The sequence below is a fragment of the Cajanus cajan genome, chromosome 1, assembly GCF_000230855.2.
Source record: "Cajanus cajan strain Asha chromosome 1, NIPB_CcT2T_4, whole genome shotgun sequence".
Taxonomy (NCBI): domain Eukaryota; kingdom Viridiplantae; phylum Streptophyta; class Magnoliopsida; order Fabales; family Fabaceae; genus Cajanus; species Cajanus cajan.
In genome coordinates this window covers 16500940-16645118 of record NC_138517.1, presented here as the reverse complement: position 1 = coordinate 16645118, position 144179 = coordinate 16500940, and the positions used below count along the sequence as shown (strand labels likewise).

Genomic DNA, 144179 nt, shown 5'->3' with positions numbered 1-144179 from the left:
TGCTAGGATTTCTGAGGGTAAGGATGAAAAAGTGGATCAACGTTGTACAAAGAAGGTTAAGACAAAGGACGAAGAGGTGGTGCTAACTTCCACCATGGATGCACAAGGGGCTAAACCCCTAGTTGCGGGGAGTCCAAAACGTTCATATGCTGAGAGTGTGTTGGCTACGAATAGCGGACCTATCCTTTATGATTATAATTTTTTGCTGAAGGAGATGGAAGAGTATGATGAATTGGTTAAGGAGGAATAGAACCGTCTAGTGGATGGAGACTTTGACCTTAATTCTTGTCCAACAATTAATGTTACTTGAGGAGTTTGAGGAATGGTGATCCCCATGGAAGAAAGCTTTGATCATCCATGTCTTAGGTAAACGCATTGTGTTCAAGGCCTTAGAGAACAAAGTGAATCGGGAATGGATCAAGACAGGGTCAATACAAATGATTGATTTGCCTAATGATTATTTTTTGGTATAATTTTTAGCTGAGGAGGATTACAGACACGCACTTTATGAAGGTCCTTGGATGATAGCGGATCATTATATTCTTGTGCAAAGGTGGAAACCTTTCTTCACGGTAACAACGACACAAACTAAAATGGTAGCAGCTTGGATACGCATTCCTGGGTTACCCATAGAACTCTATAATGATTGTTTTCATTGGCGTGCCAAGAGTAAGCCGAGAACAATGCTCAAGATAGACAAGCTGACGTCTAATCATTCTCGAGGCAAATTTGCATGTATTTGCATGGAAGTCAATTTGAATAGGAAATTAGTTTCCATGATAAATGTTATGGGACATATTATCAAGCTTGAATATGAAGGTCTACACTCAATTTGTTTCAAATGTGGCAAATATGGTCACAGGCAAGAACATTGTGGTGTCTTAATGGAATAACAAGTGATTCAGACTGGGGAGAACTCGAAGACCGGTTCGAGGGCTATGGAAGTTGTAACAGCCTAATTTTCATAGATTGTACCAAGGCCCAAAGCTCGATAAGGATGATTTAGTAGCCCAGAACGGATCGTTCCCAAACTAGAATGGGCCGTTCCAAACTACTAAAAAGGCTTATAAACTCTAGTTGGGAACGGATTGTTCCTAACTAGAACTGGGCGTTCCAAATCACCAAAAAGGCTTGTAACCCTAGTTGGGAACAGACTGTTCTTGTTTAAGAACAGGTCGTTCCAAACATGGCCGTTATGGGTTGAAATGCAACCCTAGAACTGGCCGTTCTGGTTTGAGAACGGGCTATTCTAGATGTGAAATTTTTACACATGACGAATGAGTCCAGAACGGGCCGTTCCAGATTTGAAACGGGCCATTCCGGCCACTCTTGATGCCTATAAATAGCACGCTCTGGCACTCCTAAATGCACACTTTTCACTTCTGACTTCTTTTCCTTAAACACTCTCTGAAGACCGAGGGGAACCCAGAGGAGAAGATCAACCAGAATTTGCCTTAGTTTCAGCTACTACTTATCGAGGTACGAGAGGAAAGGGGAGATTTATGTCTAGAGTCACATGAGAGAATGGGTGGAGAAAAGTTCCTGTGGAATTTTTAATAATTTTGTAATTGTTTCAGTTTGGAGAATTATTGTTATTATGAGATTCTGTATGTGTTAAGGATTATGAATATATAATTAATTTGTAAAAGTGATGATCTGGGAGAGAGAATGCAATTGTAGAAAAGTGTCTGTGAGTTAGGTTTTGGAAAAATTGGGGGTTTTACTATTTAAGTTAAGATTCTATTAAATTGGTGATTCAGTTTAGTATTATATTAATTTATAAATGTTATTGTTATATTATATGATAAAAATTGATGATCTAGATGTGAATTCATGGTGAATTGCTTGAGGGATATGTGAACCATTATTTTGTGTGGACTTATCTATATTGTGTATGTGATGTGGAATTGACTTATGGATTGTGGTGTGATGTCTTGGAACAAATGTATACATATTGTATCTACCGTTTTAGTATTGAATTGATAGCATGATGTGGCGAATGGTATGTTACGACTTAATTGTTCAATTAATTATGATGTGAGTATGTTGGCATGAAATGAGATGTTGTATTGAATATGAATGTGATGTGATTGTGGTTCCTCATACTAATGACCTGGGATGGCACGACTCTTGGGTAAGTGATGCTACAAGGACGGCGTGACCTTGGCATAGTGTGAGATGTGTGAGGCAATTAAAACGTATCACTTATGTCAGATGTGGCGTGGCCTTGGCATAGTGTTAATTGTAAGATTTGTGTGGACTATGAATGTGAATATGATTGTGGTTCCTCACACTAATGACCAGGAACGACCCTTGGGTAAGTGATGCTACAAGGACGGCATGACCTTGGCATAGTGTGGGATGTGTGAGGCAATTAACACGTATCACTTATGTCAGATGTGGCGTGGCCTTGGCATAGTGTTAACTATAAAATTTGTGTGGATTATGAATGTGAATATGATTGTGGTTCCTCATACTAATGACCAGGGATGGAACGACCCTTGGGTAAGTGATGCTACAAGGATGGCGTGACCTTGGCATAGTGTGGGATGTGTGAGGAAATTAACACGTATCACTTATGTCAGATGTGGCGTGGCCTTGGCATAATGTTAATTGTAAGATTTGTGTGGATTATGAATGTGAATATGATTGTGGTTCCTCACACTAATGATCAGGGATGACACGACCCTTGGGTAAGTGATGCTACAAGGACGGCGTGACCTTGGCATAATGTGGGATGTGTGAGGCAATTAACACATATCACTTGTGTCAGATGTGGCATGGCCTTGACATAGTGTTAATTGCAAGAATTTTGATGGATTGGTGTGATTGTGAATTGTGATGTGAAGATGATGCATGATTGATAGAGTTAGGATATATTGAAATGCTTGTAATTAGTTCATTAAGTAATGAGTTATAATGAGATTATGTTATGGATTTTCCTTGTGTGCTTTATATATAGATGTTTTCTTTTCTCACCGTACAATTTGTGGATGTTTTAGGTGAGGAAGATCCAGCTATGAGTGAAATCTAGAATGTCAACAGTTGAATTATGGGTATGCTCTAATTTGTGACATCGGGGCAGAGGATTTCTAGGATAGGGATTTTTATATGGATTTGGAGTTGTATTTATTATTTTGAAAGCAATTTGTAAATTCTTAAATTTTATTTTCAAAGTTTTATTTTCAATTATTTTGGATATTGAAGAATAATTATGAAGATTTTATGTGAACACTTTTTACCAATGTTGAAAAATTTATTCGTTAGTTTTAATTACATTATTACAATTTATGTGTTGGGGTAGTAAGGGTGTCACAAAAGTGGACAATGAGACCCAACCTGCATCCAATCCAGTCGCCCATGCTAGGGTTCCACCTGGCTTGGAATCAAATGCAGGGAAACCAACAAAAGCGGCTTAGATCACAAAGGATCCAAAAAATCTCTATGGTCCATGGATGCTAGTAAAAAGGTGCAAAAAATTTGGGAAAAATAAATCCATCCTGAGAAATAAGGAAAATTCCTTATCTTTAAATATTGCATCACATATTATGGTAAATGATTATATTCACCCACATCACGGTTTGAATATCCTATCTAAACAAGATAATAATCCTCTATCTCCAAATCAATCATTGGAAGATAATGCCATGCAATCTATGCAAGATACATCATTTGTCCAGCCACCACAAATCATGAAAAATTTGGATAAGTAAATCACGCAAACCACGAACAGCATGATCAAGATACACAATCTGTTAGCAGGGAAAACTTGCCAAGCATCACGTGGTGGTGCTGGCTCGCTTGCAAGGAAGGATTATTCTAAATCCCGAATATCCATACCTCCAAAAGTATTAAAGACACGCTTCAAGCTGTTGGACCATCTATGTTTGCTAAATTAGTGGCTCAAAAGAGATCTTTATGACTTGTACCTGTCTGGTGGGCACACTAAGTCTTCTGGAAGTCCAAAGGCCGAACGAGAGCTCCGATCCAATGCACTGGTGAAAGGGTTGGTACCTACAAAAGGCACTCCAACGCTCAAGTCAGGACAAGCTCGAATATCTAGGATAATTAATGAACAGTGACGTTACCTTTTGTCTTGAGCTATTTATACTGACATTTATGGGCCCTGACCTCTCTGGGCCTTATGACAAGATTACCATATTAGGTAATACGCCTCTAATCGGCTTATCAATGTGATTAACTCTTAACTCTTGATTAAGGGTAATTCTTGTCCCTTGATTAATGATAGTTCGTATTCGATAGGTATCCAATGGCCGATCAGCCGTCGGCCACCTGGTTCGACCCTTCAGGAGCCGATTGGGTGTCGGCCACCTGCTTCGGCCTTTCAGGTGCCGATCGAGTGTCGGCCATATGGTGGCCGACAGGCCTTGCCAGTACACTTGCCCCCCAGCCTTGGGGAAGGTGTACTTTCTTCAAGGGTTTAGCGGTTAAGGTATGGGAGGAGTTGAAAGGTTAGGGTCATCTCTGCCATTGGATCTTGTAGATTTGTTGGTTTAAGGTTTTAAATATTTGAATTTTCCCACCTTTTTCCATGGCTATATATAGCATTGTGTGGTAGGGCCTCTCACGCGTATCGCTTTCAGCCGAGTAGTATCATTTGAGCAAATCCGATCCAGCAGCACGCGCCGAGTGATCGTTTCAATCTCAACTTTTTGGTAAGTTTTATTGGATGGCTACTGCTTCCGAGAGCTCTTCGGCGAGTGGGGTTCGGTCATCATCGTCTGAGGGGTCGTTGTCTAAGGCTTCGGGGTCGTTGCGTAAGGAGACGTCGTCGCCGAATGGGGACAGGTCTAGCGAGGACGTGAGTACTTCCGAAGAGACCTCAACCAGTGGGAGTGAAGAGGTGCCGATCCGAGTCAAGCGTGTTTCCAATCGGTAAAAGTATGGGCCTTCCGAGGTACCTGGGTACGAGTGGGTCAATGGAGAAGTGACTTCCTACTATTCTCGCTATCAAGATACCACCATGATAACCAACTTATTGGGGTATACCAAGTGTTTGTATTTCAACGCTGGCGAGAATCCATATCCGATTGGCATGTGTGCTTGCCGAAACAACGCATTTCCCGATCCGGACGTGGTGTGCTTGGACAAGCGAGCCGATAGGATGGCCTTATTCTATATTTATGATTGCCTTCTGTGAGATCTTAAGGTGAGACTACCATTTGATGAGTTCACTATAGGAGTGCTTAAGGTCTTGAACGTTGCGCCGACCCAACTACACCCGAACAGCTGGGCCCAACTTCAAGGTTTCAAGCATCTATGTCTATGTGTGAACATTAGCCCTTAACCCCTACTTTTTCTCTCTTTCTATTCGTCCCGCCCTTCGGATTTGGCCAAATGGGTGTCTCTTAGCCGAGTAGGGTCTCGGCAGCTGTTGGATAGCTTTACGTCGTCGTACAAGAATTTTAAAGCGAGATTTTTCCGAGTGACCATTCGTCCGAACGGGAGGCATTTCTTCTTCGGGGTCGACGACAAGAGCTTTTTTCCATTGTACTGGACCCGTGCCCCTCGGCCGTATGATGTAGTGCCGGATGAGATGCTCACAGCCGAAGAGCAAAGGGATTTGCAATTTTTACTTCAACTTCCTAGGCGCTTGCCAACTAAGTCTTTAATAAACGTAGTTGAGTCTTCCCGATGGGAGAACGATTTGATAGGTATGTAATTTTCCTATTTCGGCCTTTAAGTAAATTCCTATTGATGTTTACTTGGTTATTGGTGCAAGAATTATGGTGACAAGTGGTGCCGATGAGTTCAACATCCGCAATCTTTTGGTTGGTCGGATGTAACAAGCTAAGGCGTCGGGGGTTGTGGGCAGTTCGGCGCTTGCCCAAACGCCTCGTCCAGTACAAGATGACCGAAATCCGCCTACCCCGGACCGAAAACGCCGAAAGGTGAAGAAGGGGAATGAGGTTATTTAGGAGGGGCCGAAGCGAAAAAGTAATGAGGAAAGGTCAGAAAAAACCAAGAAATCCAAGCACTCAGTGTCCTCCCCGGGTGGGATAATTATTTGTGTGCCCCCATGCTAATTTCTAGGGCCTTTCTGAGTGAATAAGTCACTGCCGAGTCACTGGTTCGGCCAAACGCAGTCTCGGATCATGGCCGCGAATTCTTGGGCCAGTTGGATACCATGGCCAAATGGAAATATTTTTGTGAGGTGCAGTCTCGGTCGCTGGCACTCGCGCACCACCTCGCTATGGAGCCAATCGGCTAGTTGATTCAATTAAGACAAAGGGTTGAGGATGCCGATAAGGCCACAGCCAAGGCCGTGGCGGCTACCAAGGAGGCATCAGCGAAAAGTTGCCAACTTGCGGCCGAACTTGATGTGCAGCGGCGCAACAATGATACTCTTCGGTTGGACATGCAAAAAGCCGCGAACGAAGAAAAGCGCCGAATGGAGGAAGCTAAGGCGGAACTAGAGCGGGTGAAAGAGCAAGCCAAGGAGCGTATTGTTGCCCAGCATGAAGCTGGGTTTCGCCATGCTCTTCGGCAAGCACAACACTTCGGTCGCTTTAGGGAGGGCTTTGAATTTGACATGTCGAAAGATATCTACCAAGGGTATTTCATGGCTTTCCAGGATATGCCCGAGGGGGCCATCACCGACAGCGACGCACCGAATGATGACCTCGAAGACGAGGAGATTCCTGATGCTTCGGATGGTGAGGTTGAAACCCACCAGGAAGAGCCGAACCAAGACCAAGAGGGCGAGCCCGAGGTGCAAGATGACGCGGGCAACAACACCGAAGAGTAATCGTGTTGGGGACTTGGTTTTTTGTATGGTAGGCCGATAGAGCCTTTTTAACTTGATTGCAATTTATTTTTCTTGTAGTGTTGGCCGATAGAGCCTTTTGATGTTTATTAAATGACAAGTGCTTAATTTTTAAGAAACTTGGAATTGGACTATGTATGACTTGCACTTTTATCTTGATTGCTTTTGGATCAAAACCGAACGGGTTCGTTCGGATTTGATTGCTTTTGAATCAAAACCGAATGGGTTCATTCGGACTTGACTTTCTTTTTGAATCAAAGCTGAACGAGTTTGTTCGGACTTGATTGATTTTGGATCAAAACCGAACGGGTTCGTTCGGATTTGATTGCTTTTGAATCAAAACCGAATGGGTGCATTCGGACTTGACTTTCTTTTTGAATCAAAGCCGAACGAGTTTGTTCGGACTTGATTGATTTTAGATCAAAACCGAACGGGTTCGTTCGGATTTGATTGCTTTTGAATCAAAACCGAATGGGTTCATTCGGACTTGATTGATTTTGGATCAAAACCGAACGGGTTCGTTCAGATTTGATTGCTTTTGAATCAAAGCCGAACGAGTTTGTTCGGACTTGATTGATTTTGGATCAAAACCGAACGGGTTCGTTCGGATTTGATTGCTTTTGAATCAAAACTGAATGGGTTCATTCGGACTTGACTTTCTTTTTGAATCAAAGCCGAACGAGTTTGTTCGGACTTGATTGATTTTGGATCAAAACCGAACGGGTTCATTTGGACTTGATTTCTTTTGATGATGTATAACAGTTGTAGTTGATTTATCTGAACCTTGTGTGAATGCCGAAGGCGCATCCTTGGCCGAGTGGGGTCACTCGGGAGGGTAGCCTTTAGAGTGAATTCCAAAAGCACATCCTTGGCCGAGTGGGGTTACTCGGGAGGGAAGCCTTTTTGGAGTATATCCGAGGCACATCCTTGGCCGAGTGAGGTCACTCGAGAGGGAAGCCATTTTAGATTGAATGCCGAAGGCACATCCTTAGCCGAGTGGGGTCACTCGGGAGGGGAGCCTTTAGAGTGAATTTCGAAGGCGCATCCTTGGCCGAGTGGGGTCACTCGGGAGGGAAGCCTTTTTGTGATAATTGATTTAAGAAGAGTAATGAGTAGAACTGCATTTCATTAATGGGTGCCTCATTAAAAACCTTATCGGCCAAAACCCCTTTTCACTTTTTTTTATAAGGGGAAAAAGACCGATCAAGGAAAAGAGTGCACCATCCATATACATTGATGATAATTTCCTTTGTTTACAAGCATATCTTAGCTAAAATACATCTTCAAATGAGTTGAGTTCCAGGTGCGAGGAATGATTTTTCCCGAGAGCTCTTCTAGTTTATATGCTCCATTATGAAGGTTATGTCGGATCTGGAATGGGCCATCCCAATTGGCCGCCAACTTGCCTTCCCGGGGGTTGCGTCTTGCCGACCCTTGTACCCGCCACACAAGGTCTCCTTCCTGAAACTCCCTCTTCGCAAGTGCCGAGTTGAATCGCCTAGCCATTCGCTGCTTGCAGGCTTCGGCCATGATCTGTGTTTTGGTACGAATTTCATCGACCATGTCTATTTCGGCTCGGAGGGATGCCTCATTGTAGTTCTCCTCGAAGTATTGTCGCCGAAAAGATGGTTCCCCAACTTCAACGGGGATCATGGCATCAGTACCATATGTCAACCGAAAGGGGGTCTCCTTTGTCGTGGACTGAGGAGTGCACCGATAGGCCCATAGGACCTCCGCCAGCTCTTCGGCCCAAGCTCCTTTAGCATCTCCCAATCTCTTTTTTAACTCTGTGAGGATCACTTTATTGGCCGCTTCGGCTTGACCATATGATTGTGGATGTTCAACCGATGTGAACCGATGTTTGATGCCGAGGTCTTGGATAAATCGGTTGAGTTTTTGATCGGTGAACTGGAGACCATTGTCAGTTACAAGGGCGTAAGGAATGCCGAAGCGAGTTATAATGTTTTTCCACAAGAACTTCTGAACATTGGCTGCTGTGATGTTGGCCAGTGGTTCGGCCTCGACCCACTTTGTGAAATAATCTACTGCAACCAATAAAAACTTGCATTAACCTTTAGCTATCGGGAACGGTCCAAGTATATCCATTCCCACATTGGGAACGGCCAAGGCGAGCTAATACTATGTAGTTCTTCGGCCGAGGCGTGGATAAGGTTGCCATGTCTTTGGCATGAAAGACAACGCTTGACGAACTGCATGCAATCGCTTTTGAGAGTTGGCCAGAAAAAGCCTGCTCTAAGCACCTTATAGCTAAAGTCCTTCCTCCCGAGTGAGATCCACACATACCCTCATGAACTTCTCTCAGAACATAATCCGCTTGTGCAGAGTCGATGCATTTCAAAAGAGGTACCGAGAAACCCCTGCGATATAACTGTCCACCAATGACCGAATACCTGGCAGCTTGTGTTCGGAGTTTTTTGGCGGCCGAAGGGTCGGACGGTTCTTTTCCAATCTCAAGGTAATCCATCATTTCGGTGATCCAAGTCTGGGTAGGCTCTTCGGTCGTCAAACATTCAATCGGTGTGATGCTCGGGGTGGTGAGGTCAAGGTGGAGCGTAGTTCTCAGCTGTCCTGGTTTTCGGCTGTTGCTAGCCAAAGAGCTAGTTGATCAGCTCTTTCGTTGTGTTCCCTTGACGTATGTTTTACTTGCACCTCGTCGAAATGGTCACGCATTCTCCGAAACAAGTGATAATATTTCAGTAAGTTAGGGTCTTTCACCTGAAAGTTGTCATTGACTTGTTCCGATACCACTTTTGAGTCAGTCCAACATACCACTCGCCGAGCTCCGATTTCTTGTGCAAGTCTCAAACGGGCCAACAATGCCTCATACTCGACCTGGTTATTTGAGGTTTTGAACGCAAACCATAAAGATTGCTCGAGTATTAGCCCAGTTGGTGCTTGTAGGATTATTCCCGCTCCACTGCCCTGGTTGTTCGAAGAACCATCAACATGCATCGTCCATAATTCACTGACAAAATGGCCTTGCGGCTGCAACTCATTGACAAAATCTGCTAGGCATTGGGCTTTAATCGGTCCCCGTGGTTCAAATGACAAATCGAACTCTGAAAGTTCGATTGTCCATGCCATCATGCGTCCGGCTAGTTCAAGTTTGCGCAAAACCTTGGCGATGGGGCAATCTGTGCGAACTATTATACGGTGGCTCTGAAAATATTGGCAAAGGCGCCGGGCCGTGTGGACTAGCCCGAGCGCTACTTTTTCAAGGAGTTGATATCTTGTTTCAGAATCTTGGAGCATCCTATTGATGAAGTACACAGGCTGCTGTACTTCTTTTTCTTGCACCAACACGGCACTAATTGCTTCGTCCGACACACACAAGTATACGATTATGTTTGCCCGAGGATCGGGTTTTGAGAGGATTGGAGGGGAGCCGAGGCGTTGCTTTGACGTCTGAAATGCTTCTTCACAATCGGCCGACCATTCGAACTTCACCTTTTTTAACAGCCTAATGATAGGCTTTACCGTTTTAGCTAGGCATGGCAGGAATCTTGACAAGGATGTGAGCCGTCCAGCTAACCGTTGCACCTCTTTTAGGTTCTAGGGGCTTCTCATGCCGACGATTGCTTGGCATTTGTCAGGATTAGCCTCGATGCCTCTGGCCGATAGCATGAAGCCGAGAAACTTACCCCCGGAAACGCCAAATACACACTTCTCTGGATTCAATCGCATGTCATGTCTGTGAAGTTGTTGAAATACTTCTGCAAGGTCAGATAGGTGCCGATCAAGGTCTTCAGATTTGACGACCATGTCGTCTACGTATACTTCCATATTTTTTCCAATTTGATTCTGAAATACCTTATTCATCAACCTTTGATATGTGGCTCCAGCGTTCTTCAATCCGAAAGGCATCACCTGATAGCAATAATTGGCCGAATCGGTGATAAAAGCTGTTTTTTCCTCATCGCTGGGGTGCATGCGTATTTGATTGTATCCAGAATACGCGTCAAGAAAAGTGAGAAATTTATGCCCTGATGCTCCGTCAACTAATCGATCAATGTTTGGCAATGGATAAGCATCCTTGGGGCATGCTTTGTTGAGATTAGTGTAGTCGGTACACATTCTCCATTTACCGTTCGGCTTCCTTACCATGACCACATTTGCTAGCCATGTCGTATATTGTACTTCCCGAATGAATCTTGCCTCAATCAACTTGGCTACTTCGGCTTCGACTGCTAGTTTCTTGTCGGTCCCCATCTTTCGCTTGCGCTGAGCTATAGGTCGTGCGTTGGCGCAAACAGAGAGCTTGTGGCACATGAAATGTGGGTCGATGCCAGGCATATCTGACGGTACCCATGCAAAGAGATCTTAGTTCCGGATGATTATCTTGCTTAAAGCGGGGCGGTCTCTTACGGGAGTGCTAGCGCCGATGTAAGTCACCTGAGATGGTGATGAACCTATTTGCAAAGAGATCTTGGCTTCAATTAGTTCTACATGGTCCTCTTCATTAATCCTAGGATCAAGATCCCAGGCCTGGGTTTCCGCGGATGCCGAAGGGTTTACTGCATGAACTCTTTTCGATTTTGTTTGTTTCTCTTCTTCCATGGGAATTATTCGCAAGCTGGCATAATAGCACTCCCGCGCTGCTTTCTGATCGGCATGAATGGTAAGGATGTTTCCTTTTTCGGATGGGAACTTCATTGCCAAATGTGGCGTAGAGACGATTGCTCCCAACATGTTTAATGATGGCCGACCGAGCAAAATATTGTATGATGTGCTAGCGTGCACCACTATGTACTTCACCTGGATTTCTCTGTATTCCTGTTCATCAAAGCAAAAACGGGTAAAGAGTTTAATGTATCCCTTGGTGCTTACCCTTTCTCTAGAGAAACCGACCAGGGGATCATCATAGGGTATGAGCTCCTTCTCCGAGATACCCAATTGCTTGAAGGTGTTCCAGTATAGAATGTCTGCCGAACTGCCTTGATCGACCAATGTTTTCTTAACTATGCAGTTATGAATTTTGACACTGATCACCATTGGGTCATCCTGTATAGGATCAATGCCCTGAAAGTCGGCATTGGTGAAGATGATTGATGGTAGCCTCCGATTTGGCTGTTTGTCGACCACATAGACCGACTGAACGGCACACAAATGCCTCTTTTGGGCTGAGGAGGTTGAACCCCCTCCGGCAAATCCTCTAGCGATCGTGTTAATTACCCGCCGATGCGTTGCATGAGTATCTTCCTTTCAATCTCTTGATCGGCTGCGTTCCCGGCGATGCCTATCCGAGCGGTCAGACCTGTCTTGTTGCCGAGGGTGGTATGTGGACTGGTGCCGAGACGAGTTTGGCCGATCGACGAAATTTCGGAGTTGTCCTTGCTTGATCAAGTCCTCAATTTTGTCTTTCAACGCAGCGCACTCTTCGGTCGAATGTCCGCGATTGCGGTGATATTTGCAAGATTTGTTGACATCGGCGCGGAGGCTCTTTTTGGGATTGCTAACACTTCTGATGTTAAGGCTTGTTCAAGCACAGCATCTCGGCTTGCATTGAGCGGAGTAAAATGGGAGTACTTTTGACCTCGCACAGGTCGGTCACGCAAGGTTAACTCTTTGCCTCGGCCCCTGTATTTATCAGCTCGCCTTCGCAGGTCATTCATGTCCGAAGGAGGTTTTTTGCAGATGCTATTAACAAATGGTCCAGGTTTCAAAGCTGTTGTGAGATGATGGAGCGCTACTGCCGGATTAAGGTCTCGGATTTCCAAGGTTGCCTTGTTGAATCGATCCATGAAAGTTCGGAGCGACTCTTTCTTGTCTTGCCGAAGGCTAACCAGCGACAAGGACGTCAAGCTGTGAGGACGACTCGTGGCGAACTGAATAGTAAACTGGGACGATAGAGTGTTGAACGAGTCAATCGAATTGGGAGGGAGCCGAGTGAACCAACTCAGGGCCCTGCCTTTGAGAGATGTGGGAAAAATCTGACACAAGGCAGCATCGTTAGTTGTGCTCAAAGTCACCTGTGTCAAGAAAACATCAAGATGTTCATCAGGATCAGTGGTACCATCATATTTATCAATAGGCAAAGATTTCCAGTTATCCATCAGCGGGAGTTGCATGATAGTAGGGGTGAAGGGATGACGATGCGATCTAATATTTGCCAAGTCTGTTGACCGACCCACGGTTGGTTGGGCGGAGGGTATCTCTTCAGGTGCTACGGAGGCATGTGGGGCCGAGGTGTAAACTTCGTGGGATTGATAGGACCCCTGAGTTTGCATGTTGGTTGCCTGAGTAGGCCTCCACGATGAATCTTGACATTTCAGTTCCTCGTTCTCGGCTCTTAAGGCTGAAAGCTCCTTTGTGTCCTTTCCTGCTGTTGTTTCATCGCGGCCATCTCCTGTTTCAACAGACGGACGATTTCAGAAAGATCGGTCTCGTCTTCAACCTCAACGTGTTCCTCCTCGTGCTGATGATCTGCCGTGTTGGTTCTCCTTGTTATCGCCATTGTTCTGCTTAGTTAATCTTCACAAACGTCTCAGTTCGGCCCCACGGTGGGCGCCAAATGTACCTGTCTGATGGGCACACTAAGTCTTCTGGAAGTCCAAAGGCCGAACGAGAGCTCCGATCCAATGCGCTAGTGAAAGGGTTGGTACCTGCAAAAGGCACTCCAACGCTCAAGTCAGGACAAGCTCAAATATCTAGGATAATTAATGAACAATGACGTTACCTTTTGTCTTGAGCTATTTATACTGACATTTATGGGCCCTAACCTCTCTGGGCCCTATGACAAGATTACCATATTAGGTAATACGCCTCTAATCTGCTTATCAATGTGATTAACTCTTAACTCTTGATTAAGGGTAATTCTTGTCCCTTGATTAATGATAGTTCGTATTCGATAGGTATCCAATGGTCGATCAGCAGTCAGCCACCTGGTTCGGCCCTTCAGGAGCCGATTGGGTGTCGGTCACCTGGTTCGGCCTTTCAGGTGCCGATCGGGTGTCGGCCATATGGTGGCCGACAGGCCTTGCCAGTACATGACTCAACAAGAAAACTCTCGAAGAATGTTTGAGGGGCTGCGTTCAATAGCTTCTTCAACACAAAATAAGATATTCATGGAAGTAGTCTCCTCCAAGTTAGTGCTACATGATGAAGAGACCCTGAAACTTGTAGCAGCTCTTAGAAACCACTTCGAACCAAGTTTGTTAAACAATTTGACGATGAAAGATAATCATATAGTAATGGAGACTGACCATCCTTCGGAGACAGGGGTTTCTCAACACACTTATACCACTAATTCTCAATGAATGTTGATTTGGAGTTGTCAGGGAGCCGATGCACGTTGCTTTTCTTCGTTAGTAAACGATTTGATTATGGAATATCGTGTCGGGTTACTTTATCTCATGGAAACATACATTAGTGGTGATCAAGCTTTACGTGTTTCACATAGAATCTCTCTTGATAAGTGTCATATGGTGAAAGCGCAAGGACAAGTTGGAGGCTTGTGGTGTATGTGGGATTCAAGTAAATGGAATATCGAAGTCGTGGATCACTCAAATCAGTATGTTCACCTTAAGGTCCTAGAGGGTGATACTCATTGGTTTTGTACCATGGTATACGTTATCCCTCACCCACAAGGTCGCATAACCCTTTAGAGGGACATTTGTAGGTTAGCATCATCTATGGAAGCGGCATGGATGCTCAAGGGTGATTTTAATGCAATCTTACACACTCATGAGCGAACAAGGAGAATCAGTAATTCATTCTTACATGGTGATCTAGCATTCTAGAACTGTGTCAATCATTGTAGCTTACTTGATATTAGTTACCATGGAGCCCATTCACTTGGCATCAAGGAATATATAGTTTTTGTACATTTGGATAGGGTATTGGCATCTTTAAATTGGCAGTTTTTGTTTCCTGAGGTGACTCTTAGACACCTGAACCCTATGAAATTAGACCATGATCCACTTTTTTTGAAGTTACACCCTAATCTCTTTGACTACCACTCTAGAAGACCTTTCATTTTGAAGCAGTCTAGATTATGCATGAGGAGTTTCTTGATCTCTTGAAACGCGAATCGAATATCATAATAATTGGAATCAACGGTTTAACCAGACGAAGCAATCAGCCAATCACTACTAGATAGGAACAGGTTCACATTTGGCAATGTATTCTACACAAAACGTAGACTTCTACAATGCTTAAATGGAATCACGCGTAAGCTGCTTCAAGGTCCAAATCCTTTCCTTGAATGGCTTTAACATGATTTGTGGTCTGAGCTTGACCAAATACTGGTGCGAGAAGAGATAATATGGTTTCAAAAGTCTAGATGTAAATGGTTGCAAATGGGTGATCGAAACACAAGGTATTTCGATGGAACAACTATCATTCGTCAATGAAGGAATAAAGTGGAGAAGCTGATGAACGATAATAACAAGTGGGTGACACAGCAAGGTGAGTTAGAAAAAATGGTAACAAATTTTTACAAGACATTATTCTAAGATACAAGGACTTCAACTCTTATCAAATGCATTCCCTCAACTTGATGAGAAGGAATTGGCAGATATTGGGAGTCAAATCAGTAATGAAGAAATTTATTAAGCAACTAGAATAATGGGAGGTTTTAAGGCCTTTGGGCCTGATAGGCTACAGGCAATTTTCTGTCAATCTCAATGAAAAATTGTAGGCCTTGTTGTGTGTCAACTCATTCTTGAGATTGAAATGGAACTAGCTAAGGTTGTTGACATTAATGAAACCATGATTGTGTTGATCCCGAAAATGGAGAATGTCAGCTATCTAAAATAGATGCGTCCTATTAGGTTGTGCAACGTTTCTTACAAGATTTTAACCAAAGTGTTGGCCCATCAGCTCAGTAATGTGATGGGAAAATTGGTGCATCCCAATCAATGTAGTTTTATTCCACACAAACATACCAAGAATAACATTATCATTTTCAATAAATTTATTCATTCTATGAGAAGCAAGATAGGTAACAAAGGATGGATGGTTATCAAGATTGACCTTGAGAAAGCCTATGATAGGTTGAGGTGAAGCTTTGTGAAAGATACACTTATAGATATTGGTCTTCCGCTTAATCTTGTAGACCTAATTTCATCTTGCATTTCCTCTCTTAGACTCCGCATGCTTTGGAACGCCTCTTTCATCTCATTACACTAGTTATTGATTCTGGAGGTTGTAAAGCAATTAAAATTTCTAGAGATGGCCATTCCCTCTCTTACCTTGCCTTTGCAAATGATCTTGTGTGATTTGTGGAAGCATCAATGGATCAATTTGAAGTAATACAATCATGTCTAGACCTCTACTGTGGTAGTTCGGATCAAAAAGTCAGTGTGGAGAAAACAAGAATCTTCTTCCCTAAAAATGTAGTTTATACGGTATGGGAGGAGATTAGTAATGCTTTTGGATTCAGTCGCACTGATAATCTAGGAAGATATCTGAGTATTCTTGCTCACCATACTTGAGTTCTTCATAGAGATTATCAAGCTGTTATTGACCAGGTGACCACAAGACTCAACAGATGGAAAACTTCTTCTCTTTCCTTTGCATGTCGTCTCACTCTATGTAAGTTTGTTCTATCTGTCATTCCTTCTTACACAATGCAATCAGTTCATATTCCTCGCAATGTTTGTGATGAAATGGATAAATTATGTCGGAGCTTCTTATGGGGGAATATTCTAATCAGCAGAAGATCCATACTATTAGGTGGGATAAAATTTGTCTTCCTAAAGAGTATGGTGGTCTAGGGTTGTGGTCCATGAGAAATATTAATAATTCATTTATGATAAAAAAAATGGATGGAGTTTGATAACTGAACCTAATAAACTATGGGTTCAAAGTATAGTGAGATTCAACTATAAATGCTTAAATGGATTAATCCATCAAGTTTAGATGAAGACATCCATGTCTAATTTATGGCAAGGAATCTATGCAAAATGGAAACATGTCACTTCAAATATTCGATGGCAAGTAAAGGATGGGAGGATAGTGAGATTTTGGTATGATTCTTGGTTGCCTAATGTATCTCCTATTATTAGGCAAGCTAATTCCTTTATTACACCCGTGGAGCTGTTTAGATGTGTTGGTGACTATGTCAACGAGCATGGCTTTTGGGATATTGAACGTATCAAAGATTGGATTCCTCATGAAATTTTTTACAGTATTATACATCACCCTCCTCCTATAAGTAGTGTAGGATCAGATGTAATTTGTTGGGGCCCGACTTCAGATGGTGTTTTTTCAATAAAGTCATCCTATGCAGTTATGTCTTCAATCAACATGCTTACTCGACCATCAATTTTTTGAGCTATCTGGAAATGGCAAGGCCTGGATCAGGAGCTTCCTCTAGCGTGTTGCGTATGAAGGACCTCTCACAAATGAAACCAGGGCTGCTCATGGATTAACTACCACGTCAACTTGCCCTTAATGCATGCAAGGTGTGGAGACCACTCTCCATGTATTACAAGATTATGCTCTTTCGCGTGAAGTTTGGAAAAGGATTATTGGAGGTGATTTAATTATGCAACCTACTAGAGGCAACAGACAAACCTGGATGTTGCACCATCTCGCAAGGTGAAGTACGTGGCCCTTTATATTTGTTGCGGCGTTGGATTTTATTTGGTATAAAAGGAATTCTTTTATCTTTCAATTACTTGTCCATCAATGCTAATCAATTAGCGTATGAAGTTGAGTCTCGGATGGCTTCACTCCTTTATAGCCATTCTCATTTTGGCTTAGAAGATGAACTAACATATAACCTTCTCTCTGGTTCTTAGATTTGTCCTCTTGGGGGTTTTATTAAAGTTAATGGTGATGGTGCAGTGCCCAATGGTAGAGAGAGTTCATGTGGAGGAGTGATCTGAAACTCTGAAGGTGGATTCATTATTGCTTTTACTAGAAGAATGGGTAGTTGCTCAGTTATTCAATCAAAATTGTGGGCCATTTTCCTAGGGCTTCAGCTTATTGTGGATCGTCAACTAGGCATGCAAGTCATACTTGAATCAGACTCTTTGAAAGCAATTAATCTGTTGAAAGATGGGTGTGTTCAGAATCATCCTTGTGCTGATATGATTTAGAAAATTCACCAGTTATCCAATATTTTTTCGAGTTTTTCAATTTTGCATATTTATAGAGAATCCAATTCAGTGGCTGATTTGCTAGCCAAACATAGAGTTGTGTCAGGGAAGAATTTTATTGTTTATGACTCTCCCTCCGTTTTCTCCTTTCCTTATTAACCGTTGATCTAGTGATGGGTAGTTTAAGTTTTGTTTCCTTTTTGGGCTTTTAAGCCCCCAGTTACACCAAAAAAAAATGTAAGATATGCATGCTAGTTGTCTCTTTTTAATTTTTGCAACCTTAATTTGCCATATTTTAGTTATTTTTTTTTTTTACATTGTGTAATCTCACTAAAAATAGAATTCATGTAGTGATATCCACCATATAGTGACACAATACTTAACACTAAAATTTACTTTTACTTACACTATAAATAAAGTGTTTCTTTTATTTATTTTTTTTGTAAAATTATTGGCATGCTAAGCATCACTATAGGATCAAGACATCCCAACAACATTGACTCTATAAATAAAATATATATTAGTATATTATTAAAAAAAAGTATTGGTATAAGTTATAGTGAGATACAATATATATTGTTAAATTTCATTCAAAATTAACATTAAAATTGTATGTAACTATATCTCAAGTGAATTTATATTTACATACACTATACCTACATGACATTTTTTTGTATGTCACTGTATATAACATTTTTTTGTAGTGTATAAACCAATATTGATAAAAAAAAAATACATTAATTTTTCAAAAAATAGATTAGTTATTATATTTCAATTAATATAGCTAATGTTGTGTATATGGTTTGGCCAAGTATTTGTATGGTATATATTGTGCGAGTAAAATGTATTTGTATTGAATGTATTGTGTGATTAAAAAGCTTAATTGAATTAATTGTTTGTATATAAATATAATTTTTTTTAAACTTTAGTATTGAGAATTATTAATTACAAATCAAAATAAGTTATGAAGATAGTCAAAAATAACATGCTACAAACAATAGCATAAGTATAATTACATATTTGTTAAACAAAATTTATTTTTTATTTTAGCCCATATAATTTATTTTGGCTCCATCCCTCACTACTGCAACATCTATATATTGAGCAAAGCTAAAGCCATAGAAGCCGGTCGATAGAAAGATTAAGAATGAATAAAATATAAATTGCCACCAAATCCTATACTACAAGAAAATGTTTGATTATCTACAAAATTTTACTTAAATATTTATTTTTATAAATAATTTTTAGTTACCTACGAATATATTTGTTGGTAGCATATATAGTCACAGTAACCACTAAAGGTCATATCTCTTTTATGGGTAAAATTTTTCAAAAAAGTTGGCACCCATTTCCTACTGCATTTACCTACGGATATTGCCATTGATAAATATTTTCATAACAAAATTAATTTTCCAATTAGTAATTTAAACAAATTTTAAAATAAATTTTAAAATTAAGTTACCTATATGGATGTATTTTGTGGGTAACATTTATTTTTGGCTTTTAGTCTTATGAAAAAAGAGGTCACATGGGTTAGACAATCTTCTTTACCTCCACTCTTCCTTTCTCGCAATTTAATTCTAACATAACTCTTAACTCTCAACCCCCATTACAAGGGCTCGTATATTTCCTTCTTATTCCCGAATTTCTGCAGGGTTCATTAACATTACAAGTGTTCGTGGGTTTTCACTTTCATTTCTCTCTTGCTTCACTTTGTTTCCATTTGTATTCGGTCATGCACACATTTTTGTTTTGGGTTGTGTGTGTGATTGAGTTTCAGGATATTGATGGTTTGTGCGGGTGTGTTGCTCATGGTGTAGGAGCTTGTGGTAAAATCAAACAAATTCACGATCAAAGTTCAAGCCTTTGCACGTTGTTAGTTGGACAAGCAGAGAAAAAACCCTGAGTCAACTCAAACGAGTTGCCACATTGTACGCTTTACTCCTTTGACTCAATCTTGGTCCCCTTCATTAACCCTTATTTGCCCCAACCAAATCATCATTCACAAGGTTTTATTCTCTTTCCTTTCAATTTTAGTGTTTGTACTTGTTAATAAATGCCAATAAAATTCAAGTTTGGGGCATGAGTATGTTTGAGTTGTAGACACTTTGCATTGAAGTTAAATATCTTATGTGCGGGAAAAGGTGGGTGGTTATGCATTGTTGGATTTTGGTTGGTGCTACAAGATTTGGCTATGAACTTGCTGGTTGTTATGCTAGCTAGTTTGCTTCTTGGCTGAAAGGTTGTTTTGTTGACCACTCTATGATGATTGGAGTAATTGGTTGGACTCTTGAATTTTATTGTGACTTAGTTGTGTTTGTTGCCTTTTGAATTGTTTTGGGCAGTGTTATATGGATGGCAGCTCTAGCAGGTGGATTTGGTTTCAATTCTAGAATTGACCTAATTTGTTGGTTGGTTTTGGATAATGCAGCAAATTCTATTTTTGTTAATTAGGTATGGTTTTCTCTTTAGTCTTTGTTTGGGAGTTCAATTAGATATTTTGTACCTTTGTAGGTTGTGTTTAGTGAGGGTGGGTGAAAGGCTTGCAATTTGATTATGATAGCTGAAAATGCCACACCTGGCTATCGTGCCTAGTGTCCACTATGTTCTACTATCTTGCACTATTATTACCTTTGAAATAGGTGGAGTCTAGGTAAGAAAAAAGTGCAATTAGCACTATCATTACATTACAGTTACCAAAGAAGAATTTAATTAAAATACTTAACTTTCCAATAATATAAGAGATATATTTGTTAACCCAATGGATATTGTCATATTTTTCCATTTAGTTAATCCAAGTTTTAACAAATTAATATGTGGCTAAGCTTGTCTATTTAGGATTAAAAATCGAACACAATGTTATGATGAAATTATTTCATCAGCTTGGAATACAAATGAAAGTTATTATATTTTTATTACATTATAAGAATTTCATGAATTAGCGAAGGAATTTAGCGAGGGATATAATTCTAAGCTATTTTCTCGCTAATTATCAAGGGATTAGAGAGGGACACAATTCCTCTTCAATCCCTCGCTACTTAGCGAAAAAATAGCTTGGAATTATATCTCCTCGCAAAGCATTCGCTAAAGTTAGTGCTTATCTAGCGAGAAACTTAGGCCATAACAAATGCCTCACAAATCCCTCTCCAAATTGTGAGCCAAAATTAAAAAATAAACTTTTCATCTAGAAAGGGAATTTTCTTGTCACAAATCCCTCGCTAATGAACTATAAGTGTAGTCCTTGCAAATCCTTCACAAATTAAGAAGGAAAAGGTTTTCTCGCCAATCCCTCACAAATAAAAGAATACGTTCCTTGCAAAACCCTCACAAATGTCTCACAAATTTAGAGAACAAGTCCACCACAAATTTCTATTAATTTCTATTAAATCCCTCGCAAATTTAAAGAATAAATTCCTTGCAATTTTCTTTAGGATTATTTTCCTTATCCTCTTATCTTGTCCAATATATATATATATATATATATATTCTATTAATTTCTATTAAATCCCTCGCAAATTTAAAGAATAAATTCCTTGCAATTTTCTTTAGGATTATTTTCTTTATCCTCTTATCTTGTCCAATATATATATATATATAGACATAAAAGTTAAAAAATAAACGGGTTTATTTTTTAACTTATATATATATATATATATATATATATATATATATATATATATATATATATAAGTTAAAAAACAAACCCGTCTATTTTTTATCTTTTATATATAAGAGCACACCAAAGTGTTATACATGATGAGACGATACTATTGTTTGATGGAATTGCTCCAATGGAAGAAGTAGACAACAATAATATACATCATCTAATAGATAATTTGCATCATGATCACTTTGTTGATGACATTGTATATTATATCATTATATCAACAAATATTTTTAAGGTAAGCAATTATTCTAATAGTATTATATATTATATCATTATATCAACAAATAATTTTTTTTACTTTAGTTGTATTATTGTAGGAAAAATATCATTTTGCATTAGAATATGATCGTGTGATGGTGAAGGAAGTTTCGGGAAAAACATGCATGGATAGGTATTTTGATCAATTATGTAAAGACAAGGATAAAGCAATAAAAGTATCAAACTCAAGGAATTGTGAGGATTTAAGGGCTCACAAGCTTGGAGGGATGAAAGCTGAAATATGAAATGGGTTGATCAACATTTGGAAGACACCAAAATGGCAAAAGAAATATGTTGCTAGAAGACAAAACAGATCTGCCCAGCCTGAAGAAATGGTGCACACAGGAGGGCCAAGAAGCTTCGGGCAACACAAAAAAATTATGTAATCAAATCATATTGAATTTTGTCAATGATTAATGAGTGATGTTTGCTTTATTCTTACTGTAATATAGTTGTTTTACTTAGATAATCCATGGTAAAAGTTACTTATTTTTTATATTTATTAATTTAGCTAATATTTGGAATTTGTTACAATTAAAATTGTGTTATTAATGATGTCTTTAAAAATTGTCTTCACCCATGGAATTTTTTTCAAAGTGCAGTTTTTTGAAAGTGCACTTGAAAGATGTACTATTCTTTGAAAGTGCAGTTTTTTTTTAATTCTTGAACAAGTTGTCAAAGTTGAAGGTTTTGAAAATTAATGGATTTCTTTGATAAATTTCATTACTTACAATTTGTACTGTAATCTTTTTACAGGAGGCAGAACAGAATCGTCCTATTTCTTATCATGAAGTGTATAACAAAGTTCACAAAAAGAATGATGGTGAATTTGTCTCAACTAGGGTAGAGAAATTTATTGTATGTTATTTTATATTTTAAGATTGATTACTTTATTAACCTCTTGCTATTTCACTATTTTTTTTGTTTATTATTTGAAGGAAACATATGAAGAATCAATGACACAAAAATATGGAGAAGACATTTCATCTCATCTTGTAATTGATTCTGATCTTTGGTTAAAAGCTGCAGGTGAAAATAAGAAGAACAGAGTTCATGGCATGGGACATAACTTGGATCTTGGAACTAGGAACTCTACACAAGCTTCATCTCCAGAGGTTGCAGGTTCCTCTACAAATCTTATGCCCATGATAGAAGAATGGGTCACTACAATTATAAATACTGCATTGGCCTCTCTTTTGCAAACACAATTACCAGATATGATGAGGCAAGTAATTCAGGCAGTTCAACCATCAACAACACCATCAACTAACCAACATAGGGAGGATCAAGGACGAGATGATGATTTTACTAGCTTAGGTTGATTACTATTTAGGATGACTCATTATTTTGACTTTTCTTTTTGCAAGATATTGATTAGTTTGGGTTTCTTTGAGATAGTATGCACAAGTTGGGTTTTGTAACACATTTAACAATTTGGTTTTGTAAGAGATATTGTTACATGCAACTTTTATTTTAAATCATGTCCAATTGAAAAAAAAATTATGTTGTTGATATAGTTTATTTAAAATATTCAAATTAAGTGGTATATTTATAGGGATTCATGAGAGAATAATGTATATAGATAAATTGGGAAGGTTTTGCGAGACATTAGCGAGGGATTCGCGAGGGATTCGCGAGGGAACTCAAAAGATATGTGGTCAAGGCTTCGCGAGGGATTAGCGTCGTACTCGCGAGGGAATCGATATGCTTTGATGGATTTGCGTGGGACTAGCGAAAGATTTGTGAAGGACATATTTGTGAGGGGTTAGCGTGAGATTTGCGAGGGAGCTTAATAGTTATACGTTGATAAATTTGCGAAGGATTCTTGAAGAATTCGTGAGGGAACTCAATAAATATGTTGTCAAGGATTTGTGAGGGCTAAGCAAGGGATTTGCGAGGGACCTCAATTGATATACTGCGATGGAGTTGTGGGAAATTAGCGTGGATATTTGCATGGAATTAGCAACAATATAGTGAGGGATAATTGTGACAGAGTGGGGAAAGACTAGTGGGGAAATAATTAAACAACATTTTGTGATGGAGTAGCAAAGGATATCTTGCGAAGGTTTTGCGATGTGTTAGCAAGGAAATATCAAATACAGTTAGCAAGGGAATTGGAGTTCTACATTTGCAAGGCGATAGCAATGAATTAGTGGCACAAATTTGCGACAAATTATCGAAGCCGGTTGTGAGGGAATGGCAAAGGAATGCAGCGAGGGAATTGCAAAGGATGTGTATCCGTCGCTAATTTACGGCTTAAATTTAGCGAGGGAATCATCATTCGCAAATCCCTCTCTAATCCATCGCCATTTTGTTTAGCGAGGAATTTGCGAAGGATCTTTCCCTTTCTAATTCACAATTTTCTTGTAGTATTATTGTTCCTTTGTTATTGCATCATTTGTGTTTTACCATTTGTTATTTCATTGTTTATCGGGGTCTTAACATATACTTAGCTTCTAGTTTTGAAATCAAATATTGAATTCATATTTTATAAGTTCAGACCTTCAACATTGAACTACCTTATTGTAATAAATTTGGATACAATTTGAATAAAATTATAGTTGATATTTTTACCCTGTGGGTTTTTTCTTCTTCTTTCCTTTTTGTTTTGACGTGTCTTAAGTGATTAGACTTGTTTTGTAGGTAGTTTCATAATGAATTCAAAAAGTTATTTCAACCCATACTAGTTGATTATGTCTTGATGTTCTGTGATTTCTACTCAATGTAATTTGTGGTGAGTATTTTCCCCTGATGTGTTTACTAATTATTTTTATCCCCTTAAATCACTTGTGTACTATAGTATTGAGAACATTTGATGATGGGGGTTATATTCCCAACTTGAATTTGGGTTGAATTTACTTCTTGCGCTTGGACATGTAAGCCTATTAGTTTCTCCAATTTCAAAAATAATGCTAAAAAAATTCATAGAATTCAAACTTAGCTCCACTTGATTCAACATTTGAAGGTATTGTGAGTCACGTGCATTATGTCTTTCTAATTTCAATATTTTTCATAATTGAATTTTTAGTTTATACAAATGGTGGTAATATTCAAATTCTAACTTTAAGGTTTACATATAGTATTATATTTTCTTTTTTTCTTATCCAGATATAGTGTGATTACATGATGCTATTGTGCAATATGATTACGTGATGCTATTGTTATGCATTAATAAATGAATATTTTTCTTATATTCACAGTGGTTTTAGACTAAAAATACTTTGATACTAAAATGAAGTCAAACTTTGGAGCAGCTTTAAAAAGAAGTTTTTATTAAATACATGCACATTGAATTTAAATAAAAATGTTTATATTTATTTGTTTTAAAATGCTAAGTACATTAACCATTTATCAAAATACAAAATATTTATCTTTCATATCACGAATATCATCTATAATTAAATACTAAACTTTTCAGCAATTTTTTTATTTATTGTAGCTATTCTAGATCAAACTCTTATAAACTTATCTTTGGTTTTAATTTTCAATATATAAGAATAACTTTTTATTTAGGACAATCTTTAAAATTTGACCGCTCATTCAATTGGTAGAATTGACGGTTTATTAGATATTTGACTTTTAAAATTTTTCCTTTAAAAAAATGCATAAAAAATATATTTGTCAACAAATTTACCAAAAAAAAAGTATATATAAACTCGATTAAATAATATAAAAAAATAATATAATATAATTTATTTAACTTTTAGATTTTTCAATTTATATTATTTATTCCTTAGTATATAATTAGGGAAAATATGATAAAATAAAACTTGTGAATGATGCAGGCATGTATACCTTTTTTTTTTAATGCAACAATTAATAAATAACAATGATAAGCATCATTTATTGATTTCATTCTAAATCTATTATCATAATAAATAATAAATATTTAAAAAGTGAAAAAATTGAAGGAATTGAGTAAATCTCGAAAGTCTTCACATGCATAAGGTTTCATGACATATTGGATATACTTAAATGCGTTAGTGAATATTATAATTGTTGAGAGCTTTTATTAGTTGAAATGTTCAAGTTTTAACAATTTTATGAGTCTTCTAGCTGCACTAATCAGGATTCATAAAAAGAGATTGTTCCACTGAAACAGGAGGTTCATCAATCAAGGGAGGAGAATGAGTGATTGAGTTGTAAGTTGCAATCACTAATTAGTGTTGTTCTCTCTCTCCTACCACCTGATGCACAAAACATATTTCAATAGCCAAATGAGCAACAACAACAAAATGACCAAAATTAGAATGAGCTACAACATCAACAAGACTTAATAGATTATGCAAATTATTAGATCCCTAAAATTTTATGTAGGAAACTAATTGACTATTGAACACTATTGTTTTTAATTTAGTTTATGACGTTAGAACATTTTATGTATGATGTTCAAACTTAATATTGTTATTTTAAATTTAGGACATTGAAGTTCTATCAATTTCATTGTATTTTTATTTTAGTGTTATACACAATTAAATATATAATAAAGTTATCAAGTGATTTTTCAATATATGTTGTATATTATGATCACCACAATGGGATGAAAATAAGTTTTCCACAGATTTTATAAAATATAATTTGTAGGTAATTACTCACGAATAAATCCATAGGAGACTCCCCACAAATTCTGTCATAGGTAAGTTTCCCATGGATAAGTTTGTAGTTAACTTTACCATAGATATATCCGTAAGCAACTTCTAACGAAAGTCTATCAGCAAATTCCCACAAATAAGTCCATAGGTAACTTCCCATGGAGTAGTTTGTATGTAATTTCTTACAAATACATTTGTACGTAATTATTCATAGATTAGGTCATAGGAATGACCGCAGGTAATTATCTACAGATACAAATATCCTTCAGTAATGTTACCTACAAGTTGATTATCTACAAGGTTTTGTTTGTAAACAATCTGTCAATAAATTTGCATTACCTATGGATTTTGGACTTTACCTACAGATTTTGTCCATAGATAATTACGATTTTTCTTGTAGTTTAAGGTTTAAGGTTTAGATAATTACAAACTTAGATGTTTGAATTTTGAAAAGTGATTGGAAAAAATTAGGGAAGTATTATTAGAACTTTGTATCAATTTATATATGAGAATTTCTACAGTATTTTGTATTTTAGAAGTTTTGATTCAATCATGTCATGTCATCAATTTTGACTTCGTGTCGTTGTTTTCCATTTTAATATTAAAATTATTATATTTTCAATTCAATCCTTAAATAATTATAATAATTTTTACTTTTAATTTTGTGGAGGAGATTTGGAGAAATTCTATCCATGACATGAAGAAATTCTAAGGAAAATGCAAGGCGAGGTTGAACTCAAAGCAAATTCCTAAGGTGTGATCGAGTACCAAGTTGGTGTTGTGCTTTAATGGTGATAGTAAAGGCAAGAACTTCAATGTCACTTGGTAAAATCACATAAGAGAATAATGTTTAACTTGTTCAAAACAAATATCGAATAGAACAAAAAACAAGATGGTTTTTTTCAAGAATAATTGTAGTGCTTTAATGTTAATCAGAAAACAACATAGAAAACTCTTTGATTGGCAAACTAAGTACAACACCCTTTGATCAAAAAATCTTGCCCTTTGATTAAAAAATTGTCTCTTTGATCATTACTAGAAAAGTGTCATTTTCCTGCGAATTTTCCTACAAAAAAATATTCACAAAATTTTTTTGTGAATTCTCTTACAATAATAATTTCACAAAAAAAACTTACGAATTTATTTGCGAAAAATAATTTACAGATATTTCTTACAATTTTTTTTTACGGAAAATAATTTACAAGAAATTTTTTCAAATTTTGCTACAATTTTAATGATCATAGAAATTTTTTCCCATGGTAAAAATTTTCAGAAAATATTGTAAGAATTTTTTTTGTTTCTTGCAGATTTTCTTGCAAAAATAAATTCGCAAGTGTTTACTAAATGGTAGAAAAATTTTAAAGGTAACTTTTTTTGCGAATTTTCCTGCCAATTTTAATCCACAGGAAAAATCAAAAAATATTTAAATTTATAAGTTTAATATTTTATAAAAATTTCAAGTCTCACATCGATTGAAAATAAAATAATTTAAGAGTATATAAGTTGGGGTAACACTTATATTACAAGTTGGTTTGTATGGTTGAGTGTTAGGCTTATAATCTACCATCTTAGAATTTAAAAGATTATGTATCACATGTTGGAGGCATTGAAACAAATATTTCGGATGAATTCATTGTGAGCATTTGAAAGTTGAAGAATTATTGATAGAATTTATAGTAATTTCTTTAATCTTTTATGTAAAAAGTATTCCTGCTGAATTTCTTGCGAAAAAATTCAGAGGAAACTTTCCTGTGAATTTTTTTTTGCAAGAAACTTTCCTGTGAATTTTTTCGTAGGAAAATTTATTGTAAATTTTAAAATTCGCAAAAATATGTTATCCATGAAGGTATTACCTGCAAATAAAATCTCGCAGAAAAATTTTTAGGAAAAACGTTTCATGCGAATTTTTATGAAAAATTCGTAAGAAAAGTCACATGTAATAACATAAATTCTAATAGTGGATTGAAAATTTGCACCCACATTCCAAACTTTTTTGGCCATTAAGAAAGTCATACAATAATAATTTCGCAAAAAAAATTTACGAATTTATTTGCAAAAAATAATTTACAGATATTTCTTACAAATTCTTTTATGAAAAATAATTTACAAGAAATTTTTACAAATTTTGCTACAATTTTAATGATCATAGAAATTTTTTTCCATGGTAAAAATTTTCAGAAAATATTGTAAGAATTTTATTTTATTTCTTGCAGATTTTCTTGCAAAAATAAATTCGCAAGTAATGTTTACTAAATGGTAGAAAAATTTTGAAGGTAACTTTTCCTGCCAATTTCAATCAGCAGGAAAAATCAAAAAAATATTTAAATTTATAAGTTTAATATTTTAAAAAAAACTTCAAGTCGAACATCGATTCAAAATAAAATAATTAAAGAGTATATAAGTTGGGGCAACACTTACATTACAAGTTGTTTTGTATGATTGAATGTTAGGCTTATAATCTACAATCTTAGAATTTAAAAGATTATATATCACATGTTGGAGGCATGGAAACAAATGCTTCGGATGAATTCATTATAAGCATTTGAAATTTGAAAAATTATTGATCGAATTTATAGTAATTTCTTTAATTTTTTTCGTAAAAAGTATTCCAGCAAAATTTCTTGTGAAAAAATTCGTAAGAAACTTTCTTGCGAATGTTTTTTTTTTGCAGGAAACTTTCTTGCGAATTTTTTTCGCGGGACAATTTATTGCAAATTTTAAAATTCACAAAAATATGTTATCCACGAAAGTATTACCAGTAGATAAAATTTCGCAGAAAAATTTGTAGGAACGTTTCTTGCGAATTTTTATTAATAATTTGTTGGAAAAGTCACATGTAATAAGAGAAATTCGAGTAGTGGATTGAAAAATTGCACCCACATTCCAAACTTCTTTGGCCATTAAGAAATTCTTACAATAATAATTTCGCAAAATTTTTTTATGAATTTATTTGGGAAAACTAATTTACAGATATTTCTTACAAATTATTTTACGAAAAATAATTTACAAGAAATTTTTGCAAATTTTGCTACAATTTTAATGATCATAGAAATTTTTTCCATGGTAAAAATTTTCAAAAAATATTGTAAGACTTTTATTTTCTTTCTTGCAAATTTTCTTGCAAAAATAAATTCGCAAGTAATGTTTACTAAATGGTAGAAAAAATTTGAAGGTAACTTTTCTTGTAGATTTTCCTGCCAATTTTAATCTGCAAGAAAAATCAAAAATATATTTAAATTTATAAGTTTAATATTTTAAAAAAACTTCAAGTCCTACATTGATTTAAAATAAAACAATGAAAAAGTATATAAATTGGAACAACACTTACATTACAAGTTGATTTGTATGGTTGAGTGTTAGGCTTATAATCTACAATCTTAGAATTTAAAAGATTATGTATCACATGTTGGAAGCATAGAAACAAATGTTTCGGATGAATTCATTGTGAGCATTTGAAAGTTGAAGAATTATTGATAGAATTCATAGTAATTTTTTAAACTTTTTTATCGTAAAAAATATTCCTAGAAAATTTTTTACGAAAAAATTCGCAGGAAACTTTCCTGCAAATTTTCTTGTGAATTTTTTTTTTTTTTTTTGCAAGAAACTTTCTTGCAAATTTTTTTTCGCAGGAAAATTTATTGTAAATTTTTAAAATTCACAAAAATATATTATCCACGAAAGTATTACCTACAGATAAAATTTCTCAGAAAAATTTGTAAGAACAACATTTCTTGCGAATTTTTATAAAAAATTCGTAGAAAAAGTCACATGTAATAAAAAAAATTCTAGTAATTATAGACATTATTTTAAGTCATTATTAGCCTTACTGAATAGCCTTGTTTTTATGTTAAAAATTTAAACATCGTTTATTTTTTATTATAATTTTATACATCCACATATATATAAAGATGTCTCGCATAAAAGGAAAAAAAAAATACGCAACTAAATCTCTTTTTGACTCATAATCTTATATATTTTCTTCTTTTCACTCATAGTCTCTCAAGCGAATTTTGTTTATACCCTTTGTCTAGAATTCTCAACTACATCTCTATTTATTTTTCATCCAATAATGTAACTGAATCAAAACCAATTCAATATGAATTCCTTTTAAATAGTTGCCACGAAACGATTAACCATGATAGTTATTAAATAAAATAAAATAAAATTGGGAGGTCTGTTGCTATAGACACTTAACCGTGGCAGTCATTAAAAAATACTTAATTGCTTTAATTTTTAAAATAAATTTAAATGGATTGATATATAGTGTTTAAATGTATAAAGATAATTAAATAAAGATGAAATTCGAGATTACTGTAAGACGCATTTAATGATGTGAATATAAAACATATTCCAGTCCATACTACCAATAACATTTTTAAAAAATAATAATAATAATAACACCGCTATCAATACAAAACAAAGTATCTAGTCTCTACAGCAAAATGATAATGAAAAATAGTCATCACGCACACAAGAAATTTATAAATTTTTCAATGCCAAGCCTCTAAGATTAAGCTTAATCCATTTATATAATCAAGTATAAATCCAAACTTAATTTTTTTCTAAATAAATTAACTTGATATACTATTTAATATACCAAATGATTCGATTTATTTACATCCCTGGTTCACCATATACCAGAGTGAAAATAAAAGGCACGCACGATAAGGACAATAAATAAGCATTTCATTTGGTTCAGAGATCTATCTATTATAAATAGACAGCTAAGTAACTCATCTCTACAGCAAAATGAAAATGACAATAGAGGAATCCATTCTAACAAGAAATGCACATTTGAACAAACAACCTATATAAATGAGCCTAGCTACATTTTCAACTTTATGGAGCCATTGAAGACTTGATTGATAAAAAAATATTGAATGTGGGAAAGAATGCAGGACCAAGTGGTGAGGAGATTGAGGTCGTGTTGAAGAGCATTCTTCTCCTTCCATCTCAATCTCAGTCTCAGGGACAGAAATCAATATAAAGAATTGTAGGTAAAGCAGGTTGCTATGATGGAGGATATGCAGATAAAGAGTGAAGGAAGGAGTGTCACATTGAGGAACATACTCTGACGAACGTAGCCAGCAAGGGTAATTGTTGCATCAGCAACCACCCTTGCAAGTGTTCCAGCCTCTGTAGACAGAAGTCCACCATTATAGGTTCCCCGAGAGAGCCTCGATGACATTACTCGCGAAAGCAGTGACAAGTTGACACCTGGAATGGATGGTAGAAAGTGGAATGTTATATAAATCAATTACATTGTGCAGGAGAACAAAAACAAAAAAAACAAACTACATCAGCAGCAACCAAAACCCTTTTGATATTTGTGATTTTGTGTCAGCAAGGAAGCTACAATATTGTGTCCTTATGAGGTATAATGACTAAATGACCATCTGATCATGGATTATGCAGTTATGATTAAGCCATTATGTATTCTCATGAAGCTTGATATAGTTCGACAGATGCAGAAGCAGTGCAAATGAGCCTTACAAAACCTAAGTTATTTCATGATCCTTGATGAAATGTCTCGTCATTTAATTTTTAAAACAGAAAGGTGAATCCATCAAAATACATGTGATATAATCATTTTCCTGGCCTTTGCATTTGTCCTAGGATATGAAAGAGGAGGTTTTATGGAGATGGCAAATAAATTTACATGTTCAATTTATGTTTTCTATGTCTTCTCCTGTTGTAAACGGGTTTATGGTACCCCTTGTACCAGATTAATAAATTTCTTTTGCTGTTCAAAAAAAAATTGAAGGCTCAAAGAAAGGAAAAGAATAAAGAGCGAAACAGGAAATACGGGGGATAGTCTGATGTTCAAAATATGTAATTCAAAAATCACATTCAGATAATTACTATCAAATAACATGAATAACATTCAGGAATTTAATAGAACAAAGATAATGTGTGAAAAATAAGCACGTGTTGGTTATTGCCCCGATAATACTGCTCTTGGTGCTAATAACTAATGAATTATGTTTTTTCAGTTTTTATTATTAAAATTTCATGCTTTCACAAAATGGGACAACACATCATAGCCTAACTTCATTATGGTCATTATTCCTAACAATGTAGGACATCTCAAGACATGGCTTCCTTTGCACCTTTACTGTACAATCCTGTCCAGAATAAAAAATAATGAAGCAAAATAAGATCTTACCTTCAAGTACTTCTGCAGAAACAAACAAAAGAAGACCCGAACAGATGTACTGTGGCTCAGAATATGGAATGATCAGTTGGAAACTCAATAGAACGCCTATGAGAACCATAATTTCTGATACCAACAGAATTTGCCTGAAACAGATTAAAAATAAGTAATCTCGCGCACATGGAAAATATTTCAACAACGTTAAGGCTATAGCTGGTTATTGAAAAAGACTGAGAGTGAGGATCTAAATCTTTATAGGCTTTTTTTTTCCTTCACATTTTATTAAATATCAACATGCATTATATATGATCCTGTATCTTTCAGAAAATCCAGCTACAGCATTAATCTGATTTCAGATGACAATCAAATGAAGTATCGGTTTTATAAAACATTACCTGTCCTGGAACATGTTGCTTATATAGCTTCCAACAACAATGTTCACAGGAAGAACTGTCAAGCCAAGACAAGCAAGAAAAACTGCAACTGTGCTTGTTGTCCAGTTGAAGTAGTATGTTGTAATGACACTAGATTCTGATAGCAAAATCTCCATTGCATATTTGAGCATGAAATATATCAATAATTGAACCTGGAGATGTTACACAAATTTGGTCAGGTAAATCGTTTAACTTAATATCATATCAGCAAAACATCACAAGAGATCTTAAATTATCCAAAATGCTACTTAATAAGCTGAATGAGAAGGCATCCATCATCTCACGAAATATTTGATGTTGATGTTCAAATCGTCTCATATGAAATGAGATGAGAAAATGTACATTCTACAAAATTAGCTCCACTTTTATGTGGCAATTCAAACATGCTAAAGTCATAGGTATCTCCTAATTATAGTATCATAGGCTCAGGTATGTAACTATTTTACTTATATAGTTCAGTGCAGCAAAAAGCCATGATACATCCCAAGCAGTTAACAAATGGGAATCATGTAAATAAAAAGTAAAAGCAGTAATCAACTCTATTGGATGTATCTTTATTGTATGCTGGAGAGAGACTAGTAATCACCTCAAAATCATCTCATACCCAAGTCTCTTCAGTTTGTTATGTTCACATTTGATCTTATATGAAAACTAGAGATGCCTGTTACCTATTTAAGCCCCTTGACCTTATTCATAGATCAACTACCTTGAAAGCCCAAATTCATTAACCAATGGGAATCCTCATCAAATGTGGAGCTTATTAGTTCATATGACCTTGGGTGTCATCTTTACATCTTGCCTTTTTGTTTGTGCAAACTAGATTAACTTGAGTAACGAACTAGCATTTTGCTAACATTATTGTGTAACTTTATAATTAAAATTAAATTACTAAGTAGGTCTGTGAACTATTTGAGAATTTTCAAATAGGTCCTTAAACTAATTTTTTTTAATCAAGTCCTTGATCATGTAACTTTTTTAGTTGTCTTTAAAACCATCACAAATTTTCATTTTCTGGTAGTTTCAAGCCACCAAAATCTAACTCTAAGGACCTACTTTTTAGTTTAGGATCCTATTTGAAATTTTCCAAAAAAGTTCAGGAACCAACTTGGTAATATAGCCTATAATTAATTAATAAATCATATAAAGGCTATAGATCAAGGCAAATCAGACGTCTGGGACTGAGTGTAAAAACACACTAATGAAACTATCATAACATTTTACAAATTTATAATATAGAATAATAGAATAGCATTGATTTAGCGTGTCTAGGAAGACTAAAATTATGGGAAATAAATACTCTTTTTTTCAAAAGTTCTCTTGGTAAATTTCCTAGAAAAGGTAATTAGTTCTGTAAAATAAGCTAATCTAAGCATGCACCGAGTGCATTAACCACTAGGTACCTGTGAAATGTAGTAACATGTTCACGGTTATTTACTTGTAAAATTATTCTATTCCAAACTTCAAAAGTGGATCAGCTCTCTCAGCTGCAAGTGGCACATGTGAGTAGTATAAGTAAAATGCAGTTAGCAGTTTAATTCCTTTAATTTGTCATTTATCATGTCTTTTACAAATAAAAAGTCTTTCAGTTAGAGCCCAGAACGATTCATGGAACTCGGGGCCTAGGGTTGGAGAGTTTATGTGTGGAGGAATGAGGGAAAAATGGGTGACAGTAGTGAGCTGGCAGAAAGAGAAATGGGAGGAGGGAATCAGTTACTGATGGTCAGGAAAACAAACAGCTTACAGGCAGGAGAGAGGGGCATCTTTTGGGAATCATTTAGCTTGTTGTTATGAATGCAGAGCTTCTGCTCACTGTAGAAGCTATGCTATGTGGCAGTAGTGTGCTAGTGGTAGTGCTACTGTAATTTTTAGCATTCTAATAATTTGAATGTCATTCCCTTTCATTTATTCTGCTATATTTGTCATTGTGGGTTTTAATTTTGCATATCTTTCACACTCATACAGGAACATACATGTGTCACTTTCACATCAACAAATTAGTTTTCCATCTGAACATTAACAATAACTTAAGCATATACATCGAATGAAATCAGCTTTTTATTGATAGAGATCCAATATAATAGCAGTGACAGGAAGTTGCTCACAAACCTTTACAGAAGGTGTAAGGAGCCCATATGCTGCAACAATTGAGTTGACTGGCTGGCGAGATTCCTCCGGAGCTTCTTCGCTATCATCACCATCTTGGTCAGCATCTTCATCCACCTTATTCTCTGAACTAATCAGCAATGGCTGTTTTAGGCCTTCTTCAAGTGCTTTGTTTGCTTCTGACAGTGGAAAAAGTGGGTCATTTTCTATTTTACTTGTACTGAGGCTCATCAGAATGATAAAACTCATATGAAAAGAAAATACATGTAACTATAACATAAAGTACTCATGCAATCATAGATGATTTTATTAAATATGATGAGATTGATAGACAGGACATTAAAACCAGAAATATTACCCATGTTAGTCCATTATTTGCACAGAATTATATTTTGGTAGCAGGGGCACCTATTGGCTAGATATAGCATTCCAAAGAAAGATGCTAATGGTTAACGCCATTTTAAGATTTTAAGGCTAATTTCCTCAAATTGACTTGCTTAGTAGTTGGATTTGTATCATCGAAAGACAACAAAATACATAGCAATTTAGCATTACATGTATCAGAACCAAAGTGGCACCAGTCAAAATTCACAACAAATACCAATCAAGACTCAACAAAATAAGGGTAAAATTTACAAAGCTCCACTAAGCTAAAGATGATACATACCAACATAAACATTTTATTGAGGCTCTCAATTAATACTCGAGTGTAATATGACGTAGCTAGGATATGTAGAGGTCATTGATTCATCCACAACCATTTCCAATAGAATTTAAAAAATAAAACTCAATAGAATTGATTAGGAGAGAACAATGATTTATAAGTGATAATAGTATCGACATGATGACCACCATTTTCAACAATGGAAACCCGTACTTCATAATTTTTAAAATTCTAAGTCCCAACAAATTAACCATTCAAGTGAATCAGGAATAAATGTATTAGAAAGAACGAAGGAGTAGCACCCATTGAAACAGAATCTCACCTTAAAGATGGATTGAGCAGGTGAATAGAAAACCAGTAAGCAAAGTTAATCAGACAGAAAATAGCCCAATAAATAGGTGGTGTAGGAAAACCAGTGAAAAATAAATGAGAGACCATTAAAAAGGACAAAGATCTAAGTTTTTGACATGAGACAATGGTATCATTTGGTCCATGCAGCCATCACACTTTTGTTGCTAAAAGTCCCAATAACCAAACTCTTTTGTGTAGCAACTTTTTCCCCTCACTTTTTCTGAGCAAGATTACAATCTATTATGACTATGGACTACTTTCAATTATTTTTAAGATTCTCAAAATAAACCAATAATCATGTGATAAATGGACTTGTGATTTTAAGAAAATTTGAGCCAAAAACTTAAGGAATAAAATACTAAAGATTTGAACAATACGTAACAAGTTGATGCAATATAAGTTCAGTACCATCATTTGACTGAGGTGGTGTATGAACATCTTCAGCTTCGTGAGAAGGTTCCTTAAAACCGATTGACAACCATATCAGATATATCAGCCAAGCAACAGCCATAACCCACCCAGGCAAGGTATTCTGATTAAATGTAAACTTGTAAATCTGAAAATTAGTTTGCAGTATGCCAGCTAATGCAGGACCACAAGCCATTCCTAGAGCACTGGCACTAACAAAACCTGCTGATGCTTGCATGCGGATTTTTAACGGCACACAATCACTGATATAACGCCGATTAACTGCTCTGGCAGAACCAAATCTGCAATAATAGTCAAGTATTTGTCAGCCATAAAAAGACTTAATGTGGCTAGTACCTCACAATATTCTTGGCATGATGGTAATCAGTGTATATACTTTTCTACCCAAACATAGAACATAATTTGTGCATATCATGAACATAATGGTATGCTAAGATCCTATTTTAAAATCTATTTTATATCCTCTTTTAATTCCAATTAGAATTAGCTTTTACATGGAGTCAATTTACAAGGTGTCTTACTCTGGATTACTGAAAATTGTAATATGCCTAGTGGTGAGTGAGAGATTTAATCAAGTAATGAAAGGAGGAAGGCTAAGAAATGAAAGATTGCTTACCCACATAAAAGGCGACCAATTAGGAGAATCCATATTGAACTAAGATCATATGCCAATGCATACAAGACATTTCCAAGAAAAAGTACTATGCTACTGAATACAAGAGGCCTAAAGTATGATTTGTTTGACCATGCACTAAAATACACCGATGAAAACACTTGTGCAACAGCCATTGCCCCAATAACAATCCCACAAACTGTTGGCGCGGCCCCAAGGCTCATAGAGTAATCATCTGCTGTAGGAACAATAATATATGTATTGACCATATATAAAAATGTATTTGCCAAGTTCAGGAGAAGAGACATAAAATGGTATTGCTTATCAGCAACATGTTCCTCAGTAGGGCTAGGCAGCTCTTCTTGCATGATGAGTGCATGTTGCCCCAGAAAGTTAAGGAAGTTTGTTGAGTTGGTTAACCTATCAACAGCTGCATTTATTGAATCAACAACTGGATCCTGCATATAATATCAAGTATATATGATGAAAAATCCCCACCAAACTTGTGCTGCTCCCTAACAGCAGCATGCCTGAGAACATTAAGAAAGAAGATAACAAAACAAAGTAAGTGTATGGTGGAGCAAAGTAAATATAAAAGAGACCTGGAGGGGAAGGGTAGGCTGATCATAAATTGATAAGTAGCTCCCTTGACGGTCCTGAAGTTCATGAAGATTGCGAGATAAGGCTCCCACAACTGCTCCTAATCCCTGCAATTTCCATATCAGTCAGTCAGTCAATATTTATTCTTTAAAATTATATGCATGGGGGAGTTCATCTGTTCTGTGTTTAATTCTGTAAAATTCATGCTTGCACTAATCATATTACCACATGCTTGAACACTTGTTGCAGCTGGGAGTAAGGATGATTTGCACGAGTTTTGACATAGTAATCCGTGAATCTATAGCCAAAGCGTTTATCAAACTTTTTTAATATCTTACGCAAACCAACAGCATTGATCTCCACAAAAAAGAGAAGCTTTAATAGATCTTGTCCCAATGCTCTATAAGCCTCTCGTAATTCAACTATTTTGTTTATTTCAGGCTCCTCCTGAACAGCATCGCGCTGCTCTCCAAGCTTTGCTATCCGGCTTGCCAAGAGCCCTTGTTGCTCCAACAGGAATAGGACAATCTTCTCTATCTGAATTGCAACAATTGGGGAATGAATCAAATGGTTGAAACAACGTGTAAACACATAATATTCTGATAAGGACTTAGACCACCCAAGCCCACAGAGACCCACTATTTGGATTTTTAATTCTAGGAAAAATAGTTGTTAATTTTAATAAGTGTATTTAATAACTGTAATGTCAGAACTCAGAGTTACGTATTTTCGATTTTATGGATGTGGCAGTGTTAGGAGACAGTTATGGGTGATATTTTACTGTTTTTTTGACAGAGAAAGTCTCTGTAGGAGTTTCTGAACTCTGGGACTGGGACAGAAAGAAATTGCTGTAGTTTTTGTAATTTGGTGTTGATTTAGCCTATTTTCATCTATTACAATTGATGTTCTATCAGATTCCCACCAACATACAACAAAAACACTGTTTGATAACAGTTATGGTTCATTCCACTCAGATTATCACATTCATTCATACCCTTAAGTACAACCCCCAATCAAAATTGAGAATACAACAAAAGACAAACCTGATTATCCAGCATTCGTGAGAAATCCTTGAGCACATGTCGTCGATCTAGTGTTCCAAGTTCAATTTGTTGCGCATACTGCCTGACTCGTTTCTTCATGAGTTTGTAGTTTATGTAATATCTATAACAAAAAAAAAAAAATCAAACTTATGAACCTAAAGCACCATCATTAACACGGGACTAATATTCTACTCGGTAGTTTATAACCCCCAACTCGAGCAAACACCCGTACATACCCTTGCCATTCTTGAATTTGTCTGTCTTTCAACTTCTTCCCAAAGGCAACCATCTCTTTCAGCAACACGAAAGGCTGTGCTCAATGAAAACTAAATCAATCAACCATTAAAAGAGGGTCAAACTCACATCACAACATCCAAAGTTTCCAAACCAAAACCATGAAAATCTAAAGAAGTTCAGGTCACAAAGACCGACTATAATCAAGCACAACACAACATGATCTTAATCCAACATCCAACATAATGAAGTAACCTTTTCTTTTTCTGGTTACAACAACGCTAAAAGGAATGGAGAGAGAGTCTATCCCATTTCAAGGCCCAAAGCACGTCACACACACCATCATCAAAGGCAAAAAAATATATAACGCCACTTAAAAATAACGATTCGGAATTGCTGACAAATCATAATTAAGCCTTACAACATGCGAATCTTCACACCCACTTCGATATTCATACCTCAACAACATTTTACTTCAATGAATACACAACCATTGCCGAACAAACACACCAAAATACCCACCCGTACTAGGAAATTTTTTTTTAAAAAAGATAGAAAATTTCGTATAAAAATACTTCAAAATATTGAAAAATAAGATTGAATCGAACAGCCATACCGTGGGGTACAGTTGTTTGAAGCTCGGGATCAGAAAACCAACCTGTGTTTGGTTTTGTCGTTTTTTATTTCTTCTTTCCGCTTTTATTTTGTGGTGGATTCTTAGCAGCCAACAAACGGAGCACTAACAACAATCAGAATTATATCATCGACAACGATGGCATGGGATGCCGATAATAGTTAAATAATAAAAACGGAGAGGGGAAATGAGAGTTACCAAAGCAAATTTCGTAATTTATTTGAATCAATCATTCAGATGAAGATTTTCACACAAAAATTAAAAAAAAAATTAAAATAAAATATATCAAATCATTGGGGGTGAAGAAGTTATTTAAAAAGAAGAAAGAAAATGATTGGGAGGTAAAGAAAAAACTCAAAAAAGCTAAAGTGGGTTAGAGAAGAGAGAATAAAAGATCGGTGCATTGGCCGCCATATGTGAGGGGTGGTTAGTATATATGTAGTCGACACATACACGTTTTTTTTATCGGTAAAAAACAATTGGAATTTTTTTTTTGGTGCACTGGAAAATTAAAAGAGACTATAAACGAAGGAAGGAACGTCCTCTAGCATCATCACGTAGAGCTTCACATAACGAATGAGGAGGAGAGCCAAAGACAACAAAAGGCCTATCAAGAGACCCCCCCATCTTTGCCAAGATATCTGCACAAGCATTCCCCTGACGCAGAATATGAGAAAGTGCTACCCTCCAATCACGCCTTAGCAATTCACGTATCTGCTGAATAACCACCCCAAAGTTGTGAAATTTGGGAACATGTGCCATAGACACCAGCCTAAAGGCTTCCAAAGAATCTGTTTCACATTGCACCTCTCTAAAACCAGCATCCCACGCAAGCAACAATCCATGTTTCAATCCCAATAACTCGGCCAGCAGCACTGATGTGGTTTGATGCCGCCCAGAAAACCCCGTCTTCCAAGTCCCTTCGTGGTCCCGAATAACTCCTCCAAAGCCCACGCAGAGATCCCCACTCTTATAACTACCATCTACGTTGACTTTCACCATTGGGGGAGTTGGCTTACACCATGTGACTTCCTGCACCTCATGAGAATGCACTTGCTCGCCTGCGAAAGCATTGTTCCAATCACACAGTGTGGAGTTAATCTTATAACGGACCTGCTCCATATTCCACTCTTCTCCTCCTAACACGTCCATATTACGCCACCGCCATGTCCACCACATAACAGCCAAGAACTTGCTACATTGATCGCTATTCACCCCCCTTTGAATCCAAGTTCTCACTTCATGATTGAAGAAGTTTATATTTGAGAAGCCAAACTGTAGCCAAAGCGCTTTACTGTACTTGCAGTCCCGCATGCAATGTAAAACCGATTCAGTATCCTCGCCACATCTAACACAAAGGGGGGATAGAGCCAAGCCACGGTTGAACCTGAACAAATTAGTAGGCACTGCCACATGAAGCATCAACCAAATTATGACTTTCACCTTCTCAGGGCACTTAATCTTCCAAATCCACAGCCACTCACCTTCAGCAGGCAAAGGACGGTTTTTGTTACACAACCACTTATAACCACTCGCTGCGGAGTATTCCCCATCCGTTCTAGCTGTCCAACTCCAAACATCTGGAACATTGCCAAAGCCCATTATATCAACCTGGTTTAGCATGTCCTTGATGTTATCTGGTACCAAGGTGTACAGGATATTCCAATCCCACGACCCATCTTTCCACACGTCATTGATCTTCCTTTCAGTATCAGAAATATGCACATAAGGCACATGGTTACAAAGACGATCCATAGCGGACCATGAGTCAAACCAAAAGGACGAGTTACCATCTCCAAACCGAATCTTAAACCCATCCCTAATTTCATGTGTAGCCCGAACAATCCCTCTCATAATATTAGACATAGAGCCCGTGCTGGTTAAAGACAAAATACATCTCCCCCTTAGATACTTGTGTTCCAATATTTCCCGCCAAAGAGAAGGTTTACCAACAAGTAGCCCCCAAACAAGCTTCCCAAGTAGAGAGATATTGGCCATCCTGGTATCACGAATTCCAAGCCCCCCATACCTCCTTGGCGTTATTACTTTCTTCCAACTCACAAGGTTCAAGCTTCTAGTAGCACCCTCCTTCCCCCAAATGAAATTCCTGGACACCTTGTCAATGTCATTACAAATGGTTTGCGGTAACCACAAAGTTTGCATAGTATAAGTAGGCAAAGATGTCAGTACCGATTGAGCCAAACAGATTCTACCCGCCCTATTTAGCATATTCCTTTTCCACGATGCAAGTCTAGAATGAAGCTTTTCAACCATCGGCAGAAAATGACTTCGACCCATCCTTCCAGGTACAAGAGGGAACCCCAAATACTTCCCCAGGTCATTACAAAACTGCATATTAGTGGTAGCACTGAAGTCACGAATCACTGAAGCAGGGGTCTTGGCGGAGGCATAGGCTTTCGATTTCTCATAATTCACCTTCATGCCTGACGCGACATAGAACTCCTCTAGAACCTCAACAATCAGATGGCGTTGACTACTCTTAGCTTTACAGAAAAGTAAGACATCATCCGCAAAAAGAAGGTGAGATATGCGCGGTCCTCCCCGAGCGACACTGACTGGGCACCACCTCCCTTCTTCGACTCTAAGAGAAATAAGAGCTGACAATTTCTCCATGCAAAGGACAAATAAGTAAGGTGACATAGGGTCTCCCTGACGAAGGCCTCTAGATGGACTAAACCCCTCTAGCCTCTCCCCATTCCACAAAACCGACAGCTTGGAGGAGCAAACACACTGCATAACAAGGGAGATAAATATAGTAGGAAAACCAAAGTCATTCAAAGTGTTTCGAAGGAATTCCCATCCAACCCTATCATACGCCTTCTCCATGTCAATTTTAAGAGCCACTGTCCCAACTCTATCTCTAGACTTCTTCATATAACTCAAGATTTCCTGCGCTACAACTGCATTATCTACTGTGCCTCTCCCAGGGACAAAGCTGCTTTGAAGCGGTCCAATAAGCTTATGCATTAGCGGTCGCAAGCGATTGACAATGACCTTGGTAACTATTTTAAAAATCACATTGCACAAACCAATCGGCCGAAATTGTTTAAGATCAGTTGGGTCATTCACCTTTGGAATAAGCACCAGTAACGTCTCGCACAAACGGGAGTCAAGCGAGCCGGTTGTGAAAGCCTCAGCCACTAGTTTCCAAACATCCTGACCCACCACCCCCCAGTATTTCTTGAAAAATATTGCTTGAAATCCATCTGGACCCGGCGCTTTAAAGGATTTCATCGACATTACCGCATTCTTAACCTCCTCGACAGTAACATCTCTCATTAAAGCGTCCCTTTCCTCGTTGTTTAGACAAGGAAGTGGAACATGAGCAAGAGCTTCCGGGGTAGATCCAATTGGAGAAGTAAACAAGTTCCTGTAGAATCTATTGGCTTCTGGTACCACAACATCTCCTCTTGGGCAAGGATCTTAGCATGTTCTCTTTGTAAACTTTTCTCTAAAATCAGCATATCACTAGAGTGACAAGATTCTAGCGCCCTCTGGACACCTGTCAATCTCGCTTCCACCCTCCTTTTATTTCTGAATATATTACCAAATTTCTCCTCATTAAACCGCAATGCCTCATCTTTCACTTGAGCAAGAGAGTCCAGAACAAGTCCCTGACCAACACCCCAAGCATCATTAACCACCGAATCAAATTCCTCATGGAGAGTCCACGCTGCTTGGAAACGAAACGGTCTCGTGTCACGAGATGGCACGAAGCCACTGCATCTCACAAGAAGAGGGGAATGATCCGAGTGAATACGGCAAAGATTCTCAACATACGCCTCCGGGAAAGCATGTCGCCATTCATAGTCAACCAAAACTCTGTCAAGTCTCTTCATAATTAACCGAGAGAACCTTTCCTTACGTAACCAAGTGAATCTCGAACCAGTGGCACCAACATCCATCAAACTACAGTAGTCAAGTACCCTTTGAAACTTATCTGCTCCATTTCTACTAAAACGACCCCCACTGACTTCTGACGGGAGAAGGATCTCATTAAAATCTCCAATCAACAGCCACGGTCGATCCATAGTTTGACGCAGAGTAATCAGATGAGACCAAAGATTTTCACGAATGGAAGGAATAGGACTTCCATACACCGCACTGCATAACCATGTAGAGTCCTGCCTAGTGATACTAACAGTAACACATTGATGGAAATGGTCTATCAGGTCCACAACAACACCCGCATGCACACTACACAAGACCCAAATACCACCTGAGTGCCCTTGAGCTTCCACCACCGCCCCTGGATAGTATCCCATGGAATTCCAAAAGCGACTCGCACTAGCAAACTGGATATGAGTCTCAACTACAATAAACATCGAAGGTTTGAACTGGCTCACCAAGTTCCTTACGTGGCGCTTACCCTCAGTATTGGCTGCCCCGCGAACATTCCACGAAATGATTTTAAAATCTCTGAATACCATCATAAACAACAGCATAAAGGTGAAGAAAGAAAACACTGTCTTCTACTGACCAGGATCCCAGTGCATTCCTATCCAATATTCTTATTCGCAAAGGTATAAATGTTTGTTTTTTCATTGACACTATTCCTATCCAATATGGTAGTGATTGATCTTATTCATTAATCTCTCGAGTTCTTGCATATGATAGGAATTGAGTACGATTTAAGAATACGAACTTTTGTCTAGTAATGTATTGAAACAATTTAAAAATAATTTGAAGTTTAAATTAATAATTAATTTGCTAAATTTAGCTCATAAAGTAAATTAATTGAATTTGAATTAAATAATAATTTTGATAAATAAGCGAATAAAATTTGAATTGTATTTATATATAATTTATCTTGTTTAATTTATGTATCAATTCGACATATAAATATATAATTTATAAAAAATTTATTTAATTTCAGTTTATTAAGATTCGAAGAATCTTCAAAATTTTAAAAGTATAATGGACTAAAGTTTCAAAAGATTTTAAATAATTCTATGCAATTGTCCAATAAATCTAAGAAAAAAATCATCATCCATCTATGAAAGGTGCCTAGAGCATTGCATAAGGCAAATGGCATCCTAGTGTAAACAAATGTGTCAAAAGGACATGTGAATGTGATCTTATATTGGTCGTAATGTGAATCTGCATGTAACATGAGAATCTATATAAAAACTAATACTAGGATTTACCTGCAAGTTTCTACAACACATAATCTATGAATGGAAAGGAAACTAATTCTTGTGAGTTGCTTGATTGAGTTTCATGTAATCTATGCACACTCGTCAATTGTTTAGCACTCTAGTTGGAACCAACTCGTTATTCTGATTCTTCACTACAATGATCCCAATTTTCATAGCAACCACTTGTATAGGACTAACTAACTATTAAAAATAGGATAAATAATCCCTCCTACAAATAGCTTTATGACATCCTTCTTCACCACATCTAGAATGGTAGGATTAAGTAGTCTCTATGGGTGTCTCACAAGTTGGGACTCATCCTCTAATAATATCTTATGCATACAAATAGTAGGGCTAATCCCAAGAAGGTCAACTAGTGTCCAACCAATGGCTTTCCTATGCTCTCTCAAAACTTGCAACAACCTTTCCCTCTTGGTCAGATTGGAGGTTGTTGGCTATAATGACTAAAAGCCTTTAGTTGTCCACTAGATAAGCATACTTTAAATGTTCAAATAAAGGTTTAAGCTCCAAAGACAATGGTTGCATGATGGATGGTAAGGTGGAAGGTACAAAGGATGTTGAACATGCAATAGCAACACTTATTCATGCACATGTAACACACATAATTGTATCATCACAAGTGCAATCCAAATCAACATAATTATAAAAAGTATCAAAATTAGCATATTCATCAATGTCATCATCATCAAGTAAATCAAGAACATCTAAGTAGAAAATAGAATGGTTCTTTATAGGATGTTTCACGATCTCAAATACGTTGACCTACACAATATTATCACCGAACTCCATGAAAAGAGTTTCTGCATGCACATCAATCTTGGTCCTAGCTATCTTAAAAAATGGTCTCCCTAAAATCAAAGTGGTATGGTTGGATGACTCATTCTCCATGTCTAAAATGTAGAAACCTATAGAGAAGAACGAATTCTCAACTTTAACCAACACATCTTCCACCACTTTGAGTGGATGCACATTACTCCTATTTGCTAACTAAATAACCACACATGTTAGCATCAAATCACCAATCTACAATGGTTTAAAAATTGATGCAGGCATGACATTAACAGAAGCACCAAGATCCAACATAATATTACTAAAAATGCATTCCCCTATAGTATAAGGGATAATGAATGTGCCAAGATTTTTAATCTTATGTGGCAAATCTAGTAGTAAATCTAAAGGAATAAGTTTAAACAGGCTTTTGTTCTAAAGTAATGTAGAACCATTTCTTCCCATCTTAACTCTCTCATTCCCCTTTAATTTTTCTTGTTTGTACACAAATCTTTAAGGAACTTTGCATATTTAGGAATATGTTGGATAGCATCAAGAAGGTCTCCAACAACTCACTTTCTAGCTCAAATCTCTTAGGAATATGTGCACAAATTACTATGAAGGGTTTTGACCAATGAGAAATTATATGAAATCTTATCAGGTGAAATGTCATAGAAGAAAGTCACTAAAACCTCATATTTAAGAAGTGTTACCAAAATCACAAAAAAAAAAAACTAAAATTTATGTTGATTATAAGCATTAAATAGTGGTTTAGAACTATCATAATCACAAATAATCGATTTTCAAAGATAATAATTGATTTATATAACAAAAACAATTTTTTTTGTCTTTTTGGTCAATTTAAAAAAAATTTGATTTTCCTATATAACAATCTAATTGTTTTTTAACTGTTTATTTATACTCCTTCTCGTTTTTTTCTTTCTTATTTCTTTTAAACTAAACATTTTAAAATTCATTCTATTCATTCACTTTATTATATTCCTCCTTATTCTTATTCACTTTATTTCTCACCTATTTATTTTCTTTAAATTACAATTTAGTCAAAAAAATAATTAAAAACAAAATTTTCACCAAAAATAGTTAACTATTTTTCAATAAAAAATAATAAATATTTCACATTATCATATAATTAAAATAAATAAATTAACGCGTATATGAACTAAAAAGTAAGGTACGTAAAATATTTAATTTAAAAATATTAATTAACCACCTGCAAATTGGCACATATATATTACATACTAACCAGAAAATAAGTCATCAGAAAATCATTTTAAATTTGTACACTTCCGTTCCGTGTTAACATCTGTTGACCGAGTCAAAATTTCAAATTGGGGCAATCTTGAAAGAATTCGAAACCAAAATATAATGGAAGCACACAGTAGTACAGTAGTACAGTGACACTGTCACTACACATGACGGAAACCGCTTACGTTGATTGATGCTAACCACCAAGTAGGGGTGAGTATTAAACCGACACCTTAACCGAACCCGAAAAATTCGAAGAAAAATATTGTTTTTGGGTAGGTTCGGGCGGGTTTTATGGGTAAATCGGGTTAAAATTTTGATTTTATACGGGTTATATTGGGCGGGTTCGGTTTTGAATTTTTAAACCCGCTAAAAACCGAACCCAACCGAAAATGAGATAAGTTTAAATTTTTATTATTTTTGTATAACTAAACAACAATGATTCAAATTTAAAAGTCTTTATTTCAAGTATAATATAGCCATCAATTTGTAACTTATTTTTTTCCTTTTTCTCATAACTTATATATTTATTTTGTCTTCTCCTTCCTCATTCAACTTCTCAACACACTAGTCCATTTTTAGAGTTATCTTTTTGCTTCTTTTTTTGTCTTTCTTTTCCATCTTCTTATCTCCATTTTGAGTACATTTTGTGTGACTGTGATTTCTTATGGTTTTGTAATCTAACTTTATATTTCTTTTCTATGTAACAACTATGAATTTTGTTATCTTTTATTTTTGTTTCTTTAGTTTGTAAATGTTTCAACTACGAATCTATTTACACCATCTATTTTCACCTTCATTCTATTTTTATACACTATTTTAAAAATATTTTTTATCGTTTTAAGCTTCACCTTCGTTAAGATAAATTGGTCTACAAAAAAATTCAAACCCGATTATACCCACCCGCTTAAATCTGAATCCGTTTCAACCCGAACCGCCTCAAATCGAAAGCTCAATCGGTCGGATATGGGTCACATTTTTTCAAAGTCAGTTTACAACGAGTTGAACATTTTTCACCCGAACCCGACCAAACCCACCCGTTGCTCACCTCTACCACCAAGCACAGAAAAACACCAAATTCATCCGTTTTCAGAAAGAAAAAAAAAATAAGAAGTCAAATTCATTGGTTGCAATAATTGAGGGAAATAAAATAAAATTAGAAAACCAAATGAGTGCACCGTGGGTACCACCTCAATTATGACGTAAAAGTTGCAGTCATGGTTATATTGAAGGGTGATCGTTCTTTGCTATATGTCGCCATTATGTACTTCATCGTGTGATCATCACGAGTACAAGCCAAATGAAAAAAAAAAATGATTATCTAATTATTTCATAGAAATATTTTTTTGTAACCATATAGGAAGAAAAACATTATGGACTTATCGTAATCAAATAATAATAAATAGGAAGAAAGATGTATTTGGTATTTTTATGTATTTTATTTAAATAAAGGAAGAAATTAATTTTATATATTTTATTAAGGAAAAAGAAAAAATGATAAGAAAAAAAGTAAATTAAGAAAAAGAGATGCTCAGTTATAGTAAAAGGGACAAACTGATCTAACTAAAATGTGTAAATGAAAATGCCTTAATGACATTGGTTAACACACTTAAGTGAGATAAAGTATACTTATAAAATGTGATATAAAAAAATGTGTTCTTAAATTTTTTTAATTATTTATTTTTATTAATTAATTTATTCAGAACTTTTGATCTTGAATTTACTATTATTTTTAGCGTTTGATACTTAAGTACTAATATTATAAGAGAAATTTTATGGTACCTATCTTATTTGAGAGAGTATCGGTACAATTTTTTATATTTTATATTTTTAATAATTTATTTAAATAATATTTATAATATTTTATTCTTTTAATTTTTAAATTATTTAGTCATTTTATTTTTATTTTATATATTCTAATTTATTTGTAATAATATTATTATATATTTAAATAGTTTAATTTTAATAACTTTTTAAGTATATTTTTATCTTTTTACTTAAAATTTTTGAATTTCTATATTTTAATTTTAATAATTTTTTAAGTATATTTTTTTTCTTTTTGTCTTAAAATTTTGAATTTCTAATTGTAATTTTAATAATTTTTTATTTTTATTATTTATTAATTTTTTTTCTTTTTTTAATATTTTATAATATTATTGAAATCTTATAATTTTAATCTCTATAATTTTATCTTACTTTTTATTTTATAAGTATAATTTGGATTATTTATTTTATAATTAAATTAATTTTTCTTAAATCTTTTATAAGTTTATATAAAAAAATGTATTGAAACCCCTTGATCTTTGAGGGTACCGTAGCAACTCCTATATTATAATTATAAAAAAAATGAAAAACAATTTTATTAATGATATAAATTTAAATAATGCGTGTCTCGTTGTTAATATCCAAAATGATCGAAGATAAAACTTGGAAAGTAAAACTTAAGAGTTTACAAATTATTTTCAAAATAATAGATACAACTCCAATTCTATATAAAAAAAATCCATGTCCTAGAGATCCTTTACCCCGATGTCACAATACTAGAGTATACCCATAATTCAACTGTGACATTCTAGATGTCACTCATAGCTGGATCTTCCTCACCTAAAACATCCACAAATTATACGGTGAGAAAAGAAAACATCTATATGTAAAACACATAATAAAAACACAACATAATCCCATCTTTACTCATTACTTAATAAAATATTCATAAGCATTTATATATATCATAAATTATCAATCATGCATCATCTTCACGTTATAACTCGTAATCACACCAATTCATCACAAATCTTGCAATTAACATTATCATTTTTACATTCATAATTCACACAAATCTTACAATTAACATTATGTCAAGGTCACGCCACAATTGACATAAGTAATACGGGTTAATTGCCTCACTCATCCCACACCATGCCAAGGTCACACCTTCCCTGTAACATCACTTACCCAGAAATCATGTCATCCCTAGTCATTAATATGAAGAACCACAATCATATCACAATCTACACAAATCTTACAATTAATCCTATATCGGGACTGCCAACATAAGTGAGATAAAATTAGAAAACCAAATGAGTGCGCCGTGGGCACCACCTCAATTATGACGTAAAAGTTGCAGTCATGGTTATATTGAAGGGTGATCGTTCTTTGCTACATATAGCCATTATGTACTTCATCGTGTGATCATCACGAGTACAAGCCAAATGAAAAAGAGGACATGATTATCTTATTATTTCATAGAAATATATTTTTGTAACCATATAGGAAGAAAAACATTATGGACTTATCGTAATCAAATAATAATAAATAGGAAGAAAGATGTATTTGGTATTTTTATGTATTTTATTTAAATAAAGGAAGAAATTAATTTTATATATTTTATTAAGGAAAAAGAAAAAATGATAAGAAAAAAAGTAAATTAAGAAAAAAGAGATGCTCAGTTATAGTAAAAGGGACAAACTGATCTAACTAAAATGTGCAAATGAAAATGCCTTAATGACATTGGTTAACACACACAAGTGAGATAAAGTACACTTATAAAAATGTGATAAAATAATGTGTTCTTAATATTTTTTAATTATTTATGTTTATTAATTAAGTTATTCAGAATTTTTGATCTTGAATTTACTATTATTCTTAGTGTTTGATACTTAAGTGCTAATATTATAATTATAAAAAAATGAAAAACACTTTTATTAATGATATAAATTTAAATAATGCGTGTCTCGTTGTTATTTCTTAACAAATTTTGGGTGCTTTCATTTTACGATTCATTCTCTCACCTACTCCCAAGAGATGAACACCACAAAATGGTGATAGAATGGACACACCCACAACAGATTTTTAGAGGGTATATATTTGTGTATAGGTTTTTGTTTTTTTTTACAATTCAAAATTTTGATAGTTATTTATTTATTTTTATCTAGATGTACATAGAATAATTAACAAGTTGCTAAAGTGATATTGAATTCATTTTTTTTCAAATAAGGGTTTGAGTTTGAGTTTATATGAAAAAAATATTAAAAGAAAGGTTTTATATAAAAAAAAATTAGTCAAGTTCATCAATGAAGATTAATTATTGATGAAGTTGATAAAATTTTTGTATAAATAATATCATTATCCCAAAAAATACTAAAAAAATATTTTTATATCTAATTAAGTTATAAAATAAAAACATGAAATTTTATTTAAGATATATTAAGCATTATATATTTTTAAATAATAATAATAATATAAATATAATATCTTTTAGAAAATATTATCTACTAAATAAAAAATTATTATAAATACAAGCTTAATCAAAAGAACTGGTACCTTTTAAATAAAATACAAAATACTAAATAAAGTTAAAACAACTAAAAAATATACTCAAATTTTTATCCATAAGATGCAAAAGTTAAAATAATGTAATTTATAAGTTCGAATTTTATTACTGTAATTGTAAATGCAAACTAATGAAAATAAACCAGATTAGTGGGATGGGACACAATGACACATCATATACTCACCCTGCACAGTACACTTGTAACATGACCCACCCAGTGATTGAAATTGAACCGCACCAAGGCCATCAAGTTCTCAATCTCGAGATCCATATGATGTTTTGTTCCGGAACCTTTCGTCGTGACAAATGACACTTTCGTAGACAAGAACCTTACGATTACGAAACTCTTAAATGTGGCTCACGATTTTTATGATTAAAAGTAATGGATTAAATGACTATTTGGCCACTACTCCTATTTAGCAAACCGACCCTCAATTTGCATCCATAATTAAATCGGAACCAAATCACTATCTTTACAATAACAAAAGAGTATAATTAAGGAAAGGAGGATACTATAAAGTGTATTATTAATACTCATTTTTTAATTTATCATAGATTACATTTATGCTTTGTTTCGGAAGGGAAAAGCATAAGATTACATTTATGTTTTGTTTGAAGAGGGGAAAATAGATGAGAATATGAAAAATAAAATACGTAAGAATTAATTTATTAGAAAATAGAGTGAAATTAGTTAAAAAAGGATAGAAAACTGATATTTTATATAGTTAAATTTTTTATGTGAAAGTAATTAATATAAATAATTATTATTTTACTCTTCTCTTTTAAAATTATATGTATAATTTGAATTATATGTTAAACTTAGTAGCATAATCAATTAATCTAATAGATAATATAATTAATTATGCTTATATTACTCATACGATATTGTGTAATGCATTAACATTCAAACATAGTCCAATATGGTAACTTGCATAATGTATTAGCATTTAAATATTGTTGAATATGGTACGTTGTATAAATTCATTATCATCGATCATAGTTGAATATGGTGAGTGTTCAACAGTTGAATATGGTCAGTTGCATAATCTTTTACCATCAAAACATAGTTAAATATAGTGAATGCAGTCAACACAAATCATATAATAGTGACCATGAGGTTAACTTGATAATTTTAAATGTTTTTCTCTCAAATTTCACTAGAATTCCCTCAATTGTGAGAGCATAAAAAAATAATGTGAATCCTATTTTTAATTCTTCATAAATCTCCTTAAGAGAAATGCTAATAACACTTTGTCACACTCTTTTAATCACATATTTTTTCATTAGTTGAAATTTATTCAAAAATACAAAATTTGTTATGTCTCACCCTATTTAATGACTTTTACCCAATTTTGTAATTTTCAATAAATTATAACCAATAAAAATGAGTGTGTTAAGAATAATGTGTTAAAGAGTGTGTTGTTAGCACTGCTCATCTCTTTAAATATCATCCACCAAACACAAATATTATTTTTTTTAATAAACTCAAATCCATTCCCCTCCTTAGGGATGTTATGTCAACTAGGTTGGATGAATACAAGTTGTGAGCCCCACTACCTATCCCATTGGATAAATATTTATTTTGTACTCATCATATACCTGTGAAAGTATTGACACTTGCGGGTTTTCTCATTATTCACAAATATCTATAGATATTTATTAAAAAATACAAATAATTTTTAAAAAAATACTTTAGGATTAATTTTTTTTATTTATTATAATAATTTCTTTAAAGATATTAGTTTGAAATTCAAAACTTAAATTATTTTAATATTGTACACAATTTTATTAATCAACATTTTTCAATTTGAAAAATAAATTTAATTGTTAAACTACTTTAATATCATAAGTTTAAACAAATTTAATAAACTAAAACAATTCAACTCCATAATAAAAAAATTTACAAAGTTATAATATTTTAATCTAATGGGTTTTAATGAAAGAAATTTAAATAATATTGTGACACTCACTACTCCACATGTTAATATATATGTATAAAGTAAAAGAGACAATAAAAGAGTTTAAAATAAACTTTATGGAAGAGACAACCGTTCACAAATCCTCTTGGATAGAGGAATCACATCTAAAATACAAAACAAGAAAGCACTATAAGGTGTGAAACAAGCCATTATTACACATAATAAACTATTTGTCCTAAACATAAAAAAAAAAACCAACAAAAAATGAAACATTAATTATAGTCTTGATGTTATGTCATATCATAGCTTAACCTTCATCAACATAAGGCCTAAGTCTCATCCTTAACATGATCCTCAAGATGATGATCACTCAACATTTTAGTAAATCATGATTCACAAATATGTAATGGACATGAACTTCACTAATTTATATGCATGTGCTACCAGTAAAATGTTTTACCTTTGACTAAAGGCACGCATAATTTAGCCTGAGGGAACATGTTGAGTCAAGTCACCACAACACTCTACACTAGGAGGAGATGCCTCAAGGTATGTCGGGATAACAATGGCACACAAGTTTCACTCCATGCATACAAACGAGAGGAATTATAGCTCCCAAACCCAACTGTCTCCAAGGTCATGAATTCCCAAGCTTGTATAAAGGAGATCTTCCTTGGTTATCGTATTTTGTATTGTACCCATCACAAAATACTTATACTTATGATGCACGTCACACAAGATTTAATGCACTTATCATGTTATCTCGTCATCGTAAGTTCACAACAGAATTCATATTCACATCACAACTAGGCAATCACACCCACATTTTTATCCCTGCTAAGCCTCAACTTTGATTTCATGCCACATGACCATCGCATGGTCCACTCATAATCACTTCACATACAATCATTAACAAACCAAAAATAATAAGTACATGATCAAGATTTACCGTTAAACTACATGTAATACATTACTTGGTCATCTTTCTATTTTCCATAAATAACAAGAATCATATACTTAATTAAACACCTCTAAACACATCATATACCTAATATAAATAAGTAAGCACATTCAAGGCGCCATCTCGATGCAATTCACACAAGTAGCATACGCTGCTCTCTAGAAGATCCATGCCTAACGTGATTACACTCACGCTTAACAAGATTGCACTAAAGAGTCCTTAGAGCTCTCATGCCCAAAGTGGACCATCTTATGCTCAATGTTTGAGTCATAAAGAGAAGCCTATGCTTTCTATAGCTCACATGCTCAAGAGATCTTCATGGTGCCCAGTGTCAAACCAAATTAGACAAATCTGTAAGAAGAATGAAAAACTGTACAAGGTAACCCCAAACTCTAAAACTCATAACCCAAATGGTAAAAATATGGTTAAAGCATAATTCTATATAATTAGCCCATCAATTAAAGGGTCCCTATAAGAACTACAAAAAATTCCCAAATTCGTGATTAAAGAAAATTACATGAAATTAATCACACATAATTCAATCATAACATATAAGGAGCATAAGAAGAGTATGAAAATAAAAACTCACAATTATAAATCATAATTAAGATTTCTCACTCACAACATAAATGAATAGACAAGAGATTGAACACTAATCTCTCTACCTACATACAAACCATATCCTAAAGCAAGAATACTTATTTTTCCTTACCTCAATGGATGTTAGGCATAGGGTGCAAAATATTGGAATGATCTCTGATAGGCTCTCTGATAGGGCAAGTTCACGGCCCAAGTTTCCTCCATATTGGGCCAAGGACTACAAATTCAATTAAGCCCATAATGTTTATCTTTTCCTCCAAGGTCTCTTTAGACCATTGTAAGAGGTATTTAATACCTGGACATCTCTGGTTGGGAATTATGATGAAATTCTGAATTAAATCTTTCTTAGTTTTGTTCTGGTAACCCTAGTTCTTACGGTAGTTCTTATCAATTTGGTGCTTTCATTGACCATGCCTCCTAAACCTAATTAGAATTCATACTCCAACCGACCCTCGGATGAGGCCATCGCCACCCTCACATCCCAGATTGCTGAATTACAATTGCAATTGATCCAACAGAATCAAATACATGATGATCGCCACGATGCCTGACTCAATTGATGTCCAATATGATGGATACCTTCACTCAACAAATTCACAAATATTAAATCCCCAGGTATCTCTTCTTCTTCCCCTTCATCTACTTTACTCACCCTAAATATACCCGGATCTTATTCCACTCATGGCCCCAGCCATGATTACCAACACACTTCCTCAATACACTTAACCCATTCCCAATTGTCCCCCATTTTGCACGGCCCCACCTATTCTTACAATGAGTTCCGTAACTTCCCCTCTTCATACCTCGTACAATCCACCACCTCATAACCCTCACATTTTCCATAATTCCATTCCTTATCCCAATCATGTGCCTAACCCCCTCCAATACCCTACACCTGTTAGACCCCCCAAATTACAACTTGCTGTGTTTGACGGCTCCGAGCCTCTAGATTGGATTTTTCAGGCTGAGCAATTCTTCCTATTTTATCAAGTGCCCTGGGAGCAACGAGTGCCCATGGTGGCATTCTATATGAAAGGTGACGCCTTGAGTTGGTTCAAATGGATGTATTCTTTGAATCAACTAGACGACTGGACTTTTTTCAGCCGAGCCTTGAAACTGCGATTTGGCCCCTCCACATATGAAAACCATCAAGGTTCCTTGTTTAAACTCAAACAAGCTAGCTCAGTGGCGGATTACCAAGCCAATTTTGAAAAACTGTGCAACAAAACGGTAGGGTTGTCCCATGATAATTTGTTGAATTGTTTTTTGTCTGGTTTAAGCCCACCTATTGAACGCGAGCTCAAGATTTTAAAGCCTCAGACCCTCACACAAGCTATTGGCATGGCTAAGTTGGTGGAGGAGAAATTACTGGATGTTAAACCTAAGTTTCCACGCCCTCCCATGACCACTATCAACACTACATCCCCTTTCTCTAACTCTTCTCGGCCAACCACACCCCAAAATTCCACCCCACCTCCCCTCATATCTCACCCAAAGTTGCCCATTAAAAAGTTTACAACACAACAAATGCAAGAACAGCGGGCCTTAGGGATTTGCTATAATTATGATGAGAAATTTGTACCTGGACACAAATGTGCCACCCCCAAATTTTTATTACTATTATACAATGATGAAACTGACTCAGCCGAGCCTACTATGGACATTTCTGATTCAGCCGTGACCGAAAATTCTGAGATGGGCTCCCATTTTCATTTATCCACTTTTGCCTTAACCGGCCAACCCTCAACTCAGACACTAAAATTTCAAGGTTCAATTTTTGGACAAACTGTTAGCATTTTGGTGGACACAGGCAGCTCGCACAATATTATCCAGCCTTGTATGGTCCAATTCCTCAATCTCTCCCCGGTTCCTACAATGCCTTTCAAAGTCATGGTGGGCAATGGTGAGTATATTTCTTGTACTACAGTTTGCCAAGGGGTCCCTATTCAGTTTCAGACACATTCATTTGAGGTTCCACTATTTGTTTTACCTATAGAGGGGGCTGATGTAGTTCTCGGGTTAGCTTGGTTACAAACACTCGGGCCTATGCAAGCTGATTTTTCAGTCCCCAATTTTACCTTCTATCACCAGGGCGGACAGGTAACAATTGAAGGGGACTCCCAATTACCTACGCAGACCACCTTTCCCCAATTTTGCCAACTCCTTCAACAAGATTCGATTGCTACTTGTCACCTTTTATCCTTTACTCACATCACCCCACCCACACAACCTACCACAATAAACCAAACCAACCATCCTATTCAATCTGAATTGAATCAATTATTGCATGAATATGCTCGGGTTTTTCAGACACCTACTAGCCTTCCACCCTCCCGTCCCCATGATCACCATATTAGATTACAACCCCACTCAAGTCCTATCAATGTTAAACCCTACAGATATCCCCACCACCAAAAAGAAGCCATGACACAAATGATCAAAGAGATGTTAACCGAGGGCATCATCAGACCCAGTACCAGCCCTTTTTCGTCTCCCATTTTATTAGTAAAAAAAAAAGATGGGTCATGGAGATTTTGTGTTGATTATAGAGCATTGAACGCCATTACTATCAAAGACAAATTTCCCATCCCCACCATTGATGAGCTACTGGATGAACTAGGGTCAGCTAAGATATTCTTTAAGATCGATCTACGTTCAGGGTATCATCAAATTCTTCTCCACCCTTATGATATAGAAAAAACAGCTTTTCGAACCTTTGATGGACATTATGAATTTTTGGTCATGCCTTTTGGTCTTTCTAATGCTCCATCATCATTTCAATTTGCAATGAATGACCTACATAGACCATTTTTAAGAAAATTTGTTTTGGTTTTTTTTGATGACATTCTGGTCTATAGTACGTCATTTACTGTCCACTTGTTGCATTTACGTTCAATTTTAGATTTGTTACTTGTTAACCAGTTTTTTGCAAAGCGTTCTAAGTGCGTCTTTGGAGTGGAGTGTGTGACCTATCTTGGGCATACAATTACAGAATCTGGTGTGCACCCTGATCCAGAAAAGGTGAAGGCCATAATCGATTGGCCCGTTCCACTCTCGTTTACTGGCCTACGTGGCTTTCTTGGTATCACCGATTTTTACCGGCGATTTTTACGCCACTATGCTCGAATCGCCGCTCCTCTCACCGAGTTATTAAAAGATTCCAAATTCACATGGACTCCTACGACTCAATAGGCCTTTACAGAGTTCAAACAACACATCACTACTGCCCCTATTCTTCAGTTGCCTGATTTTTCAAAACCATTTGTGCTTGAGACAGGTGCATCAGGCGTGGAAGTGGGGGCTGTGCTCTCACAAGATCATCAGCCGCTGGCATTTTTCAACAAGAAATTATGCACCAAAATGCAAAGTGAGTCAGTATATGTACGCGAAATGTTTGCCATCACAAAAGCAGCTAAAAAATGGAGACAATATTTACTTGGGCAAAAATTTGTGATACTTATGGATCAACAGAGTCTTCAACACTTGATGTCCTAATCGATCCAGACCCCTGCTCAACAGAAATGGTTGACGAAATTGTTGGGGTTTGATTTTCAAATCATCTACCGCACAGGACGCCATAATCTGGTTGCGAATGCTTTATCACGACCCACAAATTCTCTAGATTCCGTGCTATTAGCTTTGTCCTCCCCAATACCAGCATTTCTGCAACAATGGCAGAATTTTTTTCAATCAAATCCAGATGGGAAAGCATTAGTTCACAAACTCACAACGGATACGCAATTAGGAGATAAATATACTGTCCGTGACTGCTTTCTCTATTTTCAGAATCGCCTTTTCGTGCCTGATGTATTTGATTTTAGGAGGAAATTGATGACCGAATACCATGCCATTCCCATTGCAGGTCATTCCGGGGTTAAGACCAGTCTTAGTCGCTTGGCTGCTTCCTATCACTGGCCTTCTATGGCCGCTGATCTTCTTCGTTTCATAAAGGGTGCCCAATCTGTCAGCAAAATAAATATGAAACTCAGAAACCAAGAGGTCTTTTGCAACCTTTAAATTCTCCAAGTAAGGTTTGGGAGGAGGTGACCATGGATTTCATTACCTCCTTACCTAGTTCACATGGATACACAGTAATTTGGGTGGTGTGTGACTGCTTGAGTAAATACAGTCATTTCGTGGCTCTTCCCACTCACTTCACTACTCAACATCTCGCTCAAAGATTCATGCAGGAGATTTTTCGGCTTCATGGGGCTCCCAAGGTTATCATTTCTGATAGAGATCCCATTTTTTTGAGTCAGGTTTTGGCGTGAAATTTTTAAAGCACAAGGAACTAAGCTCAAGTATAGTTCATCTTACCACCCGCAAACGGACGGCCAAACGGAGGTCCTCAATCGCACACTGGAGTATTTTTTTACGCTGTTTAGTGAGTGATACCCCTCGCTCATGGTTTCGCATCCTTCACCTTGTCGAGTTTTGGTACAACACGAGCAAACACTCCAGTTTGGACACATCTCCTTTTCACGTTCTCTACGGTCGCCCACCGCCAACCACCCTTGATCTCCTTCCCGGCAACGCTCTGCTGCTCCCCACGGTATCTGCCATCCTACAAGAACACAAAATGATTGTATCAATAGTGAAACATCACCTCCATTGCGCACGCCAGAGAATGAAGCTTGAAGCCGATAAACACCGCCGAGATGCCTGTTTTGTTGTGGGTGATTGGGTTTGGGTGCGCCTTCAACCATATCGTCAAACCTCTATCCATCGTCGCACGAGTCAAAAGCTTGCCAAACGATTCTATGGCCCCTTCTAGATTCGTCGACGCCTTGGCATAGTTGCTTACGAGTTGGAGTTACCGGCTGGCTCGCGGATCCACCCCTGTTTCATGTGTCGAAATTGCGGCCTTTCGTTGGAGACAACCCGTTGACGTTGTTTCGCACGCCTCCGCCATCCCTTCTCGTGGAAGATGAACTGCTCTCGTCACTCTCCGTAGGCGGCAACATGGACTCCGAAACGGTTGAAGAGCATGAAAAACTTAATTCTAGGGGGGTACTCTTGTGAACCTAAGGCTTATCATTAACTCGCGGAAGGTCCCTTTGCATGCCACAACCCACGTGGAATTCGCAACAGCTGTTCCTTTGCATGCCACGAGACACTTGGAAACAACAACAACTATTGACTCTTCCACTCTTTCGCCTATCACCTTAGAACCATTGGATGCTTCACTAGAAAACACAAACGCATCTCCACCGTCCGTGAGCCCTTCAATCCGCGCCTCACCAAGCAACTCCTGTTCGCAGCGCCACGTAGCACCCTTGAGGATAAGGTGCTGACTCAACCGAGCGGCATTGATAGGGCAAGTTCACGGCCCAAGTTTCCTCCGTATTGGGCCAAGGACTACAAATTCAATTAAGCCCATAATGTTTATCTTTTCCTCCAAGGTCTCTTTAGACCATTGTAAGAGGTATTTAATACCTGGACATCTCTGGTTGGGAATTATGATGAAATTCTGAATTAAATCTTTCTTAATTTTGTTCTGGTAGCCCTAGTTCTTACGGTAGTTCTTATCACTCTCATTCTCCAAGTTCTAAAGACACAGGTCAGATAAAGCATAAATGTAAAAAGGAAACTGATGCTAACCCTTTTAAAACTCCCTAACCCACATTTAATTCAATATTTAATAAAGCATATAATCAAATATATTACAAAACATAATATAAACATGCTTTTTTGGGCAACACACATGTTCGCACGTACACACACATACACATACTTATAAAATAATTTTCACAAACCTTTCTTTTTATTTTAATTAAAAATGCTTATTTTAAGACACCCCAATTAATTAATTAAACTCCATTATTAATTTATTTAGAATAAAATTGGGTGTTACAAATAATACACTTTAACTTAATACATGTTATATATTTAAACAAAAAAATTAAGTAATTTTATTATAATAGATATTTAACTAGTATTTACGGGGTATCTTGATATCCATAATTCACATTTATTAATTGATAATAATATATTAATTTAATTTATCCATATATAAATATCCATTTAAGTATAAATAAGAATTTTATTCATGAATAATTGTGAATATGATTTTTTTTGTCATCTCTATCTACATGGTCTTGGTACAATTTGGCTCTTGCTGGTTAGAAAGATGAAAAAAGATTTACGATCTCTTTATAAACATGATTAACGCAGTTTCACAAAATAAACAACTAAGAACTAATGCACTTGTAAAACGAGTTTACTTACTCTTTATAAGAGAATTTTAATTTTCTAAAATTTAAAAACTAAAAAAACTTGTTTGGTTGATAAGTTTTTAAAAATGGTTTTCCAATTTTAGTTTTTATAAGTAATTAAAAAATAGAAACATGTTTTTCGTTTGGTTTTTCACCCTTTATTGAAAATTTAAAAAGACATGGATAAGTGATAGTTTTCACTTACGACATTGTTGTATTTATATTTATATTCCAAAAAAATTCAAATTCTTGTGTTTTGCACCATCACCATGAAACAAGGTGGACAAGGGGTTCCGTGAGCGTGGAAATCCATGAAGCTAGTAATGGGCTACAAATGATATTGGGCTGGGTGGAATTAACCATACCCCAATAAGGCTCATGATATATACACCTCTATTTTTTAATAAGTATATCTCTTTTTTTTTTTAAAAATATATAAATATTATAGTATTTTTTTTAAAATTTTTTTAATTTTACATTTTTAACTTTTAATTTACTACTTTCTTCTTTTCTTTCATATATATATATATATATATATATATTTTTCTTTTTTTTAATTTTCATATGCTACCAAAATAGATGTGGTAAAAGAAAGATAAGAGAGTGCATGTAAAAATTGGAAAAAGGAAAGAAGATATGTGAAAAAAAAAGTATTAAATTAAATATTGTGGATGTAAAATTAAAAAATTAAAAATTAAAAAATACAAAATACAAAATAAAAAAATTACAAATATTTTAAAATTTTAATTATTTTTTCTAAAATGAAGGTGTAGTTATAGAAAAAAAGGAAGTGTATATAACATGAACCCTTAAATAATGAATTGAAAAAAGGAAAATAAAATTACTCCTAAGTCACTTACGGGCTTCGTACGTGGTTACTGTAGCTGATACAATTTTTTTTTTTTAATTTTAACAATTATTGTCACAACTGCCATGACGATAATGACAAAATATTTTTAATGAAATGGTGACTAATATTTTATTTTGATAGAGAATATTAGATTTTTTCTTATAAAAAAGATTTTTAAAATTAGAGTTAAATTTAAAAAGTCAATTACATATAAAAAAATATATTAACATTTTACAACATCGATATAACTTTAAAATATTTGTTTTATCCATAAAAAATAAATATTTTTTATTTTTTAATTTTATACTTTTAATATGTGGAAATATACTTTTTTTTTTGTATTTTCACTTAAAGAAATAAAACTTGCACAAATAATTAATTAATAAACTCTCACAATAATATCAAAGATATAATTTCTATTCAATTAATGTTATTGATTATTATATATATTTTTTTAATATTTTATTAAAAGAAAACAACTTTCATTTTTCTTTTATCAGTTTTATGTAAAACAACTCATCAACATATGCAAAAATTTAAGCTAATAAATACTAGTAGTTAAATATTCAAAACCAAATAACGTAAAAAAAATAAAACTGTTATTCAACTAAGTGACTAACATTATTGGTAGTTATATATTTTAATAATTATTTTATATTTTAAAATATAAGTAAAAACTTTTATTTTAAAATAGAGTTCATGATAATGAATGACTATTCATAAACTTTATGAACTAAATGACATTAAATGTAGTATTAATTACTCTATTAGTATCTTACATTAACTTTCTAAAAGAAATGTGTTATCAAGAAATAACTTAATAATAAAAATAATACAAATATATAAATATATCCAATTATATAAATATATACAAATATAAGAAATGGTAATGCTCTTTGAATTTTGAGTTTTTTCTCTCTCTTGATATTACCAAAATAACTTATCTATGTGTTATTCTTGCAATGTAAAATTCATTTTTTTAAAACTTATGTTCTCCTTTTTTAAGGTTTTAAAAGAAAATTATATAATTGGAATTAACTCGTATTAATTAAGAACCTTGTATAAGCCATCATTTTCATTTCTAACTTGCAAAATAAAAGAAAGAAAGAAAATCAAGGTATAAAGAACAAGAAAAAAATGTACCGGAAGTGTAGCCACTTTCTTTTACTTTCCGTTAGAATAAATCTTTTATAAAAGAAAATGAATGTCCTTGTATAAGATTTAATATATATATGTAATGTAAAACAAAATATTAATCAAACTTTAAACTAAACAAGGAACCTGTGGACTGTGGTGTTTAAGGATGTTCACGCACAAAACTAAGACTTGTGCGAGCTTGAGTAGCAATGCAGATGTATGTTGCAGTGGTTTGGTTTTTCTAAAAGCCAGTAGCCACAAGTTTTCTTTTATACATCGGTATTTTCCTTCTCTACCTCTCCCTTTTTACAATGCTGGTAAGCAATATTTATAACTATCGTTATATCTCGTAAACTACATTTATAGTCAGAGATATCTCATTATCTTTCATTTTTATGTCACTAATTAATCACTTAATTTTTCTTTTCAGTCATAACTCACACACACACACACACACATATATATATATATATATATATATATATATATATATATATATATATATATATATATATTTCTTATTAAATAATTTAAACAATAATGTTCTTCGGATTGTTGTAATAAAAATAAGTAAAGAAGTAAATAAATTTTATCTGAGAAAAACATGTCTTATGACCTTTATGCCGCTAATGAGAAGCTCCGAGCTTAAGTGTTGGTGTTAGATTATTTTGAGCTTGAATGCAAGTGCCATATCAATTGAATACTAATACTGGATTGATCTCAGGCTTTGGTGCTAGAGGTATAACTCGCAATTAAATTAATTATATATATATATATATATATATTAGTAATTAAATTAATTATATATTTACAAAATAAAAGAGTTAATTTTATAGGATATTTTGATATTAAAATAATATTTTTATATTTATTTTAATTAAATTATTTGTGAATCATAATGTAATATATTATTATTATTATTATTATTATTAGGTTAAAACCCTAACTTGGTCCCTTATTATATTTGTTTGTTTCAATTTAGTCTTACTTTAATTTTTTGTTTCAATTTGGTCCCTATTAATTTAAATTAGTGCAATGTCGGATTTCCGTCCAAATTATTTAAATGGAGTTAATTGTTGGTCACGTGGATGCCACGTAGATATATAGGTGGATGCCAAATTCTTGAATACACCTGGAACTAGAACGGCCCGTTCTGAAACCAGAATGGCCCGTTTTGGTTGCACTCTTGGTGTGTTAATTTTGTATCTGGAATGGGTCGTTCCAGATGCAAAATTAACACACCAATAGTGTAACCAGAACGGGCCATTTTGGTTTCAGAACGGGCCTTTCTGGTTTCGAAACGGGCCGTTCTGGTTTTAGAATATCAAACACAAACGGTCGATGATTATAGTTCACGGTTGTGAATCGTGCAAGGAAAAAGACCTAAGGTACAAAACATTTCAAACACTGGATTTGGTAATATATTGTCAAAGGAGATTGATAATATCAATTACTAAACATTTGGGTTATACAGTGTATCATTAAGGATAATGCAGTGTATCACTAAGGACAATGGTAGCAGGTTTTATTTCATTGTTAGTCAAACTAGAGTGAACCACTTACTACCAAATTGACACTATACAATCAAGGATGAAACGACATGGTGTTTCCCCTTGAAGTTATTGACGATGTAAACAATCAATAACAACCTGTTCTTGAGGAGGTAAAACCTGAAGTAAAGGAAGATGATACACAGGACCAACATTTCACCACACAACCACAAGTTCAGGTAGATAATGCTGATGTCCTATCATCCATTCAGTGTTATATGGTGGATAAGATGTATTATTGACACCTTCAGCGTTATCCAGATGATTTCCCTTCTTAGAAATTTCTTTGAACTTTTTTTAGTATATTTTATGTTCTGAATTTTTGTTTTCAGTCTCTGAACCACATTTCTGTCTTTGAATTTATGATATGTTATGAAATTTTATTTTCAATTTTTGAATCACATTGCGTTATTTTGTTGAATGTATGTATGTAGTTGGCGTTCTAGAATAGGCCGTTTTGAATCCAGAACCGCCCATTCTAAAACCAGAACGGCTCGTTCTGTTGCACTCGTGGTGTGTTAAATTTGCATTTGGAACGGCCCGTTCCAGATGCAAAATTAACACACAACATGTGCAACCAGAACGGGCCATTTTGATTCCAGGTGTATTCAAGAAATTTGGCATCCACTTATGCATCTACGTGGTATCCACCTGGCATCCACATGGCCAACAGTTAACTTCGTTTAAATAATTTGGACGGAAGTTCGACATTACAATAATTTAAATTATTAGGGACCAAATTGAAACAAAAAATTAAATTGGGACTAAATTGAAACAAACAAATATTATAAGGGACCAAATTAGGTTTTTAGCCTTATTATTATTATTATTATTATTATTATTATTAAGTGACGGGAATGAATATGTAACTAGAGTCAAGATTGAATAACCATGAATGGGTTAAAGGAAGTTGAGTTAAGTTCGTTATTAAAAAGAGAGAAACATCGGTTCTTTCCTTTCTCACACTCTTTCTTTTTACACTATGAAGAACCAAGGCAAGGAGAATGTATAGGAGATCACCTCGTAACCTCGTTTGTTGCACTCGAACCAAATAAGGTAAGGGAGAGTGAGAATTCTCGCTCTAGAGTGTGAGATAATTGTTGGATAGTAAGGTTGGTCTCCAACCTCTATGTGATGTCTGTGTTATATGAAAAGAGAAACACTAATTATTTTTTTGTTCATATTTATTGTCTTTCTCATGATTCTTATGCCCTTAAACTGTTATGAATTGTGATTATCTATGGTTAATTTCATGGATTAAACCCTTCTGGATATGAATGGGTTCCTTGGGAATCCTAAGAGTATGTATTTAAATGTTTATTGTGAGTAATTAATAGAAATGTTTAATGGTATGAAATTCATGTCTTATAGATGTCTTATATGAGTATTTTAGAGTGTTTTACTGATTGAATTGTACTATGCAAGTTTTGGCTTGTAAATCACATATTTCACATTTCTATAGAATTGGGTTTTCTATGATGGCGTCAGGTGCCATGTGTGTCGTGCTGGGCATCGCTGCATCCAATACTACAATGTGTTCTCTATCCCGCTCTTGCTGGGCCCTAATGAGGCTAAGAGCCTTTGTGCCACTTACCTTGGGTACAAGTTGAGGCTCATTGGGCATGAGAGATATAGGGAAACTCCCTTTTGTTATCTCGTTAGGCATGATACAAATCATGTTGAGTGTGGTCCATCTCGAGAGATATGAGTGCTCTTTAGACAAACTAGGTTGGGCGTAGATTAGCTTCCGCTGGGTTCCACCCTATGCATGATATACGTTCTTTACTTAAATGAAAATGGCTTGGTTGAGTGATTCTGATGCTTGATGAATGTGAGATAAATAAGAATGTTATTGATTTATTGGTTAAATGAGATATTTGAATTGTGCATGGTAAATAATATGTATGGTAAATCGTTGTGAGTAGCAATTATAAGCATGACAAGTCATATATATGACAAATCATATGCATGGCAATTCATTGAGTAAATGTAGTGAATCATGATATGATAAAGAGTCTATGTGAGATGTATCATATGCATGCAAATCGAAAAATTAACGAATCATTAAATATGCACTACACATATCTTGTAATTGGTACCACATGCATGCAAATTGAGAATCCACGTCCATTGCATATCTTTTTCACATGTGACTAAATTATATATGGAGATTAATGCTTTGATGTATTATGAATAAGTTATTGTTTTTGATAGCGTTAAATATATGTTTAATATTAACGTTATTCATATAGAGAATGTACTAAGTGTATTTGACAATTTATCTCTTATTTCATGCCATGAGTTAGAGTGAAAAGTTTTCTCACTTTCCTTGTTCCATGTTGTTGTTATTGTTATGAATGTTGATGTAGGTAAGGCTCATCAAGATAATGATAATGTTAGTGACGAGACTTAATCATTTTCTTGGAAGTACTCTGATAAGACATGTGACATTAATGCTTAGATTAAGGATTTTTTTTTTACCAATTTTTATGATAATATCTATGTTTAGTTGTATATTTCCTCTTTAGTATGGAGTTTGTTTAAGAGTTTGTTATGTTAGACTTTTTACCTCATGTAGAGATTTCACTTTGATTATTTATGCATGGATTTTGAGATTTTTATATCCTTTGTTATGAATTTTAACTTTATATATGCATGTGGGGTAGAGGGTGTCTTATTTAGTGGTATCAAAGTCTGGTTGATTCATATTGGACATGAGTGTTATGTGCTTTATTGCGTGTTTCAGGTGCACTTTGATAATAATTGGTGTGATATCTTAAGTTTATAGTTAATTTGTATGTTATTCTGTATCAATATTATGGCTAATAGGAATGGTCATGTCATTGTTGATGTCCTTTAAGTGTTAGTGAATGCTATAGGAACTGGAAGGGCTATAACCACCACTCCTAGCTGGTTGGAGCAATTTTAGCTTAACCATCCACCATCTTTTAATGGAGGATATGATCTCAGAGCTGCTATGATTTGGTTGATGGAGATAAAGAAAATATTCAAGGTTATAAATTTTTTTGCTATATAAAAGATGAATTTGGCTACCTTTAAGTTATTTGGTGATGCCCACTTTTGGTGGGAGGGTACCTTACAATGAATGATGGTTAAGGGTACACTAATTAATTAGGACAACTTCAAGCTGGTATTCTTAGAGAAGTATTTTCTAGATGACACGCAAAGCTAGAAGGAGGTGGAGTTCTTGAAGTTGAAGTAAGGGAAACAACAATGGTAGAGTATGTTACTAAGTTTGATGACCTTTTTTGTTACTATCCTAATTACCATCAGTACAAGAAAAATGCAAATTACCGACGGATAATTTCCAACAGATACAAATTTGTCAAAAAAATTTATATTTTTGACAAATTTTACTAATGGATACAAATCTATCGAAAAAAATTATATTTTCAATGGATAATTTCTGACGAATACAAATCTGTCAAAAAATTTATATTTTTGATAGATATATTTGTCGGTAATTTTTGACAGATATATCCGTCGATAATTTTTGACAGATACAAATCTGTCAAAAATTTATATTTTTGATGAAAAAAAATTCATAGAAAATGTTATATTACCAATGGAATATTTTTAACAAATTTATATTTTTCAAAAATGTAAGAATTTTTGACGAAAATATTCGACAGATGCTTAAGTCAAAATTTTTCGACGACATGTTATTAACGGATAATGGTTTGTCAAAAATTTGATCTGTGAAAAATGTTTAATAATCTATTAGAAATTGCATTTATCAAAAATGTTTAATATTCCGTTCGGTAATAATATATATAATTAAAATTGACAATCATATATTAAAAAAGATCAATAAAATTTTAAAACTCTCTATATATATATAGAGAGAGAGAGAGAGAGGGAAAGAGAGAGAAAGAGGAGGAGGAGGAGGAGGAAAAAGAATTAAATGACTCACAAAGTAACTCTTGATAAAGTTACTTTTTTCAATAACTCATAGTGTATGTTAAATTTCATCGACCCAACTATTAAATTAAAAGTGATTAAATTTTACTAATAATTAATATAGTAAAAAATTGATTACCTTTGAAATAAATTATTTACTAACAATATAGTTGAAAAATTAATTATTTTAAGTTATTTAACTAGAATCTTATTGACAATTTACTATATGATCTTGATACTTTTGTGTAACTAATATCTGGTTTTAAATTTGATATGAAAATATTATGATATAATTAGATAAGAATTTAAATTAGTATTTTATTAATGATTAATAATTAGAAAATAAAATAAGGATAAATACATTTTTTGAATTTTATATCTTAGATTTAAGATAAATAAATATATTAAGTTAATTAATAATTTATTTAAAATGTTAAAAATTAATTTATAAGTATGTAATAAATAAATATTTATAATTTTATAAATTACATTATCATTATAAATTATAAAATAATATTTTAAAATATATAAATTATTATTTAAACTTTTAAATATATAATAAATAATTTCAATTGTATCATAATATTAATTTTAAATAAAAATAAGTAGATTGTTAATTATAAAAGTAAGTATATATTCAAACAAAGATTAATTAAATATGATATAATTATTGTTGGTAATATAATTATTATGTATATTATTATATTTTTATAACAGTCCAGACACACTAGAATGAGAGAGATTTAGAAATAGTACAAACATAAGATTGTATAGTCGATGATGACTTAAATGAATTAATTTGTACTACTTATATTAACAACATGCATCTACTTTTCGATAGCTTATCTAATAAAAACTCCACAATTATGCATGCTTGACTTGGAGTAATATAGGGATGGGTGACTTTCTGGAAAGTTTCCTAGAAATTGTGTGAGTAAAGACAAAGCATGCTGAAAAGTGAAGTGTTGTGAAATTTTTGTTTTTCTTGTAGTGCATGGTGAGGGTGAAGAATGAGCTAAATGCATTAAGTTTGTGAATGAACTCCATCATGAGGTGAAGAAAACTATTAACTATCAAGAGATCTACCATTATCCTACCTTGGTGAACAAATGCAAAATCTATGTCCAGGATAATAGGCATATGCTGCACTCTACAAGAGTGTGGGTCCTTTTAGAATTGGGAGGTTTGGAGGTCAAAGTTGGAGTAAGCCTTTCTTAACACCTACGAAGTTTCAAAGGAGTCAGACCAGTGCAACTAGAAACAAATCATTTGCTAGGTCTATTATAGGTAAGGGAACTACTAGTGTTGGAGGATCAATTTCTACATTGGTGCTCAGATATAAGAGGTGTGGTAGTGCAGAGCATGATGACTCTAAATGTCCTGATTAGGAACCGATTTGTTTCAATTGCTAGTAGAAGGGCCACATCAATACCTATTATTGAAAGCAAGGATCACCATAACTAGTTTATAGGTTGAATGATGCAAAACTATTGGGAAAGTGTTTGCCCTTAGTGGTGTTGAAGCCACTCAGTTAGAAAATTTGATCCAAGGTACTTGTTTTATAAATGAGAAACCCTTTATTATGCTTTTTGATTTTGGTGTAATCTATTCCTTCATTTTTGTTGCTTGTGTTAAGAAACTGAATTTGTCTATATCTTGTTTAATGTATGACTTGGTTGTGGAGACTCCAACTTATGGTTTCATAACTACCTCTAATATATGTTTAAAGTTTCTTATCTTGATTTCTAAAAAGCAACTTCTAATTGATTTGATTTGCTTACCCCTTAGTCAAATAGATGTCATTCTTAGGATGAATGGTTATCTTCCAACCATGTTCTCTTAAAATGCTTTGAAAAGTCTATTTCTTTTAGTGCGGGTGAAAGTACAAAATTTTTATCTGCTAATAAATTAAAACTTGTTTAAAAGAAAATGAAGAGGTATACATGATCCTTGCCTATCTAAAACTTGAGAAGAAAAGTGAGTTGTGTGATATTCCCTTAGTTAAGAATTCCCTAAGGTTTTCCTTGTAAATATGTCTAGCTTTCCACCTAAGAGAGATTGAGTTTCACATAGACTTAGTACTTGGTAAAACACTCATTTTTGTAGCACCCTATAGGATGTCATGGAAGGAATTAGCCGAGCTTAAGAAATAAATAGCAGAGCTTCAAGAAAAATATTTTATTAGATCTAGTGTGTGACATCCTCTACCCCAACATACATATACAATAATTATAAAAAAATAAAATTTTTCATCATTAAAAACTAAATTTCCAACCACGTAAGGGTAAAGAGCTCACATTCATAAACTTAATCCAAATAACATGCCGATAAAATTACAAAGAAATAAAACTTTTTCAAAATAATTTAATAAGAACATCTTAAACTAATCCTATCTATGCCCTGATGTCACATGTCCTATCAGAGCAAAGTCCAACATAGAAGCCTAAGTTTCATCACCAACATCCTCAGCCTCAAGCTGATAATCACCTGTATAACAGTCAAATAAAAACAACACGAGAAAAGGGAGTGAGAAATATCTCACTCTAGCTCACAGTGTAGAAATATACGTCGGATAGCCAAACACAAACAAAACAAGTATAACATAGATAAATTAATAATAACATCACATCTCACTCATCCAAGACATAAACCATCACTTTATCATATAACATTAAAAATGCATAAGTATGGACACTGATTACATATTATCATGCATGTGGCGCCAGTAACATATCACATGGCATATTACTGCTAGCAATACATGAAGAGTAGTCTAGGAGTATATGCCGGGTCACACCCTCTGCGCACTCTCATTATAAGGACATACTACCAGAGTCTCGTCGGGATAACTAAGCTGCACAAGATACATCCCATGCACACAATGGGCGAGACACAGACTTACAAACTGAGCTATCCCCAAGGACTAATCCCCAAAGCTTTTACACTAGGGGGCCTTCTCTGGCGGTGTATTGCATATCGTACCCTTAAAAACATTCATGCACATGATGCATGTCAATCAAGACTCCATGCTTTTCTCATATCACATTTTCATGTCGCATTGTCATATCACATTAAAACATCTCATTGTCATATCACATTAACACATCTCACTGTCATATCACATTATCACATCTCATTATCATATCACATTATCACATCATATTCATAATTTTCACAGAACACTTTAATTCATATTAAAAATCATCTATTTGCAAAATTAAACATATATTTACACTCTGCAAACATTAAGGAACACAACAGAAAACTCAGAAGGTAAAACATAAAATATTTAAAATTTGTCTATTTCTCACAGGGTTCCCACAGGAACCCACAGAGCACTCTAATTCATATAAAAAATTGTTTATTTGCGAAATTAAACACATATTCATACATCTCATACAACAAGAAATACAACAGAACAATCAAAAAATAAAACAGAAAACATTCATATTTTGCCCGTTACAATTACAAATGCATTCTCTTAGGGTTTCCATAGGAACCCAAAGAGATCTTAAAATTATACATTTATATTTAAATATAGGAAAAGCAACCGAAGGAACATATATAATTAGGAAAAATCCCACATACATGAGCATACAACAAACAACAAACAACAAACATAGGATTGGGAGCCAATCCCACTACCCAACATACATTCTTACACCCAGAGCAAGGTTTCTCACTCCCCCCTCACCTCGATAAGCAGGAGCTGAATGACCCGTTTCAAATCCAGAACGGCCCGTTCTGGACTAATGCGTCATACGTAAATTTCACATCCAGAACGGCCTGTTCCAAAACTAGAACGGTCTGTTCTAAAATTACATATTACCTACAACAACCATGTTTGGAAAGGCCCGTTCCCAAAGTGGAATGGCCCGTTCTGGAATCGCGTATTACTCATAAAATCATGTGTTGGAACGACCCATTCCAGTCTATGGTTTAAAGGCCATTTTAGTAGTTTGAAACGACCCGTTCTAGTTTGGGAATGACCCATTTTGGGCTACTAAAAAAATCAAAATATTATCAAAAATAATTTTCATAAATATTTATTATTAAAATACTCATAAATATTAAAAACCTTTAAAACATTCTATAAAATCCATTAAAATATCTATAAAAAAATAACCTCCATAAATATAAAAGTAAACAATACTAGTAGAAAATTCGGGATGTTACATAGGGTATCCCGTTGGGGAGGGTTTATGTTGCTGGTGAAAAAGAAAAACGGGAATATGAGGTTGTGTGTATAAAAAACTTAAAAAGGTAACCGTAAAGAATAAATACCCTTTACCTAGGATAGATGGCCTTGTGGACCAATTGGTTGGGGATTGTGTGTTTAGTAAAATAGATCTAAGATCAGGAGACCACTATATTTGTAGCAGTTTTCATAGATGATATCCTTCAATACTCCAGGACTAAGGAAGAGCATGTCGAGCATCTTAGGATAGTGTTGTAAACCCTTAAGAATGTAGTTGTATGCTAAGTTGAACAATTGTGAGTTATGCATATATACTTTGAACTTTTTGGGTTGTGTAGTATCTAAGGGAAGGATAGTTTCCATATTAGAGTGGAAGACACCCAAGTCTGTCTTTGAGATTTAGAGTTTTCTAGGACCAACTAGGTATTATAAGAGGTTTTGGAGAATTTTTCTAGGTTAGTTTTGCCTTTGAATAAATTAACTAAGAAGAACCAACCTTTTGTGTGGGACTTTAAGTGTGAGGAGAGTTTCTAGGAGTTTAAGATTAGGTTGGCTAGTACACCTATCCTAGTGCTACTTGACCCTAATAATTTTTTTTTAGTATATCGTGATGCTTCTAAGACGGGTTTAAGAGGAATGTTTATGTAGAAAGGGAAGGTAATAAGTTATGCATTTAGGAATTTGAAAGTTCATATATATATATATATATATATGAGGGAGGTTATAATTAATTACACCGGTGTAACTTTTACTAAGTATTACATCATTCAATAACTTTATATTAATTGTGAATTTTGTAAATCCAACCATTAGATTGAAAGTTCGTATCACTTTATACATGTATATCAAATTTTGTTAAAATTGAACAACAACTTGAAGGTAATCAATGTGTTCATATTTTAGTGTATTTTGAAATGAATATATTACGTCAATTTTATTTTATAAAAATAAAGTATCATATCATCTTAGATTAATATAAAAGTTTGTATATATAATTTAAGATATATGAACTTTCAATCTAACAGTTAGATTTACAAAATTCACATTTAATATAAAGTTATTGAACAGTGTAATACTTAATAAAAATTACATCGGCGTAATTATAACCATCCTCTGTATATATATTGATTGCACACTGTTAATTGATTCAAGTGACAATAGGTTTTGACTATATGAAAATATGTGTGTAGGAAAAGTTTATGATATGCGTGGGCAAGTTCTTGTAGCAAACAATGCATTAGTCATTTTCCATTTTGCTTGTTGCTATTGACCATTCCCTAGGAGAATATCAAGATACTAATGATGATTATAGATTTGTTATGTTACTTACATTGGAAATTCAAGTTACTTTTATAGACATCTAAAAGTTGTTAATCCATAATTCCATGACTTGAAGGTTGTGTTCTTTTAATTTTGTCTTATTGTACTTTGATTATTATAAGTGATACATGACAATTATAAGTGATACCATATTCATTTACTTTTTACATATTGCGTTGTTTACTTTATTTTAAAAATCTATGAGCATGTATCTGAACTTATGGTATATGTATGCACTCTCTGTAATCCTAGTCATTACTCTGCAATTCCTTCAATAACCTTCTATAGGTTCTTCTCTATAGGTATTCTTAGAATTTCAGCATAATAAAAACTTAATCCTTGTTTATTTTTAAAAGTCTTCAGGTCGATTTCAAGGTTCAACTCAAATTCTTCTTCTTTCTCTCACCTCTTTCTTATTTAATTTAATTAATATAAATATTATTTATACTATAAATTTATCTACAAATATGCTCAAGTATCACTTCCGTATTTAACTTATTGTAAAGTAAGAGTAATTTAAAAAATGATGAAAGGCTTTCAATTTTGGCATCACACCAGTCCTCTTCATAAGCAAACAAATTATAGCTACGGGTGGATATTAATTTCAGTATAGTCCTAGATTTTCTTATAAGGAGTAGTGTTTAGTCACATTATAGATTTCAAGCTCCAATATTTTTCATTCATAGTTTTCTTGATCTACTAAAATGGGAGTGACTATTTCAACTATACACTTGCTTTGTTTCTAATCTTTTATACTTGTTTGTTTGGATTTTGAAAATTCTAATAGAAAAAAGTAGAATAAAAAGAAATAAAAACTAAATTTTTAAAGTGTTTGAATTAAGGAAAATAAGGAAAAAAGTATAAGAAAAAGAAAGTAAAGATATGTTGTAAGAATATTTATCCTTATCTACATATTTATATAACTAATGGGAAAAAGTACTTTTGTTAAAAAAAAAAGAAGAGAATAACAATTTTATCACTTTTGATTATTAAGAGTTATGTATAATTATAAAAAAAAAAATAAGAAAGAAAAACAGTGGACACCGAATAAGAAAATCACTTTTATTATTTAATAATATATTATTATTAATATAGATTAATAACATATTTTGAGTGAGATAAGAAAATAAATATAAAGAAAAGAGTTAATACTTTTTTATTTATCGTTATATATATATAATAAGAGAAATTTATTTATTTCAAGAATAAATTTATTTTGATTTATTATATTTAATAATTTATATTCTAAATTAAATTTAAATTATTTAATCATTAAATTTAAATTTTTTTATATATAAATTAAATTTGTAAATTTTTAAAAAATTTAAAAATAATTTAGTATTTTATTTTCTTAATTTAATCAATATATAAAATAATTTTATAATTATTCATTCATTTAAATTAATAAAATAAAAGATTAATTTTTTTTAAAATTTTTTTTAAAATTTATAAATTTCATCTATATATTAACAATTTTAAATTCAACAAATTTAATATAAAATATAAATTATTAAATAAAATTAATTTAAATATATTTATTTTCAAAATAAACATATTTCTCATCTTTTATATATATATATATATATTATTTATCTATATAATGGGCTGACCATAATTTTTTTCTCTTTTTCTTTTCTCTGAAATATTTCAAAAGTTATTCTGTGGTGGGTCCACCTATTTTTTCTCGCTTCATTTATTTTTCTTGTTTCACAAACAACCAAAATCTTCATTCACTTTTGACACATTTCTCTCTTCCCAACATCATCATTTCCCAACAATACGTGAAGGTTTGACGTTACAGCTATCCCCACCGACTGAAAAAACTTATGTGCAAAGGCAACTAGATCTTAAATATGCAATGCCTTAACCTTATTTTCATCACTATTTCTTCTAATTGAATAGGAATTTCGGAGTAGAATCTCTCATTATGAGTTCTTCCATCTCATCTCACTCATCTTTGTCTCTCAATTTGGAGGACAATGGTGTTTACGTGCTTGAGAAACGGAGCGGAGTTTCCTTCCCTTCTATCTTAGGCCCTTCTCTCAAACTCTGTGGAGTTGGCTTGCGCAAAAAAAGCCTTATTCCATTCATCAGCTTTGATGTTTATGCATTTGGTATGAAAAATAAATTGTTTTTTCGTAGCTTTGGTTTTACCTACAGGAGATAACTCAATTAAGAAAAATCTAGGTTGATTTCTTTTTATTAGATGAAGTATAAGTGTCTGTTTGGTTTTATTGTAACCTATTTTTTTATGTAATTAATTGATGTGCTAATTTGCCATGACTTTCATAAGAAAAAGAGAATTGCTAGTTTGAAATATATACCAAATAGTGATAGTAATTTTTGTCATTATTTTGTGCAGGTGTTTATGCTGCTGATGAGGACATAAAGCAATATCTTTCTTGGAAATATAGGAAGTTTTCTGCGTCCAAATTGCAGGGTAAAAAGGAGTTCATTGATGACCTTATGGAAAGTGATATATTTATGGCCATTAGACTTCAAATTATCCATGGTGGATTGAGCATTCCTAAGGTGCGAAATGTATTTGAAGAGTCTGTGGGAAGCAGGCTGCAGAAGTTTGGGGGATCGGACAATAAAGAATTGCTTCAAAGGTGAATACTTCCTTCAACTTACAATCTCATTTTCTTATGTTAAAGACTTAGTTATTGCATCATTATATTTACTTGTGTTGAACATGTGGGGGAATTTCATATTTGGGAATGAGTCCGCAAAAATGTTTCTTATATAATGTATATATGTACATTGTTGGGTACAGCTGCACCGAAAGGAAAAACTTTCGGTGGTTTTTTAATTAAAAAGCGGGTCCCACATAATAAAATAATATTAAAAGTTTAGGAGAAATTACGAAAATGCCATTGGGACTTTCCTATAAATAGGGAAGCTGAAAACCATAATTTTCATCCCAAATCTTCTTCTCTTCTCTCTTCCTCTCTTATACACCTTGAGATCTGTTCTCGGTAGTAGTAGTCTCCTAATTCAAAGGAGTAAGTTATAGAGAGAGAAGTGCTGTAATTTCCTCCCTTTCAGTAAATAATATTTTTACTGTGGTTATTTTCTCCCTTGTCTCTTTTTTACTCATCTCTTATTTTAGCTGTGAGTAACTATTAAGCCTACTCTGGACCTAACAGTGGTATCAGAGCCACTAGGTTGTTTATTATTCCGCTGTGGTGTACATTGGTATAGTATCGGAGAAAATTCTTAGTATGCTCTGTGGCTGCAGTATTGTCTGATCAGTCACATCAGAAAAGAATTATTCTTGTTACTGGATTTTATCATTGTTCCAGTAGGCGGTACTATTCTAGTGGAAGTTACTTAAGTCGGTTTAATAGAAGAAATTATGGCAGCAAAGTTTGAGATAGAGAAGTTCAACGGGAACAATTTTTCCCTGTGGAAATTGAAGATAAGAGCAATTTTGAGAAAAGACAACTGTCTTAAAGCAATTGAAGGCAGGCCATCAGATATTACTGATGAAAAGTGGAGAGAAATGGATGACAATGCTGTTGCCAATTTGCACTTAGCAATGGCTGATTCAGTTTTGTCGAGCATAGCAGAGAAGACAACTGCAAAGGAGATTTGGGACACGCTCGTAAAATTATACGAGGTCAAGTCACTTCACACCAGAATATTCTTAAAGAGGAAACTCTACACTCTTCGAATGAGTGAGTCCACAGCAGTGACGGACCACATCAACAATCTGAATACGCTATTTGCTCAGCTTTCAACAGCTGATTTCAACATAGTGGAAAATGAACGTGCGGAGCTTCTACTTCAGAGTTTACCAGATTCATATGATCAACTCATCATCAACATAACAAACAATAATGTTGTTGGTCGTCTATCCTTTGAGGATGTTGCCGGAGCTATTCTTGAAGAAGAGTCCAGGCGAAAGAATAAGGAAGACAGACTGGAAAGTTCAAAGCAAGCAGAAGCTTTGACGATGATGAGAGGAAGATCAATGGAACGTGGCTCCAGTGGGAGTCAAAATCATGGTAGATCAAAATCTCGAGGAAGGAAGAACCTCAAATGCTATAATTGTGGCATGAGAGGGCACATGAAGAAAGATTGTTGGCACAAGAAGAGTGGAGGAGGGAAGAATTCTGAAGCGTCAACCTCTCAAGGTTGTGTTGCTAGTACCCAAGAAGATGGAGAAATCTTGTACAGTGAAGCAATAAGTTCCAGAGGCGAAAAACAACTCCATGAATGTTGGATATTGGATTCAGGTGCAACCTGGCACATGACTCCAAATAGAGATTGGTTTTGCACTTATGAATCAATCTCAGGAGGATCCGTATTTATGGGAAATGATCATGCTTTGGAAATTGCTGGAGTTGGTACTATCAAATTAAAAATGTATGATGGTACTGTTCGTACAATTCAAGGGGTACGACATGTGAAGGGCTTGAAAAAGAATCTATTGTCCATTGGGCAACTAGATGATCTCAAGTGCAAGATCCACGTTGAAAGTGGAATCTTGAAGGTAGTTAAAGGCAATTTGGTGGTGATGAAAGCTGAGAAGATCACATCAAATCTATACTTGCTTTTGGGAGAAACGTTGCAAGAAGCAGATGCATCAGTTGCAGCAATAAGTCAAGAAGAGGCAACGATGATGTGGCATCGTAGACTAGGACATATGTCAGAGCGAGGCCTGAAAATTCTTGCGGAACGTAATCTCTTGTCAGGGCTTAAAATGGTAACCTTACCATTTTGTGAGCACTGTGTGACAAGCAAACAACATAGATTACAATTTGCCAAAGTAACTACAAGGAGCAAACACATACTTGACTTGATCCATTCTGATGTCTGGGAATCACCAGAAATTTCCATGGGAGGAGCAAAATATTTTGTATCATTTATTGATGATTATTCCCGGAGATTGTGGGTGTACCCAATCAAGAAGAAGTCAGATGTGTTCCCAGTATTCAAGGAATTTAAAGCACAAGTAGAACTTGATACTGGAAAAAGGATTAAGTGCTTAAGGACAGACAATGGAGGAGAATATATAGATGGTGATTTTCTGGCATTCTGCAAGCAAGAGGGTATCAAGAGGCAATTTACAGTTGCTCATACACCTCAGCAGAATGGGGTAGCAGAGCGGATGAATCGAACTCTTCTAGAAAGGACAAGAGCTATGTTGAGAACTGCAGGATTAGCCAAGTCTTTCTGGGCAGAAGCAGTCAAAACTGCTTGTTATTTGATCAATCGCTCACCATCAACAGCAATTGGTTTGAAGACACCAATGGAGATGTGGAGTGGAAAACCATCAAATTATTCTTCATTACATGTGTTTGGATGTCCTGTGTACGTGATGTACAACTCCCAAGAAAGAACAAAGCTGGACCCAAAATCCAGGAAATGTATATTCTTGGGTTATGCTGACAATGTTAAGGGGTATCGCTTGTGGGATCCCACTGCCCGTAAGGTTGTTGTTAGCAGGGATGTAGTGTTTGCAGAAACTGAACTGCAAAAGGAGCAGGAAAATGACAGCACTATCAAAGACACCAGTATAGTGGAGATAGGAGGAAAATCTAAAGAAGATGACACCTCTGAAGCAGAACAAGAGCACGATGAACAAGAACCAAATGAGGACAATGATGGAGATGTTCGACGAACAACACGTCAGACGAAGAAACCATCTTGGCATTCAGACTATGTTATGGCAAGTCATGATGCGTACTGTCTCTTAACTGAAGAAGGAGAACCATCAACCTTTCAAGAGGCGTTGAGGAGTTCTGATGTTTCTCAGTGGATGGCAGCAATGCATGAAGAAATAGAGGCCTTACATAGAAATAAAACATGGGAACTTGTTGATCTTCCAAAAGGTCGAAAAGTCATTGGTTGCAAATGGGTCTATAAGATCAAACGTGATGGCAATGATCAAGTGGAGAGATATCGTGCAAGATTGGTGGTTAAGGGATATGCTCAGAAAGCGGGCATTGATTTTAACGAGATATTCTCGCCAGTTGTCCGATTAACCACAATCAGAGTTGTTCTGGCTATGTGTGCTGCATTTAATTTACATCTTGAGCAACTTGATGTAAAGACTGCTTTTCTTCATGGGGAACTCCAAGAAGAAATATATATGCTCCAACCAGAAGGCTTTAAAGAACAAGGAAAAGAAAACTTGGTTTGTAGGTTGACCAAATCTCTGTACGGTTTAAAGCAGGCGCCAAGGTGTTGGTATAAGAGATTTGATTCCTTCATTATTAGCCTTGGTTACAACAGACTGAGTTCAGACCATTGTACGTACTACAATAGGTTTGGTGACAATGATTTCATCATCTTGCTGTTGTATGTGGATGACATGTTGGTGGTAGGCCCCAACAAAGATCAGATCCAAGAATTGAAGGCACAATTGGCTAGGGAGTTTGATATGAAGGACTTGGGACCAGCAAACAAGATTTTAGGGATGCAAATTCACCGAGATAAAAAGGATAGGAAGATTTGGCTTTCTCAGAGGAATTATTTATTGAAAGTCTTGCGGCGCTTCAACATGCAAGACTGTAAGCCAATTTCTACCCCACTTCCTGTCAATTACAAATTATCCTCAAGTATGAGTCCTAGCAATGAAGCAGAGAGGATGGAAATGTCTCGAGTGCCGTATGCATCAGCGGTGGGAAGCCTTATGTATGCCATGATTTGTACGAGACCAGACATTGCACAAGCAGTGGGAGCGGTCAGTAGGTTTATGGCAGATCCTGGTAGAGAGCATTGGAGTATTGTAAAGAGGATCCTTAGATATATCAAAGGAACCTCAGATGTTGCATTATGTTTTGAAGGATCGAAATTTACTGTCAAGGGGTATGTTGATTCAGATTTTGCAGGAGATCTGGATAAAAGAAAATCTACTACTGGTTATGTGTTTACACTTGCTGGAGGAGCAGTGAGCTGGTTGTCTAAGTTACAGACTGTTGTAGCTCTATCTACTACAGAAGCTGAATACATGGCAGCTACGCAAGCATGCAAGGAAGCAATCTGGATTCAAAGGTTACTGGAAGAACTCGGGCACAAGCAGGAGAAAATTACTGTGTATTGTGACAGTCAGAGTGCCTTGCACATTGCAAGGAATCCAGCCTTTCATTCCAGGACAAAGCACATAGGAGTTCAATATCATTTTGTTCGTGAAGTAGTAGAAGAAGGAAAAGTGGATATGCAGAAGATCCATACAAAAGACAACATAGCAGACGTAATGACAAAGCCTGTCAACACTGACAAGTTTACATGGTGTCGATCCTTATTTGGCCTATTGAAGACATAAGCAACATGAAGTATCAATGGTGTGAAGATATGATTAACTTAATCATAATCTTCAAGTGGGAGAAATGTTGGGTACAGCTGCACCGAAAGGAAAAACTTTCGGTGGTTTTTTTAATTAAAAAGCGGGGTCCCACATAATAAAATAATATTAAAAGTTTAGGAGAAATTACGAAAATGCCATTGGGACTTTCCTATAAATAGGGAAGCTGAAAACCATAATTTTCATCCCAAATCTTCTTCTCTTCTCTCTTCCTCTCTTATACACCTTGAGATCTGTTCTCGGTAGTAGTAGTCTCCTAATTCAAAGGAGTAAGTTATAGAGAGAGAAGTGCTGTAATTTCCTCCCTTTCAGTAAATAATATTTTTACTGTGGTTATTTTCTCCCTTGTCTCTTTTTTACTCATCTCTTATTTTAGCTGTGAGTAACTATTAAGCCTACTCTGGACCTAACATACATTGCAATGTTAGACTTCAGAACTCTTGTTTATTTGAAGCTTTTTTCTTCTTTTAGCTCTAATCACTCCAAATTTTGAAGGAAAAAAGAAATTTTATTGGAATGAAATGACATTTTTGGCATACAAAGACAGAAGAAGGAATGAGGATAAACTTAAAAGAATATTTTATCGTAGTTGTTGTTATATTAGCGTTGATAATCAATAGAAAATTTTATTCTAAGTATTTGTTTATAGTATGTAATTTTTTCCATCCCAGTTTATAAGAATTTTCTGTTCCACATTATAATTTTATTTCACTTACATGAGGTGATGTAGGTTCACTTCACAGTTTAGAGATGAATACAAAATACCTTGTGGATCTGTGATTCATCTCTTAAGAGAAAAGGGTCATGTTCTTCACACATTGAGTGAGTCATCTTTCTCCATGTCTGCGCATTTTCATATGAAGTTTTAGAATTATAATTAATTTCAAAATATTTTTCCTGCATCAATTGTGCTTGTGTAAGAAAAAAATCAAGTCTTAATGACTTAGAAGACTTACTTGAGAATTCATGAATATATTTCTTCTTTCTATTTTTTTCATTTAGAATTGAGTCTAACTTAAGGAGTGTCCCCTTATACATTATACCGTAGTCCAAACTGACTAAAAATTATGCAATTTATCTTGTTTCTTGTAGTTGATGGACAGGAAGTAGGAAGCATCCAGAGCAAACTCCTATGTAAATCAATTCTAGATTTATATGTTGGGGAGGAAGTATTTGATGAACCAGCCAAAGAAGAAATTGAGAACAATGTGGCTACATACCTTAGATGTTGAATGTTTAACTAAGAATCTTAAATAAGACATTGATTCTATATCCTTGAATTTCAAGATTGCAATATGTATTTAGTTATATTTCTAATAACTATCTTACTCTGATATATTTTTAGAGTAGTACCTATTAATTCTGTCCTATTTAATTTCTTATACAAATTATATTGAAAAGTCAAACATGTTAATTTGAATCAATTTCATAAACTTCTAATCTCACCTATCATAGAGAAATTTATTTAGACCAATAACACCTAAAATCAAGTTTATATTTCAACAATTATATATTTCTAAGTGAGTTAGCATGACCAAAATTTGTTTAGTTTATGAAAATGAAGATTGAAATTCGATCCTCACATGGAGTTATCTCGTCCCTAATTAAAACTAATCTTCCAGCTTTTAAGTTAACTATTTTATTTAGAAAATTTATATGGAAGATCTTGTTACATATATATTAAGAATCTTACTCATGCAGTAGGATTCCATGATTTATTCAATCATATAGTTTAAATAGCTGACTTGTCATATGTATTTAACGAGAAACTATTTATTATTCGATTAGATATTATATTAATACTCTTAATTATAAATTTCAATAAAAAGAAGTTCTATAACACACATAATAGGTGCAATCTCTTATAGCTCGTTTTAATTAACGAGGAGTTAGACTCATGCCTAGTCACTTAAAAGTTCTATGCACACAACTGGATCTTAAACTGTAGTAATCTTTTTATATATTTTTATTTATTGATAACTAAGTTTATCTACTAGGTTTTTACTCATTTCTCACAACTAATTTACAAGAGGTCTCTATCTTCATCAAGTCATCATCGAAGCTTAATATATAGTAATTAGTCAAATTATATAGGGAAGTGTGTTCAGTGAAACTTTCAAACGTGGTCATCCAACTAGTAACATTGCACAAATTAAGCAACAAAATGTCATAGTGACATTGAAATGCTCTTTTTTTTTTTTTTTTTTTCTATTACAATTCCAACTATATAACGTATTTTTTTTTTATTTATCTAGTAAAATACATCAAAATAGAAACTGGTTTTTCTATTTGCAGTTTTGATTAAAACATAGCAACACATGTACATAGAAAAAAAAATCAAAATAGATTATTTTCTCAATTGTGATCCTGCTTATACTTACTACAGTCTGTATGAAACTATGACTGCATATCGCGTACCGACATTTTTCATTTTGCTACGAAGATTCAAAAAAAAAAAAAATACTGTGCAAAGGGATTAACCATGTTACCCAATAAACTCATAATCATGTCCGTCCATTATGGTAACTATGATCCTGTTTTTTTGCCATTTAGATAATAAATTGGTGAGGATTTTAGGACAATTTATTTGGAAGATCTTATGATAATCGATAATTAGTTTTTATTTTTTAAGTTAATTATTTAATTTATTAACGCAATTTATTTGGAAGATCTTATGTGACTCGACAGATTTACATAAGAATTGTACTATTCATTTACGATTCTAGTAATTAATTACTTAATTCAATAATGTAGATTAAATAGTTGACTCGTCATCTTTACCTAATAAGAAACTATTTATTATTTGGTTAGATGTTATATTAGTGCTCTGATCATATTTACCAAACTATCTCTGACTTTATGTCGCGTATGGATGTTTTTTCATTTTGCGGCGAAGATTCAAAGAAAATCTCGTGCAAAGGCCAAAGGGATTAATTGTATACCCCAATAAACACATAATCATATCTGTCCAACGTTTTGGTAACCATGATCTTGTTGTTGGTCATTTAGATAAAGAAGAAGTGAAGACTTCATCCCAAAAAATAATCAAGATTAACATCATACTCAAATGTCAATCATATTTACTACACAAGATGTAACCAGTTTCCTATTCGTTATGAATCCTTAGTCAGCACCATCTTTTTCCCCCTCTAGTAAGTATCTCAGAATTCTTGTTTCACTGGCTCATCATATAGGATGTAAATTATTTCATCTATTTCAATTTTTTCGTCACCCTTACGAGCAGATTTGGACTCTAAAGAAACATGCAAAATGTCTTCGAGTGAATATCCAAGGAAAATGTTCTATCGAAAAAAATTCAAGTCCATTATTAATTAAAGATAAGATAATTAAATAATATATAAGCGAAGAATAAATTTTTTTTTACAAACTAATTTTATAAAATTGAGTTAGACTTAAATTTAAGTTACATACCAACATTTTATGTCTGGTTTTTCATGACTTGATGGTTTCTTTGGCTTTCAAGGAATGTCAATTCCTTTGACGGTACTCTGTGAACATATTGCTACATGATTAACCGAATTCGAACTCTCCACAATATCATCACTCATGTTCTTCTCAAGCTTACTGTTTGCAGACCTGTTCGTTTTGTTCCATGGATCCCCCTCCTTTCAATGATGTTAAAGTTAACATTGATGGCTCATCCCTTGGTACCTCGGGTGTAACAGGTTTTTGGAGGGCTCTTAAAGGACTATTGTGGGAAGTGGATCACAGGTTTTAGATATTTCTTTTTACCAGAAATCTGAATAGAAACCTAAAAGGTTCCAAGATTATCTCATTAATTTTATCCTTTATACATGTTCACACTCCCCTTACCTTTAGTAATGATTCTGCAATATTATGCATTCCATGTAGCCCTAGATGCTACTTTGCACTCGCTTGAATGGTCTCTTCTATTTGTTTTTCTACAAGTGCTTTTAGGAGGATTTCAAAAAAGTGCGTAAAGGAAACTTAAACTCCTGGTTGTTTCAAAAAGTCTTCAGGAGATTCCTACTCAAACTCTTTTTCTTTCTCTCACCTTTTTTATTTTATTTTATTTAATTAGTAACTTTTTTTTTTACTTTATAAACTCAATTTAATAACTAATTAATCAAACTTATAATATTATTTTTTATTAAAGAAAATTCAATTTATTTTATTTAAATTTTTTTGAGATGTTACCCTTACGATCAATCATAAGTTTATGGTAAATATGATATGAATAATCTAGACAAATTAATATGATGACTTTTATTGAATAAAGATTAATAATTATTACATAAAGAGACAAATGATGCATATATACATGTGAATTGAATTAACTCAATTAAAAATTTATCAGTTAACATTACTTTTAAAATGTCAATAAAAAATCATGAAGAAAAATATGTAATAGTGTTTTATGACATGAGAGTAACTTAATTAACAACTTATTTATTATATTTTAATTTTAGACTTTTAATGTCTTAAAGGACTAGCAAGTTGAATCAATATTGGATATGAATCAATTATTGTTGAATAATGATTAATTAAGAAGATATTCATCGACCAATATTAATTAGTACAAGTAACAAAAGTTTATATTTCTTAAATAAGTTGTCCATAGTCAAATTCTAACTTTGAGCATTAAATATTCTATGTTAGATTGATATGATATCCATTTTGTGTGTGTTGGATTTTTAAAAAATGATATCTTTATTAATAAATTAATTTTACTAATTTATTATACTAACTAATTCATATTGAAACACATACAAATAAGTGTTTTAATATTCACTAAAGAATCATTTTATTTCATAATTAAATTAGACGATTTAACATAATCAAATAATAATTTTTTTAAAATAAATATTATTATAATCTTTGCTATCACCCACAATATTAGTAATATAATATAAAAGTAAACCAACTTATATTGTAATAATAACTCGTACACATATCGATTTCAAATGCTATTTAAATTTGCAACAAAATTAATTAAAACAAGTAACTAGGCTTTATCAAATTTTCAAGAGAGTAGAAAGTAGGACATCATAAATTAATTAATGGTGTGAAATTGGAAACACGAAAGTGGAATAAAAGTCGAATTAGATTTGATTGACAGTTAGTGTTCTATCAATTTAGAAATAGTTGCTTTATTTCTAATGATTATATTTAATAAAAGTTTGATAGTAAAAAGATTGATCTCGATGTATATATACAAAAATTACATGTTCTCTTTCTTAGATATCATAATACATGGAATAAACAAAACGAAATTAAAAGTCTATCATAAATGAAAAAATTCAATGTATTCAACATAAAGAAAAGTATTTCCTAGTTAAGCCAAAGTAAATCCAAGTAAAAATAGTATAATGAAAATAACAACTATTCTAAAACATCACAAAAGAAAAGTATATCCTAATTAAACATTAATGTCATATCCTATTAGAGTATAAATCCAATCACAATAATTGGGCACCATTGTCAACATCCTCAACATATGATATAAATCGCTTGCAACATCATGCAATAAAAGCAAACACAAGAAAAAGAGAATAAGAAACATATCATTTTGACTCACAACGTAAAATATTGTAGTCAACCTACTCATATAGAAGTTAACTTGGTCATATTTATGCTAATTGAGTCACACTTAGGTTGTTTTAGTCATTCCTGGAATGACTTAAACACAATTTAGTTGACTTAATCACATTTAGACCAAGTAAATCACGTGTGATGTCATTTGTTGCGTAAAATAATTCCCACGTAGAATAATGACTTTCACTCCCTTACTTGTTTCTCTAAATAGGTATTTATGTCACCTGTATGATTATGCTTTAACTTATTATTCTCTCGTATAGTTATTACGTCGTTCAAACACTTAGGGGGTGTATTGGATTAAGATTTTAAAGGATTTTTTTAGTTAAAAAAAATCTTGCGGATTTTAAAAGACTTTGCAGAATTTTCATGACTTTTAAGATTTTGCAGGATTCTACAAGACTTAAAATTAAGATTTTAATGGATTCTGTAAGATTTTTAAATCAAGATTTTAATAGATTCTGTGGAATTTTGTAAGATTTTAATGGATTCTACATTTAGTTTGCTAATTGACCCATTAGCATCATGCAGTCCACTTTTTATAGCATCCACTATCAATTGTAACAATTCATCAGAATCCTCCTTGGTCTAAGCTACATAGTTTTCTCTCTTTTTCCTTTTCCTTTATTATTTTCTTGTGAATCTCCCATTTGAATTAGTAAAATAATATATGTTGAAAACTAGTTATATAAATAATTATGGATAAGAGACAAAATCAATAAAATTATATTATTAATTTTAGAAGCACCTCAATCATACAAGATCGAAAATATCTTGGCTATCCAAATGGATCAAATACCTCAGCCATTATAAAAACCATGTAAAAATGGAAATATAGAAACATAAAATAATTTTTTTATATAAAAAAATTAATATATTTGATACTGAAAAAATATTTAGATATAAATTTTTTTATATAAACGAAAGTATTTGGATATATATATATATATATATATATATATATATATATATTATTTTAGTTATATATTATTTTAGTTATATATTATATGATAATTTTTTAACGATATTTATAAATGTAAATTATTCTAACAAATATTTTAACAATACTTCCTTTTTTAAAAATAAGCTAATGAAGGCATAAACCCTAAATCCTAAAAAATTAGATACTGCAATGTCTTATGTTAATTTTCTTTTTAAAAATATAAAAAATCCTAATTTCTCAATATAAAAATAAAAAGAAAAATTCATTGTAAAAAAGTAAAATAATTGTTGAGTCATAAAAGGAGGAGGGATAAGAGTAACAAACTCAAGGGAAAGAGAGAGATCGCAGTTTTTATGCTGAGAGGGTTCTTCCTCCAACTAAGATCCATTTTCATCTCATTCTACTCATAGCAATCCTAACTTAAATTTATCTTATATATATATATATATATATATATATATATATATATATATTGTAGAGATCATGATATCAATTTCATCTTTCACCTTTTCCTTTTCTTGACGTGTGTTATAAAAAAATTACTTAAAAGTTGAAATTTCAAGCATTTTTCTTGTGTTATATAAAGGAACAAATTCAATTAAATAGAATAAAATAGAGCAAGTCAATTAAAAAGAACAAACATTAAAATAGAGCAAGTCAATTAAAAAGAACAAATATTAAAATAGAGCAAGTCAATGACACTATCATTTACATATCGGAGTTTCACAAAATAGGGAAATGGAATGGGAGCAATACTACAATATTATATATGAGTAATGAGCAATAGTGCAATATTATTAGCACAGAAAAAATGGGGAAGACAGAAGCATAGGAAAAAAAATGAAAAACTCACTTGAAATTTCTTGAAGCACTTGAAAAGCCACTTCAAACAATCCTTCAAATTTCGATAGATTTGGATGAGATTGTTTTATGAATTTAGTATTTATAGATAGCACTAGAAAGTCTTTCAAAATCCTTCTCACACAATAATCCTTTAAAATCCTTATATTTTTTAATATCAATGGATTATTTTTAAGTTGTAAAAAATCTCAAATGAATACCAATGGATTTTAATGAACTCTTTAAAAAATCTTGAAAATCCAGATTGAATGTCACTGGATTATTTTTAAGTGACATAAAATATTGATTGAATACTAATGAAATTTTTTACTAAAAAAAAAGTCTTTTAAAATCTTACGATGTTCATTTAATTTTATTTTTATTGTAATAGATGGATTAGATGAATTTATTTGTAGAAAAATCAAATGGATGATAGATAAATGGATTGATTTGTCACTCCGAAATTACTCTTACTTTACAATAAGTTAAATACAAAAGTGGTAGTTGAGCATAATTATCGATAAGTTATAGTTAGTTGTGCGAGTTATTTTCAACTTATTTATATAACTTAATATAAAAAAATATAGTCATATACAAACGAATTCTTAAGAATATGTGAGGACCCTAAATTTCTTTTCCATTTTTCACCCTTACTCATTTTTCAGCCTCACTCACTCTTCCTCACACAAGACTCCCTTTCCTCTAAACCCTCACTCTTTTTTTTCTCTCAAATTTCTTGTGGTGAATCTTGGTGACCTTAGGTGCAAGTGGTGGGGGAGCTGATTCCTTGTTCGAGAGCTGAGTCCGCAAGCTCGTTCTTCCTCTCCGTTCAAGCTCTCTTCCATTCTTCTTCTTCATTCAAGTTCCCGGAGCTCGAATTTCTGGATTCAAGGTAAGGGAAGCTAGTCCTTTGCTTGTTTGGTTGAAAACGAGTTCTAAGAACTCTTTGGTGGTAGGGTGTTTGTTGCATTTAAGCTGAGAGCTGTGGAAAATTTCTGATTTGGGGGCTTTTCGGGCTTTGGGGTTTTTGGATGAAATTTCGAGAAATTCCTTAGATTGTGTTTGCATGTTGAAAATGAGGCATTTTTATTGAGGTTTGATGAGATTAGGAACTTTTGGCTGGATTGCATATGGATTTGCTGTTAAGTTTTGCAGGATTTGGAAGATTTTCGAACTTGGGGAGGGTCACGGATGAGTTCGCGCTGGGCGCTATTCTTCGTGCCGGGCGCGCGACCACCAGGAGACTCTGTTTAGGCAAGCCCGTCGGGCGCAAAGCTGTGTGCGCCGGGCGAGCTTGCAAATGGGAGTCTCTGGTTGGCCCGCGCCGGGCGTGACTTGGGCTACGCTGGGCGCGATATCAGCGGTGACATGGTTTGGGTACTCTGGTGCCGCGCTAGGCGCACGTGTAAACTCGCTGGGCGCGGAGGCTCCTTGGGAGTCTCTGCCAAGAGGGCGCTGGGCGCAATGCGAATTGCGTTGGGCACGAGACCTTAGTAGGTCTCTGCCTTCCCCACGCTGGGAGCGGGTTAGGCCACGCTGAGCGCACGAGACTCCTTGAGTCTCTGCCAGGCAGGCGCTGGGCGCAATTTAGAATTGCGCCAGGCGCGTGAGAGCCTTGGTGCTCTCGGGTTGAGTCTCGCCGGGCGCGAGTACTCCTGCGCTGGGCGCGCTAGCCCTAGTACTCTCGGGTTGGGCCGCGCTGGGCGCGACCTCCAGTGCGCCGGGCGCGCAAGGAGATATTGACTTATAAGATGTTAGTTGTTGAATCATGATGAGACTGTTAATCAATGTTGTTATATGCTGAATTAAGTTGTGTTTGATAAATATGCTGTGATGACTAGTGGATAAAGCTGAGATAATAATGTTTAGCTGTACTAGATGTGTATTGTTGAGATGAAATCAATGAATTATATATAAAATTTTATAAGTGGAACCATTGACGGTTGGACTGAATTGTGAAAAATAATAAGTGTGTTAAAATACTGTGCTGTGCTATACTATGCTGAGTTGTGTGCTGTTATAGCCACTAAGTCGGTGCTGATATTAGCCATATAAGTCACTACAAGAAAAATACAAAATAGCGACCGAAATTAGCGACCGAAATTTATCGGTCGCTATTTTGCGACCGAATTAGCGACCGAATAATTTAGCGACTGATTTAGTGACAGAATTTGATCAGTCGCTGTTTAGCGACGGAATTAGCGACGGATTTTATCAGTAGCAATAAAATCGGTCGCTAAATCAGTTGCTGTTTAATTTTGTTTCGTGGGAACGTAGGTTGCGACGGAATTAGCGACCAATTTTGAAAAAATTATAAAAAAATTGCGACCGAATTAAATTCGGTCGCTAATACTAAACTTTTGAAATTTTTAGCGACCGATTAAATTTCGATAGCTAAACAATACAAACAAACTTAGCGACCGAATTAAAATCGGTCGCTAAATTTTTTTATTAAATTTTATAAATAGACTAAAATTACACATTTCATTAAAGTTACACAGCCAGGTTTCGATCCCAGGTCCTGTAGGTAACCATGGGCCAACTACAAAACCACTACGCCAGTTTGATTCATTGATATAATACTGAAAGTAATTATATATATATATAAAATACAGAAGCTTATAATTTTTATTATCTTATAATTTAATATTAGATTTCTTTTAATTATAAAATATAGTAAATAAAATCTAAAATCTGTATCAGTTTCTTTGATAAAAATATTTAATTAAATTTTAAAAAATATTTAATTATAATCTTTTGATTTAATACTGGATTTGTTTTGATTATAATATTTTAATGTATTTTATTTGAAATATCAGTTAAAATATTTTATTATCTTTTCATTTTAATTTATTGTAAAATAATTAGAATATTTAATTTAGTATCATTAAAAAAATAACCAATATAAGATTTAATTTATTTAATTTCATTATTTATTATAATACTTTTAGTTATTGTATTGATATAAAAATATATTTAATTAAAATATATTTTAAAATTTTAATTAATTTATTATCATTCACTTACTTTATTAAAAAGTGATAAAATATAATTTATTTTCAATTAATTTAATAAAATAAAAACTTTAAAATATATATTTAAAATATGTAATAATTTCTTAAATATAAATATTTAATTAATTTTAATATATACTAAATTTAATATTAGAAAATTTATTAAGATTTTAGTTATAATTTTTATTATCTTTTGATTTAATATTGGATTTCTTTTGATTATAAAACATAGTAAATAAAATCTAAAATCTAAAAATATTTAATTACTTTTAATATATAATAAATTTAATATCAAATTATTTATTATGATTTGAATTATAATTTTTATAATCTTTTGATTTAATATTAGATATGTTTTGATTATAAAATATAATAAATAAAATCTAAAATCTGTAGCAATTTTTTTATACAAATATTTAATATCAGAATATTTATTATAATTTTAGTTATAATTTTTATTATCTTTTGATTTAATATTGGATTTCTTTTGATTATGAAAGATAGTAAATAAAATCTAAAATTTGTATGAGTTTGTTTGATAAAAATGTTTAATTAATTTTAATATATAATAAATTTAATATCAAAATATTTACCTGGATTTGGGTTATAATTTTTTATACTCTTTTGATTTAATATTGGATTTTATTTATTATAAAACATAATAAAAAACATCTAAAATCTATAACAATTTCTTTGATACAAATATGTAATTAATTTTAATATATAATAAATTTAATATCATAATATTTATTATAATTTTAGTTATGATTTATATAATCTTTTGATTTAATATTAATTTTTTTTATATTATAATATTTTAATATATTTTATTTGAAATATCAATTAATATATTTTATTATATTTTTATTTTAATTTATTATAAACTAATTAGAATATTTAATTTAGTATTATGAAAAAAATACTATTATAAGATTTAATTTATTTAATTTTATTATTTATTATAATACTTTTTAGTCACCAACTAAAAAATTATTTTTAAAAAAAATATATTTCAAAATTTTAATTAATTCATAAAAATAAAAAAAAATTATTGTAAAAACTAATATTAAATAACTTAGTTAAAAAATGACTATAATTAATAATTTAATGTAGAATTTGTTTAAAAAATATTTTTGAAAAATCTGAAAATAAATAATAAAACACAATTGTTTCCCTCCCGAGCCCCCAATCTGAAAAATCTGAAGTCACCACTCTCCCTCCTCCTCCTGCTCTCGTATTCTTCTTAGTTAGGGTTTTCATCTCACTTCAATCCCACGCTCTTTCTTCGCTTAACTCATCGCTTCTTGTTGGCCCCCAGGATAGGCTACTTGCCTTTGTTGATTTCGCTTTTGAAGCCTCACTTCAGCACCGCGCTTTTGACACCATTTGCTTTGAATACAATGCTTTTTTGCCTCGAGGTCGAGCGCCTCGGCTTCGGCGCCGTGCGACGCGACAGCGATGGCAGGCTCGGCAGCGTCAGCGGTTACTGCGTTCACCACTGCGTCTGTTCCGTGGTCGTCGTGCGTTATCCCGATGACGTTGCCTCCGCCGCGGCGGAGGCGGTGGTCGCGGTCAAGGAGGGCGACGAGGGCGAGGCCGTCATCCAGCCCGTGCCGCATAAGAAAGGTTAGGGTTTTTTGTGTTATTGATTGGTGGAGATTGTAATCGAGGTTTTGAATTGTTGTTTGCATTTGTCTGCAATTAATTTCCTGCAATATTTGTATTTGACTTCAATTTCTTGCATTATTTGCATTTGTCTGCAATTTCGTTGGTTTTAAATTACTGTTTGGATTTGTCTGCATTTTAATGCTGTATTTGCATCTGTCTGCAATTTCATAGGTTCTAAATTACTGTTAGCATTTGACTGCAATTTCCTGCTATATTTGCATTTATCTGCGATTTCATATGTAATTTTGTCCTTGAAAGTGCACATCCATACAAATTGATCCCCGTAAATTTCAATTTGCTAATAAGTTTACTGTATCAAGTTTTAATTTGGAGCTGTTAGCTTTACTGTGCTATTGGGTGTTGCATATATTAAGGTGGTTTGTAGTGTTGGAGAAGGGATTCTATGTCTCTGGAAGGTTAACTAGAAAGGGTATGAATTGTTGAAGTCTGTTTCATTTAGCTAGTATTGTATGACGTGTTTGGCATTTAACAAACTAATTTCTTCTCAACCATTGAATATTGTTTAGATCTATAATAAAATTTTCTGTCATGACACGAACTGTCTAAATATGAGTTGCATTTACAGTCTTTGTATGACCAAATCTAGATCCTTGCCAACAGTCTAAGAAATTACATTACAGTGTCACTTATTAGATATTACTACTGTCTCATGAAATATTTGGAAAAAAATAGTTTTATTGATTTATACCTTTTGCCATTGATTTTGTTAGTGTGAAGTTATTCATGTTAATGATGAAATCTATAATTTAAATATAGGGGAATCTCAACAGAGCCCTCCAATCATGTTGTGCTTTTCTTCTTAAGTGGACAATTTGATTTGCAGGTATAAAGACATGCTTCTATCCTTGTGGGACACTGTCAAATATTTCTACTGTTGCAACTAACAGGCCAATATGTAAGTGAGCTATAATGGGTTGTTAGCATCAAAGTGATGAATCTCTATTTGAATTCTGTTTCACTCTGTCGTTAACAAGGCTAGAATTTTACTTAAGTGGATAATAAGATCATAACATTATGCACATTCAGTTTATAATTTTCACTTTTGAAGAATGTCTTCTTGGTTGCTATGACTTCGCCTGAACCTTTAGAAAATCTTGACTTCATCAAATTAACTGAAGCAAGCCCTGTCTACACTTTCTTATATAATTAAGACTGAAGAGGGTAATGTATCTTTGATTTTAACAGTAACGAAGTCTCACCATTCTTAAGATATCATAATAGCTACAGCTCTGGCCTAATTGATTTTTGTCACTTTCTTATATTGAGGCCGTGTTGCTAAATTTCAAATTTGTGGTTTTTCAGCTTCTGCGGAAGTATATAATGAATTGATGGCATATTCAATAATTTATCTTGCTGTTGCTATACTTGCTGCATAAGGAGGAAGCTTCGGAAGATGTTCAACATCAGGGTAATGCTTCCTTCTTTTCACATAATTTTTTATTCTATGATGAAAGGTTTATTCTTATTGTTCAGAGGATATACTTAAAACACTATTTTAGTAAACGTGTCTGGGGGCTATTGGCTAATATATCTAGACTCTCATGTATTCAACTATTCAGTATTTTTACTTGTTGTTTCTTGGCTTGTGGAAATTTATACCGACTCTGATATGGTTTAAATGGATCCTGATTGTCCAATTTTCAAGGCGACTTACAAATATATAAATGTTAAGGTTTGAGTTATCTTTGGAATTTAGTGTTATATGGAGACTTTTTTTTTGTTTTTTTCATTTTCTGGTATGTTTTATGTTTCATTAGCTATTGACATTCTATGGCAGGGGGGCTTTGTTGATGATTTTCTTTCTCATTTGATGTGTTGCTGTTGTGCCCTTGTGCAAGAATGGAGAGAAGTGGAGATCCGTGAGGCTAGTGGGACTGGTATGATTTCATTCAGATTTCTCAACATTTAAGGCATTGAAATCCTTTCCTTTACTCAGCAAAATCATTGAATTGGATCCAACTTGGTGTTATAGATTTCAATTTTACTATGGCATTTTCTGTTGCCTTTATATAGCACTACATGTTGATTGATTGGTGCTCAAACTGCATGTAAATTGTATTTTTGTTAAACCATTTTGCAGGTCCTGAGAAGACCAACACAAGACCTCCAGCCTCATAGTACATGGAATCATAAGTGACAAAATGATACTGAAATTTGATTGTGTAGGGTATTATAACCATATAAATTAGAGGCAATTGGCGTTAGAACTGTACAGGAAGCTAGGGCCTATGTATTTTGATTCTGAGATTCTCACACCACCTGGCATCAATTACCCAAATGTAAAGTAGTTTTCTGTTTTAAGTTATCAAAAGAAAAAGTACCCTACAGGGCATTATAATCTTTTTAACTGATTTAATATATTTTTTTGTGTGTCCATATTTATACATTATCTACTGATAATTAAGAACTAATTTATGTTATTCAAAAGTGACTTGTGTTAATAAAGTTAGAGTTAATTTTTGACATTTTTATCATCACCGTTGAATGAAATTTTCACTTTCACTGGTTCATAAGACTATGCTTAACTGATCCCACCTACTTTTCCACTTCAATCTACTTGCTATTAGCCAAAAATTTCTCAAATGATAATAAATTAATCTTCCTTAATACTAGCTTTTGTTATTGATTATTTATTCAATAATAGATTAAATGCAATAAGGATTTATGACTCACATGGTTTAGTTAGCAATCATGTGAGTCATCAATAGCGACCAAAAGAATTTGTAGCTAATTCAAGTTTTTAGCAACCGGAATAGCGATTAAAATAATTCGTAGCTAATTTAAGTTTTTAGCGACCGAAATAGCGACCAAAATCGTTCGTAGCTAATTCAAGTTTTTAGCGACCGAAATAGTGACCGAAATAATTCGTAGCTATTTCAAGTTATTAGCGACCGAAATAGTGACCAAAATATTTTGTAGCTATTTCAAATTTTTAGCGACCGAAATAGCGACCGAATTTATTCGTAGCTATTTCAGGTTTTTAGCGACCGATTTAGAGACTGATTTTTAAAATGTTTTTATTAAATAAATAAAAAAAATTAGCGACCGAAATTGCTACAAAAAAATTTGGTCGCAAAATTGGTCTCCAGAAGTTAGGAGACCAAAATATTAGCGACGGATTTTTAATGTTTAGCGACTGATTTTTCGGTCGCTAAATTGCGACGGAAAAAATTTCGGTCGCTATTTAAAATAGCGACCAGGGTTTTAGCGACGGATTTTTTCGGTCGCTATTTCGGTCGCTAAATGCAACAGCGACTGAATTTACCTAAATAGCGACCGATTTTGGTGGTAGCTAAAACTTGATTTTTTTGTAGTGAGTGGTGCTGTTATAGCCGCTAAGTCGGTGCTGGTGATACCGCTTTGCGGTGCTGTTATAACCACTCGAGTGGTGCTGTTGTTGCTGTTAAGCAGTGCTGATATAGCCGCATTGCGGTGCTGGTATTGTTGAGTGGTATAAGTTGTACAGGTGTACTGATGATTATAGCTGCCGTTTACTATATTGTCTTATATATTTGTATGTTGATTTTTATTACACTAGCTTACCCTTTTGTTGTTTTCCATGATGTTTGGACTGCAATGATCATACTATGTATGGGAGCAGAGCAGGAATAGGTTGGAGATTGGTAGTTGGGCTGTAGCTGACAGTTGGAGCTAATCCTCTTAGGATGTTGGTCTTTTTGTTGTTTGGCTACTCGGTGTAGCAATAGAATGATGTATCTGTTGTACACTTTAACTCTAGTCAGACTGAAACTTTGTATATTTATATATTCTAGATCCTATATTTATATACTTGCTCTATCTGTCTGGTGTTTCTAGTGTGCTATGCCGCGTGTAGTGACTAGCCGGGTCGTTACAGAATACATAGTTCCATCTTACATAATATTTAATTAGTTAATTATAAAATTTAGCTATCTATAGAGTTGTTAATTACTAACTATTCAAATGAAGAATACGAAGAAGAAAGTGAATCACTCCTTTAATATAAAGAGCAACATCTAAGAGACGAGGATGATAATAGAAACCACATGCAAACACTATTTTTTTAAAAGTCTTTTAAATAATGGATTGAATTCAACTCATCCATTTAATTTTATAAATGATTAGTGATTCATCCATTTTTTAAAATTCATTGGATTACAATATCATATTTTTATTGAATTTAAATTTTAAAAGACTATTTTGACATAAAAAAAAAGTTTTATGAATTTTAAAAGATTATATAAGAAAATAATAAATTATAAAAAGAAAAAGAGATAAATAAAATATTTCAAAAATAAAAATCAATTAATTTTTAAAATATTACTTTTATGAATTAATTAGATATACAGCCATGCATAAAAAATTGTTAATGGTTGATTTTTATTTTTGTTTTAAATGAATTAAATAGATTAAATTTTTATGTAAATTTTTAATAGATTTAAGTAAATTAATAAATTATTTTTATTTAATATATTATAATTTTTCTAAAAATTATCTTAACCATTCATTTGCTACTTCTAAAGTAATTTAAGAGATGATGAAGGCCTTTTGATTTTAGTATCACACCGATCCTCTTCACAAGCAAACAAATTATAACTATTAATGAGGAGTAATAAGGAGTAGAGTTTAGTCACATTATACATTTCAAGTTCCAATATTTTTAATTCGTATTTTTCTTAATCTACTAAAATGGGAGTGACTATTTTAACTATATATACACTTGCTTTGTTTTTAATCTTTTATATTTTGTTTGGATTTTGAAAATTCTAAATACAAATAAGTAGAATAAAAAGAAATAAAAAATTATTAAAACATAAATAAATTTTTAAAGTGCTTGATTTAATGAAAATAAGAAAAACAGTATAAGAAAAAGAGAGTACAGATACGTTGTAAAAGCATTTATCCTTATCTACATATTTATATAACTAGTGGGGGAAAAAAAAATTAGTGTCCTCGTTAAAAAAAGAGAATAACAAATGTATCATGATATTTTGTACAGTTATCAAAAGTTATGTATAATTATTAAGTGTAAAATGAAGAAGATAAAAGTGGACATTAAATAAGAGAATTTTTTTTATTACTTAATTAGTAGAGTGAAGATATTTTATGTCTCTACATTATTTAAAATTTTAAAAATAAAATAAAAAATAAGATTAAGTAATAATGGTAGTTAAGTAATAAAAATAAAGTGAGTAATTATTAAAAGGAAATAGTAATTACTAAAAAAATTATAATTATTAATTTTTTGATCGTAAAGGATATAATGGTCTATCAAATGTGGAAACTAAAAATAATTACTAAAATGGATATCTTTTTTATATATTAATAAAAATAGATTAATAATATATTATTAACATAGATTAACATGTTTTAAGAGCAAGATAAGAAAGTAAATGTAGAGACTAAAATAGTTAGTATCCCTTTTATCTATTGTTAATTGGATTGATATACTTGGTGTCTCTATATTTTATTTAAAAATTAAAAATTAAAAATTGAGATTATTAAATAATAAAATAATAGAGTAAATAGTTATTAAAAGGGAACGATAGTTACTAAAAAAAACTATATTTTTAAAATTTTTTTATAGAAAGTTATAATATTCTATCAAAATGTGAAGATGAAGATAAAAGATAATTACTAAAGAGATATCTGTTTTTATATATCAATATAAATAATAGAATAAATAATTATTAAAAGAGAATAATAATTACTAAAAGTAATTAGATTTTTTAATAATAAAAAAATATAATAATTTGCATAATATACATAGTAAAAGAAGTATTTTCTTTATATATTAATATAAATTAATCTAAAATGACATTTTGTCCCTATCTTGTTAAAAGGAAAAATAAGAAAAAAGTAATTATTTAAAAGTGTCTCTTTCTCGTTTAAAAAAAGTTACAACAAAAAAGAAATAGTAAAGTGTAATAGTTATAGACACCACTGAAGTTAGGCACTAAATACCTCTATATTTTATTTAAAAATTATAAAAAAAATTCAGTTTAAGTAATTAAGATGCTTAAAAATTTGAGTAATTAAGAATATTCAACTTATTTGAACGACTACACATAATATTAATTTATAATATTATTATTTTTATTTAAAATTTTTAAAATAAAATCATCTAAACAAAAGTAGAGAAAAAAGTAAATTTATATATCTCTTTTATATGCATGTATACATTGTAAATCATACACATAAATTAAGAAAACTGTCATTTAATTGTTTAATTAATGGACTGACCATATTTTTTTCTTTTTTTCTTTCAAATTAGAAAAAAGTTATTTTTCAGTGTGGGTCCACCAAATTTTTCTTTCTTCATTTAATTTTCTGTTTCACAAACAAACAAAATCTTCATTCACTTTGGCACTTTATTCCAACACATTTCTCTCTTCCCAACATCATCATATCCGAACAATACGTTAAGGTTTGACATTACAGCTATGCCCACCGACCGAGAAAACTTATGTGCAAAGGCAACTACATCTTAAATATGCAGTGCCTTAACATTATTTTCATCACTATTTCTTCTAATTGAATAGGAATTTCGGAGTGGAATCTCTCACTATGAGTTCTTCCATCTCATCTCACTCATCTTTGTCTCTCAATTTGGAGAACAATGGTGTTTACGTGCTTGAGAAACGAAGCGGAGTGTCCTTCCCTTCTATCTTAGGCCCTTCGCTCAAACTCTGTGGAGTTGGCTTGCGCAAAAAAAGCCTTATTCCATTCATCAGCTTTGATGTTTATGCATTTGGTATATGAAAATAAACAAAAGATTTTTTTTTTCAATTTAGATTGTACTTTCTTATCTAATATTGTCTCTAACACTTTTTTCTTGTTCTTCTTAAAATTGCTTTTGCCTTGCCTTGGTTTTACCTACTGGAGATAACTCAATAATAAATATAAAAAAAATCTAGGTTGATTTATTTTTATTCGATGAAGTATAACTATTTGTTTGGTTTTACCGTATAACTTAATTTTTATGTTTACCGTATAACTTAATTTTTATGTTATAAATTGATGTGCTAATTTGCTATAACTTTCATAAGGAAAAGGGAATCGTTAGTTTGAAATATATATCAAATATTGATAATGATTAGGGGACAAATCGTGTCTTTATTTTGTGCAGGTGTTTATGCTGCTGATTTGGACATAAAGAAATATCTTTCTTGGAAGTATAAGAAGTTTTCTGCGTCCAAATTACAGGGTAAAAAGGAGTTTACCGATGACCTCATGGAAAATGATATATTCATGGCAGTTAGTCTTCAAATTATCCATGATGGATTGAGCATTCCTAAGGTGCGTAGTGTATTTGAAGAGTCTGTGGGAAGCAGACTGTACAAGTTTGGGGGATCGGACAATAAAGAATTGCTTCAAAGGTAAATACTTCCTTCAACTGATAATCTCATTTTCTTATGTTAAAGACTTAGTTATTGCATTATTATTTGCTTGTATAGAACATGTGAGAATTTCATATTTGGAAATGAATCTTACTTTCACACAAAAACGTCTCTCATATAATTAGGTATATATGTACATAACAATGTAAAGCTTCATAACTCCTAATTTTGAAAGAAAAAATAAATTTTAATGGAAAAAAATGACACTTTTGGCATGCAAAACAGAAGAAGAAATGAGGATAAACTTAAAGAAGTATTTTATAATAGTTGTTGTTATAATATTAGCTTTGATAATCTGTGGAAAATTTTATTCTAAGTATCTATTTATGATATGTAACATTTTTCATCCAAGTAGAAAATCATTTTTTGTTGCATGTTATAATTTTACTTCACTGGGCATGACGTGATGCAGGTTCACTTCACTGTTCAGAGATGAATACAAAATACCTCGTGGATCTGTAATTCATCTCTTAAGAGAGAAAGGTCATGTTCTTCGTGTATTGAGTGAGTCATCTTTCTTCATGTCTATGCATTTCCATATGAAGTTTTAGAATTATAATTAAGTTCAAAATATTTTTCCTGCATTAATTGTGTTTTTAATAAGGAATAATCAAGTTTTAATAGTGATTCAAAAGATTCAGTTAAGAATTTATGAATATGTTTCTTTTTTATACTTTCTTCATTTAGGACTGAGTCTAACTTACGGGTATCCCCTTATACACTGTAGTCCAAATTGATTATATAAAATTTATGGAATTTATCTTGTTTGCTGTAGTTGATGGACAAGAGGTGGGAAGCATCCAGAGCAAACTCCTATGTAAGTCTATTTTAGATTTGTATGTTGGGGAGGAAGCATTTGATGAACCAGCTAAAGAAGAAATTGAGAACAATGTGGCTACATATCTCTAGATGTTGAACCTATAACTAAGAATCCTCTATAAGACATTGATTATATACCCTTGTTTCTTTATATTTACTTTAAAGTTGTTGATGCATACTTTCATCTTTAAGATTGCAATATGTATTTAGTTATATTTCTAATAATTATCTTATTTTGACATTTGTTTAGAGTACCACCGTTAGTTCTGGTCTATTTAATTTTCTGTTTGAATTATTGAAAATTTTAACATGTTAGTTTGAATTAATTTCAAAAATTTCTAATCTCATTATTTGTAGAAGAGGAATTTTTCTAAACTCATACTAATTGTAACGCATGAAATACCTAGAGTATATTATGTTTAATTTACTACACAAATTCCATTTGATGTTAAGGAGTATTATTTTATGTAATTGAAAAGTAGAAAAAAAAATATTTTACACATTATTGTTGGAACAAAACTTTATTACCGGAAAAAATATAAGAGAATAATAAAGATTAGATGTTTTGAAAGATGTTAATATTTGAGAATAATAATAAAAATTAGAAATTTTAGAAGAAGGCATTATATATATAATTGATATTTTTTGATTTTGACTCATATAAATTTTAAGATATCACTTCTATTTATATTAGTGACTCCTAAATTGATGATTAAGAATTTATTGACACAACTTTAATCTAATGATTATGACTCTTTAGAATGCTCTTTAAAACTTAAGTCTACTCACATACTCTTTAGATAATTCTAGAATAATAATTCTATATGCTACTCTAGAATTATCTTTTGAAGATATTCTTTTATAATACATTTATAAAATTGACCATAATATGTTTCTAGAAATTAAACTTTTATTTAAACCAATAAGATTCAAAATTAAGTTTATATATATTTCAACAATATGTTTGTAAGTGGTCGATGATAATGTCTTGATTTGTTTAGTTTGTCAAAATATAGATTGGTTATCTCATCCTAATTAAAACTAATCTGCAATATAATTATTTTATGTAGACAATCTATATGGAAGATCTTGAAACTCTCGAGAGATTTATTCATTTGTACGATTCCATGATTTATTTAATCATATAGTTTAAATAGTTGACTTCCCAGATTTATCTAATGAAAAACAATTAGATATTGTATTAGCGCTCTTAAATCTCATTTAAAGAAAGTTCTATAACACACATGATTGGTGGAATCTCTTATAGCTCATTTTAGTTAACAAGAAGTTACACTCGATGCATACTCACATATAAGTTCTATGCACACTACTAAATCTTAAATTGTAGTTTTGTTGATAACTAAGCTTAAAAGTTCTATGAACACTACTGGATCTTGTATTAATCTTTTTATTATTGATATCTAAGTTTATCTACTAAATTTTTTCTCATTATTCACAACAAATTTACCAGAGGTATCTTACTGCATCAAGTCATCATCAAATCTCAAATATCTAATAATTAGCCAAATTATATTGGGAAGTCTTTAGTGAAGTTTTGAAACCTGGCCATCCAAGTGTCCTACTAATAACATTGCACAAATTACGCTACAAAATGTGATAATGACATATTTGAATGCCCTTTTCAGATAACAATCCTAACTAGATAACATAATTTTTTTTATCAAGTAAAATACATCCAAATCAAAATCAAAATGGATTGCTCAATTGTGGTCCTGCTTATACTTATTAGTCTCTATGAGACTATGACTGCATATCGCGTATCGATTATTTTCATTTTGCTACGAAGGTTAAAAATAATACAGTGGAGTTTAATCGTGTACCCCTACAAACTCATAATCATATCCGTCCATTACGGTAACTATGATCCTATTTTTCGTCATTAATTTAGATTATAAATAGGTGAGGATTTTATCCCTATGAATAATCAAGATTAACACAATATACTGAAATCACATATCCAAATTTTATTTCTCCATAGCCGCCACAACGGTGTGGACGGTTCAATAACAAGTTCAACATGGATATGTACGTAGAATCGATTACTACGGATTAAGCATAACTTCTATTACTATAATTACATATTTATGAGAAAACGCCCAAATCTCAAAACAGAATCTTATTCATGTGATCTATCGGCTTTTGCATGAAAACGTTCATATAGCATAAAATAAAAAATCCATGCAACTATTTTAGTGTCAATTATATTTACTGCACAAGATGTACCAATTCCCTATTCGTTATGAATCCTTAGCCAGCACCAATTTTATTTCCTTCTTCTTGTAAGTATCTCAGAATCCCTGCTTCAGTGGCTCATCATGTTGGATGTAGTTTATTTCATCTATTTCAATTTTTTCGTCACCCTTACGAGCAGATTTGGACTCTAGGAAAACATGTCTTCGAGTGAATCCAAGGGAAATGCTTGATAAATGCTTTGCGATAAACTTTTGTCATTTTGTTGATTAGATCCGCTAATATACATTGAGAAAATGTGATCCTTGGAAGAATACTTAAAGTTGATGAGTACCATTGTACCAAGTCAATTTGGTAAGTGTATTTACAAGCTATAACGAGAGAAATTTATGAATATATAAAATTACGTAAGCCTTAACTCATGCAAATACGTAAAGTCTTGTATAGTTGTTATTGTTGGGGATTAGCATGTATCGCAAAGATCCAATGATCAATTTTAGTTTTAATAAAATATTATTGATTATTTCACTATCATATTATTAATCTGTTAAATAATTATTTTGATAAGGCCTTTAATTAAAATTAGAGACTTATCATCATGACAGAGATTATGATAACAAGAAATAAGTTTTTTTTTTTTTATAATTTTAATTTAAACCATTTATTATCATAAGATTATTGTAAATATGATAACAATAACTCGAATTTATCAATATGGATCTATAAAGATCAATATATCTTATTCATTAAATTATATCAAGAGAAAGATAATGCATGTTGATGCGAAATGAATTAAACTCAGTTAATTTTTTTTTAATAATTAACATTACTTTTATGTTGTCAATAAAGTTCTCAAGAAAAATATATGTAATAATTTTCTTTCGCACGATATTATCAAACAAATTAATAAGATTATTTATTATATTTTCATTTTGGACATGTGATGCCTTAAAGCACTAGTTAAATCAATTTTGGATATAATTAAATATTTATAAAATTAATTATTAATCAAGAAAAAATTTATCAACTATTATTAAATAAGTTTGAGCTATATGATAAAGCTGGACTTTGGCCACAATCACTAAAAGTATTCATTCCTACTATCATAATGTTAAGAAGGCTTACCTTGATTAATATTAATTTGATTAATTATTGTTGACTACTTAATATTGAAACTATGAAGTTACACACAAAGGAGTAATTTAATATCTACTAAAGTATTATTTTATTTGATATTTAAATTAGATATATAGTTTAATATATTAAAATAAATAAAGTTTTTTAAGTAAGATATTAATATATTCTTTGCTATTATCAATAATACAAATAATATAATATAAAAAGAAAACCACCTTTTATTATAATAATAGCTTGTTCATATTGGTTTCAAATGCTATTTAAAATGGCAACAAATCTCAATTAAAACAAGTAACTAAGCTTTATCAAATTCCCTAGAAAGTAGAAAGTAGAAAGTAGGGCATCATAAAATGGTGTGAAATTGGAAAACGGAAAAGTGGGATAAAATTAAAATATATTTGATTGAGATTATGTTCAGTGCTCTATCAACTAGGGACAAATGTAATTTTGTGCTTTAGAAAGTAAAACATCTAGATACACATAAAGACACACTTTCTACGATTCCTCTTCGTTTTTTCTACAACCATGACCACCAAAAAAGATTGCCAAAAGTTGCTTAATTTTTAGTGAAATTATACTTAATAAAGGTTTAATAGAAGAGAGATTGATCTCAATGTGAATATACATCGATCCTTCACATTATTGGAGGGAAATTTTAATGTTCAAGATTTTAATTTGTTCTTATATGGATGTAAAGACTTTGTAGTTTGATCTAGCTTTCGTAGTTTGAATTCCAATGCAAACACTACTAGAGGAAATACTTGAAATAATGCATCAGCATATCTGTAATGATTTGGTAATGAGAATTTTTATTAGTTGTGACAGTTTTTGGTAAGCAATATTCTCAATAGTTATCGTAAATACATGTAAGTCAAAGATGGCCGGTGTTTTGGAGAAGCCTCAAGCCGACCAATTTACTTAAAGTCAACATTATACATTAGCACAATATCAACTTATGGGACTATTGTTCTGGAGTAGCCTTCAAGCCAACCAATTCTCCTAAAGTTGACATTATCTATGAGTAGAATATCGACTTAAGGGTCTATGAAAAAGACTTCAAACTAGTTTCATCACTCTAATTGACTTATGACTGAATACCATGGTGCAATCAAACAAAGATTGACCTAGTCACAAAAAAGTTTAACTTAATCGTGTTTATGTTGGCTTAACCATGTCTGATGGCATCCTTGCTAGCATTGATGGAGAAATGAAGATCAATGATAAGGATAACTTGACTCCTTGGATCAAAGTTCTTCAAGGGACGTCTTTGATGGAGGAAATGGATGAAAATGGAGGTTGGAGGTTAAGTGTTTGATGAAAGGTTTGAGAGGGTACTTGGCTCACTCCATGGGTGATGAAGGCCACTTCTAGGGTTTTTCTCTCAAGGATGGAGATAGGAATTGTGATGGCCGAATTTAACTAAGGATGACTAAGGAAAATATAATGGCACTAAAGGCTCTTTGTATATTAATTTTCAAAGTATTTACAAGGAGGCTAGTCTAGGGTATTTATAGAAGGGAGGATGAATTTAAGATTGCATTTGAGAGTGCATGGTCAAAAAAATGCAAGCCAAATGCACTTCAAGTGAAACCTAAATTAACCCTAGATGCTACTTGATGGCCAATGATGAAATCTCTGGGTTTGGTTAAGCTACATCTAGGTGCATGATAAGACCATGCAACCTAGGTGCCTTCCACTTGGGCCTAAACCTTGCCAATTCCAAAAATAAATTCAATGCCACTCAAAAACACGTCTAGGCCTAGTTTCTAACATTAATAAAATATCCTAGCTATAAAATAAAATCCTATAATCTAAGGCACCCCATAATACAAGGGTTAAATGGGAAATACAAGTAAAAATAAATCATATGTCTAAGGTACCCCAAAATACAAGCGTAAAATAGGAAATATAAGTAAAATAAATCCTATGTCGAAGGTACCCAAAATACAAGGGTAAAATGGGAAATTAAAAACAAGAGCAAAATAGGAATAAAAATAAATTCTATGCTAACAAGGCTTCGGAGAATGATCAATATTCTATAGTCATAAGAAGCATGTCTCTAGGGGTGTTAGCTCCCCTATCCTCTCCCTATCTCCTGGCCATGGACCTAGTGATGAGTCTCACATGAAGCTCCAAGGATGGTCCTCTATCAATGTCTAGGTTAACTTAGTCATTCATAGATGGCTTATACACATTTTAGCTTACTTAATCATGTTTAAACTAGGTAAATCACACGTAATATCGTGCAGTTTGTAAGAAATTATCCATGTACGATAATGAGTTTCTCTCTTACCCAGTGTGGGATCTAGAAATTTCAAGTAGTGGGGGTAATATTTAAATATTGGTTTATAATATGAAATATATGACTTAACAATTTTTTTTTAATTTTTTAAGTTTTCTTAAAAAATATTTTTTGAAATATAAATATACATTATAATTACTCTATAAGAAGTCTCATATTTCCAAAATATTGAATGATTTTTTTTTTATTTTTAAAAATTTAAAAATATCTACGTAAATAATTAGACAATCAATTAGACATTTATCTTTTGTATTAAAATTTTAACTTTTTTTTCTTACAAAAAATAGTATAATATATAGGTTTGGTTGGGTCAACCATCACTCTTTTATTGATTTAATAACTATAATTAATATTACACACACATATATATGGAAAAAAAGAGGTACAAAGTGTCTCTAATTAAAAATAAAAAGATAATGATAGTTATTTAAAGAATAAGAGATTTAGAAATTCAATGTTGTTAAAGTAGAAAAAATGGAGAATAAACAAATAAAGCATAATGAAAGAAAAAAGTTATTTAAAAATTATTATAAGAATAAATTAATTCAAAATTTATACACTAAGAAGAAATATTCCTTTTATTAATAGTATGGATACTGTAAAAATACTCAAAAATATTAATTTATTAACTTTAAATATTTTTTTTTACATAATAAAACATCAAGAATAATGGAGACACTTAACTATTTTTTAAAAGTGATAGGTTAAGATGACGTGCATCTGTCCCTACTCTTACCTTTTTCTTTGATTATAAATAAGGACTCACATAACAAGTATGGTTACACTTTATCATTCTCTCATATTGTTACGGTGCTCAAACACTTGGTGTCTTGGGCATTAGAGTGTTTGTACGTATGTGATTTTTCAATGTCATCCACATCACTTAGATGTTGTGTCGATGGAGTGATTCACAATCCCCCTCATATTCTCCACTTGAACAACTAGTGAAGTGAATTAGGAAATATAGCAAATTGGATTTTATAAGTTAACTAATTAAATACTATGTATGGATAAAACTAATGAACATTTAAGGATCCTGTAGTATTTTGTTTATAAATGCCAAGAGAGAATGAGTAATGTAGAGTGGGAAGATACCAGTATTTTATTAAAAGTCTCTATATAAAGAGCAAAAACTATATCATATTACAATCCCTTATTTATGGGAATAACAACATTATTTGAATTAAAAAAAAAATAACAACAAACCTAATATTTAAAATGTAAACTATCTAAAGAAATTTCTACAAACTAAGAAACTATGACTCAATCATCTTTTGTAAGAACGTGTTCAACAAATTCTTCTCTATACGAAAAATTTGGATCTATCTTAAGAGTTATGGGATCCTTTTGTATCAAGATATATAACTAACTCAAGAATAACTATCACAATTAATAATATGTCAATAATAATGCTTGGGTACTGTGACACCCTCTACCCCGCATATCATAAATCAATAAATTTAAATAATATAACTTTAATAATCAAACATGTTTAAAGAGTATCACATTTTTAACAAACATAATCAGCGGAAATTACAAAGAAATAAATCTCAAAGTTTTCAAAGTAATTTAAAATAACATTAACAACCTAATCTAATCTTATCTATACCCCGATGTCACATGTCCTATCAGAGCATAGCCCATAAAGAAGCCTAAGCTTCACCACCAACATCCTCAGCCTCATGCTGATAATCACCTGTATAACGGTTAAAGAAAAACAACACAAAGAAAAAGGGAGTGAGAAAACATCTCACTCGGCTCACAGTGTAGGAATATATATACTAGATAGCCAAACACAAACAAAACATATATAACATAGATTAACAATATCACATCTTACTCATTCAAGGCATATCCATTTGTCATATAATATCAAAAGACACATGTATGGACACGGACTACATTTTATCATGCATGTGGCGCCAGTCACTTATCACGTAGTATATTGCCGCTAGCAATACACAAAGAGTAGTCTAGGAGTACATGCCGGGACACAACCTCTGCGCACTCTCACTAGAAGGACATACTACCAGAGTCTCGTCAGGATAGCTAAGCCGCGCAAGATACATCCCATGCACACAATGGGCGAGACTGGGACTTCCAAACCGAGCCATCCCCAAGGACTGATCCCCACAGCTTTTACACTAGGGGGCCTTCTCTGGCGGCGTATTCCATATCGTACCCTTATCACTTTATGCAAATGATGCATGTCAAACAAGACTCTATGCATTCTCATATCACTTTATCACTTTCCATGGTCATTTCTCTTTATCACATTTCATATCTCATTGTCACATTATCACATTATCTATCTCATGGTCAATCATATCTCATGGTCATTTCACATCATATTTCATCATCACATCATATCATTAGAAACATCACATTCACATTATCATATCATATTCATAACTTTCACAATCATAATCTCAACAGAATTTCTATTCATACACACATATTAACCAAGCAATTAGAACATACAAACAATATAACATACAACAAACACAGGATTGGGGGCCAATCCCACTACCCAGCATACAATCCCACACCCAGAGCGAGATTTCTCACTCCCCCCCTTACCTGGATAACAGGCACTGAAACTAAAGAAGAGCTTCCTCCTCTAGGCTCCTTCTACTAGGGTAGAACCACCTCCTATGGATTCCTCTAGGTCTTCAAAGAGAAGAAGAGGAGAAGAAGAGAGTATAAGAGAAGAGAGAATGAGAATTGAGGGATGGTTTGCAATGGAGAAGTGAAGGGCTATTTATAGCCTTCAAGACACATTAAAAAATGGAAAATAATGAAAAAATCTTAGACAAAACTAAGTGGAATGAATTAGTGAGATGAATTATTAAAGTTGGTGGGATGAATTAATGGAGTTGGTGTGAATTAATGGAGGGTGCCATGTTCTTTTCCTCACCGACTTTAGCCACTGATTTGGACCTTATAGACAGCCGAATCTGAAAATATTTCCTTCATGAAAGTTGTAGGATTTTCTCTTATCTTTCCATAGCCACCAAGTTTGTATCATTTGAACAACCACCGACCAAGTTATACCCCACAAACCGAGGCTTGCCAATCAGTCCAGCGAGAAACAATTGTATCAATCAAATTCCAATTTTGACCTCCTAAACGACCGATTTTGCAAATGGCTATTTCTGTAAAGGTTGTGCGTTTTTCTCTTAGATTTCCATTGACACCAATTTTGCATCATTTGGACCATCACAGCCCAAGTTATGCCCTAAACACCGAGGCTTGCCAATCAGCCCAGCGAAAAACGGTTTTATTGAAAAGAAAGTTTACAACTATCTAATTAAGCCCAACAACACACATATCTTTCTAAGCATAAATGGAGTGTAAATTATCTACAATTGAAGTAAAATATAACCACCAATTTATGACCAAATACCACATAATAATAATAATAATAGTAATAATAACCATTTTGAAAACTAGGGTGTTACAATTCTCCCCTCCTTTAAGAAATTTCGTCCTCGAAATTTACCTGAAAACAGGAATGGATAATCTTCTCTCCCCTTGCTTTCTAGTTTCCATATAGCGCCTTCTTCAAAGTTTCCTCCCCAAATAGCCTTGACTAAAAGAATTTCCTTACCTCTTAGTTTCTTTACCCTCTTATCCTCAATCCTCAAAGGTATAGTCTCATAGGTGAGGTTATCCTTTAACTGAATGTTGTCGGATTCCACAATATGAGATGAATGTATTTTCTAGGTTGAGAAACATGAAAGACATCATGAAGATTTGATAGGGATGGAGGTAACGCAATTTGGAAAGCTACATCACCAATTCTCTTAAGGATCTGGTAGGGACCAATGAATCGTAGAGTAAGCTTGCGAGATTTAAGTGCTCTACCAATTCCAGTCCAAGGAGTTACTTTAAGGAATACATGATCTCCTTCTTTAAACTCAAGGTCTTTCCTTCTTTTATCATGGTAGCTCTTCTGCCTACTCTGTGATGCTCTCATTTTCTTTTGGATTGTCCTAACCTTTTCAGTAGTTTGTTGAACTATTTCAATTCCTAATATGGCACTCTCTCCAGATTCTGCCCAACACAAAGGTGTTCTACATCTCCTACCATACAAAGCCTCATAGGGTGCCATCCCAAAATCTAGAGGTGAACCTAGGATCTCTATCCGAAACTATACTAGTAGGAACCCCATGCAACCTTACAATCTCACCTATGTACAACTTGGTTAACCTTTCCAAAGGGTATCTAATGTTAATGGGAATAAAATGGGCAGACTTAGTTAATCTATCCACAATGACCCATATAATCATCCAAGTTCTTCCATGTCCTAGCTAATCCTACTACAAAATCCATCGAGATGCTATCTCATTTCCACACAGGCACATCTAAAGGTTGCAGTAAACCTGAAGGTTTCTGATGTTCTCCCTTAGCCTTCTAACATACTAAGCAAGCATACACAAATTCTTCTATCTTAGGCCACTGGAATATTTTCCTAAGGTCTTGGTACATCTTAGTGGCTCTTAAATGGATGCTAAGAGTACTCTTGTGTCCTCCCTTTAAGATCATCTTTCTAATTTCAAGATTACTAAGCACCCAAATTTATTCTTGCACCTCAAAACAACATCAATTCCAATTTTTTTTTTTTTTTTTTTTTTTTTTTTTTTTTTTATAAATTTTAATCATATTCCTACTAATCTTTTCCACTTGGTTCACTAGAAAAGATTCTAATCTCATCCATTAATTCACTAGTTATTTTCAACCATAGTCAATTCAATGTTCCTAAAGGTAGTCTCACACATCAATCATAAGTCCCTAAATTCTCCAATCAAATCCAATCCTTAAATATATTAGTGATCATCGTAATCAAGGCATCTGTCATAATATTGATATTACTTCTATGATCATCTGTAAAGATCAAGCACCTAAGCATGTTATACATATCAAATCACTAATTTTACTGCTCCATCTTCAACCAATTCAAACCCCTATCCATCACCTTATTCTATAGTCTCATATCTTGTTACCAATATGAATCAACTAATTGTATTTCTCCAATTTATCTCAATGATCCACTTGTTACTCGAGTCACACCTAGTTTTTCACCACTAGGAGTAATCTCACAAGTCAGACTTAAATCCCTAAAAAGATCCTTCTTTCTAATCATAAGGAAAAATATAAAGGTTTCCTACTCAAAACATTGGTTACCACAATGGCTTTGGCCAAATAACCAGTAAGATCAAAATCTTATTCCTTAAAAATTTCTAACTATCTCTTTTGGTCAATAGATATTTAAAACTCTTATGATCGCTAAATACCTCAAGCTTAGAATCATATAGGTAATGTCTTCAAATCAAGGTCATGGGTAAGGTAATTCCTTCTCATAAATTCTCAATTTTCTAGAATCATAAGCTACTTATCTGTTCCTTCTTGCATCCACACTCTATCCAATCTTATCTTAGAAACATAACTATGTTCCACAAAAGACTTACTAAAATCTAGTAGTATTAACACTAGTCAATCTTGCCTTAAGAGTTGGAACTACTCTCATACTTACTATCCCACATAAAGACAATACTCCTCTTAGTGAATGTAGTTAAGGGCAAAGCTATCTTAGAAATTCCTTCAATAAATCTCCAATAATAATAAGCTAACATCATAAAACTCTTATCTTCACTAATTGGCTTAGATATCTCCCCACTTAAATACAACTTCTACCTGAGACATATCCATGTTTACCTTAACTGGAATTTACAAGAACTAGAAAACTTATCTTATACAATAAAAATAATAAATAAATAAATCAATCAATCAATAAATAAGATAAAATAAAATAGTAATACTTAACATACAACCGTCTTGAATATATCTCCACCTTCAACTACAATATGATCATATCACACCCTAAGATCAATCTCACTAACCACACGACATTCACCAATTGATCCCTAAGGTAATCTATCCACATATCAACATACATGCTTACTAAATCATATTAGAATACCAACTTTAAACCTTCAAATATACCATCGATAAGCATGTACATGAACAAACTTTATCACATAGCATTATACAACCTTTAAACAACCTCTCAATCCTTATGCAAACACCCCAAAACAAAATCAATTCTTATCCTTGCATTGCCTAACGATTCAAAAATATCATGAAACCATACATATCCCTTCAACAATGTTTAAAGAAAATGATACCTAGAGAGTTATACTTATTCAAATGATCTCAAACCTATCTCAAAATAAAGATAAGAGAATAAGCTACAACTCCTACGAAGACATAGAATTCTAAAAAGATCATCTTCTTAGCTACAAATTTCAAAAACCGCAGCAGATATATTCAGCGCTTATAACTAGACCTTTGATCACCAAAGTAGCTATAACTAGAGTTCTATACCTCCGTTTTACCTGATTCCAGTTCCATTAGAAAGATAACGTCCAAAGCTACTACTTTTGTGAAGACCATAAAATCTGATTCTGTCAATATGATACTCATACAGGCACAACAAAATTTTAACGAAAATAATCCCCATATTATACAGCAATAGTGTACTAACATTTCACAAAATACCTCAACCATTCCAAACTCACTCCTTTCCACCTTAAACTCATATTCAAGCTTTCCATTACAATCCTAGACCAAAACAGCTCACATATTTAGTGCAAAGGACTTAGAGAATAATATTCACATATTACCTAAACCATAAAAGTTAACATGAAGCACCAATACTCAAGGAACGTTTCAACCTCTCATCAAAATATCAAAACTCCAATTCTCATATACAACCTCCTTGGATTCAATCGCTACTACTATAGATTCCTAAATTTCATTAATCGTAAACTTTTGACAAATTAATGTCTCTCCTAATTCTAAGGTCTCAATAGGCTTTATCCGTACTATTGGTACATAAGCTCACCATACGAGTGATACTACTCAACCACTACTTCTTACGTAAGCAAGAAGTATCAAACAAATAAGCAATTATGAAAAGAGCAATCAAAAATAGCATCATCAAATTATATCATGTCTATCAAACAAATCCTGAGAACACAATGCACACAACATAATCAATCATCATATTAGCACATCAATCAACTCATCACATTATTAATCTACCAAACAAGCATAGTAGACTCATAACTCACGGTCGATTAGATCGACCTGCTCTGATACCACTAAATGTGACACCCTCTACCCCGCATATCATAAATCAATAAATTTAAATAATATAACTTTAATAATCAAACATGTTTAAAGAGTATCACATTTTTAACAAACATAATCAGCGGAAATTACAAAGAAATAAATCTCAAAGTTTTCAAAGTAATTTAAAATAACATTAACAACCTAATCTAATCTTATCTATACCCCGATGTCACATGTCCTATCAGAGCATAGCCCATAAAGAAGCCTAAGCTTCACCACCAACATCCTCAGCCTCATGCTGATAATCACCTGTATAACGGTTAAAGAAAAACAACACAAAGAAAAAGGGAGTGAGAAAACATCTCACTCGGCTCACAGTGTAGGAATATATATACTAGATAGCCAAACACAAACAAAACATATATAACATAGATTAACAATATCACATCTTACTCATTCAAGGCATATCCATTTGTCATATAATATCAAAAGACACATGTATGGACACGGACTACATTTTATCATGCATGTGGCGCCAGTCACTTATCACGTAGTATATTGCCGCTAGCAATACACAAAGAGTAGTCTAGGAGTACATGCCGGGACACAACCTCTGCGCACTCTCACTAGAAGGACATACTACCAGAGTCTCGTCAGGATAGCTAAGCCGCGCAAGATACATCCCATGCACACAATGGGCGAGACTGGGACTTCCAAACCGAGCCATCCCCAAGGACTGATCCCCACAGCTTTTACACTAGGGGGCCTTCTCTGGCGGCGTATTCCATATCGTACCCTTATCACTTTATGCAAATGATGCATGTCAAACAAGACTCTATGCATTCTCATATCACTTTATCACTTTCCATGGTCATTTCTCTTTATCACATTTCATATCTCATTGTCACATTATCACATTATCTATCTCATGGTCAATCATATCTCATGGTCATTTCACATCATATTTCATCATCACATCATATCATTAGAAACATCACATTCACATTATCATATCATATTCATAACTTTCACAATCATAATCTCAACAGAATTTCTATTCATACACACATATTAACCAAGCAATTAGAACATACAAACAATATAACATACAACAAACACAGGATTGGGGGCCAATCCCACTACCCAGCATACAATCCCACACCCAGAGCGAGATTTCTCACTCCCCCCCTTACCTGGATAACAGGCACTGAAACTAAAGAAGAGCTTCCTCCTCTAGGCTCCTTCTACTAGGGTAGAACCACCTCCTATGGATTCCTCTAGGTCTTCAAAGAGAAGAAGAGGAGAAGAAGAGAGTATAAGAGAAGAGAGAATGAGAATTGAGGGATGGTTTGCAATGGAGAAGTGAAGGGCTATTTATAGCCTTCAAGACACATTAAAAAATGGAAAATAATGAAAAAATCTTAGACAAAACTAAGTGGAATGAATTAGTGAGATGAATTATTAAAGTTGGTGGGATGAATTAATGGAGTTGGTGTGAATTAATGGAGGGTGCCATGTTCTTTTCCTCACCGACTTTAGCCACTGATTTGGACCTTATAGACAGCCGAATCTGAAAATATTTCCTTCATGAAAGTTGTAGGATTTTCTCTTATCTTTCCATAGCTACCAAGTTTGTATCATTTGAACAACCACCGACCAAGTTATACCCCACAAACCGAGGCTTGCCAATCAGTCCAGCGAGAAACAATTGTATCAATCAAATTCCAATTTTGACCTCCTAAACGACCGATTTTGCAAATGGCTATTTCTGTAAAAGTTGTGCGTTTTTCTCTTAGATTTCCATTGACACCAATTTTGCATCATTTGGACCATCACAGCCCAAGTTATGCCCTAAACACCGAGGCTTGCCAATCAGCCCAGCGAAAAACGGTTTTATTGAAAAGAAAGTTTACAACTATCTAATTAAGCCCAACAACACACATATCTTTCTAAGCATAAATGGAGTGTAAATTATCTACAATTGAAGTAAAATATAACCACCAATTTATGACCAAATACCACATAATAATAATAATAATAGTAATAATAACCATTTTGAAAACTAGGGTGTTACAGGTACCATCCCTATTTATATGAATAAGTCAACTACAAAACTCTTATCAGCAACTTCCAAAGGGCATTTACAACAAGCATTAGGGATAGAAACTGGTTTACTACAAGTTCAAATTTTTAAGGTGAAAACATGTGATTTAAGCTTCGACCTGCAAGCATGTGATATAATGGGATCGGTTGCACTAAAACCAAATAAGATAGTTATGGAATTTCACAACTGGGACACACATTATGGACCAAGTCATTGTATTGAGAGGCTTCAACACAACTCAAATTAAAGACTATCCTCAAGGCCTTCTATTTTCTAGCTCAAAAACCATTCCATTAACTCCCTCTAACTATCTAATGCTTCACTGGCTCCCACCTAGTGTTGAAAATATGTTTGAAACATTGCCCTTTCCCTTGATAATTATAGTAAATCGCCTACTTTCAATTTTCATATTATAAGCTCAGGCATATCATTCCATTTGTTGCATGTTGTGCATGTAGATGGAAACATCGAAAAAGTATTGATCAACCCAACTCATCTTCAGCCTTTCACCTTTAATTGCATTTGCTAGTGGTGTAATTCCAAACAAATCTTCAACAAGGAGAGCCCATCTATATGTCAAACAACCAATAATTAGGTCTCCATGCATGTACCTTAAGACCAAGCAAAACAGAAACATCTTCCAACGTAATTGTACACTCTCCAAATGTCATGTGAAAAGTGTGTGTTTCGAGTCCCCACCACTCATGTTGAAATTAATTGGTGGTCAATAGGAAAGTATGACATTTTTACCACTCCCAGCATTCTTGTTCGTGCAAGCTAAGGTCTAACTTCGTTAGGAATTGACCCATCGTAATGCCACTTTTGGTAACACTTCTAATAAGAAGAACTCTATCAAGCTCACCATTCCATATGTGCCCAAATATGTGAATTGATTGCATAGTCACCAAAGAATCATCAATGGGTCCTGGATTAACTCTTTCTCGAGGCATTATGAAGTTATACAAAATTAAGAAATGCACGTGTAAAATTGAAAATAATAAATATTTAAGCCGTTAAATAATGAATAATCAATTAAACCCTAAACAAAATATACTTATACTACATGAAAATTATATAATTAAAACCATAGAAACAACTAATTTTAAACTTCAATTTAATTAACAAAAATATTAATCTTATACTACTACTACATGAAAATTATATAATTAAAACCATACAAACAAAAAATTTAATACTTCATTTTCATTAAAAACAATTATTTTCATAAAAATAAAATTTTAACCATCAACAAATCTTATAAATTATATTTTATAACACATAACAAAATTAACTTCAAATCAAAACTATAACTAATGATCAACAAATATTTCACATAAACAAATCTATAACCTAAAAATATAAATGCAAAAAATAAAATATTATTATAATTAAAAAAAACATACAATTAAACATAAAAAAAAATTTAACCCTAAACAAAATAATCTTATATTACTACATGATAATTATATAATTAAAATCATACAAATAAAAATATTAATACTTCATTTTAATTAACAACACAATTATTTTCACATAAATAAAATTTTAATCATCAACAAATTTTCCAAATATCAGAATTTTAAACTTAAAAATACACATCAAATTAACAACATATAATTCTTTTAAAACATTAAAAAAATTGATACTAAAAATAAATAGCTTACCTTCTCCTTTCTTATTTTCTTTTTCTTCTCTTCTTTCTTTTTCTTCTTCCTGAACTCAGTTTTCACTCGTTCCTCTCCCTAAGTTGTGTCCCTCTCCCTCAGCCTCAACCTCTTTTAGGTTGTGTTTGGATTGAAGGATGGATTTTGGGGGAGTGAAAAAGGAAAGATTTGAAGAAAAAGAGGGTGGAAAGTGAGGTTGTTTGGATTAAGGGAAAGATAGTAGAAAGTGAGTAGAAAGTTTGTGAGAATTTGTGTAGAAATTGGTTGATGTAATAGATAAAAATTAAAAATTTAATAGATAAATATGTAATTTATACTTTTACCCTTGGATTAAAAATGAGTAGAATATTATTTATTGTAAATAATAATAATTACAATTGTTCCGGCCAAGGGGTGCACTAGGGTTTTTTCCTAGGTCAAGCCTCAAAGCCAGAGCATTCAAAAGTGTAATTTGCCGCCTTAGTTCTAGGGTTTTAGGTTTTATACTTTTCTGTTCATGGGCCTCCTAGGCCTTGTGAGCGCGAGGATTTCCATAACGGTTTTCCTTGGGAATATTTGATTATCAAAGATAAGCTTTTTATCCTTGATTCTCGGACCAGTCCAAGGGTGAGACCCACTCGGACTTTGGCCGACCACACCCTGGCCGATCTCACCATGGCCGAGTACACCATGGCCGAGTACCCCCTGGCCGATCTCACCATGGCCGAGCACACCCTAGCCGATCTCACCATGGCCGAGTACACCCTGGCCGATCTCACCATGGCCGAGTACACCCTGGCCGACCGAGAAGACCCATATTCAAGAATCATCGGATCAAAACCTGTAAAGGGTATCAGATCGGGATCCGACCGAGACAGTACAACAATAAAATTATATTAATAGGTATAATTTATTAAAAAAATAATAAATAATGATAATAATAATAATAACAAATATTAGAAAAATAATAAGAATCATAATAAATATTAATGATACTAATTATAATAAATAATAATAATAATAATATTTATAATAATAAATAATATGCTACCATAATCGATTATGTATACTGACATAATCGATTGTGCCTCAGCATAATATGTCAGCCCATAATCGATTATGTACCAGCCCATAATCGATTATGCTAGTTGGGGTACAGTTTTTCTTATGTGACTTTCATCTTTTTTCTTCACAACTTCGCGAGGAATGACTTTGCAAGTTCTTCCGCTTTTCTTCACTTTTCTTTTAGTGTAAATCAACGGAAACAAACATTAAATTTTTTCACTTTTTATTTATCGTGAACAATAAATCCCCCGAAATAGGGGCTTCAAGAGAAGAAGAAAGAATCTCCCCCTTCCTGAAGCCGAAGAGACGAATGCATGCAACATGCAAGGAAGAGACCAATGCATGCAACATATCAAAAGTTCTGACACTTTGGCCGATCAACACAGGAACTCGTCAGCCAGGCTAACGTTTTTTGCCTGCAATACATGTAGCACTATTTACTATTGCTTTTTCAGGTCTCTAAAGTCGTCACGATGAGTGACGCTTTCCTCTTCTTTTCTCCTGCATCGATTGCCATATAAGCATACATGTTGACATGCAAGGCATCATTGACTGTGACGCCTTTAAAACTCGTCACTGACAATGACATTTTTTATTGTATCCTACTTGGTTAAAACAATTTACTTCGATAAGTTGTTTTTTAAACAATTTATTTTACAAAATAGTTATTTTTTTTTCATTTAGGTCAAAAAGTCCGAGTATGCATACTTGATTATTTATTTTTTAACTAATGAAGATTCAGGGTAAAGTGGGGACATGGATTATGCTACCTCATGTAGATATAATTTCCTTGGCTATTCTAAGCACAGATTATGCTTGCCACTATATGATTATTCTAATATTTTCGACGAGCATAAATTTATTAAAAATATTTCATCAATAATATTAATTTTTGTATAGTTTTTTTTTATCGAAAATGAATATATTAATAATTTACATTTTTCTTGTGACATAATGAATGTTGATGGAAATATTTGTAATTAATATTTAATATTTTAAATTTGTATTTTGTAATGTTAGATATTTTAAACATGTAATGTTTATAAGTTAGACTTGATAACATGATATCCTATTTTATAAGTTGTCTAATGTAATTCTTTGTATCTTAATAATTAATCCAACCATTTGATTCAAACTAATTTAAATATGACTACTAGGGTTAACCTAGTAGTTAAGTGGAAAGGGGTTGGAGTAGTGTAGACCCCTAAAATTGTCCGGGTCAGAAATAAGACTCGAAGACTCTCCAAGACTGAAGGAAAGTCAGCCAGAAAGACTCCTAAAAGACCCTAGGATGATTATCTGTAGGTTTAGAGGTCTTAGAGTAGCTTAAAATAAGGAAGTGGGAGGATTGAAGCTCAATACGGCCTCCTAGAAGTTCAGTAGGGCCGTACTGAACATTTTGAACTACAATACGGCCGTACTGAAACCAATACGGCCGTACTGAAGTTTTTGAACTTTAGTACGGCCGTATTGAATTCAATACAGTCGTACTGTAGTTCAAATTTTCAGTACGGGCCGTATTGATGTCAGAGGCCGTACTGCGCCTCACTCCTATATATAGGACGTCATTTGGACATCATTCCACACTTTTGGACACTGTTCCACACCTTTTTGACTCTCTAGTTGAGTATTCTAGGGTTTTTGAGCAGTGTTCTGCCCTAGAAGTCTCTTCGAGAGCCGATCCGACAAAGTTCTTGAGTTCTGAGCACTTAGCTTGAGGATTCGAACTAGTCGAAGGGAAATCTTTTTGATTTCCATAGTAAAAATTATCTTTTAGGAGAGGAGCGAGCAAGCTTGTAAGTGGGAAGGAGCGCCAAAAAGCCTCCTAAACTTCGTTTTGAATATATAAAAGCTTGCTTCGGAGGTTTCTTTCTAAATCCTTTCTTTTACCGCTTTTATTTACTGCTTTCTGATTGTTGCATTGCATATTTAAATTTTTCATTATGTAAATATTTAATTTATAATCGCTTATAATAAATAGGGGTAATTTAGTAATTTTACGCTATTATTCATGAAATAATCCGTCATAGGGAACCCGAAAGGGGCGTTGTGGGGTGTTAACACCTTCCCCACACGTAACCGACTCCCTTACCCAACTCTGGTTGTAATGATCGAAGTTGATTTATGAAAATCAATTGCCTTATATCTTTTTCCAATGTTTTGAGTAAAACATTGGTGGCGACTCCAATAACCCCTTTTTGCGAAAACCATCAATCCATGAAGGGTTCCGCTTGGGATTAACATGGATTGGTGAGAATCATTTAATAAAATTGTTAGTTCGATGAGGTCTCAGTTTGAGAATAAGTCATTCTAACAATCCATCATTTTTCAAAACTAAAAAGAGTCCAACCATCGTCGCGAATGTTTCCACTTGAATAGAGGGCACATGTTTCCACTTGAATTATAATAAAATCATTCTTTATTAATTCTTATTGCTTCTTTTCTTGCTTGTAATAAATTTCTAGACCACATTATTTTAACCCTGTTTGAATAAGCATGAATGAGGTTAAAATTGTCTTAATAACAATAAACCCGCATCATTTTTATGTGGAAGTGTGTATTACAACTTGGAGCACCTTTCCTTGGCCTCGACAAGTGCCATCATGGATAAAAAAAGAAATCCTTTAAGGACAAAGTCCTAAAAAATTAAAAACAAAAAAGCTCGGCAGGAAACCCAAAAAGGGGGATGCGCAAAAATAAGAGCAAAGAACCCGCTAGGAATCCCACAAAAGGGTGACCTAGGCAAAAATTAGGGTTGTAAAAAATAAACAAAAACAAAGGTCCGCTAAGACACCACAAAGGGGTGTTTTAGGCAAAAATAAGGACAAATCAAAAAAAAAAAAAGCAAAAGAAATCTATGATGGTACCATGAGCCGAATTCAAAAAGAAAGGTTCAAGGGAAGCTATCCAAGTTGTCAAATCACAACATCAATAATAAGACTTTCTTAACTTCATAAGTGTTTAATCAAACAAGCCTAAACACTTGAGCCTACCTTGGCCAGCCATTCTTACAAAAACCGCTTCTAAATAATAATAATCCCCTCTAAAACACAAACCTTTGAACAAAAATATATCCTTCCTTTCTTTTCTCTCTTGTCCCAAATGATTTTAGAATAATCTAATGGAAACATGGAGATATAGTGGTCAATAGGAGGGTTGACACATCTTCTAAAGGAAAGAAAGCATCACTGGGTGGATGACACCAATCTCGATATAACACGCATCATTCCTCGGTTATAGAAATCGGCAGCGCACAACCGTCTAGAGGAATGGCAAAAATCCAAACAAAGAAACGCATCGGTTAATTCTTTTGAAAAAATAAATCAAATAGAATTAGGTGCATCATACCGCATACATGCATACAGATGATAGGTGTACTGGAAGATCACTTATTCTCTGTTTATTAAAAAAATAATAATAATGAATAAACTTGCATTTTGTGCATCACACCCATGAGTTGCACATTCAAAGACCTCATCATGAGGCATCTCATAAAATAGAAAAATAGAAAAATTGCTTGTGTATGACAGCAACCAACAGAAAAAGCCAAAATCGACAAAAAAAGGCAAAAACAGAAAAGCCAAAAATCGACAAAAAAGGCAAAAATTCAGAAAATCCAACAAACATACAGAATAACTGAGCCTGAAGAGGCTTGCCGAAATAATACTCCCCAGAGACATCTCAGCTTCCACTCATGGGCCAAATTCCCAGTGAAAGCTATCAAAGCAAGATCAGCAAGATTCCCCAATGGAAGCGTGATCACCAAAGCAAAATATCCGAATCAAAAGGATTTAGACTTCCTCAGTGGAAGATAGCTTTTCAACTCAAGCGATGAGTGAAGCTAAGCCTGAAGAGGCTTTCCAAATAATACTCTGGGATGCATAAGACCCTCAATTCCCATTCGCCTACTCAGAGGCACCCCTTCAAAAAGAGAAAATCCAAAAAAAGATCAATAATCATTCCCCAAGTGGAATTCGGCATTCAGCCAAACACCGAACGTCAAGATAATCTGCCTAACAGAAGAGGCCAAATCAAGATCAAGATGACAGAATCCCCCAGTGGATGACAGCCTACGCAGAGGCAACAAAACCAGAAAATCAAAAAGAGTCACCCGAATAAGGATAACCGGGATACTCCACCAACGTCGAAAGGACGTCAGCCAATCATAAGGCACCGCTCATCTCAGAAAGAGCATCTTTGTGTCTGCACCCCAAGGAATCAGAAATTCCCCCGTGGGCACCAACTACGCAATGGAAAGTTGGGACACGAGAACCTATGAGTAACTGCACATCCCCTAGACGGATCCCTGCGTTATCCAGCCTTCATCGACACCAAAATCAAAAACCAACCGTCGAAGCAGCATCGTGGACTGTGGAGACAAAACCATCACAAATCCCTGGAGAGGGCAAACTCACACTGCCAACGTCGTCAGAAACACGGAGGCAGACCCTGGGGAGGGCAAACCGCAGACCCTAGAGAGGGCAAACTCACGCTACCAAAGTGATCAGAAACACGGAGGTATGCAACCCTGGGGAGGGCAAACCGCAGACCCTGGAGAGGGCAAACTCAAGCTGCCAAGGTGATCAGAAACACCGAGGTATGCACGAGCCTGGAGAGGCGACGACTAATACTCAGCTACCCTATTCGTCAGAAATAGCGGAGGTATGCAGCTGCCGAGGTTGTCAGAAACACCGAGGTATGCATGAGCCTGGAGAGGCGACGACTAATACTCAGCTACCCCGTTCGTCAGAAACAGCGGAGGTATGCAACTGTCAAGGTTGTCAGAAACACCGAGACAGAGCCTGGAGAGGCGGTACTCAGCTACCCCGTTCGTCAGAAATAGCGGAGGTATGCAACTGCCAATGTCGTCAGAAATAACAGAGGCAGAGCCTGGAGAGGCGGTACTCAGCCACCAACGTCGTCAGAAACAACGGAGGTGTGCAACTGCTAACGTCGTCAGAAACAACGGAAGCAGAGCCTGGAGAGGCGGTACTCAGCTACCGAGGTTGTCAGAAACACCGAGGTATGCAACGAGCCTGGAGAGGCGACGACTAATACTCAACCTGGAGAGGCCACTCAACAATTTTCCCACCGGAAGACACTACAAGTCAGAAGGATGGCTCATTCCCCGGACAATTGAGTCAACTCCTTTACTTGTCAACCGGTACACCAAAAGGCCGTTTGACTAAGTAAAGGGGGGCAGCTGTAGACCCCTAAAATTGTCCGGGTCGGAAATAAGACTCGAAGACTCTCGAAGACCGAAGGAAAGTCAGCCAGAAGGACTCCTAAAAGACCCTAGGATGATTATCTGTAGGTTTAGAGGTCTTAGAGTAGCTTAAAATAAGGAAGTGGGAGGATTGAAGCTCAATACGGCCTCCTAGAAGTTCAGTACGGCCGTACTAAACATTTTGAACTACAATACGGCCGTACTGAAGTTCAAAAACTTCAGTACGGCCGTATTGAATTCAATACAGCCGTACTGTAGTTCAAATTTTCAATACGGGCCGTATTGATGTCAGAGGCCGTACTGCGCCTCACTCCTATATATAGGACGTCATTTGGACGTCATTCCACACTTTTGGACACTGTTCCACACCTTTTTGACTCTCTAGTTGAGTATTCTGGGGTTTTTGAGCAGTGTTCTGCCCTAGAAGTCTCTTCGAGAGCCGATCCGACAAAGTTCTTGAGTTCTGAGCACTTAGCTTGAGGATTCGAACTAGTCGAAGGGAAATCTTTTTGATTTCCATAGTAAAAATTATCTTTTAGGAGAGGAGCGAGCAAGCTTGTAAGTGGGAAGGAGCGCCAAAAAGCCTCCTAAACTTCGTTTTGAATATATAAAAGCTTGCTTCGGAGGTTTCTTTCTAAATCCTTTCTTTTACCGCTTTTATTTACTGCTTTCTGATTGTTGCATTGCATATTTAAATTTTTCATTATGTAAATATTTAATTTATAATCGCTTATAATAAATAGGGGTAATTTAGTAATTTTACGCTATTATTCATGAAATAATCCGTCATAGGGAACCCGAAAGGGGCGTTGTGGGGTGCTAACACCTTCGCCACACGTAACCGACTCCCTTACCCAACTCTGGTTGTAATGACCGAAGTTGATTTATGAAAATCAATTGCCTTATATCTTTTTCCAATGTTTTGAGTAAAACATTGGTGGCGACTCGAAGAACCCCTTTTTGCGAAAACCATCAATCCATGAAGGGTCCCGCTTGGGATTAACATGGATTGGTGAGAATCATTTAATAAAATTGTTAGTTCGATGAGGTCTCAGTTTGAGAATAAGTCATTTTAACAATCCATCATTTTTCAAAACTAAAAAGAGTCCAACCATCGTCGCGAATGCCAATGTCCGTTTCGGCGGGTGGCGACAAGTAGTTAGAAACATGAGAATCTAGGTTCAATCCTTATTGCGACTATTTTTTTATAATATTTCTTATCTTAGAAAAAAAAAACTAAACTAAATATGACTGAATTGCACTAGTCAACTTGGAGACTAAAGAACAAAACAAATAAACTAATCTAAATCAATTAAAATTGAACTATTCAAATGAAAAATATATATATCAAATCCAATCTAATTCAACTCATGCCCACTCCTATAAAATGCATGATGGTTATGTGTGTTTATAAAGTTCATATCCACCAAGGGCACATAAATTTTAACAATCAAAATATATGTACTCCCATCATTTGTTGGACAAAATGGAATGTTAACATGACATGTCTAACAGGACAACACAAATTTCCAAAGTCTCAAAATTTGAGGACATAATTTACCAGAAAATACTTGGCAGACAAAATTCACAAAAAAGAATGAAAGTATAGAAGCACAAAGTGCGATTACAATTTATGATGTTTTTTTTTATTTTCTTTTAAAATAAAAGTCACATCACTCACAAAAATATTATCGTAAATAACATCATACATGACACGTCGATTGGAATTTTAATGCGCAACTGACAAAAAGATACAAATTATTAAAAATCACTAAGCTAAGGGATATAATTTGCAAGAAAAATTAATCAGAGACAAAATTCCTCAAAAATTTGAAAGTTTGGAACACAAATTAATTACAATCATGTCTAAGATAAAAATACAAAAAATCAATTCAAGAGCACAACTTTTCAATCTACACCAAAACCAAACCGAAATCATCAAATTTCACCCCTCAAGCATCCCTAGCTGTTCTTTGCTGTTGCATCACAAACACAGAAGCTTTTCCTGCAGCATCAGTTGAAGCCAGCAAGTCCCCTAGCACCCCAAGTTCCGGATACTCACTCCACTGCAACAACCCACTCGTTTGAGGAGTCTCAATCCCAGCTTGTCTCCCAACAATTATCAAATCAAACTCAGATGCCAAAGAACGAATCACCAAAGCAGTTTCAGGCCCATCCTTCACCCTCTTCTCAATGTACTCCACACAAGCCTCCCCCACCTTCTCACTCTTCATATCATTCAAAATCTTCGTGTCAAGCATTTCCTGCCAATCCTTCACCTTAGGGTTTTCCTCCTTCGTGGAGGCCAGAAACCTCACCACGGTGAGCCTCACGTGCGGGTTCTTCATCATTCTCTTTGCAAAGTAAAGCGCTTCTCTATCATCTTTCCCTTCAACGAAAAGCAAACAAACCATGTAAGGCGTCTCAGGCGAGAAAATATGCGTCATTTGCGCTCTCTCGATTAAGATTCCAACCGAACACGGCGCTCTCTCCATGACTCGGTAGTTCAACTCGCGCAGCGACTCGTCCTCTATCTCCACGCTGCTCCCATCCGAAGACCACTTTTTGTGAAACGGCAAAACTATGAGCGACGTGAACTTGTTCAACGCTAGCGTGCAAATGTCGTCGTACATCATCTCAGCGGGTGATATCGTCGTGAACGTGTTCACCACCAACGCGTCCTTGAACTCTTGCTCGAAGTTCTGGAACGCGTCGACGAGTTTCTCGGCCATGGAGTTGTTGGAGCTCTTGTGAAGCTGGTGGCAGATGAAGACGGGGGAGGCTCGGCCTATGAGTTCTATGAGTTGGAGCACGTAGGCGCATAAGGGTTCGTCCTTCGTCGGGTACGAGGCTTCTAGAAGGTTTATTGTGGAGGGAATGTTGTCCGACCTGTGAATGCATGTCAGAACTCGAAGCTCCGCGTTGCGTCTTAGGTCGAAGATGTTTCGCTTTGTGTAGTTTGCCGCGTATTTCTTCATGGGGTCGTAGAGGTAACTCACCAGCATTGGCATCACTGTGGCGTTGAATATAACGCTTGTCATCACCAATGCGAACACGTTATCTGGTACGCCCTGAAACAACATAACAAATCATTTCTCAGATGATTGTATCAAGTTATTTAGGTCTTGTCAATTGTAATGTGTACATGTTATCCAAATTAGTGAAATTATGTCTGTAGTCTAGGCTCGCATTTGTTTTATAAGTTTAGGTTAGTTGAGTTTTTTATCAAAACAAAACCAATCTTTGTTGCTATAATTAGGCTTGTGTAATTATATTTTATGTTTTAGAAAAGAAATTACATTGTTGTCATGAACTTGGATTAAATTATGTAATTTGACATTTTTATACTTTTTTTTACTCTACATAAACTTTCTTAATTTATATTGTTTAATTTTGATATACCGTCATGCATGATGGTAATATATCAACAAAATTATATACCGTAACTTCTAATTGGTTGAGAATGTCAATTTTTTTTCTAAATTGATGATGCATATATATGATTTAAATTCATGATCTTAACATACATGACAATTATTCGCTGTTTTGATTAAAACTAATTAATTTAGCATCATAACATTAATGGATAACCATTTTATTAACACAACTCACCTGGCTTTTATTAATTAATGGATGTCTAGGTAGGGTAAAGGAAACAAGATATTGCAAGTAATTTGGTCTAAGTTTAGATGCTGTGAATGCGACTTTTCAGAAAAGTTATTAAAGATTTTTTTTTTTACACCCAAGAATATTGATTCAATTTTTTTTTACTTGTCAATTAACTAGATATGAAACAGAATGCTTACCATGACATCTCTAACCAGAGAGTATCCGGCCATTTCGACTATGCCTTTGCAATTCAAGATCAAAGAGAGAGACACAGCGTCAGTCAAGGGCATGTTGTTGCGCAAAGGAGGTACTATGCATGCAGCAATTTTGACAACAGTGGTTACTACGATAACAACAAAGGTTTGTACCATGAGGTAGTCTATTCCTCCATCCTCTTTGTTTCTCCAATTCAAGAAGTCATTGAGGTCCACCCTCATCGCACACGTGGTAACGAAAATAGGCATTAAAACCTCATTAACAATAGTATCAATCTTCTTAACGATGGCAGTGCCTAGTGGAGGCCCTTCTGGGGTAGCCAACCCTAATACAAAAGGTCCAAAGAGAGCAAAAAACCCCATACGATGTGTGGCATAGGATGCTAACATAGTCATGATGAGTATGAAATACACATAGTGATCGCATACTGGGGAACCCTCTGGGGTTTGTTTTATGATCCAAAACATGGCAGGGCGAATGACGAATACAACCAATAATACAAACAACATTGCACCTAAAAGACGCATCCAAGCATTTGATTTATCTTCTAATATAATTCTAGAGAAAGTAAGCAACGTTACCAATAATAAATTGAACAACTCAGCGACCAAAGCTGAGGATTGGCCTAATCTTCCTAACTCTGAATTCAGGATCTTGAGCTCACTTAAAACCAAGCATATGTTAGGGAAAGGGGTCACAGAGAACAAACCACATATAACTCCAAGTTTTGCTGCATCACCAACGTCTAGGAATCTTGAGGAGTGAAAATGCACAACAGCTACGCCACATAGAAAGGGAGCCATTATGGAAATAGAGCCAATGTTGGTGGCAATCCTTCTAGTCCTGTGCACCACACTCATGTCTGTTTTGACCCCAGTGTAGAACAGGAAAAGCATGTAACCAAATACTGAAATTAATCCCAGATTAGCCTGTGAATCATGAAAGAACAATTCTTTACACCTCTCAGCCCATTTTTCAGTGAAGGAAGTTGCAAAGATTAAGCCAACCTGCTCAAAACACCCATCATGTATTATTAGTCAATATTCAAATAGGAAAACTGTATTTGACACTCCAATGCTATCTAACAGCTAAAGAGAGAAAGATAAAAGAGATAAAAATATAGGTAAGACATGTCATATGATGTGATCAGAAGAAAGATAAAGAAAAACTAGAGGTTGATGAGGTGCTTAAAATTTGAGATGTCCATAAAAAACCATTCCTCGTATTCAAAATAGTAACAATGTAACATGGTATCACATGCAATGTCACGAGCAATTCCTGTACCAGTACAATGCCTATAAACTTGTTCAAGTAAAAGTTAAAGATGCATTAAAATAATAAAGATTAAATATATTTTTTTATTTAGGAAAACATCACATTTTTTTTTGGTTTTACTCTGTATTAAAATAAGGTGTTTCTTTAAAAAAAATGAAATGGACTTTAAGAAATAAAAAGCATGTATAACGAATAAGATTTTAAATGATGGTCGTAGTTTTATATATATAATTTTTTTTCCATCCATAATATTGTGAGAAATCGAGGATAGATGCGAAGGCAATTGTATGGTAGTTATAGTGACCCCAACATTGTAAATTTGTAAACATGGAACATTTTTAAAATCTCAATAAGAAGAGGATAAAACCACTATTCATTTTAAATGTAATGATTTAAAATTAATAGAACTTTTATAGAGTAAAACAAAAATTTGTGATATTTTCGTATATTAAAAACATATTTAAACTAAATAATAAAAATAAAAACGGCAAGAATGTATGCTTTAAAGTTCTTTCAATGTTATCTTAATCTTGGCATGTGCTCGTGGAAAATTTACTAATATCTTAATTTGAAATATTGACTAGCGGGAAAATGTAAGTGGCATAATAAATTTGTTGAAGGGAGGCACTTACAATGCTCATGGAAGTGAATCTGGGGAATCCTAGACGACCCAAAAAGGTGTGGAGGAAAAAAGTTGCAAGAAAGATAAAACATATTTGCATCTGCAACAATGGCAAAGCTTTTTCTGGAAGTTTCCCTTTTGTGTTGCACCATGGTTTATCTGAATTCACTCGTGGGGGCAAGTACGTGCATGATGTAACATAATCTGTATGGTTCCCTTGCATGGACATGCTTGATGTTCAATGCAACCTTTTATGATCTTTCCCCTTCTAAGCATGAGAAAGAATATAATTTCAGATGTCAGAAATAAGTTTACAATAGATATTTATTGTGTCTTTCTTTCATGAATTCTCAAGGTCAAACATAAAATCTCCAGCCAATGATAGCAGTCATTTGGTATGACCATTGATAACTAACAGATTATGAGTCCTACGTAGTTCACAGTTTCCATTCCAATAATATAAAATTGATGTTTGGATTCTGTTGTATATTGCAATTATTGTTGCTGTCAAATGATATATCGTTACATAGACAAGCTTCTAAATTTAGATGAGATGAGCTAATTAACCTAAAAAATTGTTTTTAATTAAAAAAAAAAATACACGCAAAATTTGATGGAAATGTCAACCAACTCCAAAGCGCACATAGATCATGATCATACAAATTTCAAGTCGAAATCAAAGGTGTGCATATATTTTTATTTATTTTTATTTTAAATTTTATTTTTATTAAAGCACGGGTTATTAAAATTGTTAACTTTATTCTCTGAATGACATGTATCTTAAAAAAATTCATGTCGTCTCAATTAACTAATCAAGTATCTTAATAGGTATTTTACAAATAATGATATTTATTTTTAAAAAAATTAATTTTGAAAATGCTGGGAATTGAAAAAAAAAATCATTTATAACATCTAATGAATGTAGTACATAATTAATATAATGTTTATGATAATAGATATTTTAGTGACTCTAATATATTTTAACACTCGAAATTAAATTAATAAGATATGTATAAGTTTATGTCTGGGTACAATTTATTGTTGTTGATAAAGATATTGAATTGAAATTTTTGTTTGCAGTATTTTTTACTAGTACCATGTCAATAATTAGAAGTTGATTAAAAAAATATTTATTCTCTGTCATTGTCTGTTGAGCTTATTATTTTTCTATTTTACTTATTTATATTATGATATTGCATTTTTTTAAAATTCATATTCTTTTCAAGTTTCATATTTTTTTAATTTACTTTATTTAATTATTTATTAAAATAATAAAAGCAGGTTAAGTAGTTGGTGGAGTAGATTAAACAACCTACAAATGGGCTTTTTGACCTCAGTAAATTAAAAAAAAATAAAAATGCATGAAATAAATTAAAAAAAACTAATTACTGAAATAGGTAGTTTTGGATGATGAGTCAGCACACACGTGGCACTGAAAACGCCGGGGGATGGGCGTTTTTTAGAAAAAGCCTCCCCCAGGTGCCTTCTATTGCTGATGTGGCACGGACAGATTTGAACTGAAAACGCCTCCCCCCCAGGCGTTTTGTTGATGTGTCAGATTTGAACTGAAAACGCTTCCTCCCAGGCGCCTTCTATTTTTAGAAAGAGTCTCCCCCAGGCGCTTTCTATATATGGCAAATTTGAAAAGAAAGAATCTATGGGGTAGGCGTTTTCAAAGCCACCTCTCCCTGAGAAACATTGTGTTTGATTAAGTTGTTTTTTTATTTTTAAAATCATTTCATAAAATAATTAATATTTTAGTTTACATATCACAAAGAGTAAATGTTTATTATATTTAAAATTTATAATAAATTATACATATAAATAAATATTATATTTGAATATATAATTTATATTTAAAATTTATATAATAGATATTTTTAAATGTATAAAGTATATTTTAGATTTGAGATAAATAATTTATATTGTAGCACAATATTATTTTTAATTATTTTGACTTTGTTTAAAAAATAAAATTTAACTTATAAATAAAATTAAAATAATTATTTATTAATTAAATATTAATATTTTAAATTAAATTATCAATAAATAGTGTTATAATAAAATGATTTATCATAAATTAAAATATAATTTATATATTTAAAAATATTTATGTATACTAATTTTAAATATAATTTATATTATCAAATATAGTATTTATTTATATATAATTTATTATAAAATTTTAACTATATATAACAAATATTTAGCATATATATTGCACAGATTAAAATATTAGATAAAAATTATAGGAATTTCTATAAAAAATTTATTAAAATAAAATCTCTAAAAATGTTTTCATACAAAATAACCGATTTTATTTTATATGTAAGGATGAATTTTTGAAAACTAATTTTTAGATAAGAAGGGTGAGGACATAATATGAGACAAACCAATAGAGAATATGAGTATCAGAAAATTGAAAAGCAAAAAAATGATATTTTAATTTTTTTTAAAGAGATACAAGTAGTTGTGATTTGCTTATATTCAAGACATTTTTTTTCTTCTTATAATAGAAAATAAAAGGAGTAAATCTTTATTTTTAAAAGCAAGAAAACATGTCCTAATTTTGAGAAAATATTATTTAAAATCAAAAAATTAAAAAATAATAATTCACCATTATTTTAAGTACTAATTCATTTAGTGAAATAAATTCAAATAAAATTTATGCGCATTAAATTCCAAACTCGGTATGTAACTTTTAAATTAACTAAAATCACATCTTTCTATAATAGACTCAAAATAATTTTTAACATTTAATAAGTCTAGTCTGAGTGGTGTATGACTCAATTCTCTAAATTTAGAATTCAGGTTGTGTAAAAAAAATATATTATTGAGAGAAAAGACTCAATTATTTTGTATTAACAACATAGTTACTAAAAAAGTTAACTTGTATTTTAACATGTTTTTTTTTACAACTACTTTCAATGTGTTTTTTACAACTATTCTCATACGTGATGTGTATAAGATAAATCTTCATTTTATATAACTAAAATATCAGTAAATAAATATTTTGTATTATATAAATTATATTATAATTAAAATTTATAATAAATAAATGTTTTTAAACAAATAAAATATTTTAATTTGTAATAAATAATTATATTTTTATATAAGGTATGTTTTTAACTGTTATCAATTTTTTTAATAAAATATTGAAATTTAATTTTGAAATAAAAAAGAAAAAGATAAATTATTATTTTTGAAAAGAAATTTTCTAAAACACTATCATTGAAAAATATATTTTAGAAAAGTCTTATTAAACATAAATATTTATTTTAAAGAAAATTTAATTAAGTACGTTTCTCAGGGAGAGGTGGCTTTGAAAACGCCTACCCCACAGATTCTTTCTTTTCAAATTTGCCATATATAGAAAGCGCCTGGGGAGGAGGCTCTTTCTAAAAATAGAAGGCGCCTGGGGGGAGGCGTTTTCAGTTCAAATCTGTCCGTGCCACATCAGCAATAGAAGGCGCCTGGGGGGAGGCTTTTTCTAAAAAACGCCTACCCCCGAGGCGTTTTCAGTGCTACGTGTGTGCTGACTTGTCCAAAACTACCTATTTCAGTAATTAGTTTTTTTTTAAATTTATTTCATGTATTTTTAATTTTTTTTAATTTACTGAGGTCAAAAAGCCCCTACAAATGTGTTGACTTATGTGCCTTGTGAGTCAAGCTTGTTAATTAAACAAAGGACAAAACTTATTTGGTGTTTGATACTGAGATGAAAGTGGAAAAAAGTAGAGAAAATAAGTGAAAAAGTGAAGAAAAGAGAAATAAGTAAAAACAAAAAAAAAGTGTGAAAATTGTAAGACCCCTCCCACAAGTCTCTCTCTCATTTTTTCCTTCCTTCCATTACTCTCTTCTCATTACCTTTCTTGGCCGAAATATGGGTGTTGGGGTTTTATTTGGAAGGTGGAGCTGTTGAGAATCAAGAAAAGCAGCAAAGTTAGTCTTCCTCTTCGAAGCAATTTCATTTCTCTTCTTCTTCTTCTTCTCTTCCTTGGGAGCTCAAAACCGGAATTCTTCTCCCCCTGAGGTTAGGGAAGCTAAAATTTGTTGATTTTGAGATAAATTGTTGTATTGTGATAACAAATTGCTGATTGCATGTTGATTAAATTAGAGTATGTGGAATTAGAAAGAGAGGTTGAGTTGTTTGAAGAATGTGATGGATTGGGTCGGATTTCTTGTTGCACGTGGAGTTTGTGATGTTTTCTGAGTTGCATGTTGATGGTAGGATTGTTTTCTTGCAAGTGCAGGTGTTGGGTCCCTTCGGGTTATAAGTTTTGATGGATTTTGGGTAAAAACATGTGGGAAGCCATGGAAAGGCAGAAAGTTTAATCTGGAGCGCTGAACTGAGCGCTGCATTTTTGGGGCTAGATGACCGAATTTGATCTTAGAGTCTTCATGAAAGTTGTAGCCATGGATGTTAGATTTTCAATGGTACTGGTATCACCTAAAAAGGAGGTCTGGAACTCTAGATATGGTTGTTTTAGTGAACAGGGATCAAGCTGTCAGTATTGGTTGTAGCTGCTGCGGTTTTTAAAATATTTAAAAACCTAGATAATATAATTAGGACTCAATTTATTCATAAGAGTTCTATAAAATCTTCTTATCTTTCATATGAGATATGGATGAGCATGATAGGAGTAGTATAACTCCAGATATGGCTTTTTTAGTGAACAGAGGTCAAGCTGTCAGCATTGGCTATAGCTGTTGCGATTTTTAAAATTTTTAACAAAGTAGATGATGGAATTAGGACTTGATGTCTTCATGAGAGTTGTAAGAAATCTTCTTATATTTTATTTGAGTTAAGTACTTCATTTATGCTATTTTATGTGAAGATTGCCATTTCACACTAAGTGATTTGGTTAAGTTGAAAGTTATTTTGGGTGCTTAGGTTGATTGATGTTGTTTGTGTGTGTAATTTGGCATGATAGATGGGTTGTAAACATATAGTATGAGTTGTATTATGTGATGAAAATGTTGTGTGTTGATAATAGATGATAAAATATTGAATGTTGTAAATGGTTAGAGATGATTGCATAGCATGCGTTGAAGCGTTTTGTCTTGAAAGATGATGTTGTGTAGCATGATGAGGATACTTAGTAGTGAGACGTGAGATGCATGTTGTAGTTGAGTTGTGAAGTTGTGCAGTTGTGTAGAGGTGCTAAATGAGTTAAAGAGTTATATGTTGAGCGAATTGTTGTGCTAAATAAAAATGTGTTGAATATGTGGTATGTTGTTAAAGTTTCTTTATGTTATGTGTTGACTATTTATATGTTGTGAAATGTGATGAGATGATATAGTTGAGAGTTGTGAAGAGCATGATGATAATGTTGTGAGTTGTGAGAATCATGATGTGAAGTGTGTAGATGTGTTGAGATTTATACAAAAGTTATTATAGTAAACCATGTTGCTAAGTTGTTAGATGCACTACAAGAAAAATCAGCATTATCTACGGAAATTTCCGTAGATAATCATGAAAATTCGTAGGTAATTGTCAATTATCTATGGATTATCTACGGAAAAAAATTCATAGGTAATAAGGTCGTAGATAACGTTATCTACGGACTTTTCCGTAGATAACCCAAGAAAGTTGTTATTGGATAACTTTCAAAAAATTTCTGTTTAATTTTAATAAATTTATTAATGTAAAAATCCTCATATTTGGTCTCTCAAGGATGTTATTTAATGACACTTAACTTTTTAACGTGTTTTGTCCTTCCTGCAAATTTTCTGGAAAACTTCCCAAAAGGTCACCCATCCCTATACTACTCCAAGTTAAACATGTGGAGTTCTGATGAGATAAGCTACCGAGAAGCAAATGCATATTATCAGTATAAGTAGCACAAATTAATTTATTTAAGTCAATATGAACTATACAATCTCATACTCATACTATTATTACTTTTACTATTATTATTATTATATTATTATTATTATTATTATTATTATTATATTATTATTATTATTATTATTATTGGGTTATCTATGGAATTTTCCGTAGGTAACGTTACCTATGGAAAATTCCGTAGAAAACAACTTTAGTGAGTTATCATTGAAAAATTTTGTAGGTAACATTACCTACGGAAAATTCCGTAGATAATACCTTTCGTGGGTTATCTACGAAAAATTTCGTAGGTAACATTACCTACAAAATTTTTCGTAGATAACCCACGAAACTTATTATTATTATTACTATTATTGTTATTATAATTATAATTATTATTGTTATTATTATTATTTTTATTATTATAATTATAATTATAATTATAATAATAATTATTATTATAATTATTATTATCATCATCATTATTATTATTATTATTATTATTATTATTGTTATTTGTGGGTTATCTATGGAAAATTCCGTAGGTAACGTTACTTACGGAAAATTCCGTAGATTATCTTTCGTGGGTTATCTAAGAAAAACTTCGTAGGTAACCCACGAAACTTATTATTATTATTATTATTATTATTATTATTATTATTATTCGAGGGTTATCTACGAAAAATTTCATAAGTAATGTTACTTACAGAAAATTTTGTAGATAACAACTTTCGTGGGTTATATACGAAAAATTTCGTAAGTAATATTTCGTAGATAACTAAACATTAATTATTTACGAAAAAAATTCCGTAAGTAATATTCCGTAGACAACTAAAAGTTATCTACAAAAAAAAATCTGTAGGTAATATTTTGTAGATAATTAAATATTATCTATGGAAAAAATTTCGTAGGTAATATTCCATAGATAATAATAGTTTTTCTTGTAGTTATGAAATTTGTATGTTGTTATAAAGTTGTATGTTGTACTATGTGTTGAAAAGATATTACTTTACGATAGTTGAGTTGTAAATTGTTAGTTGAGATATTAAGTTGTTGAGTTGACTACTGTGATGTTTAAAGTTGAAATGAGTTGATAGTTGAGTTGATGAGATGATAACTTTATTGTTTAAAGTTGAAATGAGTTGGTAGTTGAGCTGATGAGATGATAACTGTGTTGTTTAAAGTTGAAATGAGTTGATAGTTAAGTTGATGAGATGATAACTTTCTTATTGTACTGTGATGATGAGTTGTTGATCACTAGGACTAAGGGAGATGTTTTCAAAGTTGCTTATCTCATTGTGTGGATTGAGACTATTGTGTTGCTTTGAGAGCCCAATTTGTTGAAAAACCCTTCGTGGGAAGTTGTACCTTGGAGTGGATGATGTGTTGTTCTCCTCTAGGACTTAGTTGATCCCATGTGTGGACAAGGTCGAGGCACACATGTATGAAGCAACCACATTATAGAGGTCAGATCGAGCTATACTGACAAACGGCCAATTCGAATAAGGTACGAAGTTGGGAACTTAGTTCCTAATCGAGTATCAGAGGGTTCTAGTATTTGGAGGATAATCAGTAGGCTAATCCCATATGTGGCTTAGTTGAGCTAGCTAATGTCGTGGTAGGCCTAAACCCAGCTGTCATATCCTAACATAGTACTATACTTCCTTGTTTAAGTGGCAAAGTCTGAGAAATCGTTATCGTGTTGTGGATTTTTATCCAAATTTGTTGTTTATCTAACAAGCCCAAAAAGGTTTTGTGTTGTCAATTCGATAGGACCTAGTCACTTAAGTTGCTCACCTTGTGTTGTAGGAGATCTCCGAGTTGAAGTACGTGATGACGCATATGCATGTGTTGATGAGTTGATATTGTGATGATATGAGTTGCATGTGTTGACGTGTTGTGAAGGTGATGTTGAGATGTATGTTATCTATGTGTTATGTGTTTCATGATGAATAAGTTGTTATTGTTGGTAGTGACGTTGTGTTGCAGGTTGCTTTTACATTCATATGTTATTTTAATATTATGTATTGTATGTTGAACAAGTTGATGAAAATGATGATAGTGATGCTAAGTTGCATATGTTATGTGTTGAACTATTTGATGATGAGTGATGTTAAGTTGCTACTGTTGTAAGTTATTTTACTATATATGTGTTGTTGAGAGGTATGTAATACATGTGTTGCTTGTTGTTGTGTTGAATATGGTGACTATTATTATGAGTTGTTTATTTTCTCTAACTTACCCTTGCATGTTTCCATGTAGTTTGACTGCGATGATCATACGATGTATGGGAGCCGGGCAGGGATAGGCTGGGAAATAACTGCTAGAGGCAACAGGAGATGTATGGAGTCTATGTTTCTTTTGTGGGCTACCTTATGGTAGCATATTTGGTTGTGTATAATTGAACTTTTTTTTTGTTGCTTGCTTAGCAACTTGTATTGGAAATATTCTTATGATATTATTTTAGTATATATTTTAATAGGGTATTGTGTTATTCCGTAGTGTGATAGTCAAGGCGAGTCATTACAAAAATTAAAATTATTTAATAAGAAGAAAGTGGAAGAGAATTGTAAGGATTCAGAATATTAATTTTTTTATTGATTTATTTTGGATTAAATAAATAAATTAAAATGATATTATAAATTAGTTTAAAAAATGCTTTTTGCATGAAAGTATGTTTTTATTTGTTAATATTCACCTGATAAATATAAACAAAAAAATAAAATGATAAAATAACACAATTCTTTCAAATCTTCTCTTATTACTAGGTGAAAAAAATTTTGGTGAGTCCCACAAAAATGTTACCCTCTCTTATTTGCTTTTCATTGCTTTCAAACGGGATGCAAAACCCAAGATACCCATATTTCTTCACAAATCTTCGTAGCCTGGCCCCTCTCCCTCTCTCTCCATGGTACTCTATTCTCCTAAACAAAGTCTTAGATGTAGCATTAATTAATAAGTAGTGTTAGTGTTGTTCTCTACCCATAATTAGAATTTTATTGAAAAACAATACTGAACATACTTATAATACTGTGTCTAAATTTTATCTTTAAATAAATATTTTTAAAATATTAAGACTCATAGGTTCACCCTAACTCAAAGTCTTGTGGTGTTTCAAATATTAAAGTACATAGGTTGACCCTAACTCATAAGATCTTGTGGGATTTTTGGCTTTATGAGCTTTAATTTATGTAGACTTTAATTCTGACCCAACAAAATTTTTGGACCTTGACCAACATACACTAAGACTAAATGCAGTGAGATGAGCCAGCTATTATTTACCCATCACCTTGGACCACTATGGCTACTATTCCTTTCAATTCAGCCAAGCATTTCGTTGCCATTAATTTAGAATTGACAAAGGACTCTGCCACTACTACCAAACTAAAACTAATAACAAAATTGAATTAAGAATCCAATAAATACACAAAGAGAGGCATCAAAAGAAGAATGTTGAATAACTATTTTTCATTTTGGAAAATTTAGGGGAGAGAAGGTATAGCTTAAAAAAGTACTTACAGAAATATTTTATATTTATTTCATATATTATAAATAGGAGTGAAAGTTTTAATGTACAATATCTCATGTGACACTTGTCTTGTTCCATTCCAGTAATCTCTAACCCATAATAAACAACACCATGTCTATATATGCTGTATTAAAAAAAAATTAAGTGACCTTAGTACGTGAACATCATTTTTTTTTTGAAACCTAATGTGAACATAATCAATTGAGAGTATAAATATGGAAAATTTGTTATCATTTGAATTTTATCACTAGTACAAAAGAGGTATTTTACATTTGTTATTTTGGATTTTTTATGTCGCACAAAAATTTGATATAAATGCGAAGGACGTAAATTTACATTGGGTGATTAAGAAAACGTAAAATTAAATCGGTCATCCATCACGTTTGACGTAAAATAATTGACAGGCAAACAAAAAAAACACAAATTTACGTTAGACATTATATAGTCCGACGTAAATTTGTGCACTTTTTTTTTAATTTGCTTTGTTTTTTCACACACTCAAAACTTGCATATAGTCTCTGGACATTTCAAATAGTACAGATAACTCAGTCCAATATACAAATTCAAATATAATTTATATTTCAAAATTTAATCACAAAAAAAAATGTATAAATCTCAAAAAGCATAAATTAAGACAATGTAAATTCAACTACCCTAAAATGGCTACAAAACATAAGTTGCCAATTGCTATCAAACTATGAATATAATATCCAACTATCCAAAACTTAGAAATCTAACTATTATATACTTTGAAGAAAAAAAGTTGTCCATGTCTCTCTTATTTTTGTGATATCATCTTCGGGCAATGAAGATGGATCTTGATAGACCTTAAACATTAATTTAACTGTCATTAACATGCAATGTTAATTCTCATTAAAGTAAATATACTTAAATAAATGTTGAAATGAATTACTTGCACCCAAGAATCAATAATACTTGCAGAAATTATGGCTCTCATCCAATACATGATGTAATAGACATATTCAAATGAGTCTATTTGCTATTACACTAAAATGAGAAACAAATAACAATATTATTTCCAAAGTTGATAAATTCAAATATTATTGCCTCTATTAAATAATTTCCTAACCTTAGGGTACATGAAGTGCAATGTCTTTGATATGGCTCTTCCACTTAAAATATTAGTTCTAGACACGATTCTAATTGAAATAAAGATAAATATTAGCCAATATATATATTGACACTTTTAAAATATAATGAAAAATTACACTATAAGAAAACATTGAAATAGCTATGAAAAATAAGTGTTGACTAATAACTGACGCAAATACTGTCAAAAAAATCGACGCTATATAAAGATGTATAGTCAACTTTTTCAACACTAAATTTAATTTGAGTTTAGTGTCAAAAAATTTGACTCTATTCTTTAAATATAACATCAAATTTTCTAACATTAACTTAATTTAAATTAGTATTGGAAAAGTCAACCCTATATGTAAAGAATAGTGTCAATTTTTTCAACATTAACTTAAATTAAGTTTAGTATCGAAAAAGTTGACGTTTTTTCTTTAGATATAGTGTCAGTTTTTTCAACGTTAATTTAAATTAAGTTAGTTTCAGAAAATTTGACGCTATATGTAAATAATAGCTTTGGCTTTTCCGACACTAAACTCAATTTAAATTTAGTGTCAGAAAAGTCGGCACTATATCTAAAGAATAATGTTGGATTTTTCGATACTATACATGCTTTGAGAGAGATAAAGATAATTTTTTCAATCTTATATACACATATTGTGTCGTGGTACAGTTTTTTATCAAATTAACTTAACACATAGAAGTTCCAGGATCGAGTCTTAGTAATGCAAAAAGAACACAAACAAATAAATAATAAGCTAGAAAAAGAAGATGAAGAAAAAATAAAATATATTTTGTGTCAACGTAGTGCTGATGGCTTAGTCGACACAAAAATTTGTGTCAACTTATTTAAAGTCAGCTAAAAATCAATGAATAATCGACAATAAATATAATGTTACATCGATTTTTATTATTTAGAGTCGGCTTTTGAAAGTTAAACACTTTTATAATGTTATAAAGTTAAATGATTACAATTAATTGTCAATGGGACCTACATTGCATGATGAAAAAATTAGTTATAAAATTACCATGATTAAAAAAACAAATTAAAAAACTAACCCTTCAATGTATGGAGCCATGTATATATGTCTTTATTAGTCACTCATCCATATTTGCATATATTATTAGATATGGACCTTCGTGTTCCCTAATTTTTGGATGGATTGAGGCTCAACAAATCCATATACTTCTAATTGTGCTTGCTCCACACTCAATTTATCCATATATGTAACACAATTAATTATAAGTTAAATGTAATTATTAGTCACTCATCCATGTTTGCATATATTATTAGATATAGACCTTCGTGTTCCCTAATTTTTGGATGGATTGAGGCCAACAAATCCATATACTTCTAATTGTGCTTGCTCCACACTCAATTTATCCATATACGTAACACGATTAATTATAAGTTAAATGTAATTATTGTAATTTCAGACTCATAAATTAATGAAAATATCACTTACATGACCCACAACTGTATCATAGAAATATTTAACATGGAGTTTTCCCCAACAATCACTACAAGAAAAATGATGAATTGCGACGGATAAATTGCAACTGTTATCCTGAAACTGTCGTCGCATTAATATGGCGACCCTTCATACGACGGTTTCTCACAACCGTCGCAAAATTTTTCAACATTGCGACAGTTTGTAGCAAACCGTCGCAATTTATATTTAGAAATTTATCTATATTGAGGTAGTTCGTAGTAAACCGTCGCAATTTACAAGACAAAAATTGAAATAAAAATTCACACAGTCATTTACACTCCAAAATTCTATTATTTTACTTTCAATAAAAAATTAAAAATTAAAATCATAATGACATGTAATTACATTTAGAAATGTTAAAAAGGAAAAAAAATACTTTAATATACTATATTAATTTTACTTCTCTATCTTTTAAATTATTTTAGAATAAAAAAGTTTAATGTTAATCCTAAGAAGCTAAAAATTAAATATATATATATATATATATATATATATATATATATGTTACATTTTTTTATGTGTTGGTGAAATTAATAATACATCGAGAATATTGAACAACTAATAAATAATTTATGAAATTTATTATTTTAATGGTTAATTAAATATGAGATATTTGATAAATTAAATTATCTTTTCACATATATTAACTTAAAAATCACTTCTAGGTTTGAATATAATACACACACATTAACCCCTATTTAATTAGAATTTAAAAGTTATTTTTAGTACAAATTAAATATCATTTTGTTCAAAAGTTACGGTGAAATTTGATAACGTTTAGGATTAAAAACACATTTAATAGTAGACTTGACCAAAGGTAATATTTTTCTTTTAGAAGTATTATATTATCTTAATAAACTTATATTTTATTAATAATTTTATATGTTTTTTGTTTAATATGAGATACACAATTATCATCAACAAAATTTTAAATATATATATAGAGAGAGAGAGAGAGGAAGAATTAAATGACTCACAAAGTAACTCTTTATAAAGTTACTCCGCTCAATAACTCATGGTGTAATTTTACTAATAATTAATATAGAAAAAATTGATTCGAAAATAAAACAAACATTAATACATTTTTTGAATTTTATATCTTAGATTTAAGATGAATAAATAAATTAAGTTAATTAATAATTTATTTAAAATGTTAAAATTTAATTTATAAAAATAATATTTTAAAAGAGAAAGGTTATAATAGCACCAATGTAACTTTTTCTAAGTATTACACCGCTCAATAACTTTATATCAAATGTGAATTTTATAAATTCAACCGTTAGATTGAAAGTTTTTACTCTTAGATCATATATACAAAATTTTATATTAATTTAAGATGATTTGATACTTCATTCTTGTAAAACAAAATTGATGTAATATATGCATTTCAAAATATACTAAAATATGAATACTTTGATTACCTTCAAGTTGTTCAATCTTTAACAAAATTTGATATAAACATATAAAGTGATATGAACTTTTAATCCAACAGCTAGATTTACAAAATTCACATTTAATATAAAATTATTCAATCGTGTAATACTTAGTAAAAGTTATAACGATGTTATTATAACATTTCTCATTTTAAAATATATAAATTATTATTTAAACTTTTAAATTTATAATAAATAATTTAAATTGTATCATAATATTAATTTTAAATAGAAATAAGTAGATTGTTAATTATAAAAGTAAGTGTATATATATATAAATAAAGATTAATTAAATATAATATAATTATTATCAGTGATATAATTATTATATATTTATAACGGTTCGGACACACCGGAATGAGAGGGATCTAAAGATAGTATAAATATGAGATTGTATAGTTGAGAATGACTTAAATGAATTGATTTGTACTACTTATACTGACAACATGCATCTGTTTTTTTGTAGCTTATCTCATCAGAACTTCACAGTTAAGTATGCTTGACTTGAAGTAATATAGGGATAGGTGACCTTCTGGAAAGTTTTCTACAAATTTTTAAGTAAGAAAAAAATATGCTAAAAAGTGAAGTATTGTGAAATAGAATCCTTAAGAAGAATAACAACCGAATTTGAGATGTCTATAAAATTTAATAAAATAAAAAATAATTATTTAGCGACTAATTTAGAGGCAGTTCGTGCGTTAGGTGCTATAAGGGTCGCAATTCCAATTTTGCGATGGTTTTTGCAACGGTTCCAGTAACCGTCGCAAAATTCACTCGTGACGGACATTTCTGCGACAATTGGTAAACCGTCGCAATGGTGTCTTTGCAATA

The 144179-nt window shown here is 33.1% G+C and overlaps 7 protein-coding genes and 1 long non-coding RNA gene across 17 annotated transcripts; 2 read left to right on the top strand and 6 right to left on the bottom strand.

Annotated features, from left to right (window-relative positions):
- Nucleotides 1-9367: 9367 nt before the first annotated feature.
- Nucleotides 9368-11101, bottom strand: LOC109796248 (uncharacterized). The gene is made up of 2 exons (XM_083060740.1): nt 10450-11101; nt 9368-10293 (listed from the first exon to the last, which is right to left on the bottom strand). Exons 1-2 carry the CDS (start codon nt 11099-11101, stop codon nt 9368-9370), a joined length of 1578 nt encoding a protein of 525 aa, XP_082916866.1.
- A 19934-nt stretch (nt 11102-31035) lies between these two features.
- On the bottom strand, nt 31036-40028 carry LOC109789098 (SPX domain-containing membrane protein At4g22990). 10 transcript variants are annotated; one of them, XM_020347963.3, is made up of 12 exons: nt 39828-40026; nt 39612-39734; nt 38998-39087; nt 38762-38882; nt 37944-38255; nt 37721-37825; nt 37122-37576; nt 36485-36786; nt 35065-35240; nt 32920-33110; nt 32537-32670; nt 31036-31587 (listed from the first exon to the last, which is right to left on the bottom strand). In XM_020347963.3, the coding sequence occupies exons 3-12, from the start codon at nt 39048-39050 to the stop codon at nt 31349-31351; spliced, it is 2088 nt and encodes a 695-aa protein (XP_020203552.2). In that variant the 5' UTR covers nt 39051-39087; nt 39612-39734; nt 39828-40026; the 3' UTR covers nt 31036-31348. The 10 variants fall into 10 exon arrangements, with proteins under 10 accessions (XP_020203552.2, XP_082932009.1, XP_020203553.2 ...); XM_083075883.1 differs by having other exon boundaries at nt 38998-39071; XM_020347964.3 differs by having other exon boundaries at nt 39654-39734.
- Nucleotides 40029-42952: 2924 nt separating this feature from the next.
- Nucleotides 42953-44080, bottom strand: LOC145949772 (uncharacterized). The gene has a single exon (XM_083060661.1). The coding sequence runs from the start codon at nt 44078-44080 to the stop codon at nt 42953-42955; it is 1128 nt and encodes a 375-aa protein (XP_082916787.1).
- A 31498-nt stretch (nt 44081-75578) lies between these two features.
- LOC109789102 (fatty-acid-binding protein 1) lies at nt 75579-82558 on the top strand. Its single transcript, XM_020347974.3, has 4 exons — nt 75579-75961; nt 76210-76459; nt 81893-81984; nt 82255-82558. Exons 1-4 carry the CDS (start codon nt 75775-75777, stop codon nt 82392-82394), a joined length of 669 nt encoding a protein of 222 aa, XP_020203563.1. The 5' UTR covers nt 75579-75774; the 3' UTR covers nt 82395-82558.
- Nucleotides 82559-99628: 17070 nt separating this feature from the next.
- LOC109789101 (fatty-acid-binding protein 1) lies at nt 99629-101691 on the top strand. The gene is made up of 4 exons (XM_020347973.3): nt 99629-99958; nt 100334-100583; nt 101017-101108; nt 101380-101691. Exons 1-4 carry the CDS (start codon nt 99772-99774, stop codon nt 101511-101513), a joined length of 663 nt encoding a protein of 220 aa, XP_020203562.1. The 5' UTR covers nt 99629-99771; the 3' UTR covers nt 101514-101691.
- A 6305-nt stretch (nt 101692-107996) lies between these two features.
- Nucleotides 107997-115828, bottom strand: LOC145958450 (uncharacterized). Its single transcript, XR_014434258.1, has 3 exons — nt 115404-115828; nt 109654-114519; nt 107997-108769 (listed from the first exon to the last, which is right to left on the bottom strand). It is a non-coding gene; the product is annotated as an uncharacterized LOC145958450 (long non-coding RNA).
- Nucleotides 115829-116741: 913 nt separating this feature from the next.
- LOC145949722 (uncharacterized) lies at nt 116742-117264 on the bottom strand. Its single transcript, XM_083060568.1, has 2 exons — nt 117065-117264; nt 116742-116925 (listed from the first exon to the last, which is right to left on the bottom strand). Exons 1-2 carry the CDS (start codon nt 117262-117264, stop codon nt 116742-116744), a joined length of 384 nt encoding a protein of 127 aa, XP_082916694.1.
- Nucleotides 117265-126201: 8937 nt separating this feature from the next.
- Nucleotides 126202-130200, bottom strand: LOC109789097 (cation/H(+) antiporter 4). Its single transcript, XM_029269388.2, has 3 exons — nt 129982-130200; nt 128056-129081; nt 126202-127320 (listed from the first exon to the last, which is right to left on the bottom strand). Exons 1-3 carry the CDS (start codon nt 130198-130200, stop codon nt 126202-126204), a joined length of 2364 nt encoding a protein of 787 aa, XP_029125221.2.
- Between the last annotated feature and the right edge of the window lie 13979 nt (nt 130201-144179).

Bases quoted from the DNA above. Each gene is read 5' to 3' on its own strand.
- LOC109796248 (XM_083060740.1), bottom strand. From the start codon at position 11,101: ATGCCTGGCATCGACCCACATTTCATGTGCCACAAGCTCTCTGTTTGC. The intron at 10,294-10,449 runs GTAAGTTTCTCG...TGCCATGCCTAG, and splicing joins TGTATTTGGCGTTTCCGGGG to CTAAAACGGTAAAGCCTATC.
- LOC109789098 (XM_020347967.3), bottom strand. From the start codon at position 39,050: ATGGTTGCCTTTGGGAAGAAGTTGAAAGACAGACAAATTCAAGAATGG. The intron at 36,787-37,121 runs GTAAGCAATCTT...CTATTATTGCAG, and splicing joins ATTGGTCGCCTTTTATGTGG to ATTTGGTTCTGCCAGAGCAG. The intron at 35,241-36,484 runs GTACTGAACTTA...TTCCACTGTCAG, and splicing joins ACCACCTCAGTCAAATGATG to AAGCAAACAAAGCACTTGAA.
- LOC145949772 (XM_083060661.1), bottom strand. From the start codon at position 44,080: ATGGTATTCAGAGATTTTAAAATCATTTCGTGGAATGTTCGCGGGGCA.
- LOC109789102 (XM_020347974.3), top strand. From the start codon at position 75,775: ATGAGTTCTTCCATCTCATCTCACTCATCTTTGTCTCTCAATTTGGAG. The intron at 76,460-81,892 runs GTGAATACTTCC...GAGGTGATGTAG, and splicing joins AATAAAGAATTGCTTCAAAG to GTTCACTTCACAGTTTAGAG. The intron at 81,985-82,254 runs GTGAGTCATCTT...TGTTTCTTGTAG, and splicing joins TCATGTTCTTCACACATTGA to TTGATGGACAGGAAGTAGGA.
- LOC109789101 (XM_020347973.3), top strand. From the start codon at position 99,772: ATGAGTTCTTCCATCTCATCTCACTCATCTTTGTCTCTCAATTTGGAG. The intron at 100,584-101,016 runs GTAAATACTTCC...GACGTGATGCAG, and splicing joins AATAAAGAATTGCTTCAAAG to GTTCACTTCACTGTTCAGAG. The intron at 101,109-101,379 runs GTGAGTCATCTT...TGTTTGCTGTAG, and splicing joins TCATGTTCTTCGTGTATTGA to TTGATGGACAAGAGGTGGGA.
- LOC145949722 (XM_083060568.1), bottom strand. From the start codon at position 117,264: ATGCCTCGAGAAAGAGTTAATCCAGGACCCATTGATGATTCTTTGGTG. The intron at 116,926-117,064 runs GTAAAAATGTCA...CTTGGTCTTAAG, and splicing joins GAACAAGAATGCTGGGAGTG to GTACATGCATGGAGACCTAA.
- LOC109789097 (XM_029269388.2), bottom strand. From the start codon at position 130,200: ATGTCCATGCAAGGGAACCATACAGATTATGTTACATCATGCACGTAC. The intron at 129,082-129,981 runs GTAAGTGCCTCC...TGTTTTGAGCAG, and splicing joins GATTCACTTCCATGAGCATT to GTTGGCTTAATCTTTGCAAC. The intron at 127,321-128,055 runs GTAAGCATTCTG...ATGTTGTTTCAG, and splicing joins CTCTGGTTAGAGATGTCATG to GGCGTACCAGATAACGTGTT.